General features: G+C 43.6%; 1 protein-coding gene across 3 annotated transcripts; it reads left to right on the top strand.

Annotated features, from left to right (window-relative positions):
• Positions 1-1,587: 1,587 nt before the first annotated feature.
• LOC126439756 (speckle-type POZ protein-like) lies at positions 1,588-61,037 on the top strand. 3 transcript variants are annotated; one of them, XM_050090578.1, is made up of 4 exons: positions 1,588-1,710; positions 35,290-35,863; positions 39,764-39,910; positions 60,617-61,037. In XM_050090578.1, the coding sequence occupies exons 2-4, from the start codon at positions 35,301-35,303 to the stop codon at positions 61,002-61,004; spliced, it is 1,098 nt and encodes a 365-aa protein (XP_049946535.1). In that variant the 5' UTR covers positions 1,588-1,710; positions 35,290-35,300; the 3' UTR covers positions 61,005-61,037. The 3 variants fall into 3 exon arrangements, with proteins under 3 accessions (XP_049946535.1, XP_049946536.1, XP_049946534.1); XM_050090579.1 differs by lacking the exon at positions 1,588-1,710 and having other exon boundaries at positions 33,813-35,863; positions 60,634-60,786; XM_050090577.1 differs by lacking the exon at positions 1,588-1,710 and having other exon boundaries at positions 33,814-35,863.
• The last annotated feature ends 83,142 nt before the right edge of the window (positions 61,038-144,179 follow it).

Raw genomic sequence — 144,179 nt, forward strand, 5'->3', positions numbered from 1 at the left:
AATGCGGAACCCAAACTGCCAAATATGGGGTAGGATTTACTTGATGCAGACACTGATCATCCATACATTATACAGTTTTGAAGAATGCTTGCTTGTTCTGCTTTTAAGTACACTGGGACAGAGAGCAACTACTTTAGACAGTCAACTTCTGAGGACAAAGACCCGTTGCAAGAATTCACTATAAATCCAATAATTAGACAGTACAGTTACCCAATAAGAACACCTCTACTCTGTGCGTGACAAAGAATTTTATGTTCGTTTTTGGCCTCTAATATGAGACACACTAACACATGTGGGGAATGAAGTGGTTTTGGCGCTACACATTCCACCTTCCAAAGGGACTTCACAGTTGAAAATATTCTTTCCACAACAATATTTGTGTATAGTACAGCAGGAGCAAAACTCACAAGCGTGTCTATATTTTTACACGAAGTACCTATACTTCTAAGTGTATTGAAGACATCGCACAGTCCCATCTGTTTCCAAATTAGCTTTTTCCAATTCCTCAAGTTTCTGGGATACAATGTTGTTCACGCATCCTATCTCGTCTGAAATGTTGCACATGAGTCGACTGCCTTAAGAATTATCAGAAAATTTAAAATTTCAGCCCAAGAAACAGTATTTTTTTGTGTTATCCAATGAGATGATTTCAGAGGTTGAGGTGGAGAACTCTACTTTTCCAAACAAGTCACAAAAGTGTCTTAGAATTGGTAAAAGGCTCGTATTTTGACTGAGTGAAAGTACCTTCTTTTCCAAGTTAATTAAAATGGTATTATTTCTTGAAGCAAGCTGAAACCGTGGTTATTTCCAACTTTGGGATAGAATTTAAAAACATTTTCAATGGGCATTGTGTGAAATGAAGCCAAAGAAGTGACTGTCGGTTCTCGAAAATTTGTTTCAGCAACGTGGGACACCTATTCTGAGATAGAAAACAAGATTTCAAAGGTTCATACATGTCAATAACTTTCGTAACTCCTGGCAACAATGACAACCATCTAGTTTTAATACTACCCAGAACTTTCCCGTATCCAGTATCAACGAAATCACAGAATGATTTTAGTTGCTACACACGTTTGAGGGTAAATGTGTGTCGTGCTCAGTGTAACTTGTTTCAAGTTAGAGTAAGTAGTACGTGAGCCCAGGCACCGATGACCTCAGCATTGATATCCCTGTAACCTTCTTTAACGAAAACTTGTCACACTCGTCCGTCATTTCTGGAGTAGGAAATGATCGATACGAATCGCGAAGCTCGCGCGTAAGTCACTGGCACTGAGCACGACGACGGAAGATGTTGTGTTCACACCTCTCCTCATCCCGTGACCAAAATGCGGCGTCTTTGTTCCATCTTTGCGTTCACCAAAAGCGGTACTGGGAAATCGGTTTACAAAATCCGGTTTTTGGGGCGCCAGGCGACGGGGGTGTGTGTTGCCAGCAGAATAGCGCGGTTCGAGATGACTGACTGTGACGTGGATGGGACGCAGCCGGTCCGGCAGTGCCGACACAGACGTAGACGCCCTGCTGCAGCCGTTCCCTCGCCTGCCGCGCGAGCTGGCAACGCCGCCCCGTGACGTGAGCGCTGGGTGGGGCAGCCTGCTGTCTGTGCGGCCCAGTTGTGACGCAGCAGCCTGGAGGCAAGCAGCGTGCCACGTTGTCCAGCCTACCCAGACAGAGCTCGTGTGTCTTGTGTCTGCAAGGGAATACCTCAGAAAGGTAAGGGAGGAATTTATGGGAGCGGTGGATGTTCTGCACGCTTTTGTGTGGTTTTTGTCGCGTAACTCACTTACTGCTCTTGTCTAACACTTTGTCATACTTTGAAAAATTACGACCGCTACGAACAAAGGGGGTGGCTAACAGTGTGTTAAATTACCGTTTTGAGTGTTCAGTGATTTATTGGTCGTTACTTATGGCCTTGCTCCAGTCCATGAAAACTTGAGCGAGAATAACGTGGAACGAATGGAAAATAACGCCACATTCAGTCGGCTAGTGTTTCGATGTGCGAGTGTAGATTTCCACGGAATTCACGTACAACAGGCATTTAAAATGAAAACGTCGCGTTCTTGATTATGTTCATAGGACGCAAGTTTACGAAAACCATCAAACGCAGAACTTTGTAGTAAGCGTGTTTTAGTGCGATAAGGCGTGTAGCGGCTTGCAGGCGCGGCAGAAATTTATTTTTTAATGTTTCGCGTAATGTGGCCGAATTCAGACATGTAAAATGTTAAGATGTACTCATTCAGAGGTATGATCTTAAATTGCGGTTGTCACGCAGTAAGAGGAGTACCGAAGTTGGAAAAATGGCGCGTCGCGAGGTAACGTGACTAAGGGCGCCGAAATACGCCGACGTTAGTCGGACAGTATTTCAGAATGAGGGCAGTTACCGACTTCCAAGAAACTGCACGCAAGACTACGAGAACTGGAGAGATTTTTCCGCTACCCCCCTACTCCGGCCACGTTGTCGCTGTTCATGGAGTCAACTTGGGCATCAGACGTATCGTTGTAGTCTGTCGGTACCTAGCTATTCGCGACGCAGTTTGCAGACAGTATCCCCACACCCTGTAGGGTATCTGCAACAATTACATCGTCGTACGGCCCACACTTCAGTAGACATGACGTGTCGAAAATTTAGACGCCCGATAAACGGGCTTTTCTTTAAAAAGCAGCGCAAATTAAGCAGACTGTGTTTACCCAGTATTTCAGAATGAGCACTTGCTTTCGAACACACATTAAGAACAATTTCAAACCGTTTCTAAACTTTATCTCGCTTACATGCTTAATGTCAGATGTTACACACGTAAACTCGTCTGCAAAGTAATGAGACGTAGGAAGCTGTTTCGTGCGTGGGCGTTGCGGATCCTGAAATCCGTTCGCGAATCACAACTCGTGGCGTGACGCCGACACGCTTGTGGCGATGAGACGCAGCACTCGCGTTCATTTCCGTATTTTCACAATGTTCTGGAATTAAGGTTATGGTCAACGAGCAATCTGTAGCGTTCCCCAACACCCTCATTACACAGAGGCGACCATTTGCGTAGTAGTTGGCAAATTCTTGAGAATTTATCGTAATGTTTGTGCTTCACGAAATAAACATTTCGTATTTTTTATCGCTCTGTCACGTCTCCTCGTTTGTGATTTGCTGATGAAATTTTTTTTAGCGCTCTGCAACGCTGCATCGCTTTGTTGGGCTGTTCTCGTGTTACTATTTGTCTGATGAGAGAGCCCGGTGTGTCGACAAAGCAACGCGTCAGCGACCTGTGAGACGCGCCGTGTTGTGTGCGGCCTGCGCTTCAGTCGTGTATTATGTGAGGGAGGAATGAATGTCGGTGATTCTGACGCCGTCACTTACCAGCTTCTTCATTTCACGTTCAAATTACACGATTAAAGTGCAGTGTAGATTTCTATGTGCAGGCACTAATGGCGAGAGAACCTAGATTTAATTTGTGCCATTTCCAGTGCAACAGTTGCGAGAATCGAGATAGATTTGTTGTTAATTTTCGTCAGAGGGCTGAATCACGTCAAAATTAAAACATTTGTGGGGGCATTTGCTAATTGTTTGACAGAAACCTACAGTAAACATTATTTCGTTTAGCCAGGTACTGTTACAGAAGCCTTACCCGTTATTGATTGTAAGTCACAGTTTCGGAATCGTGGGTGGCCACTGACGTCGCATTTACAGACACTTCGGCATGACAAAGTACTGAAGACGACCCGTCTTGAAGAGTTCAAAAATGCCATGTGTCAGTTAGACTGCACATCGTCGTAAAACGCAAATTTGAATACCAAAACCATAAAATTGACAATTTTATCTTCGGAAACAGGTAGATCAACACGACGACTGTCCAGTGTCCTCCCCTTATCCAATGGCAGCAAAGAACGCGTGTTGTCACGGAAAAGTGACTGTCGTCACACATGAGGGACAGGATGATTTGATAAAATTTGCGCGAATTTTGTGTGTGATAAGTAACCCGGAATCGGTGCTCTAAATGCCCTTCACTTTCGTGACGTGGAACTGTGTGTGGTGGTTTTCGTATTTATACTCGCCTATCACAAAATATACAACGCAATTGATGCACACCGTGTTAAAGACCTGTTCAAAATGTCTCGTGTGTAGCGAGATTAGTTGTGCTGAATTGTCGGAAACTGACGTTGACGGATGAACAGTAGCTGCAGTCAAAAGTTTCCTAAAAAGGCCGCCATTTAATCGCGAATGTGTGGAATCCCCGTTTTGAGTCACACATCGACTGCCCATAATAAGGTAGCCACATCACTCGTGACTGACGAGTGTTACAATGTTTCTGGGTGCTTTCAATTCATTAGGTGTTCTGTCCACCAGTAAAATATGTGATAGCTGCATAATATTTGACACTGTGGTGTCTCACATGATACTTGGGCCGGCAGTAAACGTGACTCAACGTGGAGACGGTGGCGAGGTGTCGCCCTGACACCTGGCTGAGGGTAGCCTGCGTGCAGGAGGAACCGTGCTCTACCACTGGCTGCTTGCAGTCTCAAGTTGAGCCACTCGCAGAGCTCCATCGTGGGCTGTGACTGCTGTATGGCAGCGAAACTCGGTATGCTAATGCGCCCTTGCGGAACCGATTTACACTGGAAAGAAATGTTCCCATATCTAATGCATTGGGAACGGAATGTGGACAGGAAGGGACAAACAAGTGAGAAAGGCGGAATGTCGATATTATTATCCGCCACTTGCAGAACTTGTTCAGTATGAGCACCGGAGACTTCCGTGAGGTGTTGCACAGTGACAGATTCGCACCTGCTAACCAACATTGGAATTGATTTCCTCCGGCGCAAACTGGTTTCGCGTTAACGCATTAGCACGTCTACAGTGTTTCGCTGCCATACGACAATCACAGACCACAGTGGACTTCGGTCAGTAGCTGCATTTTACTTATGAGCACCCGGTACTTCAGTGTCTCAGACGGAGAAAAAACGGTTCGCGAAAATTTCGCTGTCGCCTTGATGGCCCATGTGGTCATAAACGATTTAGTAGTTAATCAGTTAAAAAAAAATCTACAGTTTTCTCAGACTTCCGTCGTGTTTTTCACTTTTCTCAAAGCATCAAGGCTCTGCAAGTACCCGTATTTCCAGTACAGGCGGCTGCCTAAACTGGAGCAGCTCGCAGCTGCTGATAGCGGCCGTCCACATTGACCCGTGGCGTAATGGTGTGCTGCGTGACACACTCACGGATACAACAGAACGCGTGGCTGCTATATTATTTTTTGTAAAGTGTGTTGTGGAGAAGTGGTCCGTTGCTTAGCCAGAGTTCTGGTACAGGTTGTCAGGATACAGTATGGTTGTCACTCAGCGGAGCCAAAGAAATGAAATGTTACAGTAACAATTTTTGTGTGGCACGTATTTCACGCATGTTAGCTTTCGAAGAGTGTTCTATGTCCGTTTTGGTGATGCACAGTTGGAATCGGCAGGTTCAGTGCTGGGCACCGTTTGTTCCTAGTGTGAAGGCACGTATACCTGTGCAACTTTGCGTGTGCGAGAGACGCACGCAGCCTGTGCAGTAGAGGTGGCAAAAAATAACGTAACTGATAGAAATAACCGGTTACTGAGAAGTAACGGTTACTGCCATAACCGTTCCTCTGATTCTGGCAGTTATTTCAATAACTGTTTAGTGTCAACAGTGCCTCGCGCCATCTGTTGACCGAAGATCGTACTGCGCATTTGGAGGCGTTCTATAGACCATGGGAATAACTGTGAGACTGCGCGCCATCTGTTGATAAGAACTGTGTACTATTTCGTGGGCCTTCGTTACTTTTAGCATAAACAGTTAAATAAAGTTAATGTTCGAGCCGTGGCTGATAGGAGCTGCAGTACAGGCATTAACAAGTACGGTCGTTCCCTTAAGCCACCGCCTTACGTGTTAATTTAGCTTGGACGGATAGTACAAGGAAAGTTACTAAGGAATTCGAGCGACTATGGAAATAACTGTCAGAGCCGGTATTCTCCTCTGGCAGTTATCGTTATTGGCTCGCAGTTCTAGTTCTCTGGTAGTTATCGGGCTACCACCACAGATAACCTGGAAGCTGGTAACGGAATAACTGTGTGTCTAGACGTTCCTGACTCGGTGACTCCAGTTAAAGGTCGTAGTTCCAGGTGATATTTCCAGAGAGGATAGTAACTGGAGCGAACAAATATTTTCGTACTGCTACGGAAATAGCCGCTGGCCATCACGAATGACAAATAACATGTCAGAAAGTATAACATAATACAGTGGAATATAATAATTATCCTCATCATTTGTCAGGAGATTGTCAAAATACGTGAATATATCACAGTAACTGCTAATATTTACAGAATTGGTACACTGACAGAATAAAACACAGTTACGTACTTTTAATAAATTTATCGTACACAGAATACCCGATCTTGACTGTTGCAACCAAGTGCTGTCAAAACTGAAATATAGCAGAATTTTTACCTAAGCTGGTCTATCAGTCTCTGTTACGATATTCATCTACAGAGTAGGAGGGGTCACTGGAAGCGTCTGATTCCACCCGTCTGCTTCGACGTAAAGGTGTTATGGAGTGTGAATGTCATTACGGCACGGTGTTTATGAGTTGGTTTTTGTGTGTGTGTGTGTGTGTGTGTGGGGGGGGGGGGGGGGGGTTGCAGTGCCGGAATTTGCTGGTGGTAATTAATTTTTTTTTTCTAGCTGTAATGTTTTGTGTATTTATGAAGTATTGAGTGTGATTTAATTTATGTAGGGATGATTGATTTGTGGACTTTTGGGATTGCGGTTTTATTTTTCGCAGTTGTAGGTGTTGGTTTTTTGGCATCAGTAGCTGTGGTGGACCTACATAGGGCACCAGATAATGACCGATTCCCATTCTCATAATTGTGTGTGTTGATGTTTTAGTATCGTCATCTGAGGTTGACCTATGTAGGTCAAGGGAAATGTCTGATTCCAATTTTCGTACTTTTAGTTGTGGGTATTGGTGTTTTGGTATGGTCACCTATAGTTGACCTATATTGTTCAAGGGAAGTGTCCGATTCCTGCAGATTTTTGTTGGTGTAGCAGAATGCTGTATTTTTTTCTTTTTGTTCTTCATTTTGTGTTTTGGGATCATGGTGTTTTTTTTACTAGCTTGTCCTCACCCTAAAACCCCCAACTTCCCGCAGTTGTCCCATTGGTTTGATTGTATTTTTGGTGGGAAATGTTATTGCATTATTTATATGTATCTTCGTGCTTGTTGCCATGTGTATGTAGTGACGTCATAGACACACTTAAAATACATTTCCGGCATATTGATGATGGGTGGAATCAGACACTTATGTATCAAATAGTCATTCAAACACTCTGTAAACCGTGCCTTATCTGAAACCAAGTTTTTAATGGTTGCTGACTTGCTGGCAGCTTATTGAAAATGCATGTTCCTGAATATTGGACCTCTTTTGGACCAAGGTAAGTAATTTTAGATCTTTATGTAGATTGCTGTTCAAAAATGGCTCTGAGCACTATGGGACTTCACTACTGAGGTCATCAGTCCCCAAGAACTTAGAACTACTTAAACCTAACTAACCTAAGGACATCACATACATCCATGCCCGAGGCAGGATTCGAACCTGCGACCGTAGCGGTCACGCGGTTCCAAACTGACGCGCTTAGAACCGCACGGCCACACCGGCCGGCGTAGATTGCTGTTCCCATTTCTAGTACTGATATTATGTATTAAGCTATTGGTTGGAAATACTTGTAACAAATTTCATTAAGGAATAAATATATTAGGAAGCAGTGGTTAGAATACAAAGTTCCTTGAACAGGTTCCTACATGATGTTCTTTGAATTGATACCACAAACGATTTTTATTACACGCTTTTACATGCGAAAAACTTTTGCTACGTTTGATGAGTTACCACAGAATATGTTCCCTTATGAAATAATAGAATGAAAAAATGTGGTATGCCCTTCCCAACTGAATTTCTTATCGAGTTGTAGTCCCAGAAATGTAACACTGTCAACCTTTTCGATCTGCATGTCTTCATATGTTATAAACATGCTGTCGCTGGAGAAATCGAGCAGTTTGCAAATATGACATAAAACTTGGATTAGCGTACTCACACTTTCCCCAATAGGACTAGCTTTTACAGCACAGGAGTAAACGGATCTGTGACATTACGTATATTTTTTGTTGTATTACAAGGCTGTACACTTTATTCTATTATGTGAGCAGCACAAGAAATTAAGCTTCGAATTTAACCTACAGTACTCAGTTTACATATTACTTCATACTTAAAAACGCACGTTGTTAACATTTTACTTAAACAGTGCTTTGGCGAAGTTCCGCGTACTTTCTGTCGCAGCTGCGAAGATAATATTTCTAATAGCGACCGATAACCTACAAACATATAATCTGAAACACTAATAATCGTTCTAACATCCACTAAAATGAACCCGGAGTTAATAAGCTGAGGTTATGACACGATTCATACGACATTCCTGCTATTTCACACTACTCGCAGTTATACTGATAACTAAACTGATGGATTCCAACTATGTCGTTATTTAACTGTCGGAGTTATCGGTATTCGCTAGCGAAAAATAACTTGGCAGTTCTTAATAACCGTTAACGATAACGGTTATCAAAGAATAACAGGAACTGTGATAACGGTTACTCCAGAATAACCGTTTGGCCCACCTCTACTGTGCAGTCTGTGCAGCCAGCCAGCCGCGCACGCCCCCGACACGTGAGCACGGCGCCCCGCGGCAGCCCCACTCTCCGGACGAGTACAGACCGCGCTCTCCCGCCCGCGGTGTTTTCTTGTCTGTTTTTTGTACTGCGTCTCACGGTTACTTTCCTGTGTTTCGCGCCCTTTCAAATTTTCGCAAGCCCATTGGCTGAGTGGTCTAAAAAGAAACAAAATGGCTCTGAAGATCATCGTGCATACATACCTGTGACGCGAGTTCTCGGTAACATCCATTATGGCCTCTACTTTGTGTAGTCAGTGATAGAGTGGCCTTCTGCTAATATTTCAAGTTCATTTGAGTCAGCCACAGTGCAATGAAACCCTATTTTAATCGCTAGATTTTCGAAAATAAATATTAAGAGAGACAGGGCTGTAGTTCAATCATAAACATTATGACTTAAATATAGGAGACAACCGCAATTACGACACACACAGTTTAATTCCACAAACCCGTGACCAGTTTCAGATTTTCAAACATCCATTGTTAAGTGCTTTTGCAAGCTGATCAGCACTTGGGTTAACCGCCTACGGCGAATCCAGCGATGCGAAATTTCGTCGTTTAGGTAGCGACAAACATCGATGCTCCCTGAAGGAATGAGTAGTCGAAACAACTGCAACATATCGAGATAAGATGTACCCGCCACAGTTGTCTCACAGTATTGAAACGGCCCATTCAGCTTCGCCTGTCATACTGCACAGGAAACATTAACCCTCGGTGAATCGCGTTCATGGGCCGAAATTTGGTGAGGATCTTCAGTACGGCACACTCTCACATTCCGGAGACCAACTTTTTCAGAAAAGTGTTAGTTGCTTTGTCGCTGAATATCAGCGTGGGGGCGAAATGTCCATCCGCAATTGATCCCTGCAATGTGGCGCAAATGTGGAGGCGCCGGCCGTAACAGTCCGCTTTTAATTGTTGTAAGGGATCCAGACGGTACGGTTTGAAGTGTAACCGCCGACGCACTGTCTTCCACACACTTTGCTGCGGTGTTCAGAGTTCGTGGCTTCTGCGTGCTGTTGACTTGTGTGGACTGCGTACAGAAATCTCGTTTAGCCCCCCCCCCCCCCCCTTACACGGTTTTTTGCAGCTGCCACATTTGGTCAAATACCTCGCATGTTCCAACACATGGAAAGTCTTGCCGTGTCGGCATTTTGGCAAGGCGCTGAATTCGTAATGGCATACAATCATATTCGTACATCTAATACTTCGGAAAAATGTGAATTCTGGAAACGAGTGAATCGTTGATGGTAGCCCTCTGTCTCGCCTTTTACGCGTCGTCTTCAGTTTCTACACCAGTACGGTGCTGAGCAGCTCAACTCATGATATCGATCCCCTTGCTCATTTTACAAAAGGCCAAGAAGTCTTTAAATTCTTAGTCAGTCTGGTTGACAACATTGCATTTACGAATTATTTCAATAACGTACGTAATATCTGTACACGTAACGTGCCTGCATTTACGAATTATTTCAATAACGTACGTAATATCTGTACACGTAACGTGCCTGCATTTACGAATTATTTCAATAACGTACGTAATATCTGTACACGTAACGTGCCTACAGGAACACCCGCGAAATGTTAACCATCAAAGTACTTCTGTGCCCTTACAATTAATCACTGCTGCGCCTAATATGTATTTAATTCACAGAATCTGGTACTTTCTGAAGGCGCTTGGTTACACTTCACGTGCTGACTTTAATCCCAGTACATACACTGTGTACCTTAGTGTCGGGAATCTTTCCGTAAGCAATGATGAGTATATGCCTACTTCTATTGCACCCATATTACTCCTCTCTGGTACACAATTTAATTATGTACGTACATGTAACCGATGCAGTTCCGCGTGTAACTGACGTATACAAAGACGCAGGTATCGTTAATACGTCGAGTGTAAGTGTTTGAATTCTAAAATTGGATGTAGAAGTTCGTTATGTGGAGAGCCGAGTACGAAAAACACTGCATCAATGGCTTTATTCTTCTTTCAAAATAATAATGAGAAATTTATACACAAGTGCTTTCTAACGACTAAATACCTAGTGTATGGTGAGCTGTCAGTGTTGCTGTTCATTAACTTGTAATTCACGCCCTACCTACCCTTAGTTCACTTACAGTATCACTGAATAGTCGTTCCTTTCCGTAGGTAAAACTGCGATTACCAGTTACGAAATGCCACAGTAGGTGAAGTAACGTCCTCTATAAAGCACTGCAGGACCTTTGCTTGTCTCTGAGTTGCACAGCTGATACAATGAATTTTCGTTACCACTCACGAATAATTCCGTCTCTTTTTTTGTTTACGATTAAAATGCTTAATACTTGGGCAAATCTGCTGATAGCAAATATCGCTCTCCTTACTGTTTATCAAAATATGTCCCCGACCTTCCATGCCTTCTTTCTTTCGTCGTGTAAATTGTGCCAACTCGAAGGAAACAAGACGACCGGCAAGTCAGGGATTTTTGTCTCCTTATATATGAGTTTCAAACAGCTGTTTCTCTTTCTTTTTCTCTTACAGAAATTAGTATTGCGTATTTCTTTATACTTACCGCGTGTACAAATTATTTCCTCTTTTTTACTTATTTACATAACAATATGCAAATAATCGTTACCACCTAGATGGACGTAAACATGAAAATTATATCTATGGACGGTTAGTCTCTAAATTGGCTAAAAGAGAATTAATACCATTTTTGTAGCCTCTTTTATGTAGGCGCTTCAAAAACATATTCATTACATGATGAACGGTGCAGTTTTTTATAAACTCACGCAAAGATTTATTAACGTGACTTGACTCGACCGAAATATTTCACAGGACTAAAGAAAACGATGGCGTCAACTCGTGACAGTTTTTGTGTAGTGGTCCACAGTGCGTACCTTACTGTAGTTAGTTTCTTATTGTGCTTAGTTTGAAGCGTCAGAAATTAAACTTGGTATTTGAACCTAAAGTAAGTGCAGCTAGCGGGGATGACGTCATACAGCGGTATTCTGCGCGGTTATATTGTAAGAATTCGTACCTGTAACTACGAGATTTCGAGGGATTTTTTCCTTGCTCTTTGTTCAATACAAAGCCACAAAATGTCACCAGTGCTCCGGTAGTATATAACCGAATACGGCGACCGGTCAGTCTCTTCTGCATCAACGAATCAGAGCGCAGACAACAGCAACTTACTGGGAACTGTTGAAAGTGACCAGCCCAAATATATAAGGGTTACTGCAAAAAACAGCCGCCACAGAATAAGTTCCGGCCAGCGTACTCGGCGCAGCACAAGGGAACAGACAGGAAAAATTTAGGTTCCTCTTCCGCCCACGAATGGCGCGTGGGTGGCGTGATCCTCGGTAAGGCGTCTTTATTGGCCGCAGTTTCTCGATTTTTCTCGTCATCGTCGTCGTCATTTCGCAGCAAGCCTGGAAGCTTAGAGGAGACGCGGTGGCACGGCGGAACAGCGGTTTGTGGGCAGGAATCGGGCGTCCGCGCAGTGCAGATAACTGCGGGTCGCCTGTCCAGGGTCAGCGGGTGACGTCACGCGGCTATGCTGGTGGAGACCGGCTGCTGCGAGCACACGGGTGTGAGGGGGGGCAGCAGCGAGACTGACGTCACGGCGCAGCGAAGAACGGCTTCGGTGAACAAAGTACCCACCACGACATTCCGCAAAGTCGTCTCAGGTTTGGATCTGTAGGTGGTTACTTAGTTTCACTACATGCCCCATCACGATATTAATTCTGTGGTGCTTATGTTTAGATTTGATTGATACACGAGAAGTGTGTTGGAAAAGAGCACTGTAACGTATTACGGTTATGCACATGACGATATACAGTTACATTCATGACGGTGCATTTTGTGTGCTTCATATCGTTTGAAAGCGATGTTTCACGCTGAGCCGGAAAACATTGGCGCGTAAAAAATGTGTACGCCACAGGAAGTTTTCAGGCAGAAGTACGTTTCCTTCAGCTTGGCCGATCTGCTCGGCGGTGGAGATGACCCGAAGTTACGGGGGCGACGCAAACACCGAGAGAAGGTAATCAGCGACTCGGCCTGGAATCGAACCTGGGACGCTAACCACGGACTGCGGACACTGCTGCACTGACCGTGAACACGACTGGGTCTGGGATACGCTGTGTAGGGCTCACCACCTCTCTTTCCTGCTAGTAGTCAGTGTTTCGAAATTCTTCCGTTCGTTACCGCCTCAACAACGTCGCGTTTTGTCTCTGGAGTGGAGGGGGGGGGGGCGCCAAGGGGGGGGGATGTGAAGATGTTCTACAAAACAAAAATCTACTCGCATTTTGACCTAGAACATGCGAATTTCTTCTCAGATGGGTCTCTGATAAGAGCCGTGCTGTCCGTTCAACGGAAAGAAAGATTGTGTTTTGCGGCATGGAATATCCGCTGACAAACTTCGGGGTCACGTTATTATGTTTACACTTGTTAATAAATGAAATGGCCACGCTAGTACTCGCAATTATATAGGAAAATTATATTACAAATCGCCTACTTTCAAAAAGAAATTCATAGCTCAGATCCTCAATAACAGAATTGTGGTTGTGGAATTGCATACAAAGAGAGATTAATTAAACGAGAAAGCTTATTTGTTGTATCTTGAAATATTGATGCACTATTCGAAGTCTTCCGATTATCAAATAGATGATTTTTGGGCACAGGCCACTGATGTCATTGCCAAACAGAAAGAAGAAACACGCTGCAAGGCATGCGAAAAAACTGTCAAATTTGTCCAAGGGTGTTATCAGAGGTAACCAAGAAGGATGTTCCAATAATACAGGTTTCACACCCACGTTCTGTGAACGTGTTATTAATAAAACTTCTATAATGTTTTCAACAGCTAATACGCAGTTACTGTCCAAAGCGCTGAAATTCAATATCGCACCTGCGATTAAAGAACCACACGTGGTAGACAATTTCATAGTAGGCCTTAAATTAGGTTTGGAGTGTACCAAAACGCCAAAGAATGTTCAAACGCGGTTTGGCTAATCCTGTAAAATCTTAGAAAATGATCTGTCGCTCAATCAATGCATTACGTTATAGAACCGTGAAAAGTATTAATCGTAAACTGGAGAATAATAGCGCCCTAATTACGAAAGCCGATAACGGGAACTCGTTAATTATAGCTTCCAAAGCGGAATACATAGATAAAACAGCCATTTTTTCGATCAAAATGGCATTACTTCCATCGAATCAGATCCTACTCAAGCGTTACATAAAGAGATAAGAACAGGTTTGCAGAACACTAATAAATTAATAGGAGTGTTTCTAAAGAAATGACTCCTGAATATGAACCCGAAGCCTCCCAGACTAACGAGACAATTCAAAGTTCACAAAAACTTCCATCCGATACGTCCTATCGTGGACAGTGCAAACAGTACGTACCATAAGCTGGCTGTCTGTTTACATTACAAAATTAAGGACAACTTCGCTTTCCAGAAAGTTTACTTTCAGAAATTCTGTCGAATGGTAAATAAACTGAATAATGTAATCTGCCATGCCACATCCGAGCTGGCTCCCTTTGAGGTTTCCAGCCTCGGTACCAACGTACCTGTAGATCGGACTTATACTTCCATAAGAAATTGTCAGATATTGAAATTGATGTGCTCATGAACCTCCCGCGCCTTGTTTTGAAATACAATTACTTTTCTTTTAATGACAAAATATACTCACAACTGTACGGGTTAGCATAGGGTAGCCCTCTAGCAGGGATTCTTTCCGATATATTCATGGATACGATAGAATCTCAATTTTTTGTTAGTAATATGTAGATCGCGGAGAAAATAAAGTTGTATGCCGAGATACATGGATGATATTCTCTTGGTAATTGACTCATCCCAAGAAGACATAGATCAGATACTTGTACTGTTCAACGATCTCCACGAGAAAATTTTTACTCTTGAAAACGAGTCATCCAGTATGACGTTGTAGATCTTAAGTTATCTATAGTCCATGATCACATAGAATGTGACATCATCTCCAGGAAGCATACGTTTTCTGAGAATGTCATACCTGCCGACTCTGCACACCCGCTGGCGCATAAAGTGGCACTTTCTCGTTCTAGTATACATAGAGCGATATCCATTCCCCTATCCGCAGAAGCCTTCGAACACGAACTGGCAACCCTTGAAACAACAGCGCGAAATAACGGTTACGAGCTTGAAATGAAGAGACAGCTCTAAGACAGGAAAGTAAATAGTAATGGAACTAAAAGTTGCACATTAGGTATCATGCCAGAAGTTAGTCCCTTCATGGGTAAACTTTCATATTAAATAGGGCGTCTTCTAAAGAACCCAGGGTTCCAGACAATTTTGCCTACTAATAGTAGGCTGCAGAAGAACCTGATTGACACTTTAAAAAAGCCTAAATTGTCATTATCCGGAGTTTACAAGATTGCATGTGACAATTGTCCGAAATTTTACATCGGCCAAACAGGAAGAGCCTTAATAACGAGATGTAAGGAAGGAGCCTATCCCTACTTAAATTGCGGATGGCAAGCGTGGTTCGACATTCGCCGAACACTTGGTGCAAACGGCTCACGCAGTCAACCCTCCGAATAATACTCAGCTCTTGCATTGCGAAGTTCACGTACTACATGACAAAAAATAACCTTCTTAACGACCAGCTGCAGGTGCGAAGCAAAAACTTTTTTGAAGGTGTTCAACCTGTGATGTTACAAAATAGAAGTGATGTTGTTATTCAATGGAAAGTTGGAAATTGAGATTTAACTTACTGTTTTATCAATCACAATTGGCGTAATAATCATGGATTGACCATTGTCATAAAATATTGCATTATGAGATGTGAATAGTTTTTACTTGCAGTTTCGCGTGGCTTGAAGCAGTCACAACTAGCGTGCTATTGATTAAGAAATTGCGTTATCGTCTTTCTAATTACTTCATGATCGTAGATACGATCATACCCGGTTGTGAAGTTATTGTTATGACAAAACAATTTCCTAAGGGACCAGAAAGTTCTTAAGGGCGCAAAAACAACTGTAACATCACACAAAAGGGAAATTCAATATTAAAGCTGATGCAAGAAGACGATAAAACAGTTTTCTTTTTATCAATGTAACACGCACATTGGACTGCTGATCTTGGTGTCTGTAATATTAGCAAAATGCATAATTAAAATGAAAATAATACTGAGGAGATAATAGAAATGAGCACTGCTAAATGATTCAGTATTACCAGAACAAATATTTATTATAACTAAAACATATATCGTACCTTAAGCTTAATACAACAATGACGGTTGATTTTTATGTCCATATCATGTCCATTGAGCGCTCTTTTATATAGCCATTGTCCTTTTGAGTCACCCGTGCGTCGTCACGATAAGTTTTAACAGTTCTTCTTACACTTCACTCAAACTTAGACATAACACGTTTATATACATTTAGTAAAAATTAGATCAGACTACCACAAATCTGCGTCCGTCTTACTCGAGAAAAACAGTAAAAGTCTTTTGCGCTCAAGGCTTCATTTGTTCTCCAGCGATCAAATAGTGAAGGATCGCATATCTATCCGTACTTTTCTGTTTATATTGCCGCCCAAAGACGACGAATTACATTATTTAGAAAATTCCACCGTCGCCATGCGACGCCTCATTATACATTAATCATTATTTATAAACAAGTATTTGCCTTCTGGCTGAAAGTGTTAACTACACGTATTTGCTGTTTTAATGAAGTAAAAAAATAGCGAATATCACAAACCGTTATTCCATCCGCCATAATCGTAGGGAGTAATCAACATGTTTTAGCACTCCCGTTTCGCCCAATAGCTGGGATCATCCGGTATTTCAAACACGTAGTTATCCCCAAGCGGTCAAGTTCGATGTTTAGCTCAAATATGCTAGGTTGGCTTAAAATAGTAAACGCATTGGTCCCTTCACTTTTGACGTCCAACAAATTATTACAAATGTTAAGACAGTCGCTTTGTCTGTGCTCCTTACTGGACAACGTGTACGTCAATTTCGTTAGCCGCACCTAGTTGTTCATATAATTTTAAGTTCAGGAGTACTCGTTGGTACGAGTGTTAACAGACTGTCGCGCATGCGCTCTCGAGGCTGTGGACAGTACCAGTACAACGTCCGTTGCTGCCGTACAGCGGTCGCGGAGTGGGGCCGTGGCTGTTTCCCGGGTAAGTTATTACAATGTGGCGACGTATTTCTCTATTATAGTTTTTAGTTTCTGACGTTGCCCTGTATGGACAAATCGTAGTTCCTTTTATTCTGAAGAAGGTTGGGTTGTCCCAACTGAAACCTAGGTAAATCTACGTAAACATTGCAACTGAGGCTGTTGTTAATTTCAAATTAATATTTATACAGCTTCTGACAGGGCCGCGAAATGTTGAAAATGTTATAATAACGTCATCTCCTGTTCATTACTGCTGATACATAAGCAGCTTATTTTCTGGAGTTGGGCTTTAAGAGCGTCGTTGGTGGCTGCTCCACGCGCCGTGCAGGGCGGCGTGAGGCGCACACAGATTGTCCCTGCAGCTGAGAGCAGCGCCGTGCCGTATTCGCGGTGCGCACTAAAGGCTGCCGACACAGACTGCCGCATATCGGCGGCCATATTTGTCTGCACGGCATGCAGCCCGTCTTGTTCTCTGGAGTGCGTTAGCTTTTTCACAAAAACGTGATACCTGGTTTTGGTAGTTACATTCGGACATCAGTTTGAAGAGGTACGGGCACAGACAAATTTCGAAATCACCGATACCGGCTGTGTTTTACACATAAGGACGACGTCGTTTTGAGATCTCGTGATACTAGAAGACAGGAATGTGCAGTTACCTGCTGAGCTCGGAATAGAAATGAAAGAAAACTACAGGTTCCCCTAGAAGCGTCCTTTCGTGCAAGAAATACAACTGCGTCTTTGCAAAACAAAACGTAAGCTAATCCTACCGCTTATGAAGAAGAGAGCATACTTTTAAAGTGGGCCAAGCCATAGCTCCAGTCTCGTATTTACGCCGTGACAACAGTATTGTGGGAAATCGTAACCCATTAGTCTCCGTCAATGCACGATAATTCCAATTGCATATTCCAGTGTACTCAACGAGATTCTAAATCGAAATACAGTGATACGTAGTTCTGAAATAAATTCAACTCCATGTTTGCAGTGTACGTGTTAATTCCATCTCCGGATCACACTTCAGCGCCCTTGAGAGATGCAGACACACTCTTCTCACGATTACAGCTGTGGTAAACATTACCAAATGGTTTCGCGTTTTACGAACCCGGATTGACGTGAGCTGTGGAAGTTTGTGCGGCATTCGGGTTAGAGTTCAGAACCGGCCCAAATTTTCGTGTTTCGCAAACAGCGGCCGTGTGTCCGGCTTCGCGAAATTTGAATACATTACCCAATAAATGTAAAACTGTTTCCCATCTACACGAACCTACCGTTATATATAGGGATATGTTTGTCAAGCCCTAACAACTTGTATATCGGAAAAAAAATCAGAATAAATGGCGATTTCGTAAGTTTTTCGTTACTGTCAGATGTTACGCTTGCACATGTTCTGTATAAAGGAGATAACCTAAAGTGAATCGTTACCACTGCCTGGTTGCTTGTACTGTTGTAAAACTTGCTGATACTTTAGTTTTGTGAAGCACGATGGATGAAGCTTGCGTATCTACACATGTTGAAATTTGTGCCGTAAGGCGTGGGCGGATACCTCAGCTGGCAATAGTGAAGCTTCCACGTTGGCAACCTCATGTGGGGCGTAAACGTCGCAACAGCCAGAATACGCGGGTGTGGTTGACGCGTCGCTGATAGGCGCGGAGGCAAATACTCCGGCTGAAAGGCTGAAACACTGAGGAGACACACAGCCACTGCGAGAGAGAGAGAGAGAGAGAGAGAGAGAGAGAGAGAGAGCGGTCTGCCACCGGGGAGCGGCCAGCCCAGGCTCCAGAGGCCGGGACTTCCCCGGGCAGCTGGCGCAGTGCGGCCACACCTGCGGAAAAAAAGTACCTGTTGCTGTGTGGGAGAGGAGTGTGCGGCAGCGAGGCTGACGTGGCGACGGAGCGCAGAATGGCCTTCCTGCCCCAAGTACCCTCCGCCACACACCGTAAAGTGGCCGGAGGTAGCTGTTCTTTTTATTTTTGGATCGCACTCCAGCTCAGGACTCATTTTGTACTGCTAGATGTAGAATGTCGTATCAGAATCAAAGTTCATCGACGAAGTATGTTCGTCATAAACGATAGTGAAATTTAGATATAGCTCTGTCATTGCTTAAAAGAGCTATTTTTGTTTCAATTAAATCTTAAGGTAGCTTTAGTAGCTTGCTAACTGTTGACTTTGCTTTAAAGTGACTTCACATTTTTTTCAGTAATTACAAAAATGGTTCAAATGGCTCTGAGCACTATGGGTCTTAACTTCTGAGGTCGTCAGTCCCCTAGAACTTAGAACTACTTAAACCTAACTAACCTAGGGACATCACGCACATCCATGCCTGAGGCGGGATTCGAACCTGCGACCGTAGTGGTGGCGCGGTTCCAGGCTGTAGCGCCTATAACCGCTTGGCAACCAGGGCCGGCTATTTCCTATTGTACTTCGACGAAACGTGAATAATTCATAGTCATACCAACAGTGTTTGTCGGTATTTTGCGTGATACTTTAAAGTCCTCCAGGAATTATGTTGAATGACGAGCTGCGTTAGCGTAATGGTGAAGGTGCTTGGCTGCTAAGCAAAAGGTTCTGAGTTCAAACCTTGTGCGGTGTTTAATGTTTTCTTTATTTAAAAACAATATCGAAGTGTCTTCATGAATTTCATTCGTTGAATGTAATTATCTGAAATTTCTAGTGGCAACTAAAATCGACCATATGGAAAGTATACGCTATGGACTTTTACCTCTGCAAACTCTTCAAAATTTCGTGCAATGGTTTACTACACTTAATGCTGCACAATAACTGCGTTGAACATCGAAACAAAATTAAGTCATTTATGGGGGGGAAAGTATCAGATGTGTTAAAATCAAATTTTTGGGCCAGATAGTTTATGTGAAATCGAATAAGTTTGTCGAAGCAGTGGGAACACCATGTGTCTGCACAGGCGAGCAGTGCAGTGATGACAAAATCGCGCACAGCGCGGAATGCGGGCAGCACGTCTCTGTAGCAGCCTTGGTGGCTTTACTTCGTGAACTGCGCGCTCCCCCCTAAACGTAAGTTTGCGAACTATACTGTACTATGGCGCTGCTTCTCTTGGTGCGTGCAACTGGCAAAGCACCAATCTTCCGCGTCTGGGCGGGCATGCGCGAGCCGCCAAGATAAAAGAATTGAACTACACCACAAATCGACACAATGAGGTTCTTGGTAAGCTATTGAGCTCTCTGGTCGCCAATTACTTGTTTAATGAGACACACTCTTTCAGAATTCTTTCAGAGTAGCTGTTCCAAAAATGAATGCTAAAATTATAGTGTGTTTTGGCAAGAAGTACACTTAAACCGGTCAACAAGAGAAATGTGACTGTTACTCACAAATAGTGATGCTTCATCGAATGAGAAAAGATTAACAATTCACACAAAAATAAACCGCCAATGCTGTTGGAATTGTGATTGAATCCCATAACCCATCGTATTTTTAACACTGAGCGACTGGAATGGAAACTTAACAAAGAATTTTATTCCTTTCCTTCATCTGAGGAGTATTAAAATAATGACGAGCGTAGCCGTCGGGCAATACGAGACGCACACGCCGTATACTGGTTACTGACTTACGGCTTGCAAACGGACAAAATGCGATTCGCGAATAAAACGGTTGTTGCTGAGAAAAGTAAACAGTTGATAGGCAACACAACACATTGCTCAGTGAGCTGAGAATAATGCGCGCGACAGGAATACGGTAGCTGGCCGTGTGTGCCTTGCGAGAGGAAGAGATCACGTCGTTCGAAAGACATCGCCATGTAATTAGATCTGCCTTCATTGGCAATACAGTTCAACAAGTTAAATACATCAAATCACCACAGACTTTAACGATACTCGTACTTTCGAAAACATACCGACCACTACTTCATTTGTGTAGCCTGTTGTATAATTAGTTTATTAATGCTGATTGTGTGTGCGTGTGTGTGTGTGTGAGTATTGTCGTAATGCATGCGATCTAATGCGTAGGATTTGTGTCTAAGAATGTAGTCGCTGTCATGTTGACGCCAGCTACACTCAGCTGTGTAATGTCCCTGAGCTGTCGAAGTCATTCCTAAAGCTGAAGACAGCGTCGCGTTTTATTTCGAGGCTCGTCTAAATGCGCTCGGACCTGCAGCCACAGAACATCGCGTATCCAGTGACATACGTACTGTTCTGTGAAGTGAGTAAGCTTTATTTTGCAGTTGTTGCCGGTAGTAATACCTTGAATTCAGTATAAAGTGCGGCAAAGTAGAGACCAGTATTACAATTAAATAGCCGCCCAGAACAAGATTGTAACAGACAAAACTAATTTCCTTTTTCAGGAAGAAGGAAACATTCTGTTGCACACAGGTTTATACTGCGAAAGACAAAGTTACAATGAAACAAGTGTACTGACCTCGTTATTTGACTAACAAGCACTTGTAAGGGTCACATGTAGATTAAAAAAAGTACTTGAGAAATAATCTTGCTCTACATACCTCATCTGGTGACTTTGCCACTATTAACACCCCTTCTTTGATACTTCTGTACACTGCTGGCCATTAAAATTGCTACACCACGAAGATGACGTGCTACAGACGCGAAATTTAACAGACAGGAAGAAGATGCTGTAATATGCAAATTATAAGCTTTCCAGAGCATTCACACAAGGTTGGTGCCGATGGCGACACCTACAACGTGCTGACATGAGGAAAGTTTCCAACCGATTTCTCACACACAAACAGCAGTTGACCGGCGTTGCCTGGCGAAACGTTGTTGTGATGCCTCATGTAAGGAGGAGAAATGCGTAACATCACGTTTCCGACTTTGATAAAGGTCGGATTGTAGCCTATCGCGATTGCGGTTTATCGTATCGCGACATTGTTGCTCGCGTTGGTAGAGATCCAATGACTGTTAGCAGAAAATGGAATCGGTGGGTTCAGGAGGGTAATACAGAACGCCGTGCTGGCTCCAAACGGCCTCGTATCACTAGCAGTCGAGATGACAGGCATCTTATCCGCACGGCTGTAACGGGTCGTGCAGCCACGTCTCGATCCCTCAGTCAACAGATGGGGACGTCTGCAAGACAACGACCACCTGCACGAACAGTACGACGTTTGCAGCAGCATGGATTATCAGCTCGGAGATCGTGGCTGCGGTTACCTTTGACGCTGCATCCACAGAGAGGAGCGCCTGCGATGGTGTACTCAACGACGAACCTGGGTGCACGAATGGCAAAACGTCATTTTTCGGATGAATCCAGGTTCTGTTTCGGCATCACGATGGTCGCATCCATGTTTGCCGACATCGCGGTGAACGCACATTGGAAGCGTGTATTGGTCATCGCCGTACTGTCGTATCACCCGGCGTGATGGTATGGGGTGCCATTTGTTACACGTCTCGGTCACCTCGTGTTCGCATTGACGGCACCTTGAATAGTGGACGTTACATTTCAGATGTGTTATGACCAGTGGCTCTACCCTTCATTCGATCCACGCGAAACCCTACATTTCAGCAGGATACTGCACGACCCCATGTTACAGGTCCTGTACGGGCCTTTCTGGATACAGAAAATGTTCACTGCTGCCCTGGCCAGCACATTCTCCAGATATCTCACCAACTGAAAACGTCTGGTCATTGGTGGCCGAGCAACTGGCCTGTTACAATACGCCAGTCACTACTCTCGATGAACTGTGGTATCGTGTTGAAGCTGCATGGGCAGTTGTACCTGTACACACCATCCAAGCTCTGTTTGACTCAATGCCCAGGCGTATCAAGGCCCTTATTACGGCCACAGGCGGTTGTTCTGGGTACTGATTCCTCAGGAAAACATAAGCACATGTCAGTTCTAGTATAATATATTTGTCCAATGAATACCCGTTTATCATCTGCATTTCTTCTTTGTGTAGGAATTTTAATGGCCAGTAGTGTATTGTTTTCCAGCAGCCGTGAGTCGTTTACACTTCACGTAACGCCACCCACTGACACGTTGTTTACACAGTTTGCCTCTGTTCGTGTGTTCCTGACAGTGATCTTTGTAATTCCTCGATGTTGAACTTTCTGCTGTTACATCGTGCCAGCCGCAGGTGCTCGTATTTCGTTTCTTGTCAAACTGCAACATGGCTGCTAGGAAATGTCACTAGAACACGAAAAGAAAATACTTCCGGAGTTCGCTCCCACATCTGGCTATTACATCACATGTTGACATCAAGTTCAAAACAAGAAATGGGTCCGCAATTCTTTATCACCTTCAGACCGATGGAAATATGTTTGCCAAACTACAACATGGCGGACGATGCAAAGCACATGAATCGGCAGACACGCTACAGTTCCATACTCAAGAGACCAGACCTCTACAGTCATGTTGTATAGAGGTGACCGGTTTTTGAGCACTGACCGTAATAAGTGTACCGGTACTTGCTGTGTCCGCCATCTTGCGTATTGATACACCCTCGTTCTGTGCAACGCAAACTTGGTAATCTGGCGCCAACAAAAGAATTGGTAGACAGTTCCAGTATCCCTACCTTGCGCCAGTTACTGTTAATAACCTTTTTCCATGCAAAACCCAACTTCTGTAAAAATGAGGGTTGCAACCTTGTTCTGGGCGACTATTCTATGTGCTCAGTTTAATCTCAGAACGAACGATTGTGCTCGTTGTTTTGGTGATACCACAAGGCAGGGACATGCGGCTTTGACTTTTATACAGGTCATGTAGGTAGGATAGATTCAGCTTGCTATTAAGTGGCAGAACAGAAACGAGAGAGAATTACGGGTTCCCTCAGAAATGCTTTTTTACGAAACAGATGTTATTGTACGTTAAGAAGTCGAACTATGACAGTGTTGACGATGAAATAGGTAACAGTTTGGAGTACGTGCTGACTGAGTAAAATACCCTCGTATTTCTGGTCCATCCGTGCCCCAGAATGCAGCCGATGTAATACTGCAATAATTATCAATGGAGGGGGAACCCTGTCGGTTTCGGATAGTATCAAAGCGGGCTTTGGTGCCAACTAAAATACTGATCTCGACAAGATTTCTCTTGATATTGTCTTTTCACTCCTGTTGCGCTCGCGAATGGCGCGTGGGTAGGGTGATCCTCGGTAAGGCGTCTGTGTTGGCCGCAGTTTCTCGATTGTTCTCGTCGTCGTCATTTCGCTGCAAGCCTGGAAGCTTTGAGGAGACGCGCTGGCGCTGCGGAACAGCGGTTTGTGGGCGAGAAGCGGGCGTCCGCGCAGTGCAGACAACTGCGGGTCGCCAGTCCAGGGTCAGCGGGTGACGTCACGCGGCGAGGTTGGTGGAAACCGGCTGCTGCGAGCACAGCAGGGGGGGGGGGGAGGGGGAGAGCAGCGATACTGACGTCACGGCGCAGCGAAGAACGGCCTCGGTGAACAAAGTACCCACCACCACATTCCGCAAAGTCGTCTCAGGTGTGGATCTGTAGGTGGTTACTTAGTTTCACTACATGCCCCATCACGATATTAATTTTGTGGTGCTTTAGGTTTAGATTTGATTGATACACGACAAGTGTGTTGGAAAAGAGCACTGTAACGTATTACGGTTATGCGCATGAGGGTATACAGTTACATTCATGGCGATGCATTTTGTGTGGTTCATATCGTTTGAAAGCAATGTTTGACCCTGAGTCGGAAAACATTGGGGGCGTAAAAAATGTGTAGACCACAGGAAGTTTTCAGGCAGAAAAACGTTTCCTTCAGCCTGTTAAAATGATACAGAAGTTGACACGTTGGCGTAATTAATTGGACAACAGTAATTGTATAAATTTTGCGTTCCGGTATAGATATCGTAAAAGTTGATTGCCGATTGGCGCGGACACACACACATACACATTAGAGTGGTCCTACAAGGGTTTAGTTTTTACCGACTGAGCTGCGGAGCCATGGAAACGGACTGAGGTGGCGGTGTAGGCCGGGAGATTTGCACCCGGGGTTGCTCGGCCGGTAGGAGAAAGCCGTCCCGTTTCACGCGACTCGGCCGATCTGCTCGGCGGTGGAGATGAGCTGAAGTTATGGGGGCGGCGCAAACACCCAGACTCCGAGATAAGGAATTAGCGACTCTGTCGGGAATCGAACCTGGGACGCTAACCACAGACTGCGGACACTGCTACACCGACCGCGAACAAGAGTCGCTGTAGGATGTGCTGTGTGGGACGCTCCTGGCCTCTTCCCTGCTAGACGGGGTCAGGTCAGATAAGGTGAGGAACTCGAAGTCTCCAGGGGGTGCGGACCTTACACTGTACGCGTCGTCTACGAAGGCAGTGCCCCAAATTTCAAACCGGAAGGGGGTGAAAAGGGGAATGAAGGATATTCTGAAAACAGGAATCTGCTTTCTTAGTCAGAAAAAAATAGAAAAATACATATTTCTGTTTTGCTGAAAATGCAGCCCCGAAGGGAATCAGGTTGTTGTTGTTGTGGTCTTCAGTCCTGAGACTGGTTTGATGCAGCTCTCGATGCTACCCTATCCTGTGCAAGCTTCATCTCCCAGTACTTACTGCAACCCACATCCTTCTGAATCTGCTTAGTGTATTCATCTCTTGGTCTCCCTCTACCATTTTTACCCTCCACACTGCCCTCCAGTACTAAATTGGTGATCCCTTGATGCCTCAGAACATGTCCTACCAACCGATCCCTTCTTCTAGTCAAGTTGTGCCACAAACTCCTCTTCTCCCCAATTCTATTCAATACCTCCTCATTAGTTATGTGATCTACCCATCTAATCTTCAGCATTCTTCTGTAGTACCACATTTCGAAAGTTTCTATTCTCTTCTTGTCTATTTACCGCCCACGTTTCACTTCCATACGTGGCTACACTCCATACAAATACTTTCAGAAACGACTTCCTGACACTTAAATCTATACTCGATGTTAACAAATTTCTCTTCTTCAGTAACGCTTTCCTTGCTATTGCTAGTCTACATTTTATATCCTCTCTACTTCGTCCATCATCAGGTATTCTGCTCCCAAATAGCAAAACTCCTTTACTACTTTAAGTATCTCATTTCCGAATCTAATTCCCTCAGCATCACCCGACTTAATTCGATTGTATTCCGTTATCCTCCTTCCGCTTCTGTTGATGTTCAACTTACATTCTCCTCTCCAGACACTGTCCATTCCGTTAAACTGCTCTTCCAAGTCCTTTGCTGTCTCTGACAGAATTACAGTGTCATCGGCGAACCTCACAGTTTTTATTTCTTCTCCATGGATATTAATGCCTACGCCGAACTTTTCTTTTGTTTCCTTTACTGCTTGGTCAATATACAGATAGAATAGCATCAGGGAGAGGCTACAACCTGTCTCACTCCCTTCCCAACTACTGCTTCCCTTTCATGACCCTCGACTCTTACAACTGCCATCTGCTTTCTATACAAATTGTAAATAGCCTTTCGCTCCCCGTATTTTACTCATGCCACCTTCAGAATTTGAAAGAGTATTCCACTCAACATTGTCAAAAGCTTTCTCTAAATCTACAAATGCTAGAAACGTAGGTTTGCCTTTCCTTAATCTTTGTTCTAAGATTAGTCAGAGGGTCAGTATTGCCTCACGTATTCCAACATTTCTACGGAATCCAAACTGATCTTCCCCGAGGTCGGTTCTACCAGTGTTTCCATTCGTCTGTAAATAATTCTCGTTAGTATTTTGCAGCTGTGACTTATTAAACTGATAGTTCGGTAATTTTCACATCTGTCAACTCCTGCTTTCTTTGGGATTGGAATTATTATATTCTTCTTGAAGTGTGAGGGAATTTCGCCTGTTTCATACATCTTGCTCACCAGATGGTAGAGTTTTGTCCGGAATGGCTCTCCCAAGGCTGTCATTAGTTCTAATGGAATGTTGTCTACTCCCAGGGCCTTGTTTTACAGTGCTCTGTCAAACTCTTCACGCAGTATCATATCCCCCATTTCAGCTTCATCTACATCCTCTTCCATTTCCATAATATTTTCCTCCAGAACATCGCCCCTGTATAGACCCTCTATATACTCCTTCCATCTTTCTGCTTTCCCTTCTTTGCTTAGAACTGGTTTTCCATCTGAGCTCTTGATATTCATACAAGTGGCTCTTTTCTCCAAAGCTCTCTTTAATTTTCCTGTTGGCAGTATCTATCTTACCCTAGTGAGATAAGCCTCTACATCCTTAAATTTGTCCTCTAGGCATCCCTGCTTAACCATTTTGCGCTTCCTGTCGATCTCATTTTTGAGACGTTTGTATTCCTTTTTGCCTGCTTCATTTACTGCATTTTTATATTTTCTCCTTTCATCAATCAAATTCAGTATCTCTTCTGTTACCCACGGATTTCTACTAGACCTCGTCTTTTTACCTACTTGATCCTCTGCTGCCTTCACTACTTCATCCCTCAGAGCTACCCATTCTTCTTCTACTGTATTTATTTCCCCCATTCTTGTCAATTGTTCCCTTATGCTCTCCCTGAAACTCTGTACAACCTCTGGTTCTTTCAGTTTATCCAGGTCCCATCTCCTTAAATTCCCACCCTTTTGCAGTTTCTTCAGTTTTAATCTACAGTTCATAACCAATAGATTGAGATCAGAGTCCACATGTGCCCCTGGAAATGTCTTACAATTTGAAGCCTGGTTCCTAAATCTCTGTCTTACCATTATATAATCTTTCAGAAACCTTTTAGTATCTCCAGGGTTCTTCCATGTATACAGCGTTCTTTCATGATTCCTGAACCAAGTGTTAGCTATGTTTAAGTTATGCTCTGTGCAAAATTCTACCAGACGGATTCCTCTTTAATTTCTTACCCCCAATCCATATTCACCCGCTATGTTTCCTTCTCTCTCTTTTCCTACTCTCGAATTCCAGTCACCCATGACTATTAAATTTTCGTCTCCCTGCACTAGCTGAATAATTTCTTTTGATCTCATCATACAATTGATCAATTTCGTCATCATGTGCAGAGCTAGTAGGCATGGACTTCGTGTCTATCTTGGCCACAATAATGCGTCCACTATGCTGTTTGTAGTATTCTACAAACACTCCTTTTTTTATTCATTATTAAACCTACTCCTGCATTACCCCTATTTGATTTTGTATTCATAACCCAGTATTCACCTGACCAAAAGTCTTGTTCCTCCTGCCACCAAACTTCACGGATTCCCACTATATCTTTAACCTATCCATTTCCCTTTTTAAATGTTCTAACCTACCTGCCCGATTAAGGGATCTGACATTCTACGCTCCGATCCGTAGAAGAACGCCAGTTTTCTTTCTCCTGATAACGCCGTCCTCTCGAGTCGTTCCCTCCCGGAGATCCGAATGGGGTGCTATTGTACCTCCGGAATATTTTACCCAAGAGGACGCCATCATTTACCCATACAGTATAGCTGCATGCCCTCGGGACAAATTACAGCTGTTGTTTCCCTTGCTTTCAGCCGTTCACAGTACCACAACAACATGGCCGTTTTGGTTAGCGTCATAAGGCCAGATCAGTCAATCATCCAGACTGTTGCCCCTGCAACTACTGAAAAGGCTGCTGCCCCTCTTCAGGAACCACACGTTTGTCTGGCCTCTCAACAGATACCCCTCCATTGTGGTTGCACCTACGGTACGGCTATCTGTATCGCTGAGGCACGCAAGCCTCCCCACCAACGGCAAGGTCAATGGTTCATGGGGGAGGGGGGGGGGGAGAACTCGGGATAGAGACTAGATATAGCTAGGTGTTTTAGATACAAGTTATGTGTCAAATGGGGCCACGCATTGCTACTAATGGCCGTAACTGTGAACGTCATTTGGTGGTTAAAGTGATTTTTTTAAAATGAAATCCTAATATTGGAGTTAGGATTAGAAACATTTAACGTGGAAAATGATAAATTATTGGTCATGGCAATGTTCAGTGCAGGTCGAACAAGCAAATAAGTCTTCAGATCTAGCATGGATTAACTCTGAATATAGGAGGGATACAGCAGAACACAATGTTAGATACAAACCAGAAGAGGTGTCCTGAGGGAAGACAGGCGAGGGACTCGCTCAGCGACTTGCAAACCAGTGATCTCAGGTTTATTTATACATGTTCTGTCTCCCAAACGTCCAAATCACATTTATACTTGATGATACATTTATTATTTCCAATAAACACATTAACTGAAACATAAAGGCCAAGTCTCTTCTCGGTTTTCAATATCCATCGTCACTAATTGGAATTTCCATGAAACAAAACACAACTTGAGAATGATCTATAATTATCTTTAATACCTTCATTATAGGCAATGATACATGATTCTTTATGCGCCTTCCAGTTTGTATCTAACATTGAATTTTGCTGCATCTTTCGTATTGTGAATTAATCCATACTAGAACGAAAAACATGATTATTTTATCTTCATTGAACCTAGCCACGACCTTGAATTATGTGCCATTTCATTCCTCAGACCCTGCAAAACACTTAAATAACCAAAACACGATGAAATAATTATTTTCCAAACTACTTTTTATTTGAAACTTCCTGGCAGATTAAAACTGTGTGCCCGACCGAGACTCAAACTCGGGACCTTTGCCTTTCGCGGGCAAGTACTCTACCAACTGAGCTACCGAAGCACGACTCACGCCCGGTACTCACAGCTTTACTTCTGCCTACTTTTTATTTAGTCAGAAATCTGTGGTAATGAAACGAAAGAAAATTCCAGACAATTAGATCTTATGGACCTGTACTTCTGGTTGTAGTTTCAATTGATGCTATAGATGAATCCATCAGTCGTCCCTTAGGTAAAAATTTATATCTCCGAAAGTACTGAAGTTATTCACTGGAAATCAGCTGTGCCAGCGTGAGAACCAAAATTCTGCTCTCCTCCCAGCTCCGTGGTAAGCTACGCTTTCGATGTAAGATGACAATTCGTAATAATAGCTACATTGAAAACCCAGAGTGTGGTTGAAAAAGTGTTGATATAGCTGACATGGCCAGTTTCATCTGGTTGTTTCATTCAACTGATAAAACTGACAGAGTGAGTAAACAGTTGACCAGCCACTCACGTCTTGCTGCAGCAGTGACCTACCGTCATCCGTGTACTGCTTGCCGTAGAGTGCATCCTTCGTTGGACCAAACAGACGGAAGTCGGAAGGTGCGAGATGCGGGTTGTTCAGCTCTGAGTGATCCACCGGTCACCCTGAATGAGAGCACGTTCCCACATCGCAGGAGTCACAGCCGTCTGCAGCTGACCGACACGCGGAGGTCGGCCAGATATGCACAGCCTTGCTGCGACGATGGCGCTGCTAGGCCAGGCGTGGATCACCAGTAAGCCCTTCTGACGATGACAGACACCTCGCACTACGACTCGCGGTGCTTCTGTTCACTGCCAAATCGCCTCAGACATTCTGCAAGCGGGTATGAACATCTCCGATGCTCTGGTTTTCATCCGAAAGAAACTCGGTGACCGCTCTCAGCTTGGGTCGCACCTCCTTTACGGACGCCATTTTGGAGGCTACATACGGTGCTGCCAACTGATGGAATTCCATGAAGCTGAAGCTGTAGGGGCTGAAGCGGGAATATTCCACGATGTCTCACAAATTTCTCATTTTTCCAACAGAAATTGGCCGAGAAAAATGTGTAGCGTTGCAGATCGAATGCCCCGTAGGTTTATAATTATCTCAGTTGGACGATGATTGTGCTTATGTATTGTAATCTGCGTCCTTGAACTTGATGTGGCTAGATTCTTCACAATGCCTGTCTTCGTCTCAGCATCTGGTAGCAAGAAATGCGTGTGTTTGAGACTAGCTCCTCCTTAGATTTCTCCGTGAGGTCACTGGAAATTTGTTTAATATCGTTCTCGGCCGTTCTTATTGCTATCTGAGCTGCACAGTGAAGTCGCTACCACAGCCAGGACAGACACACAGCCAAACCAGTTACAGAAGTACTGGCCTGCACGTCAACTGGTTCCGAAAATGACGAAGAGATTAAGGAAATGCATTTTGAGAGAAAAGAAATTGGTCAGATCGTTAAGCGAGATGAAAACTTGTGATGTGGCACTCGAAATCGATAGTCGGAATACGAAGTGGAAGAAAAGTTTGGGGAGAAAAGAACTGAAGTAAGGGAATGAAAGGGGAAGCTGTCTGGCAGAATTTTGCACAGAGCATAATTTAACCACTAACAGTTGGTTTGAATGATGAAAGACAATTGTGTACATGTCAGGAGTCAGAATGCATCTCACTATTTGAGACATACTATATAGTCCTAATATTTACTATTACTTAACAAATAAAAGTGTGCTCGGATGGAACCCTGCTTCAGCTGGAAATTTATTTCCTGAACCAGAGATTACGAGTTGCAATTTTCATTTCAATCAACGACGTGGAAAGAAGTCCCCCTCTTAAGAAAAATGAAGAAAGACATTGTTATCTAACAAACTATACAGAGTACGATATATTGTCTTAGAAATATTGGATCATGGTTGGCTGTCTATTCAGAAAATACTGTCTGAAAAACTAGTTTCGTCGATTATTTGCCTATTTCTGGACCAGTTGGTTGATAAAGACCAGATGCCATCAGACACGTGGAATCACAGTGGAAGGCCCCATCACATCAAAAACGCCTCTGAGGGGTGGAAGAAAGTGATACACTAATATCAAAAGCTGTCAAATGTTTTCTCATTAATAAAAAACCTTCGAGAGGGCGTCGAGTGCTTTCGCTGATTAATTTCTAATTTGGATGGAAAAAGAATAAAGAAGTCTGCAATTCATACTAATGAGACGACTGTAAAGATTCCAAATTGATGGCAACGTGAAATCGTTTCTGACTTGTGTGACCCACACACGGAAATTACACTGTAGAAGAAAACATCGCCACCACTGGAAGTTATACGAGGGCAGTTCAATAAGTAATGCAACACATTTTTTATCTCGGCCAATTTTGGTTGAAAGAACCGGAAATTTTCCCGCTCGTCTCGTATAGTTCCATTGACTTCCGACAAGTGGCAGCGCTGTATGGAGCTGTTAAAATGGCGTCTGTAACGGATGTGCGTTGCAAACAACGGGCAGTGATCGAGTTTCTTTTGGCGGAAAACCAGGGCATCTCAGATATTCATAGGCGCTTGCAGAATGTCTACGGTGATCTGGCAGTGGACAAAAGCACGGTGAGTCGTTGGGCAAAGCGTGTGTCATCATCGCCGCAAGGTCAAGCAAGACTGTCTGATCTCCCGCGTGGGGGCCGGCCGTGCACAGCTGTGACTCGTGCAATGGCGGAGCGTGCGAACACACTCGTTCGAGATGATCGACGGATCACCATCAAACAACTCAGTGCTCAACTTGACATCTCTGTTGGTAGTGCTGTCACAATTGTTCACCAGTTAGGATATTCAAAGGTTTGTTCCCGCTGGGTCCCTCGTTGTCTAACCGAACACCATAAAGAGCAAAGGAGAACCATCTGTGCGGAATTGCTTGCTCGTCATGTGGCTGAGGGTGACAATTTCTTGTCAAAGATTGTTACAGGCGATGAAACACGGGTTCATCACTTCGAACCTGAAACAAAACGGCAATCAATGGAGTGACGCCACACCCACTCCCCTACCAAGAAAAAGTTTAAAGCCATACCCTCAGCCGGTAAAGTCATGGTTACAGTCTTCTGGGACGCTGAAGGGGTTATTCTGTTCGATGTCCTTCCCCATGGTCAAACGATCAACTCTGAAGTCTATTGTGCTACTCTTCGGAAATTGAAGAAACGACTTCAGCGTGTTCGTAGGCACAAAAATCTGAACGAACTTCTTCTTCATGACAACGAAAGACCTCACACAAGTCTTTGCACCCGAGAGGAGCTCACAAAACTTCAGTGGACTGTTCTTCCTCATGCACCCTACAGCCCCGATGGCGCACCGTCGGATTTCCGTATGTTTGGCCCAATGAAGGACGCAATCCGTGGGAGGCACTACGCGGATAAAGAAGAAGTTATTGATGCAGTACGACGTTGGCTCCGACATCGACCAGTGGAATGGTACCGTGCAGGCATACAGGCCCTCATTTCAAGGTGGCGTAAGGCCGTAGTATTGATTGGAGATTACGTTGAAAAATAGTGTTGTTTAGCTAAAAGATTGGGGAATAACCTGGTGTATTTCAATGCTGAATAAAACAACCCCTGTTTCAGAAAAAAAGTGTGTTGCATTACTTATTGAACTGCCCTCGCACAAATATTGAAAAGTAGTTTAATGCACGTCGTACTCATTGGAAAGCTTGTAAACAACTTTAATGATGGACGAAATGAGACCACTTCCTCATGGATTTCCTGGGAAACGACACACAGACAGCTAAATACCTGTTGCAATTTGTGGAACATCCGGTAATGAAGACCGGTAGGGCTACCTTAAAGGTCATGCCTCTCCTAGGGCACCACCACGACACTCCTATTGAGACTCCATGAAGAAAAACCAGTGTGGGCGGACAGCAAACAGAAAACCGGTGCAGAAGACACAAATGACAAGCAGCCACATCCACTGATTCACCCTCTGTCTGAAGACCTGCTGCGGACCACTGCACGGTGTGTGGTCGAACCACTGTCCTCCCGAATGTGAGCCCAGAGTGTCTCACCGCCGCGCCCTGCATATCCAGTCCACTACTTGCATTTCACGCACGTTTCTCTGCCGGTTACATGGCGCAGACTCGCACGAAGATTGTGTCTCCAAAATATGCTGAAGGTGATCGGGACCATGGCTCTCTGTCTACTAATAATTCAGACACGATCCCGCTCAGTATCTTGGCAAATTTGTGATTACCTAGAAAACCGTTTGAGTGAAAGAATCTGCGAAAGCTCAGTGTAAACTACAGTCGCATTGAGTGTGTCACAATAAAGTAGAATACTACACCACTGATCTCGGGATACATTAAAGATTTACCACTTCGTTTATTGACATGCAGCACCACTCGGATGTAGGAAAATACGGTAACAATACCTGTAAACAACAGTGAAAAGTCGTTCACTGTGCGATTACAACGCCAGTGTCAAAAGTTTTGAGCCTATAACATTGAGTGCATATAAAACGACAAAGCAATATAAAACGGAAAAAAAGTGCACAATTAACTAACGAGGGATGAGAAAGGAAGACTCGGGTTGGTCGGGTGGCTTCCAGAAGCCTGCAGTGTACGTGTTGGCCTGCGACCCTGCGCTGACCTCCGGCGCTACGCTCTGTACAGCACTGCCTCGGCGTCTCCATCCACGTCGAGCTGGCGTGACAGAAGCCTTGGGACGAATTCTCAGGCGCTCTCCTGGCACTGTAACGGCCCGGCAGACGTCTTACGCTGGTGGAATGGAGGTGCTAAGTCGGCACGTTTCGAAAAAAGTGGATGCCGTTCTCGCGAAACCCACTTGTCTGAATTTAGGAAACCAGTTTACACTGTAGGGTGTGGAACTATTTCACTGAGTCCATCGTTTGCCCCCTCATACGACCAGCAGAGTCAAAAGTGTTGTCGGAGCTGTGATGGAGCTTACTTTGGTTTAGCCATGACGTATCTGTCATCTAATAAGTGTCTGAACGTTCTGTGGTGCAAAGATGCTATACAAACACGTCCACGGCAAAAGGAGATATAAATATATATTTCTGCGAAAGTTCCACAACACACGTCCTGGAAGTGGAGGCACCGAGTTTAATTCCTAAACTGCTCAACCTGGAAATACCTGGGTACACCATAGCTTGCAACATTCGGATAAAATGGCGACATGATGTATTATTGTATTATGCAGCATTGTTTACGACGGAGGTGGGCGCTGAATCTTTTTCTTAAGAAAGAAGACACAGATATCAATGTGTTAAAAGGAGAGTTAAACTTACTAATGAATTTAGACTCTTACAGTGGTTCAGAACGGTTCAAATGGCTCTGAGCACTATAGGACTTAACATCGGAGGTCATCAGTCTAATAGAACCTAGAACTACTTAAACCTAACTAATCTAAGGACGTCACACACATCCATACCCGAGGCAGGATTCGAACCTGCGACCGTAGCAGGCGCGCGGTTCCAGATTGAAGCGCCTAGAACCACTCGGTCGAGCCGGCCAGTAAAGTTTAATCGTGCCTAACCTGAGACATTCACCGAGGAAACCGATTTCTGCATTACATGTACATTGCTTCTGATGAGGTGTTACGGATCTGTGGAACCTGAGATAAGGAGGAAGAAAATTTTTCTCAGAGGTGCCACGAGCTTGGATTTAAATATAAGTCCTGTAACTTTAGGGCTGAAAGAAGTTTGTTGCTTTGCCAATTTTTTTGCTATGACATAAATAAACCATCTTTTGACTGAGAACGATAACATTTTTAGAAGGTGAAAGCAGTCTATCGTAGCACTGCGCTGGTAGTTACAAACCTTAGGTGATCACGAAGCAGTACGGACCCTTGTCATTTGAAGGAAACTGGTGACGTTGCAATCGATTTAGGGTGTACAACACTTTAACAGCTGTTGTTTCATACAGGTATGCATGCGCCTCGTACAAGTGTTGAGGGTGCAGTGTGAGGGCTGCTCAGTGGCACTGTGTTTCAGGACCACCCACCATGTCGGCAGTTACGGAGGTTCAGAACAACACAACCGAGGCCCTGGCCGCCCTGCTAGACGGGGGTGAAGACTCCCTGGTGATGTTGGTGGCGGGCGAGACGAGGGTGGCGGCTCACAGGGCCGTGTTGGCAGCTGCGAGCCCAGTGTTCGAAGCGATGCTCGCGCACGACATGCTGGAGGCCAGCTGCGGCCAGGTGAGCATCGACGACGTGGAGGGCCCGGTGCTGAGGCTCCTGGTGGCCTACACGTATACCCTGCAGGCCCCCCAGCTGCCCGACACGGCCGCCCAGCTGCTCCCGGCGGCCGACAAGTACGGCTTGTCGGGCCTGAAGGCTGCCTGCGAGCGGCAGCTGATCTCGCAGTTGGCCGTCGAGACCGCAGCGGCGACGGCCGTCAGGGCAGTGAGGCACTCGTGCCCGGACGCCACCAGGGCTGCCGTCGCCTTCATAAACAACCACCCGCAGGTGATGGCCACGCAGGGCTGGGCGGACGCTGTGCTCGAGTGTCCACAAGAAGTCAACGAAGTCATCCGTCAACTCCGTGAGCCACCAGCAGAAGCCAGGTAAGCACGATCCCTTTAGGCAGCGCTAGTGTGAATTTGACGTCGTCCTTGCTTTGTTCGTCATGGGTTTCTTTGCTGCCTAAGTTGCATAGAACCTTAACGTCATCTACTTACTGATCGTCAGTCACGATGCTAAGTCTCTCGCTGTTTTCACTTCTACTGCTTCTTATCAATTTCGCCTTTCTTTGATTTACTCTGATTCCATATTCTGTACTCATTACACTGTTCATTCCATTCAGCAAACCCTGTAATTCTTCTTCACTGTCACCGAGAGAATCAGTCATCAGCAAATCTTATATCATTTCACCATGACTTTTAATTCCACTTCAATCTTTCCATTATTTCCGTCATCGCTTCCTCGGTATATAGATTGAACAGTAGAGGCGAAAGATTACATCTCTGTCTGACACCCTTTCTAACCCGAGTGCTTCGTTCTTGATCTTCAACTTTTATTTTACCTTCTTGCCTCTTGTACATATTGCAAATTACTCGACTTCTCCTCTGGCTTACCCATATTTTTCTCAGAATTTCAAACATCTTGCAACATTTGATATTGCCCAACGCTTTTGCCAGGACCACAAATCCTATGAACGTTACGGAACTTCAATTTTCTTTTCCATTCTCCTGTGTGTTATCCTTCTTAGCAACTGGGATGCTTGAGCTGTTAAGCTGATTGTGCGATAATTCTCACGCTTCTCTGCTGTTGCAGTCTCCCAAATCGTGATGATTATATTTCTCTCAAAGTCAGATTGTATATTGCTAGACTCATACATTCTACACAACAGTGAGAATAGACCTTTTGCCACCTCCTCCAATGATTTTAGAACTTCTGATTGAATGTTGTCTATACCTTATGCCTTCTTTGGTCTTAAATTTTCCAAAGCACTTTTAAAATCTGATTCTAATCACCAATATTTTCCATACCGACTCCTGCTTGTTCTTCTGTCACGCCATCGGACAAGTTGTTCCAATCAGAGAGGCCTTCAGTGTACTCTTTCCAACTATCTGATCTCGCCTCTGTATTTAACACTGGAATTCCCATTGTGCTCTTAATGTTACCACGCTTGCTTTTAATTCACTGGAAGAGTGCTTTGACTTTTATATATGCTGCGTCAGTCGTCCCAAGAATCATTTCTTCTTTGATTTCTTCACATTTTTCGTGCAGCCATTTCACCTTAGCTTCTCTGCACTTCCTATTCATTACATCCTTAAGTGACATATTTTTCTATTACTGAATTTTCCTGAATATTTTTGAATTTCTTTCGTTGATTGATCAACTGAAAGATTTCTTATATTTTCCATGGTTTCTTCGCAGTTAGCTTCTTTGTACCTACATTTTTCTTTCCAACTTCTGTTACTGTCGTTGTTAAAGATACCCATTCCTTTTCAACTGAACTACCTATTGAGCTGCTTATTATTGCAGTATCTGTAGCCTCAGAGAACATAAATCTCATCTCTTCTTTCCTTAGTACTACTGTATTCCACTTCTCTGTACATCGATTGCTCCTGACGAGTCTCGTAAAATTCAGCCTACTCTTCATCACTGCTAAATTGTTATGAGTCTATATCTACTCCTGGGTATGCTTTACAGTCCAGTATCTGATTTCAAAATGTTTGCCTGACAATAATATAGTGTGACTTTAAACCTCCCATATTTCAGTCCTTCTCCAAGTATACCCCCTCGTCTAGTGATTCTTGAATAGACTATACCAGCTATTACTAGGATAAATTTACTGTAGAGCTTAACTAGCCTTTCTTCTCTCCTATTCCTATGATCAAGTACATATTCTCGTGTAACCCTTTCTTCTACTCCTTCCCCCTACGATTGCGTTTCAATCCCTCCATGACTATTACATAGTACCAAATTACCTGTTCAGTATCCTCATACTTTTTCTCTCTCTTCACCTTCAACGTGCGACGTCATCATGTATAGCTGAACTATGCATGTTGTTGGTTTGCTTTCGATTCTCACGAGAAAATATCTGTACTCGCTTTCTGCCCTGCCTTTCTATTGATACTGAATCCTACTGCTGTTGCTACTACCCTATTCTCATGTGACCAGAAATTCTTTTCTTTCCTTTCCACGTCACTGACACCCACTACAGCTAGATACGTCCTCAGCATTTCCCTTTCCTTATTTTCTACCTTCCCAACCATATACAAATTCCTTACTTTCCACATCACGATTCAAACGTTATCTTTTGTTGGTTACTCAACCCTTTTCCCATGGTCACCTCCCCGTTGTGCCTCCTCGCCTGGAGATTTGAATGGGGGACTAGTCTTTTGCCAATGGAGAGACCATTATGGCTCTTATTGAATCACATGCCACATGTCATGTTGATGCACGTTATGCATATTTACACAGTGGTTGACATTGCCTTCTGTGTCCTCATGTTGTTGATCATTGCCAATTTTTCCTCATTTAGGAGCAGTTTCCAGCCTCAAGGGAAAGAGAGTGCCCTGAACCTCTGTCGGCCCCTCCGCCCTCTTTGGAAAGGCTGTTGGCTGAAAGAGGGTGACACCTTATGCTGGAAGTCTTCAGACACCAATGCTGATGATTCTTATTCAAAATTCAAGTGACGGTGAGGTTCAAACCTGGGACTGAGGATTTTACTGATTACTAAAAAAGACGCTACCCCTAAGTGACTGGCCCCAAAGAGCAGGGTATGACTCCCTGAGATATCCAGTAAAGCAGGAGCTATGGACACTGGGGCTATTCATGCACACTGGGGCCAAACAAGAAGAGAATAATGCAGCCAGCACAATAATATTGTCACACTTAATGCTGTGCCTTACCATCACATTTCCTTCTCGTCTCTGTTCAGCTATCGCCCTGAATATTTTCCGTGCATTCCCTTTTACAAAGCAGACACGAAATCTCTGCGCCCCCCCCCCCCCCCCGTCTTGTTCGAAGTTCCCTGTGGTGTTACCAGAGGTCGTCCACGGAATCCTATGAGGTTTCCTGCTACTGGTATACAGCAGATTATATTCGCTGTCCACCTACAGGTGTACGACGTATCTCCCACAGTGTCAGTATAGATGTGACGTTTTCATCCAGCTATCATTTGTTGCCTCTGTCTTTTGGATACATATGCTCCATACAAGTCTATTTTGTTTCCTTTTCAATTAAAAAAAAATCCATATTCAATAAACTACATGTTACTTCACAAGTTGTAAACGTTGTCCTTAATACAAAATTGCATACACTTCGTAACCCATTTTTGTCTTTTAATGGTGGACTCTACTGCAAACTGCTCAACACGAAAATTGTTGTTTAAGAAACACATCACCACTGCTGTCTTTTTCAATGAATCGAATTGTGGAGACATTACATGCATATATACAGTTCTATTTGCTTTACTCAAATGCAGATTTTTGAATATACTCTCGATAACTTTTATAGCATAGCTCTTGTAATTCTTGTCCATCTTCATTCCCTCGGGCTTCACATCAAACAGCGCCTGCATATCCATGACCATATAGTTTCAACAGTAAGTTGATACCCCAACTTATCAGTCTCTCTCTCTCTCTCTCTCTCTCTCTCTCTCTCTCTCTCTCTCTCTCTCTCTAAGTAGCAGCCAGTTCACTTTAACTGCTTCTAAATTCTGACTGATAGTTGTTCTGTTAGGGCAGCAAAATTGTTGGCCCTTATGTTTGGGATTTGGTTTATGCTTCATTGTGAACAATTTGTTGTTTCGCATCTTAAGCTACGCCAGTGGGGAATATAGCAGAAGTAGTGCAGAAAAAGACAAGTTAATTGGTGGTACAGTCACGTTATGTGAGAGGCTGGTGTTGTTGGCACTGAGTGTTCTGTTGCCCCGGTGGACAGTCCCTCAGCTGTACCGCCTGCAGTGAGCCCCTGTGTGAACACGCCCACCCACACAGTGTTTCTCTGCGCAGCTCGCCGACCGCCACAGGGGGCGGGTCCACCCCCAACTCTGACCGTCAACCCCACAGCGGCCACAGCCGGACTCCTGCTGCAGCTGCGCCTCCCACGTCTGCCCGACACACCCCTCCACCTGATGACGCAGCCGTCTCGCGCTTCCGGTGAGTTGTGTTGCCACACGTGCCCAAGTCTTACCCTCACAGTACTGCTTATTTAGGCATGATCCAGCCGATATAGTGAATAAAATAAAATACAGATTCCTTCAGTTTTTGGATAGAGGTTACAGATGCCATTAAACATTACTCCTTTCTCACTTTTTTGGCTATGATATTTTGAAGATTGAGCACATATGCAGAAGATTTCTCGTTCTCTGTATTTGCAGTGAGAATTACGTTCAGTTCAGTCACTCAACTGTAGTTACGTAGGAAGTGTCCCATTCAAATCATACCCATTCCCAAAGATTCTTTATATATTGATGTGTTGAATCTGATTTTGTTTTTAGTGACGATTGTGTGTCTTACAAATTGATTCTGAATTAAATGGGTGTGGAAACAGGATTTTTCACACAATTCCTCTCAACAAAATCTATGTGAATGGTTGTAGATATAAGTTGTTGAAGACACTGAGTAAGAAATGGCGAAAATAAGGTAAACAGAAATACAAGTAATAATGACAAAAAGTTAATATTTAGTACAGTAATGAGGATACAGCTTGTTTTGGGTATGTCTTAAAATGTAATTCGAATATTCCTTAAATGGTTCCCTGGTCAGTTACATCTGTAGTGGCTATTGGAAATCTGTGCCGCACTGTAACAGGAACCCAGATTTGCTGCTTATTGCAGGCAGTCTCCTTGAGCAGTCGGTTGCCTGAGCACACCTCCACTTCTGACTCAGCTTCTCATCGACACTTGCACTAGAGTTTATCCCGGGGGACTTCTGGGAAGAGTATCAAAAGGGAAATCTAATCGGTGGATGTTATCCTACTTCAGAGGATGTACATGAGAATCTCTGGCGGTAGTGTTTGCAAACCATGGGTAAAAAGATCATCCACAATGGCATTTCCAGTTACGCCAGCAAATGCACTCAGCTGGTCTAATGGTTGAGGTATCTGCTCTCTAGAAGTGAGAAATGCAGTGGGTGTGGCTGAGTGGAGATGCGTACAGCACTGTATGGCTCGTCACTCGTAAACAAACTCCTGTATTCGATGGATGATGAAGGTCGCCAGGTGTGATGAGTAGTGGATTTGATTCACCGAGGAGAAGTTTTGCATAATTCCATGGTATAGTTAACTTTTATTTTTAGAAAAGGGCAACCGACGTGGGCAAAGATAGTTGGACCTACTGTATATATATATATATATATATATATATATATATATATATATATATATATATATATATAAAACCAACAGCAGAGTTTCCACAATGATGATGGTGCCACTACAGCGGAGTTACTAAATACAGTTTTCCTCAATTCCTTCACGAAAAAAGGCAAAGTAACTATTCAAGAATTCGAAACCAGAACAGCTGTTAGCGTGAGTGACATAAAAGTATATATTTTAGGTGTTGTGAAGCAACTCAAATCACTTAAGAAAGGCAAGTCTTCTGGTCCAGATGGAATACGAATCAGGTTCCTTTCAGAGTATGCAGACACAATAGTGCCTTTCTTAGCAATCGTATACAACCGTTCACTTGGCGAAAGGTCTGTTCCTAAAGACTGGAAAGTAGCACAGGTCACACCAATACTCAAGAAAGGAAATAGGAGTAACCTATTGAATTACAGAGACACATTACTGACCTCAATTTGCAGTAGGATTTTGGAGAATACACTGTACTCGAACATTGACTCACCTCGAAGAAAATGACTTATCGATACATAACCAACACGGATTCAGAAAATATCGTTCTTGTGCAACACAGCTAGCTATTTATGCCCATGAAGTAATGAGTGCTGTCGACAAGGGATCTAAGATCGATTCCATATTCTTAGATTTCCAGAAGGGTTTGATACCATTTCTAACAAGAGACTATTAAATGGTGTATACGACCCGGGGCGCCACCATCTAACCGTCTAGTATTGCCCCGGTACGAAATATCATAGATCCAGGGTTGATGCGCAGATCAGGTTGACTTGTAGTGGGGAGGGGGGGGGGGTGATCTGTGTTCACATTTAGTGACTTTGCTGTTTCCTCTTTGTTCACTGCTGTCATGTCAAATGAAAGAGAGTGGTTTCTGTGGCTGGGAGATATCAAGTGAATTAAAATTCATTCACACAATTACGGAAGATTAAAATATGTCATTAGTTCCAGATTTTAATACAATTTCCACCTATCTGACAGTCAAGCATTAATTATCTTGCAGAACAATGAAGTTACTTTTGTCGCTTTGCTGAAGTAATTCGGCTTTTATTTATCTTTTCCGCTGAGGCAGCCAGTTTGTTTGAAACAAAGTGTTCAAATCCACACTATTGGCTAGTTTCAACTGTTCACTGCATTTCAAGGGCACGTTTTCATCTTCTACAGGGTGTATATGACCCGGGACAACCGGGAGATCTGGGAAAAACCCGGGAACTTTTTCATCCAGGAGAAAACCAGGAAAAACCCGGGAATTTTTTAGAATTCTGGGAATTTTTCATTGTTTTAGTTTTCAGTTAAATTTTTGTAATTTTGACTGGCAAGAACCGTTACTCTAACAAATGATATTACTGTACCCCACAACTGCAGAATAATACTGCAACAATGAAACTTAACGAGAAAAAAAAACCAAAATAACTTAAAATGCAAATGAAATGCGCCATATACGACGACACAGTCCTCATGCAAGCGTCTGCCAACAGTAAAACGTGTCAAAGGCTTTAGGAAGACTTCATAACAACAAATTCCCTCCGATGACCGTGAAGTCACAACTGTTTACATTACATTCGTGTTAGCAGTTACGAGCAAGCTCATGCGCATGCGCAGCTGAGTCGTGTTTGAGAAGCATATTCTCCCGCTTCTGGCTACAGGAATGTGGCTCTCCGCTGTGCAAGCAGTCACAGCAAACAGCTAGATGGTACCGGGAAAAGGGGGCGCCAAATTCATATTCTCAAGGAAAAACTTATTTCACAAAGCGCCTAGCATCCAGCGCACGTTGATCTATCAATCATTTATATGATTTTGAAACGCATCCTTGTTGGTTTCTGAACACATTTTAAGTTCATTTCTGAATGAATCGTAAGTTGGTTTTTGAATGCGTGCGTAGTGTACGTGATGTCTCTGTCAGGAGAATCCTAATCGCATCTAGAAAATAATCTTTCTGCAGACAAAAGGGGATGGGGCCGTACAAGCTGAGCGGAGTAAAGCCGAACGGATAAATGCCAGTCGCTGTCTGATTGGGTTTTCGAATGTTCAGCTTTCTTATAATTCATAGCGAAATCCATAGATTCAGCCTACCAGAATGGAAATAAACGACTGCAGGAATAACAAGTGGGTAAGATAACGTATTATCTTCTCGTTGTATCCAAGAAAATGAAATTTTGACAAACTTTCTGCCCAGATTGCTACACTAGTAAGGTCCAGTTGTACAGTCCCCGGCTAGCAGCCGCTTAAGTTGTGATTCGGAAGTAACGCAGAAAACGTTTTGTACGAATTTGTAACAACGCCTAATGGCAGAACAATTTAGGGGTAACTAAACCGGTGATTCTGGCAGGGTTACTGAAGTTAATCGTCGAACAAATTTTGACAGTGGCAGGAATGTCCACAGAATTGGTGATGACAAGATTGTTAGAACGAGGAAGCAGAATAAACGGGGACATCACACAAATTATGGAAGGACGAGACTATTCCAAATTTATATAAGAATTTCGCAATACTACTTTCTGATCTCATGCTTGAGAAACTGGTGCGTATGAATGAAATGTGAAACTATTTCCTAACATAAAGCTTTTTGCTTGTTGTAGGCCTAATAGGCATTTGATATATGTACTTAGTGAATTATATTCTATCATGTATTAAAAATGACTGTGTGCCAATACAGTCTCGCTAATTTGGTGGGTGGGTGTGTGTGTGTGTGTGTGTGTGTGTGTGTGTGTGTGTGTGTGTGTGTGTGTTATAAAATTTGCTACAATATTAGAAAGGCCTGTTTTGTTTTATTTAGCATACATCGACAAAATATATGTAATCAGATCCAGAAACCACACCAGTCTTAGCTATTATTTGTATTAACAGCTTTTTCAGTATTAGATAACGAAATTTCGAATTTTCATGCAGCAAAAAGTTTGACCAACTTTGGTGAGGTAATAGATTCTTGTGCAGAAAGCAAAAGCACGCCATTTAAAGCTGTAGCAAGATTAGAGAGAAAAAATGCTAGGAGGTAAGTATTGAAATGTGTACTTTCTTGCTTGTCTCTTGTCTATATTGGTTTTATGCATCCTATATTTTACTTTTGTCACACAAAACAGGAAGTTATTAGCTATTAGGCAATAGAGTCCAAATTTTCTGAAGAGATCTTGTTCTCCCGATTACAAATAATCCCATCCGCTATTAATGGTGAGTTTTTTTAAAAAATAAAGAGGGGCAGGCTGTCAAACTGGCTGACTGGGAGCAGGAGAGGCAGCACAGGACATTTCTGTTTCCACAGTCCTGAATATAGTTTAATGTCATCGCTTACAAAATATACACGTTTCAATTCCACAGAGTGAAATACAGTGACGTGCGATAGGAGAACGCTGTACGAAGAGGCGTGGCACTGCACTTTGGCACACTTAAGGCCAAATAACATGTCTAATATTTTCTCTAACACGTATGTTTTTGTTTCAAATTTTTCAGAATGATGTGTTTTACAAGATGCACATAGGGTAATTTTGAAAATTCGTTTTTTTTAGTATTGACCCGGTTCGCAAATATCGTAGATGCGAGGCTGATACGGAGAGAAGTCCGAGCTATAGTGGGCAGTCTCCACGTGGCCCGTGTTAACGTTCAGTGGTTTTGCTGTTTCTCCTTTGTTTACTCTCGCGTCAAATGAAAGCAAAACGGATATCTTTGGCCGGGAGGTATCAAGTGAATTAAAATACATTCACATAATCACCGAAGGCTGATATACGTTATTAGTTTCAGATTTTATTTTGTTTCCACCTTTCTGACAGTCAAGCACCAATCGCCTTGCAGAACAATGAAGTTATTTTTGTCTGTTTGCTAAAGAAATTTGGGTTTTATTAACCTTTTCCACAGAGGCATCCAATGTATTTGAAACGAAATTTTTAGTTCCACAGTACTGGCTAGTTTCAACTGTTCGCTGCATTTCAAGTGCAAGTTTTCATCTTCTAGCACGTACGGCATTATGCCATAATAATGAACCAAACATAAGATTATGCAGTACTGGTACTCCAAGAAAATTTACATCTGAATCTGGACACACGAATATGCGCTTTAAGTTGCAGTTTAAATGTGCACATTTTAGTATGGTTCACGAAATTCTGATCTCTTGGAGTACCCTGGGACGTCTTACTGCTTTTACAACGTAATGTAAGATCTTTTAATGTTATACGTGTACGTACATACTGGCTTCCTACGTAATGATAGCTGCTCAAGCGCGGGCGCCTCTTACCTGGCGCTCTCCGGCAGCTGCTGGAACGAGCCTGTTTCCAGCAGGTCGTGGAAAAATATTGCGAATGCTGGTTTGAAAGGCGTTACTTTCAAAGTAAATATCCTTTAACGTAAGTTGGACTATGCGCGAGGGTGTACCATGGAATTCTTAAATCACAGTGTGTTTGACTCCATTTAAAAATCAACTCTTTGATGACAAGCTATTTAGAAGAATTTCAAACCCTGGAGATCAGACATTTATGTCATCATTAAAAATTTTACTGCCACATTTGTGTGATGTATCTTAAAGTGTAACACGCGCAAAAATCAACATTATATCGAAAGATTAGCTTCTCTTGCAGCTTATTAACCTTTGTGACCAATATTATATGTGGAAGCTTTGCTTTTCTTGTAGCAACACTATGTATATTAATGTAAGCCATTAACTCGTGTGTTACCGCTGCTTAACAGGGATGTTGCTATTGACTGACTACATCACGCGTCCTATGCTCTGAATACTTGCTGTCATGAGCTGGCGAGATCACGTGACATGAGCTGTGGCTGGCTTACAAAAGCCTATCGCAATCTCGATTTCAGTGATTCGGAAAGTAACATGCGGTGTTTGGTGGAATTCCAATGTGTGCTGTCGTAATACGAAAATACGCAACGTACGTGTTGCTGCACATCAAAGATATTTCCAAAATGTGTCTTTATCCCTGAGTTTCGTTTTCTAAAGTGCCGGGAAATTCTACACCCATGTCCAAAACCATAACCATTCAAAGGATTGATAAGTTTTGCACTTCTGAGGGAAAAATATACTGTCACTTAAGACAGAAAGTGTTTTCACGAGGGAGAAAGTGTATTTTTAAGCGGGAAATCCGGGAATTTTTTCGTTGTCCACGTATACATCCAGTATTAATCAAATTTGATACATATGAAGTATTGTCTCTATTGTGTGACTGGATTCTTGATTTCCTCGCAGAGATGTCACGGTTCTTACTGATAGACAGCAAGTCATAGAGTAGAATAGAAGTCATATACGGCGTTCTGCAAGATAGTGTCATAGGCCCTCTGCTGTTCCTGATTTACATAAATGATCTAGGTGATAATGTGAGCTGCCCCCTTAGATTGTTTGCAGAGGATGCTGTAATTTACCGTCTAGTAAAATCATAAGACGATCAATTCCAATTACAAAATGATCTAGAGAGAATTTCTTTATGATGCGGGAAGTGGCAATTGGCACCAAACAAAGAAAAGTGCGAGGTCATCGACGTGGGTACTAAGAGAAATCCGTTAAATTTTGGGTATACGATAAATCGCACAGATTTAAGGGCTGTCAATTCGACTAAATACCTAGGAATTACAATCACGAGCAACTTAAATTGGAATGACCACATAGATAATATTGTGGGAAAGGCGAAACAAAGACTGCGCTTTGTTGGCAGAAACTTGGAAGATGCGACAAACCTACCAAAGAGAGCCTACATTACACTTGTACGTCCTCTGCTGGAATATTGCTGCGCGGTGTGGGTTCCTTACCAGGTACGATTGGCGTACGACAGCGAAAAAGTGCAAAGAAGGGCAGTTCGTTTCGTGTTATCGCGCAATATGGGTGAGAGTGTCACTGATATGATTCGCGAGTTGGTGTGGCAGTCACTGAAACAAAGGCGGTTTTCTTTGCGGCGAGATCTGTTTACGAAATTTCAATTGCCAGCTTTCTCTTCCGATGGAAAATATTTTGTTGACATCCACCTATGTAGGGCGAAATGATCAACATAATAAAATAAGAGAAATCAGAGCTCCAATGGAAAGATTGAGGTGTTCCTTTTTCCTACGCGCCATTTGAGTGGAATGGTAGAGAAATGGTATGAAACAGGTTCATTGAACCCTCTGCCAGGCACTTCAGTGTGAATTGCAGAGTAACCATGTAGATGTTGATTCCCTCCTGTATAGAGATTCAAGTACTTTCTGCTTTGATTGACCAAGATAATCAGCTGCAGATTTGATCGACTTTGGAATCCACTGAACATTTAAAACCCTCCTGCACCTCAGGCAGGCAACAGAAGCACACCCATTTCCACTCGCAGTCATGGAAGACAGAGAGAATTAGTGTTGAAATTATATCAGGGGCAGGCAACAAACAGAAATTTTTCAATTTTCCTGCATACAAATCATGCGGGTAATAACGCGTAATTTAGCACAGGAAGTACATACCTACAAATAAAAAAATTTTAAAAACGCTACATATAAGATGACACACACCTACATGTGCTACATGCACACTGAAAACATCATCGACAGTGTCGAATTGTATACTTAGTGTCCAGGATAATAGTATTAATAATGCAGCACATGCCGATATCAAAATCAGTATGCTCCGTAGAGAATGTGAAACAAAGCAGAAAAAAATAGAACGCCAAGATGACATGCAAGACTTGGAAAGGTAAGAAGTGGGGAAATGTTTGGGATGCAAACACGCCGGCCGCGGTGGCCGTGCGGTTCTAGGCGCTACAGTCTGGAGCCGAGCGACTGCTACGGTCGCAGGTTCGAATCCTGCCTCGGGCATGGATGTGTGTGATGTCCTTAGGTTAGTTAGGTATACTTAGTTGTAAGTTCTAGGCGACTGATGACCTCAGAAGTTAAGTCCCATAGTGCTCAGAGCCATTTTGTGATGCAGCGTCAAGGGTAACAGCAGCCATGTCTCCGAGCTGATAGTCCGTGCTGCTGGAAACGTCGTCGAACTGTTCGTGCAGATGGTCGTTCTCTTGCAAACGTCCCCATCTGTTGACGCAGGGATCGAGACGTGGCTGCACAACCCTTACAGCCATGCGGATAAGATGGCTGTCACCTCGCCTGCTAGTGATAAGAGGCCGTTGGGATCCAGCACGGCGTTCCGTATTACCCTCCTGAACCCACCGATTCCATATTCTGCTAACAGTCAATGGATCTCGACCAACGCGAGCAGCAATGTCGCGATACGATAAACCGCAATCGCGATAGGCTGCAATCCGACCTTTATCAAAGTTGAAAACGTGATGGTACGCATTTCTCCTCCTTAGACGAGGCATCACAACAACGTTTCACCAGGCAACGCCAGTCTACTGCTGTTTGAGAAATCGGTTGGAAACTTTCCTAATGTCACCACGTTGTAGGTGTCTCCACCGGCGCCAACCTTGTGTCAATGCTCTGAAAAGCTAATCATTTGCATGTCACAGCATCTTCTTCCTGTCTGTTAAATGTCGCGTCTGTAGCACTTCATCTTCGTGGTTTAGCAGTTTTAATGGCCAGTGGTGTATTATTCAGACAACATTCTGCATCACTAGAAATACGTCTTCTCGCCACGGCAACTAAAGGCAGTCTCTCTAATTTAGATTTTTTTCACAGTTTTCGGAAAATATTGAAGTAGCTTTTTTGAATTTGTACTGAGGCATAATTTTACTTTCACTGTGTAAAGGAGTGTTGTCGCTTTTTGAACTTTCACCAGGTCCAGTGTTTAATTTTGACTATGTGAGGCAAGTATATGTGACACCCATTGCCCCGGGGGGAGGGGCGGATTGAATGGAATATCAAATGCGAAGAAACAGGACACCAGTTGCGTTACACAATTTTTATCGAAACTAGTGTGCTCTTTCTTCACATAGACATTCTTCAAAAACAGACGTTGAAAATGAACAAAAATCTAAACGACAAAACTGGTCGCTGCAGTGGACTCGGGGAACTGCTGGCGTAATCGGCGCCCAGCGCTACCAACAGAAATGGCAAACGTTTAGATTCACGACCCAGTTCTGGCGCTACAGCTTGAGGGTTGATGGCGTTTGCAGAAATGAAAAAGCAGGGAAGTCGACGTGAAGTGTTGCGGACAAATCGGATACGTGACGATACCAGACGATGGACCCACGAGACACCTTTCAGTGTGCCACTTACATGCAGTTACCGCAGCTCGCACGGTGGTTGTCGGGAGGCGTGAACATCCGTCGCTTTCCTTTCAGTTCTTGCTCTGAGGGGGATAGCTTGTTGATGTACAGAGTATCCAATAATAAATCAATACTCCAACGAACAGCTCTAAAACCGGGAGTGTACTTACGACGTGCAGCCCATATTTTTATAGGCAGGCACGTTGATGATTTTGCTCTGATATATCCATACTTTCGTCGATACATGGAGAGCAGATAACGGTATTTTATTTTATGTCGATACATCGGATACTGTACATTTTAAAAATATCAATTCATAGGCAAGCTCTATCATTCCGCAATCGACGTCTGTTAAAACCCGTCGTGCGGCCATCAAGACGTCGGAAAGCCTTTCCGAGGAGCCATCTCAGTACAGGTGACAGCGGCGCCAACACGCCGCCCTTTTATACCTTGCGAACGCGATACTGCTGCCATCTGTATGTGTAGATATCGCTATCCCATGACCTTCTGTCAGCTCAGCCTGTCTCTGCCTGGAAGCACCCGGGTGGTTCTACAGCGCAAAAGACCTGCTGTCAATTTGAAATCAGAAACTACTCGAAATTGTACGTAGACGGAATAGATTTTAAATAAGCTAAACATTTATTCAAAATAACTGATGCCTTGTCATCCACAAACTAAATACTTTCCTTAGTGAAGTGTGTTGTTACATTTTAATTAAGAATATAGTCAAATTGTACACCATCGACTGCTAGGCACATTTGGAATGGCTGTTTGAGAGAGGGAGATGAACTGCACAAGCTACATTGGATGATAGGTCGTTGTGTGGTCTGGCGCGCATCATCTGACGTACCTGGGGTTCATGACAGACTCTATCTTTCAGTGCTCCCCGTAGAAGGAAATCGAGTTGAGTCATATCAGGGTACCTGGCTGTACTGCAGCATTCCGTCCCATACAACGGCCGGGAAACTTTCCATTCATTGGTCGCTTTGGAGCAGGGGAGCGTCTGGGCAGCGGCCGTGTTCGATCCACATACACTGTTGCTTGTCCACGGAACTACCTGTAGAAGAACAGTTAGTAAGAATATGTGCATAGATATTTCCATTTAATCACCCCGTGGATGAAGTGAGGTCCCACAATGCAATTTCGTATCGTGCCAAATCATACATTCATAATAAGAGCCTGTTACTTCAGTTCTGATGATTTTCAGAATCGTCTGCCATGCACTGCAGCACAGGAAGACAAAATTTTAAGCCACGTTCGAAATCACGTCCTCAGGAGTTCCCACTGGAGTGTCAGATGGTAAGGGTGGCATCAATATAAATGCGAGGTGGGAGTGACTCTAGTCTGCTGACCCCTCATTCCTTGGCTATACGTGTGGTGCCACTGTGCCAATGGATAGGCATCGCAGCCAGAGCGGCTTCCTCCAGTGCCCTGTCGGCTGCAGCCTTCGCCCTCGTCCTCTGGGAGACGTCGAAGCTGCGTCTTCGCACTGCTGACCTAATAATGCGTGCAAGGGTCTGGCGCGATGAACGACGACGGAAAGGACAGACATTCCTGTTTCGACAGAATTTCTGTGACATTCGCCATATAAAAGCAGCAGTGTAAATTCACCTCATTAGTGTACACGTCTGCATGCAACGTAAATTGTACCAGAAATGACCTGCATATAGACGACACAGTTGCTTGGTAGTTCTGCAGAGCAGACAATTAAACAGTGGAGGGGTCTGGTACAGTGGCGTAGCCTAGCCTGGCCGTGTTTTGTTTACAGCGGAGTACCGTGTGTCTGAAACCTCGTGAGCGAGCGAGCGAGCTAGAGAGTGCCCGCCCTTCCTACCCAGCCACGTCACGAGGTACTTCTACGGGATGTTCCGAAACATGGGGGGGGGGGGGGGGGGGCGGCACTCAGGCGAAAACGCTTGCTATTGGGTGGAGCGCAGTGACGTCACGAGGACCCTGACGCGGCGCAGCCGTATGCTTACACGGCAAATGCGCCGCAGCACAGACTCGGTGCCATGTTACTCCTTCATTTTACTTTCGCTTTCGTTCGATACGCATCTGTACAAGTCAAAACAAGGGGCATGACAGGTTTTGTACACATTAACAGTAAATAAATGATGATTAAGTTGGAAAATAACTCGCTCGTTTGATGAAGAAGCAGATATGAATATAGTGTGTTTCTACTGCCGTTTACCAGACGACGATGCAATCCATAACTGCTTCCTCTTTGCAGCACATTTCTTCATTGCTTCCAACTTTGCTTCTTGATTGAGATGCCTAATCCTTACAAATGTTCTCGTTTTTACATAAAGAGTAATAACTGGTTCATGGACCTCAGGAAACTTTTGTTTTGTAATAGAGCACAGAGACTTTACATTTTTTTGTTTACACAGTCCATTTCCGTGAAAAGCAGCAAATTCATCTTCAAACAGCAACACTGTTGTTTTCCCATGCTGGCGTTGGAGTGTAAAGACCACCACGAGATGTAATTGATATCCAGTCTGCAGCATGATCTCCTTCACTTTTTGCTCCTGGAAAGCCCAGTGATTTATCAATGTTGTGGCACTTAAATGCAATATAGCCTGTACTGTATTGTACCGCATCTGGAAGAACATCTCACATTACAGAGTCGTCCCCCATTGCTACCACATCTGTCAGTTAATTTTCTTCCACATTCACAGTTTCTGGGATTCCTTGTAGCAGCTCTTCTTCAACAACATACACACAGAGCTCACTGGTAATGAAACTTGGGGATGCAGGATCCGGGTCGGGTCGACGCCACACTGGGAAGACTCCGTGTTTAATTCTTTAGTAACCGGCGTGTTCCCAGAGAGAGAGAGAGAGAGAGAGAGAGAGAGAGAGAGAGATATCACTTGCATTACCTGTCAGTGTAAGGAGACTTACCCTGTTCCTTACTTAAATAGGTGTAGGATTGTTATGAAATATACCTAATCCTCATACCCTAGGAAAAAAACTTTCCACGCAATCTTGATTCAGTCTGTAAGTTAATATATAGCTAACTTACACACTTCTCATACTTCCGAAAAGACCAAAGAGAGACATTTTATTGTAGTTATAAAACCTTTTTGGAAAGGCTACATTCTTTCTTTCTCACCAACGCGCATTGCTGGACAGATATCTAAGAATCTGTTCAAAGTATTTTCTCAAATTGAGAGATTAATTCCAAACCCACTACACAAGGATGAGCATTCATATTTTGGAACTCTAGAGTTCAAGGCATCAAAGATGTCGTTAACGAGTTCAATAAAATTACTTTCAACGTCTTCATGAAGAACATACTTCAAAGCCTGAGCTGTTTGTCGTGAAAATAGTCGCGCTGCCATCTGTACATTCTGCATTGCTTGTCGAGTTACGTTTAAGTGCGCTTCAGTAATGTGGTGTGTTATCGTTAAGTCACTCTTCTGATGCTTTAAAAGTTCCTGTGTAGCTGCCTTGGATATTTTGGATTCATCAGGTAGCGTAATGCCTGTATCCAAGAAACGGTTCCGTAATAACTTTAACAGGTGTGGTACATCGAAGAAAACCTATACATTCGTGGTGTCGTCTGCTTGATTTACGAAATAAGTTCTCTCTGTATCGACAGACAGTTCCTTCCAAACTTTTATATTTTTTCCGTCCATATCACACGTCACAGCAACAACACCGATTCCTGATGCCTCAACTACCTTAATGATGCTCTGAAGCAAATTACTGGTAATCACAGTGTCGAAATCATAGTAAACTGGTTGTTTCCACTGCTTACACAACCCACGTATCGTGCAAACTTGTACATTGGAATGTGGTCCGACTACTACGTCTTCAGACGAATCGTAACATGTGCGGCCATCAAAATTGATTTCGTCAAATGTCAGAACTGCTTGTCTCTCTCTCTCTCTCTCTCTCTCTCTCTCTCTCTCTCGAGTAGTAAAAGTGTGTGACTTGGCTTTCAATAAATGCAGGATATCTTCAAGAATACCCGGTCTGTGTTTAAATTCCTTCGTCCGTTTCTGAAGGGTTGGCCTGCACGGCAAAGGAATTTTTCGCTTTCGCAAATAAGTGTATGCTTTAGGTGACAGAGCTCTTAAAGTTAATGCATGGGATGTGTCCTCTGAATTCCACTTTACCCTTTTATTTTCGTTTAATAGGCATCTTATTTGCGCCAGTGTAAAACAATTTCACAATACACTATTTACACTTTTGTGCAATGTTGCTTTTTCTTTCACGTCAGATGACTTTTCTGCCCGCTTCAGCGAAAGAACACGTCGGAGATCTTTCGTTTCACTTCGTAAGGCTGCATCACATTTTTTAGTGCCGCTTCTTACTGTGCATTCAATCTCGGCCCTCAGTTCCTTAATTTCCGAATTCTTATTCAATAGTTCAGTGGGTGCATGAACGCAATCTGTACATGTGCTTCGGTCGACTTTCTTTTTTTTTCGGTGACACAGTTTCTAAAGCCGTCAAAGCTCGCTTTTGCAAACTTCTTGCTCCACAGCGTTGTGCACGACTTCCGGATCCCTAAGGAATGAATTTAATTTTAATTTTATTATTCCTAAAATTATTTACTGAGTAGGCCTACTCTTCCTAAAATTTTTGACCAAGTACTATGCAACTGCATTAATTTCTCACTAAAAATCAGATCAATAGACAAAAGCGATTATATATCACCGGCATAAGCGGCTACAATAGCATAGTTTGATAAAATGTAAAAATACAATGTAAGAGGAAATACAGTTATACGAACCCATAACCTCCAACATGGGAGTCAGAAACCATACCACTACGCTGCGAAGTCAGCTGGTCAGCATCAGCTATTGTTACAGAAGTAAATGTAAACAAATTACGCGAAATATGCTGATTTTGTCATTTGAACTACACTCCTGGAAATTGAAATAAGAACACCGTGAATTCATTGTCCCAGGAAGGGGAAACTTTATTGACACATTCCTGGGGTCAGATACATCACATGATCACACTGACAGAACCACAGGCACATAGACACAGGCAACAGAGCATGCACAATGTCGGCACTAGTACAGTGTATATCCACCTTTCACAGCAATGCAGGCTGCTATTCTCCCATGGAGACGATCGTAGAGATGCTGGATGTAGTCCTGTGGAACGGCTTGCCATGCCGTTTCCACCTGGCGTCTCAGTTGGACCAGCGTTCGTGCTGGACGTGCAGACCGCGTGAGACGACGCTTCATCCAGTCCCAAACATGCTCAATGGGGGACAGATCCGGAGATCTTGCTGGCCAGGGTAGTTGACTTACACCTTCTAGAGCACGTTGGGTGGCACGGGATACATGCGGACGTGCATTGTCCTGTTGGAACAGCAAGTTCCCTTGCCGGTCTAGGAATGGTAGAACGATGGGTTCGATGACGGTTTGGATGTACCGTGCACTATTCAGTGTCCCCTCGACGATCACCAGTGGTGTACGGCCAGTGTAGGAGATCGCTCCCCACACCATGATGCCGGGTGTTGGCCCTGTGTGCCTCGGTCGTATGCAGTCCTGATTGTGGCGCTCACCTGCACGGCGCCAAACACGCATACGACCACCATTGGCACCGAGGCAGAAGCGACTCTCATCGCTGAAGACGACACGTCTCCATTCGTCCCTCCATTCACGCCTGTCGCGACACCACTGGAGGCGGGCTGCACGATGTTGGGGCGTGAGCGGAAGACGGCCTAACGGTGTGCGGGACCGTAGCCCAGCTTCATGGAGACGGTTGCGAATGGTCCTCGCCGATACCCCAGGAGCAACAGTGCCCCTAATTTGCTGGGAAGTGGCGGTGCGGTCCCCTACGGCACTGCGTAGGATCCTACGGTCTTGGCGTGCGTCGCTGCGGTCCGGTCCCAGGTCGACGGGCACGTGCACCTTCCGCCGACCACTGGCAACAACATCGATGTACTGTGGAGACCTCACGCCCCACGTGTTGAGCAATTCGGCGGTACGTCCACCCGGCCTCCCGCATGCCCACTATACGCCCTCTCTCAGTCCGTCAACTGCACATACGGTTCACGTCCACGCTGTCGCGGCATGCTACCAGTGTTAAAGACTGCGATGGAGCTCCGTATGCCACGGCAAACTGGCTGACACTGACGGCGGCGGTGCACAAATGCTGCGCAGCTAGCGCCATTCGACGGCCAACACCGCGGTTCCTGGTGTGTCCGCTGTGCCGTGCGTGTGATCATTGCTTGTACAGCCCTCTCGCAGTGTCCGGAGCAAGTATGGTGGGTCTGACACACTGGTGTCAATGTGTTCTTTTTTCCATTTCCGGGAGTGTATATACTAGCTTTAAAATAGTCAACATATCGAGAATACTTAAAAAAAACGGCTATTTCTAAGACAAATGTACCTATTATATCCAGGAGGGAAAGCAAATACACTTGAGCAACATTATTTATTGCCTGTACAATATAGCGAGTCATTCACTCCCGTAAAGCAATATAGTAATGTGTGAAAAAGCATTCCATTTATGTGATTTCGTTTGTATTACGGTAATTTTTCAGTTTCTATTATTGAAGGTGTTACGTATATGCAGACGTCTTACCCTTGCGTTTGCATTACCGCTTTCCACAATTTCTTATCCACGCCAGTTCGGAAAGTTTATGCAGGGGATTGCTGCTGGTAATAACTTCTTTCTTGAAGGTAACCCTAGAAGCTCATTTCTCAAATCCCGTTCACAATCTTCTGGCCGATAGTGACCTGACCACACACGTGCAGTTTCCACATTCACTGTGTCCTCGCGTTTGCATCGAACCATCCATTCACGTCGCAAGTGCTCATCCTTGGGAAACACGTGACAAGTAACGTCCGTCGTCGTCCGAGCACTGTTAATGCAATGTGCCACGGCGCAGTTACAGCGACCCTTGCTCGTGGCTGTCTCAAAACTGAATGCACGGCACTGCAGCCTCCTCTCCGTGACGTCAAGGCGCGCGAGGGCGTCTGCGAGTTTTTTTACTCGCTTGGTGCCGGAATGGCCTGCCTGCTTTTCCTATACGCCTCGGTTCCGAAATGCCGTGCCGGCGTTTCCGCGGCGCGCGCCTCAAATCGGTGGCGACGCACTGTGCAGACCCATCCGGGCAGCGTTCATTTTTAGGTAAGAGTTGGCACCACTGCGAGACAGCACACGATAGCCATCTCCCGAAACACGACATTGTGGAGTAAATTACATCCACACAGGAACAGAAATCAAAAGCCAGGGTTGCTACATCTGTTACGAATATACGTCAGAACGCCTGTTCATCTGAATGCATTTTCGTCTACAATTCCCTCCTAAATGTATGGATATATCCCGAAGCGATTATAAACGAAATGTGGTGTAATTATACCGGACAACTGAGGACTTGCTCTTCCATTGTGTTTGCTCTAAGAGGTAAAAGTTCCCCTTGATTGGGTGGATTGAAGCGCAACCATTCTTGTGATACGAGTAGTGCTCAGAAGTAACGGGAAACTCGCCATTTTACGCGTTTTATTACTCAGATTCATACGTCCTTTTTGTCTTTGTGTGTACAACGTTATGCGTATCGGTTACTTAGTGTGTTGTCAGGTGTTAGAAAGGATACTGGTATTTTAAGAGTATCTGCGACTATTTGTTTACTGTAAAAACGGATTACCGCATTTGTATTAAAATTTGCTATGAGAACGGATTAAAATGCATCGTGGTTTTAGAAATATTATATACCGCTTTTGCTGAGTATACTACGAGTGAAATAGGTGTTTACGACTGGTATAAACCTTTAGAAGAAGATGAGGATGACGAGAAGGTCATAATAGAAGACGAACTGAGAGTTAAACCAAACGATGCGTAAACCAACACTCGATCGACTCGGTGACAGACGGCCAAGACCACTGAAATGTGTTACGTTTCTGACAGTGATCTCCGGTTTTGACAGTACAGTGCACCACGACTCCTTGTCCCAAGATGAAACGGCCAGTGGGCAGATCTTCTCACCAGCTCAACCCCGATGGCTTGAAGCAACACGGAAAGGTGTCCCGCTTTGTGGCGGAACAGTTCATTGTTTCTGCACTGCGATAACGCACCTGCTCACAGTTCGTTGCCAGCTTGTGCATGTTTGGCTAGAAACAATACTGTAGTGATGTCCTTGGCCCCATGTTCGCTCCATGTGACATTTTGTTCTCAAAAATCAAGACAAACCTTAAAGAGCTGTCTTTTACATAAAAGATGACATTCAAACTGCACCTCTGAGAGAACTAAACGCTACCATAAGGATTGTTCCAGAACAGTTTTAAGCATTGGAAGAACCACTGGAATAAATGTATAATATGTAATAGGAAATATTTTGGTGAAGACGACATTGATGTAGACCAATAAATAAACCCAGTGTTGGATACAACATTCACCGCTGTTGCTTCCACTATCATATTGTCCATTTCGGTGCCAACGTCACGACCCTGTCATAGTCTTCTAACAGGAATGTCGTTGGTTCACCACCCAAGTTTCGTCGATAGAAAAGAGTTCTGTTAATTTCCTGACTTGTATCAAGTATTTGCATCGCCAGTCAGTAATGACTTCTCTCGAGAGAGACCTTTCCTTTACTTAGAGGTCTGTTGCAAGTAAATCGCATTTCATGCAGTGTCTTACGCTAAACAGCTTTCTTCCAAGGAAAATAATTTTTTTGTTTTTACGGCAACAACTAATTTGTGTAATGTCAGCAGTAGTTTTTAGCCATACAAAAGTCCCTATGGTTGATCAAATTACCTATTTTGAGAAGCTGCCTGCAATGATGGATTTATACTCCAAATTTCGTAGTGCACTTTCTTGGCGGTTCTGGCAAACTGTGTGGTTTATTTTCGGTTGCCTTTCTGATGCGTCCAATAGCGGCAAGGCTGAGTTGTGTGTAAACTACAATCCTTTCTTATTGAGACGGGCAACATTAGCCCCCAGTTCTTTCTGTGCCGACTCTTTAATACAATCTGTGATTGCAATAGAGGTGACTGAGCCATTTTTACCCCAAAGATCGCAATTCTTTGCATTGTGCAGATTTTCCTGTGATGTGGTGCGCTTGTCGATCATCTCTGAATAACATATTCGTACATGTCCACAGAGCATTTCACACGGTGGATTACTGTCGACTGTTGAAGAAGATAGAAACGTGTGGAATAGGTTCCCATGTATGTGAGTGGACCTCAGCTCTTACGTGACAGAACCCAGTATGTTGTCCTCAGTGGCGAGCGTTCGCCAGAGGCAGGAGTTCTCCAGAAAAGGGTGGTTGGACCGCTCTTACTGTCTGTATACATAAATGGTCTGGTGGACAGGTATCTGCAGCTGTTTGCTGACTGTCCCCTAGTGTACAGTAAGATGTCATCGTTGAGTGAGTGTAGGAGGACACAAGGCGAGTTGGACAAAATTTCTAGTTGCTGTGACGAATGGCAGCCATCTGTAAGTTGATGCAGGTGAGTAGGAAAAACAGACACGTAGTGTTAAGGTGTTCCGCTAGACACAGAGGTGTCGCTTAAATGTCTGAGCGAAAGTTCGCAAAGCGATACGAAATGGAACGAGGTTGAGAGGACTGCGGTAGGGAAGGCGGGAGGTCGACTTTAGTTTGTTGGGAGAATTTTAGGAAAGTGTGGTTGGCCTGTAGATGAGGCTGCATGTAGGCCGCTGGTGCGACCTATTCTCGAGTACTGCTAGAGTGTTTTGTATCGGCAACAGGTATAATTATAGGAAGACAGCTATAGGACTGAGAGCTGAGCTGCTAGATTTGCTACCGGTAGTTTCGAGTGACGCAGAGGTATTGTGCAGAAGGTTCAGGAACTCGAATCGGAATCACTGGAGGGGAGGCGACGTTCTTTTCGAGGAACTCTGTTGAGAAAATTTAGAGAACTGTTTTTTGACGCTGACTGCAGAACAATTCTAGTTGTGGCAATGTACACTTGAGACAAGGCGTGTGAAGATAGGGTGAGAGGCACTGTTGCTCGTACAGAGGCATACAGGCAGTCGTTTCTGCCTCGCTCTACTTGGGAGCGGAACGGAAAAAGCAGATGACTGCAGTCAGTTGAGAACTTTTTATGTGTACCAGTTACTACTATTGTTTCATACGGTTGCTGCTCCACCTACATTGATTATTTTGTACTGAATGCAGCAGTTTTATTACGTCTGTAGTTTCTAGTTGGTATTTCAATTGTCTTTGGAGCTTCTTACTGGCTCTCTCGCTTGGGATTAGCCTTTAACTTGCATCAGCTGTGGGGAGAGGTTCCCGCGACATTGGTTAAAGTTCAGCAATGCCAGATCTATACAAGTATTTTGATATTTGTAAGTGAACATGCAATAATCAATTAACACTGAGTTTTTCTATTTCTTACAGACACCTGATTTCTTTCTGGCATGATCTAATTTATGCATAGCATTAGATACAGGAAATACAGTACTTTTTTGAGACTGGTATAAAGTTACGGTTTAAGTGTTTGTAGTACTACTGAAAGAGAAATTTTACTCAGAAGCAGCGTAGCTGGTGTACACTTTAAGTTGACTTAGACCTTTTTAAGTATAAATGTAAAGTTTTACGCCTTCTGTAGTGGTGTGTAACTTATTTTGTGTCCAGAATTTTCAGAAAATGCAAAAAGTTACACAAAGTTAACATGAACGAGTATAGTAGTTGTGCAGGATACCGCCTGCCACAGACCATATGGTGGGTTGCAAAGTTTGTAAGCAGATGGAAATGAACGTTCCAGTGGATGTATCTCTTGTTGCATGCATGATTATATGAGCACATGTGACGATTATTATGCAGCAGGTAGTTTGTGTGTGTGTGTGTGTGTGTGTGTGTGTGTGTGTGTGTGTGTCAGGGAGAGCCGACCTGGTGCCCGTGTTGTATTTGAAATATTCGACCGACTTATTGTGTACGAAGCAGTGACTTTTATATTTTTTGTCGGTAGGTCAGGAAATTTCCATGTTACTGGTCTGAATCACTTAGCTGTCTGGTGAGGAAATTGTATTTCAGTACTTGCAGATGCGTTTAGTTTCCAGTGTTTTCTTCCTAAGTGATTGAAGGAATTGGTACGCAGAGAAGGTAGTTTTGGGGTGTGTTTGAATGTAGATGAAGGGTTGGGTAGCAACTGCATGCCGAGGTGAAAGGAGGCGGATCTGTGGAGTGAACTATGAGGAAATGTGCCAAATGAATTTAAGAGATGGAGTGCACCTATTTTTAATGGGAGATGGGTGAAGTTTCTGATTATGGGCTAGTTCTGTGCATCTGTCTGTAATACGCTGGTTAACCCGTATCGCAGAAGCGAGATTTCTAGATTTGTGACTTGTCGCTCGGAAGAAGTGTATTCAGAATTGTTGGCAGTTTTGCGGCTGTGACAGTTTCTTTCATTTGGTGTGTGTGTGTGTCTCGATAGTAGAGAGTAAGTGTGTCGATGTTTTGTGCAGGAGCCTTTCTGATGCAGAGCGAGGCAGGAGGCTGAGAGAGGCGGCTGAGTGGGGGGCGGTGGAGGAGGTGCGGGCGTTGCTGGCGGTTGGGGCGGACGTGGCGGCGAGGGGCTGGCACAAGTGGACCGCCCTGCACTGCGCTGCAGGGAGAGGCGACGCGGCTGTGGTGCGGCTGCTGCTCTCTGCGGCGTCCGACCCCAACGCCAGGAATCTGCTGGGGCGGACGCCGCTGCACTTGGCGGCACGGTGGGGGCGCGCAGAAGCGGCGGCTGCGTTGCTGCAGGGCGGAGCCGACAGGGGGGTGAGGGCTAATGACGGGAGGACCCCCCTGGACTTCGCCAGGCGGTACGACCATCACGAGATAGTCGAGATGCTAACAGGGCGTTAATACGTGCCACTAGAGAAAATAACATGTACTTCATTCTACATAACATTAAAATAAAAAATTGAAAAATGAACGCTTTCTCTATTCATTTCTACCTTTTGCAGTCCACACAATTACTCCAGTAACACCACAACTACTGCAACAACAGGAGATATCTGTAAACCAACGTGACAAACCTTCCTTTCGAGAATTCACTACGTAAAACATTTCACAAGCAATTTCTGCAAAAGCTCGGCAACAATTGACAAATACTCCATCATTCATAAACTTCACTTCTCTCTCCCTCTCTGTCTTGCGTTTCTCTTCCCATATACAGTATTCAAACAGCTTACAAGAATACAGCCGACGTCTCTCACAACCGCCTGTATTTCGAAATGTAAACACCCAATCTCTTCCAAGAGACAAATGCGAGAATACCGGTTGTTGTGCGTTAATGTTAGTTCTTTGCACCAGTCTCCTACATTACCTAATTACTGCAAACCATTTGCTAGCAGTGTCTATGTTGCTACGTTACATCACTGCGAACTGCACCATACTCAGATTACTGGCATATAAGCTGTTCACTTAGAATGTACCTTCACTTCCGACTTCACACTGAATTCACTTCTGTGCGTGCACCGCACAAGTACTTTTCATGTTTAACTGTAATGTCACATTGGTAGCAGTGCTCACACCACATCATGCTCACACCATCTGCAGCCTTCTTGCCAGCTCACCTTCAAATAAAGACAATTGAAGAACCACCTAAAATCATTCCTCTCCCACACACCTCGCTCGCTGCTCTTAACAGAAGAAACTACCATCTCTCAGGGAATTATACTCAATCACGTGAGACATGGAGCGATCACTGGAATTATACGGCAGTTTCCCAAAGTACAGTTTTGCATCTCTATAGGTGTTTTGGAAGCAGACCGCATTTGGAACATTCATTCCCCTCTCTGCTGTGATACAATTAGACTTTGCATACCCGTCCGTGCATGTGTGACCAAAGTGGCAGACTGCATTCTGAACAAGAGCTTCTGTGGCCCTCACGTGGCGGCGTTACACACGGAAGCTCCTCAACATTCTCTGTGAGGAAGCAGGGACGCCAGAAGGCAGTACTGACTTGGTGAGTGACCTCCACGGCATTGATGAATACTTCAGGCTCTGCCAGTTGATCCTCAACATAAATAAATGTAATATACTGCGCATACACAGGAAAAGAAATCCACTACTGTACAATTACACTACTGATCACAAATTGCTGGAAACAGTAAGTTACCTACAGTAAAATACCTAGGAGTAACTGTCCAGAGCCACCCTGCGTGCAATGACCAAAAAATACCAATTGGTAAGAAACTGCGATAGATATTTTCTCAGCGATTCCACAATCATATGTTTTGGGCTCCTAAATCCAAATTTCGTGCTTCCTGCCCTGTAGTATGTCGAGTTCACAACGAAAGCCTCAAAATTTTCCGACTTTTCTCAGATTTTCATTTATTTCACAAAGACCACGTGTTTCTCAAAGTTGAAACCCCAACACAAAATTAAATTGGACAAACTCGTCTACAACATGCAGCAATCAGCAGTGATTTTCTGACTGCGAGTGGTGACCGCGCTAGAGCGTCCTAAAGAAACGGTGACTCCCCAAAATTCGGATCGCGCCTAACGCCATTCACCTGTTGCACTCTGCTATTACGGCACTTTGGAACGGTGTGGCACGCGTCAGCAGACGGAAAACAGCCCAGAACTCCACCTGTGTTCTTCGCATCGTCAAACACAATAGCACTCACGGCAGACATCCGCTGTCGAAACGGACGTCATATATTTTGAAACGTGTTCGTATTTCTTTAAACTAGTGCTTGTAAGTGTGTGGTTGGTATCTGAGAAATTGCTAAAATTTATTTTGATATCGAAATACGTAAATCTCATTCCAGTGCGACAGAAAAGTGTAAAAATTAAATTTTGTTCTGAAGTATTTGAAGCACACGCTACACGATGCGAAATCCAGGCTAGCCGGTACATCAAACAATTCGCCTGCGAGAGAGGAGGTCGTTTTCAATGTAATTTATTTATACCATTTATCTACAAAACAGATAACTCAATTTAAAATATTGGTCCTGAATATTGTAAATCTTTATCTTCAGACTTGTAAACAATAACTGCACCAGATCTGCTATCGTATTTATAGTGCAAATGAAGATAAATTGTAACGCATCCCGTTTTGTGTCAAAACTGCTCCAAAATTCACAAGATAACGCCTTTCTGAAATAATTTACCGATTCGGAAAGTCTGAAATGATAATTTCACAGATACATTCTGGTGTGTGGCGGAGGACAGTTTGAGTACCACAGCTGTTCCGGCCTTTTGCTGTTGCAGTCGCGATGCTAGAAATATCTTTGAACTACTCGTCTATTAAGAGCTCTGAATGGAAAGAAAGAACATCTGGGGTGCATTTCCTCGCCATGTTACAGTTTTAGGTGGAACCTTTAACCTGCCATCTCTGCAGTGGGCGACATAGGTGGCTTAGACTGTTGGCAGGGCCAGGGAATCGTGAGAAACTGATCCAAGTGCTTTACTCAAAAACTACCTCAGGCCATTAATCTGAGAAACGGGTCGTGAAGACAGCATCTTGGACTTGCAAGTGACAAATAGACCCGAACTTTTCGAATCTGTTAGGGTAGAACGGGGAATCAGCTATGACAAGAGCGTTACAGTGTCACTGAATACGACCGTAACCATAAATAGAAAATAAGTTGGGAATATTATTGTGCTTAGCAAGAGCGACGAGAAACAGGCTTCAGCTTTCCTTTCCTTTCCTCTGCAGCAGCAACAGCGCGGGTATCAGTGGAAGCAGTTGAAGAGCATTGTGAAATACGCTTCAGACAGGCGTGTACCGAGCAAATGCGTTTCAAGCCCGGTTTCGCAGCGACGAGTTTACGGCACTTGTTTTCATTTAAGTACGCGTCTGCGCACGCGAGATCACGAGACAACAAAGAAATTTCCGAGATCCGAATTTCATCGATGAAAATGACGCCAAAGAAACAGTTGTTTCTGGAAAGAGCACCATATCTGTAACATATTGCATTACTCTCTACATAACGAAAGCCTGTGTAAACATTCGGTCTTGTCTCTTGGGCGAAAACGCTTACAACACTGTTATTCACGTGGAAAACAGCAACAGGTGGCGTCATTCGCGCTTCAGAATTCCCGTCGTCAGACTGCCCGCGCATGTACTAACCCTAAACATTATTTCGATAACAACGTCTGTTACTATTAGTGCGCTAGATGATTTAATACAAGATGTCGCGTTTGATGTATTATTTTTGCAGCAAGTCTCAGCGGCAGCTGTAGGGACATCAGCTGGCTTTCAAGCTGTCATTACTATCGATCCAGAAATGAACAGCGCAATGGGGGATCTTTCGAGGGATGGGTTTACACCTGAAAACGTCCAACTTTATCCCAGCAGACGTGCAATTGCATGTTCTGTCGCTGAGACATTCCGCTTAAATATTTACGCGCCATCCGGGACTGACGTTACACATGCACGGTCGGACTATTTTTTAATCAGAATGTCCCATGTCTTTTGGTTAATGTGTGTATGCGAAGCACACGCTACACGATGCAAATTAGAGGCTAGTCAGTACATCGAACAATTCGCCTGCGAGAGAGCAGGCCGATTTCAGTGTAATTTGTATATGTCATTTGTTTGCAAAACAAATGACTCTGATTAAAATGTTGGCCCTCAATATTGTTCGTCTTCATGTTTAGACTTCATTTACCTGTTTGGAACCTCTTAAATGATATATTTTCACAGATACATTGTGACAGTCACTGTACCTTGCGGTGGACATGAAGATTGATTCTAACTAAATTTGTTGGCCTAGGTGTCCGAACGGAACGCTCCTCTGTTCTGTAACCAGTTACTATTAAGAGAGTGACGGAGCTGTCAAAAACGTACGGTACAGGTCCAGCGCGACAGCTGTCTGGAGGCAGAAAGGGTGCCAGCATCACAGAATCGGCAGAGGGATTCGATACGCCCGCGCATGCGCAGAAGTACCCGTTCTGCTTCTCGCTCGGGTGGCCACCGGCCAACTGCAGAGTTTCGTAATGCAGATTTTGCGCCTTTTGCGGTGAGTAACTCTTCACGAACACAGTAACTAAAAGATGTAGAAAAAGAGTCGGGAGGACGAATTGTGACAGGCGTTGTCAATGTGGTCACCTCTCTAAACCTCTGCACACCCTCCGCATCAAACAAGAGCTGCTAGGGAAAGATTTTTCAGCGATCAGAGTCCCGTATTTTCTGAGACAGACAAAAAAAAAAATGGTTCAAATGCCTCTGAGCACTATGAGACTTAACATCTGTGGTCATCAGTCCCCTACAACTTAGAACTACTTAAACCTAACTAACCTAAGTATATCACACACATCCATGCCCGAGGCAGGATTCGAACCTGCGACCGTAGCGGTCCCGCGGTTCCGGACTGAAGCGCCTAGAACCGCACGGCCACCGCGGCCGGCAATTCGCATATACTTATTCTTAATTGTCACATCAAGGAAAAAGTTCTTTATCAGTCGTCCTATATTGATTTTCCACTTTAACGAAATACAAGACTTGACTGTTCTTTTATAAACCGAAATAACAACTTCTGCCAAAGTGAAACAAAGACTGCTGTGTGCGCATTCACGCCAAAACGGTTACAAGTAAGTCAAAGATTATGAGTCTCACAGAAATGAATACACACAAGAACCGTATCACTGTAACACATCGATACATCGGAGTACCTATACACTAATAAAACCAAATGTGAATATTGTCACAAAAATATGTCTGTTACTTCGCAGAAAAGCAGTACGATATTAGTGGCATCGAGAACTGGGGTTGGAGTGCCGTAATGGTCACGTAAATAAAGAACCATTACAACACGAAAGCCAATTACGTATACAAATTATTTATAAAAAAATGTAAATTAATTTAGTTGTGTATTGCGATATTTTTTAATAAATGCATTTCAGTTTGTTTTTTTATAAAACATAAACCAGTCCAATATTCTTTCTACCTACAATAAATACTGCTGTAAAACCTTTTTATTTTTCTTGTTTCAGCTACAAACTTGCAATAACAGTGTAAACTTAAGTGAAGTTGGTTACTATAATGTGTTACTTGATTTTAAAGTTTAATGTACAAGGTTAAAACGGAACAAGTGCGACGATTTATCTCTAACCGTTCGTGAATTTTGATTTTTTAGGAAAACGACAGAAAACCCCAGTCTGACGAGCTAGAATGTCGTTAAGAGTCCCAGACTTCAAGGTGTTGACTTGTTGCTCCGGTGAGAGGCAACAAGGCCAGGCTGACTCGATTACGGGGCCAGCGTGTGTGGGCGGTGGTGTTGTGACGTCACCACAGTGTGTCGGCAAGAGGCGCCTGCCGCGGCCTTCAGTTGATGACAGACTGAGGCAAAGAAACTGCAGGGAGACTCACTGAGGCCTCGGTGACGCGACACAAAATAACAACTTTTTTCTTTTCCATTATCGTCAAGAGAACTGTAACATTTTCAATATGTCGAACGTAGTATTGAAAGTCTAAACCAGATGTAATCACTTACCAAATGAAAGGAAGAGGTACTGATTTCTGTAAGTTTCATAGCGTCCTTTTGGGCAGGGCATTTCCACTTTGCAAATAAAACACAGTTGTTGACAGAGAAAACGGTGGCAGCCAGAACACATTCATGACATGCTGGAAAATAACAGTGCTATTACTACAATTCATGTGGGGCTCTGTAGAAAACATCTGAGGCAGCAGAATGTAATGTTTAAAACGTTAACCAGATGTAATTTGTTATAAAATCAAAGTAACAAGTACTCATGATCCCTACTTCTCAAAAAGATTGTTCGAGTAGGGCATCTTCCATTTGCAGATAAAATGCAGTCATCGGCAGAGTAGACTGAAAGACGTCCGTTAAATGCTGATAAAGAACAGGAGAGTACCCCCTGTTACCACATTCCAAATAGGAAGCTGTAGATAATAGCCTTTGACGTTGCAGGGAGTAATATTAAAAAATGTTAACCACATGTAATTACTTACCCAGTGCTAGAAGGAAGTACTTATTTCTCTACATTTAAAAGCCTCCTTTCGAGCAGGGCAGGGCATCTTTCCTTGGCAAAAAAAAATAAAAAATAAAAAAATGCAGTCGATATCAGAATAAATGGCGGCAGCGACGTGGCGATCATTAACCTGCTGATAAGGAACAGGAGACAGCATTTGAGGCAGCAGGGTCCCATATGAACAGTGTCTAACCAGGTCTGTTTACCTACCAAGCGGAAGAAGGGAGGAGCAGCTGCGTCGCTGGAGGGTGTCCACGTGTTTGTCGTCGCTGCCGGGGAGAGAGAGGGGCGCTGGAGTTCCAGCGTCAGGGGGGTAGTTGTGAGTTGAGACGCCGAGCAGGGGACTCTGGGCAGTGCAGGCGTAAAGTTAAGTGCGCCTGCGCTTAAGTAAAGTGCTCTGTGTTTGAATGCTGTGAAACAGAGGAGAGAGATACAATTAACGGTTCAGAATGAAATGAGGTAAGGATATCAGAAAAGAGTGTGAAGAGGAATGAAGGTAACTTTTTTTTATTTAGTGGCACTGCAGTCACGTGTAGTTCCATTAGTTTCATTGTTGAATTAGACAGCCATATCAAGGAAATTGAGATTTTTCATTAAAGATTGTTTAATTTTCACTGTGAGGGTTTTTTCATGTCTCAGTTATTTCATTGACGTTTGTGAGAGTAAGATTTTGGTATCGGTGTCTTCCTTTGACAATGTTAATAAATGTTGTAATATGAAGTGCATACATGTGTTAATATATCTGATAATGTAAAAACATTTTGCTAAAGGCGTGTTTCACCACATCCTCGGTCCAAGCCATTTTTATTCAAAGCAGTGTCTCACTCAGTGGTGTGTGTAAAACAGTTTGCTCGCTGTCTGGAGCATTGCACTGGGCTCTCAGCAACTGGAGTCAGAAATTTGCAACTGGAACGCAGAGAGCAGCCAAGCACTGTGCTTCCAAGCAATTACATTACGAGGGGAGATGTTTCCATTTCAGGATATGTTTGCTACGAAAATTATCAGGGAACAGGCATCATTTCACGAACAGCATTACTTGCAGACCATTAACACACGGTGACCACTTTGTTTTTATTAAAGAGATTAATAGTAAAGTTCAGGTTTTAATCAGTTTACAGTTTTTACGGTATCAATACAGTAAAACAACATATTATCACGTCGGAAGACATAAGAGACACGTTATTGCAGGGAAAAGGACAGCCACAAAAGAATTTGCACCATGAGATTATAAGCCTACCAACTGACTCACATAATTTCACCGCACTGGCTGACTACGGATCTCCAGTTACATCGTATAGTGATGCAGCGGGCAATAAACACAATGCGAATAATTCTTGCTCTACAATCCCATTACAAAGGACTAAAGTTAGAGGAGCAGTTTCAGGAAAAAGAATAGATGGAAAAACCACTCACACACACTTAAAATTTATTGTTCACAGCCACACAATTTATGCAGAATTTTGGATCGTCCCACTTTTAAAAACTGACGCTAAGCTGCGTATGGCTTTTTTAACAGAACATGATGCCATTTCGGACTATGAAGATGCATTACACTTTCAGCAGAGCATTTCAATACACAAATGGGAAATTAACAGATTAGAGCTTTCTTCATACACAAAAAATAACCAATGGTACACATCATTTTTAACTGACACGTATTTTGCCACAGTCAATGCGGATGAAGGATTAAATTTCGACGTTTCGCAGACAATCAAAGCCAAGGAAGACAGTTGTGAAGCAGCAACAGACGAACCAAACAACACACTCCATTGGACAGATTTTTCAGATCACCACTAATTCAACTGCTACTGATACAACTTTGCTCTCGCCACATTTAATTTTGAAGAATAAAAATCACCCAGACAAAATAAAAGAACTTGTGACTTTCCCCAAGTCACAGCGTCTACGTCATCGTTAACAGACAGACACTGCAACAGTTAATACAAAAGAGGCAGCTGAGAAGAGGAAAACGCTGCAACAGAAGGTAAGTCACACTAAAAAATCTGAAGTTGGACAGTAAGTTTTAGTTCAAACACGGCCATTGTCTTAGTAAAGCAAAGAAGAGGTGTCAGAAATTTGCATTGCCTTATAACGGACCATTTCGGAATCGACGGATCCCTCTTCGGAACGTAGGACATCTTGAAACACTCAGAACGAAAGCTTCGACAGGTGTTCATCACATCACCAATACAAAACCGTTCACTATGCAATTGTTTGATTTTGTACTCCTCATGAAGACAAAACCATATCGATATACTACACTTCGTTTCCTCATAACGCCAACCGTTTGTACGTAGTAGTTAAACTTTTTCTACAAATTTTCTTTCATTGACATGTATGAGTACATGACAATAACATTTTTATCTCATACAGCACAAGCCATTTCGGATGTTTATTTTCACTGTGTCATGATTGTTAGAGTATATACCATTCCGTGTTCTAACATAACTGACCCCGATCTTTACAATACATCATTATAAAAGCAAAAGTCACGTAAAAGAAGACAGTAACGACTCCTTCGCCAAAGACAAACGCATCACAAAAGATAAAAGCAACATGTGAAACAGTAACATAGAATTCCGCCCGAGCTAATACATTTTCTCTTACAGGTTAAGGTACAGAAGTATGCGATAACGGATTCCAGATAGTACTGATAAAACAGGTAGAGTATGAATATTTGCACAGGTTCGACACGTACTGTCAACTATCGGAGAAGATATTTAATTTCTTCGTCTTCCACTGGGATACTCTAATCCTGAGCTATAACCAGGGTTTCTTCATTGACTGTAAGAATTTTACTCTGTGTCGTATGTGAAGACTTAAGGATTAATTATAGATGGAGCATGTGTAGCAATGATTTATGGATTTTTGCAACAAAGATTGGTGGGATAATAGGAAGTGAGCATAGCGAACTTTTCATGATTATTATGCAGACGTTTATGATTTATAATATGAAGTGTGGCACACTGATGTTTGGGAGTGTTAGGTATTACGAGATGATTTAACCTTTGGAGCATGTTTTGTTGATTGTGTTTTGGTGTGTTTCTCTGATGAATAGAATTTCTAATGAAACTCCCCAGCAGATAAAAACTGTGTGCCTGACCGAGACTCGAACTCGGGACCTTTGCCTTTGGCAGGAGAGCTTCTGTGAAGTTTGGAAAGTAGGAGACGAGGTACTGGCGGAAGTAAAGATGTGAGGACGGGACGTGAGTCGTGCTTGGGCAGCTCAGATGGTAGAGCACTTGCACGCGAAAGGCAAAGGTCCCGAGTTGGAGTCTCGGTCCGGCACACAGTTTTACTCTGCCAGGAAGTTTGATATCGACGCACACTCCGCTGAAGAGTGAAACTCTCATTCTGGAACTTCGAAAGGTTTGCGATAAGGTGTTACAAAGCGGTAAGACAAAACTATGAATTTACTTAAAGATAAACACTTTCTTTCCAACATATGCCTTTTTTTTCTTTGGGAATAACAACCTGAAGGTTTGAAGACGCTTATTACGATTTATTTGCTTTGATGAAATTTGTGACTTTGCTTCCACTAATCGATTTTCTTCTCATTCACAGAATAATATCTTTTATCATTCTTTTTCGCCCATATTTAATCGACTTCATCGGAAAGAGATAATTTCTTAATTATATTTGTTCTGCACGTTGACTTTAGTTGTTCATAGGTATTAAGTACTCTTCTTGATAATACTTAAATTTCGCATTTCGGGTAATTATAAGTAACTGGTACGTGCATAGGTTAAGGTTTTGTGGACACATTTTCATTTGCTTTAAGTCCGCCGCTTGTGGTCTCGCGGTAGCGTTCTCGCTTCCCGAGCACGGGGTCCCGGGTTCGATTCCCGGCGGGGTCAGGGATTTTCACCTGCCTCGAGATGACTGGGTGTTTGTGTTGTCCTCATAATTTCATCATCATCCAGGAAAGTGGCGAAATTGGACTGAGCAAAGATTGGGTAATTGTACGGGCGCTGATAACCACGCAGTTGAGCGCCCCACAAACCCAACATCATCATCATCATCATTTGCTTTATTTTTTTTTTTGTGACTGACAGACTACAGAGAAATGTAATAATATATTTTTTTTCCTCTAATGCAGCAACACATTGTTCCTTTCCTTTAGCCTGTATACTTCAGCGCATTTACTCGAGTACATAGAAACACGCACTCTGCAGAAATCAGTATTGTACTCTTGCATAACAACACAATGTTTACCTATTGATATTTTGATAATGCATTATACATGTAACGATTACTGTATCTTAATGTTTCTTTTCTAGCACAGTGAAAACAAATTTCGATTATGATTTTTCTGTTTGACATGTTACGACGGACACATCTGTCTAAATTGTAATGTCGATATTCGTGAGAAATGTTTGTTAGTCTTTGTCATTTAAGCCGAGAATCTACCATACGTAGTTTTAGATAAACGTCTTAGCTTTATTTTCCTTCACTGTATTGTAACAGAATATACGTACTTTGTGAAAGCGGCACATTCGTGGACTCGAGTATAGTTATTGTCTGCGCTGTGAGAAAGTTGGAGGTATTATTAACGTTTTCTTTACCACGACATGCCGCATCGATTATCGTGATTTTTGGTGACTTGACAGACATTTTGTTAAAAGTAACATGGAGGTACCTTTTGTGAGCGGTCTGGCTGTGAGTTGTCACTGGATTTGTCTCTGACACGTACGGAGTGCACCGAGTCTGCTCTCAGCCGCCTCCCAGACAGTCACGATACGACGCTTTCACTTGGAGAGGTGTTACAACGTCACGAGTGCTGGAAGACACTTCAACATGTGTTACATAGCGTGCTGGGTACACCAACAGCATCGTGTATGAAAAGCAGAAAAAGACATTGCTTCGACGTAATCACAATAAGTCTCACGAGATTTTCTGCAGAATAACGATAAAAAATGAAGCCATGAATGTAATTTTTTCCATCATTTGATAACTTTATAGCTAGTGCACAATAATGGAGTAGACCATTTTCTCAACTTGCGCACACTTCTTTCAAACGAAATGTAACGTATTCTGAGTACACCCGAGCACCAATGTAAACAACATTTGTAACTCGAATTGGCGTTCACCTGAGCACGAAATGGACGAAGCTTTCTGCAAAATAATTTATGAGCGAGTAGGCGCCACTACTTGCAAAACAAGTACGCTACGAGGTGAGATATTTTCATTCCAGGATCTGTTTGCTACGAAAATCATCAACAGACAGGGACCAATTCAACAACAGGAGCATTAACACATGAGGACCACTTCGTTTTTATTAAGTAGATCAATAGTAAAGATCAGGATTTAATCAATTTGCACATTTTTACAATATTAACACAGTAACAGAACGTTTATCACGTTGGAACATATAAGAGACACGTTATTGCAGGGAAAAGAACAGCCACAAAGGAATGTGTATCTTGCGATTATAAAGATACCAACTGACAGACATAATTTCACCGCGGGAATTGACTAAGGATTTCCAGTTACATTGATTACTTATGCAGCATGTAATAAACGCAGTCTGAATAATTCTTGCCCTACAGTCCCATTAGAAAAGAATAAAGAAAGAGGAGCAGTTTCAGGAAAAGGAGTAGATGTAACCCTAAAGACACACACCTATAATTTGCTGTTCAAGTCGACATATTTTATGCACAAGTGCCGCAACACGACGTGGTATGGACTCGCCTAATGTCTGAAGTAGTGCTGGAGGGAACTGACACCATGAATCCTGCAGGGCTGTACGTAAATCCGTAAGAGTACGAGGGGCTGGAGATCTCCTCTGAACAGTATGCTGCAAGTTTGACAGCCGGCGGAAGTGTTTAGAATCAGAAGAGTGTTCCTGGAGCCACTCTGTAGCATCTCTGGACGAGCAGGATGTCGCATTGTCCTGCTGGAATTGCCCAAGTCCGTCGTTGTGCATAACGGACGTGAATGGACGCAGGTGATCAGACAGGATGGTTACGTACTTGTCACCTGTCAGGGTCGTATCTAGACGTGTCACGGGTCCCATATCACTCCAGCTACACCATTACAGCGCCTCCACCAGCTTGAACAGTCCCCTGCTGAAATTCAGGGCCCATAGATTCATGAGGTTGTATCCACACCCGTACGCGTCCATCCACTCGATACGATGTGGAAGGAGATTCGTCCGACCAGGGAACGCGTTTCCAATCATCAACAGTCCAGTGATGGTGTTGACGGGCGCAAAGCTTTGTGTCGTGCAGTCATCAAGGGTACACGAGTGGGCCTTCGGATCCGAAACCCATTTTCGATGATTTTTCGTTGAGTGGTTGTCACGCCGACACTTGTCGATGGCCCAGCATTGCAATCTGCAGAAATTTGCGGAAGGGTTGCACTTCTCTCACGTTCAACGATTCTCTTCAGTCGTCGATGGTCCTGTTCTTGCAGGATGTTTTTTAGGCCGCAGCGATATCGGAGATTTGATATTTTCCTGTATCCTGATATCGTAGGTACACCAATGAAATGGTCGTCCCGGAAAATCCCCACTTCATCGCTGCTTCGAAGTTGCTGTGTCCCATCGCTGGTGCGCCGACTATAACACCGCGTTAAGACTCACTTAAATCTTGATAAGCTGCCATGGTAGCAGCAGTAACCCATCTGTGTAGATGAACTACATGCCGTACAGGAATCTGTAGATATCATTTTTATCGAATTAAAGAAATAAAGACACAGCCCTACATCTCAAAGGCAGCTTTCGAGCAGGGCATGTTCTGTTTTCATATGAAAGGCAGTCGACTGCAGAGTTAATGGTGGCAGGCAGGTGGTACTCGTTATGCTGCTGATGAAGTACAGGAGAATAAGCGTATTACTACGTGACGGGTATGAATCTGTAATGAGTGAGTGAGATGACGGAAATTAATTTGTAAAAAGTTAATCAGATATAATTACTTACTAAGTAACAGAAAGTGGTTTTCAGTTATCCACATGTTAAAGACAACGTAGGTGTAGTTTATCTTCTCTTCGCAGAATAGTAGTAGCGAGGTCTCTAGAGTTGTGGTACCTGTTGTGGATGTCCTGCAGTGTAAGCCGATGGGTGAACACACGCCGTGGGTTATCGACCATCCGAGTGCAGACCCAAGTGAACGAGACACGATGAGTGTGGAATTAATTGCAGAAGCACAACTGCTCCTGCAGGGGGACCGGAGGTAGAAATTAAATTTTGACTTTTGGCTCGTAAGTAAACATTCGAAAGAAAATGTTTGACATAAATTGAGACGAAGTGGTGATGACGTTCGGTCGTATTACCGTATATCGAATCACTCCCGTCTCCGTTAAGTATTCAGTTTCCCCTGAAAGTATTCCAGCGCTTGCTCTGAACAAGCTATATCCCCTGAATATGGGCAAAAGTAGCGCACTGAACTTCCATAAAAACACCGAGTTGTTTTAAAAGCTTCACGGTTTTAAGGCCATTGCCATTCAGCTGCACCCGCAGTACAACTGATCGAGGAGGAAGTGTGTCTCTGACTCTAAATTAAGTGGTTTATAGGTCGCTGCTCTGTTTCACTAGGGCAAGAACATTTTCTCTAGCATTATACAAGTACTAAATATTTTGAGTAAACGGAAACGGTGACTATGGAACGATCCTTCAATACCCTACGAACAGCAAAGACTTGGCTTAGAACCGAATCGAGACAGACCAGGGAGACTGGCTGCGTTGTTCCTGCTGAGCGAACACCGAAACTACGTGAAAGAATACGGCGAGATTTAAAAAAAGGAAGTATCAGAAACATCTGAGTCCAATCCAAGAACTTAAATTATTGTATTGTTACGCGAATGCATTCTTATGTTTAAAATGTTTATTGAAAGCAGTTTGTCGCCAGTTTTCTGTTTTCTCTATCAAGAAATGATGCCTGGTTCGCCTACTCCCAATTCTTTGCGAATAGTATGACCTGCCCCCTCCCGCCACAATTCTTCTAGTTTATGTCGTGGGTACGCCCTTCGATTTCGCGTTCATGGGGAGAAATCGAGAGGATAAAGAGTCGTATACATAAAAAGACATCTTTCTCCGGAGAAGATTATCACAGCAAAAGATTATTCTCTCAGAAAGTTTTCAGTTTCGCATGAATGAAAAATCGCAAGCGTATTCTGTGGCGAGAGAGTTTCCTCCCCACTGCCTCCCCACCTCCCTGAGAAGGTTCTCTGTGTGTGTCGTCTGCCGTGTGACGCACAGAACGCACGCGTAACGTCATACTTCATTCAGCTCGCTCAAACAGGCAAACTGTTCAGTGTACGAAGATGGAACTGGGATCAGTGTGTTGTGGAAGAGTTGCACTGCGTTTCGATTTCACTTTTATGTGCGGCAGAAAATTGTTAAGACGATTAAAGACAAGTTAGAAAAATGCAATTTCTGCAATCGTATTGAATTTACGGCATGTGGGAACCTTTCCTGTTATTGAAGTTAGGTCAACACATTATGTGAATGAAATTTTAAAATTACATCATTTTTCATCGACTCCAAACCGGAACTATGGCCGAGTTTTCTAAGAAGAGATAATTTTGTTTAAATACGACGCAGAATGGTGTGCTCGCGTGTCAAGGACGCAAGCGATCGCCCGTGGGGTTCGTTGCGAGAAGCAGATCGCTAGGTTTGTAATCAACCAGCTGTTGATTTTTCTGATTCGTCTATATTTCGAACTTAACGAAGTGTATGATTTACGGTGTGAGAAGACATGAATATCCGGAAACGTCAGCGGCACAGGTGCTGTGTGTATACCAAAGTTTTCTCGTACATCAGTGTGAAAACTTGAGTGTGCTAAATAGCAACAAAAACATTTTAATTTTCACTTCTTTTGAAAGGTCGCTCATCTCTTCTTTCATGATTTTTTGGAAGGAAATTCGCCATGCAAATAATGTTTTTATTGTAAAACTCGTAGAAGTTTCTACGGTTCCTCTCTTCTGTATTTCTTCGGGTACGTATACCTTCTTGCCGTCCAGCCAATATAAACTCTGCCTTTAATACCAAAAAGTGTGCAAAAGCTAACGTCATCAAAACTTAATCAGTTAGATGTATGCTACAGAGCACACTTCAAAAAACGGAGAATGTTCTCGGTTCGTGATTCGCCCCTCTAGTTTTATTCATACGAAATAGGAGCATGTTCTTTGTTTTTAGCAGCTTCTTCCACACATTTACTCAAGCTGAGAAATTTCTCCGCTGAAGTATATTTTCCGATTCGCTTCATTCGCACGAACCTGGGAATGTTCTCCACAATTTCGAGTATAAAGTACATTCTCCGTTTTATTCATACAACCGAAGGTCGCGATTCTGTAAGTTGCACCAAACCATGATGACGCACACTTAGAGAGGTAATTCGGCTCAGAAAGTTTTCCCTCTGGTAGGCGGCAAGTACTGGGCGTCCAGCAGGTTGTTTCAGATACTGTTACATTATTCAATCTGAAGCTGCAAATCGAAATGTACAATTCTGTCCCAAACACTGCGATACTACTTGTGACGAACGTTTACCGCACAGGAGGCAATGTACTGTTTTTCTCCGACGTTAATGCCACATACCGGTCAATTTCTGCGGATTTTCGGCAGAATCGGGTCGGGCCAAACTGGGTTGCCAATCGCCAGAAACGTTGTATTAGATAGTGTTTCCGCGTTTATTTCTGTTTCCTTTCTCTTTAATCTTCTCTCCTCCCACTTTGGGATTCCGAGATGAACTCCTTTTCCTCTTCCATTTTCCTCATTAGCGACGTCCCTGCAACAGTGCCGCTCTCACTCCAGCCTAGCGACTGGAGAACTGAAGTCGGTGTCTGAACGAGATCTCTGTCACGGCTGGAGTTTAGCGTGGAATACGACTGAGTAAGTGCTGCCAAGCTTAGCCCGAATTATGCACAACTTTTCTCCTGTTTTTTAATTTACGATTTCCCAAGACCATTTGAAATTTAATTTTCAAGGTTACTGCGACCCCATGTGGTGATTAAAGTACTTTAAAGAGAAAGCGTGTAATCCATTTGGAGTTGTGGATGATAACAAATCGAACACCACATTGCATTCCAGCATTGCTGATGGGGGGCGCCACGAACTTGTAAGTCATTTTCAGCCAGATGTCCCGATACTTTTGACCACATAGTGTATGTGAAGGCATCCTCAAGATCTAAAATGGATGTTCCAGCATCAAAAAAGTGCTTAATGGTCCAAGTCAACGACAGACAGGTAGCAAATATGGTTTCCAGTCATTAAACAGTCGAGCCACAGAATGAACATCAGTACAGTAGTTACATGTGTAATGAATCTGTTCTGAAATTATACTATGGAAGACACTGGTTGACATGGCCAAAGATGAATAACATGTATATGTTGGACAATCCAAGTCCACAGGAAGATCATAGGTACATAAAATCAAACATCTTTGGAAGAACTATGTTATCTGTGAATACATTTATAAATACATCTGTGGAAGGGCAGTGTTATCTGTGAGCACAAGGTGTAAAAAGTATGTTTGTAGCACAAAAATATGACATCATGCCGAAAGAAATACCCACGTCTTTACTGGTTTAAATGAGAAAAATGTCCATGTTTCATACATACCATGGTACAGAAAATTGCGAAAGTTTGCCATAAAAATAGTTTGCGTTGTAATCAATATGTGGCAGATCATTACAGTTTCGGGCCTATGGCCTGAATGCCAAAGTTGACAGCGACATGAATCAACACACCGGCAGCTCAAATTCGCGCAGTCTCTACTAATTCAGTTCTAGGGAGATGAGGAGCCAAGGTAATAAGGGAGTACTGCACTGGTGTTAAGGATGCGAATTACATTGGCACAAGGATGATAAGGACGCCTCATTTAATGATAAACAGAAAAAAACAGTGAACATATTCTAGTGCCCGATTCCACCCTCCGCTTTGACCATAGAGTGAGGATTCACACGCACAGAATTTATTTTCTGTTGTCGACACACATTGCCACAGTGGTTGTGTATCCTTGGGTTGGCATAGGTGTGTGAGTAAAACGTCCTATAACTTTTGAATGTCGCCAAATCGTTAGTTCAGACAGATTCCAATCGTATGTGCTGTGTATTAGGGACAGGCGTTTTGCAGACACCATAACAACTTGCATTTGATACCTGCAATAAATTGTTCTCTCAGCTTTGACGAACAAAATGAGCAGACATCACGTCGCAGCACCGTCACGTCAGCGTGTATTCACACCGTCTGTCACGTCATGTAACGTCAATTCGCTTAGTCCGTGTCAGAGTACAGTATTTCAACTGAGGAACTAAGGTTATAAATGGCCAAAGCAAACCTCATAACTTGTGTTCTTGATCAGTCTTGTTTGCTGAAGTGCTGAGGCGTGAAGCAACACCTCAAAACATCGACATTTCTATGTTATGGGTGAGTGGGCGTCTCTTCTGTTATTGGCAAACCTAAATAATTTTTCGCTTTCAGATATCTCACAAAGCTTGTGTGAGAACATCCAGTGCAAAAAACCTCCAAGTCGGCATCGAACATTTACAATTTGCCACGAAATCAAAGCACAATAAGAAAATGAAGAGTAAAAGTTACAAAAGCACAATATCCACTACTCTACAACGAGTTAACTTACGCTGATAGCAGATGATGATACAGTCGACACTTCATTCCCTGGAAACTTTGACCTGCCGTGACGTGAGGTGACGTGACGTGACGTGACGTGACGTGACGGTCTGTTGACGACTTGTCTGAATGCCGCCATTTGAAATGCATTGTGGAATGTTTCCACACGACGAGACTTGACGGCATCCCGAGATCATGCGACAGTTTCAGCTTAATGTTGACAACATGCACACCACGCAATGCTCACACCAGAGATTTTTCTACTCTATGGCTTTGATCGACGTCATATCTGACTCACAGATGCTACTTAGAGGCGACATCTAAAGGCAATGAGGTTCAATCCTAAACCAAAGAATGTATCACGAAAAAGACAGATAATATACATACATACAATAAAATTCCATTGCAACTCATGCGATTAATTACATAGCTATAAGCTATATTGCAAATAAATTGAGGTAACAAAAAAGAAAGTAACAACATAAAAAAACATACATGCATGAAACAAATTATCACAGTTTACGCGTGCAAGTGAAAGCACCATGCATGTCCTTTAATGTCCACTACAATATCACTCGTAGTAAACTCGTAATTTACATCTACATGGACAGTTTGCAAATCACACTTACGTGCTTGGCAAAGTGTTCATCGAACCATTTTTCACAATAATCCTCTATTATTCCAGTCTGAAACAGAATGCGGAAGAAACGAACAGACGTACCTTTCCGAGCGAGACCTGATTTCCTTATTTTATGATGATGATCGTTTCTCCCTGTGGACGTCGGCGAAAAAAAAAAAATGTTTTCGCATTTGGAGGAGAAAGTTAGTAATTGAAACTTCGTGGTAAGGTTCTGCCGCAACGAAACATGCCTTTATTTTAAATATGGCCGCCCCAAATTCTGTATCATGTCAGTGACACTCCCTCCCCTATTTCTCGACAATACAAAATGTGCTGCTTTTCCCTGAACATTCTCGATGAAGTCCGTTAATTCTAACTGGCAATGATCCCACACTGCACAGCAGTATTGTAGAAGAGGACGGACAACCGTAGTGTAGGCAGTCTCTCTAGTAGATCTGTTGCATCTTCAGCCAATAAAACGCAGTCTTTGGTTCTCCTCCCCCACAATATTTCCTATGTGTTCTTTCCAATTTATGTTGTTCGTAACGGTGATTCCTAGGTATTTAGTTCGATTTCCGGCCTTTAGATTCGACTGATTTATCGTCTAACCGAAGTCTAACCGATTCCGTTTAGCACTCATGTGGATGACCTCACACTTTTCATTATTTAGGATCAATTGCCAATTAATACGAATTGTGAACTCTGTGACAGGAAATCACGAATCAAGTCACTGGCCAGCCTGTGACGATATTCCATAACCACGCAAGTTGACTACAAGCCGCTTGTGAGGTACAGTGTCAGATGTCTTCTGGAACTCTAGAAAGACGAAATCAATCGGAAATCCCTTGTCAATGCCACTCAATACTTCGTGTGAATAAAAACTAGTTGTGTTGACTGTGTGTTAATAGACCGTTCTCTTCGAGATAATACATAATGTTCGAACACAATATATGTTCCAAAATCCTGCTGCAAATAGACGTTGGTAATATGGCCCTGTAAACTGATGGATTACTCCTACTGCGTTTCTTAAGTATTGGTGTGACCTGTGCAAGTTTCCAGTCTTTGTGCTACGAATCTTTCGTCGGGGAGTTTCAACACTCAGTTTCGCTACGACAATCCTGTGTTCACTAATCTCAGTATATGTTTTGGTGCTCGTTATGCGAAAGTGGGTGTTTCGGGCAGGGACAATTTAAAATCAAACACAACAATGGCAAAATGACATAATTAGAAACATATGGGGAACGTATACATACAGACTCCAGACAGAACAACACAAGGAATTCTAAAAAGTTTTCAAAGCAGAAATAACAGGTTACAAGCAGTTGTACTTCAAAGATTCAAAAGGCAAAATGACTACCTACAACAAACACAACTCTGTATTACTAGCAAAATGCTTCAACAACCTTCTAAAGTGCGAGGAACCAACACAAAGACAATCTTTCAGACAGCCTCTAAAGGAAATCCCGCCTTGAGAGCCATATAACTGCATTAGACTCAACAATACAGTGGCCAGCCGAGAAACAACAGGGCGCCAGGAGAAGACGGGGTATTGGCTGAGATGTGAAAACTAGGAGGGAGCGGGCAGCTGAAACCTTTCACGAGGTTACGAAATACTGCTGGGAGAAAGGAGGAGTACCGGACGACTGGAAACAAGCCACAATCCATCCGCCACGTAAGAAGGGAGACAGGACAGGCACACACATATGTTGTTCAAATGTGTGTGAAATCTTATGGGACTTAACTGCTAAGGTCATCAGTCCCTAAGTTTACATACTACTTAACCTAAATTATCCTAAGGACAAACACGCACACTCGTGCCCGAGGGAGGACTCGAACCTCCGCCGGGACCAGCCGCACAGTCCATGACTGCAGCGCCTGAGACCGCTCGGCTAATCACGCGCGGCACCCACATCTACCTACTGAGTAAGACACAAGACCAAGGAGAACGCACAACCGGCGAGTACCAAGCGGGGTTGAGGAAAAATAGTTTTTCCCCAGTGCAAATTCTTAACTTGAAAACACAGAACAATGAAGAACCTCAACACAGTCGTTACATTCACTGATTTCAAAAAATCTTACAGTTCTGTAAATAGACAGAGTATCCTTAACACTGGAAGAACCAGGTGCTGACAAAATCAGCAGACAGTCAGTCAAACAGACACTTACAGACACAACTTTATAAGTTAAATTCCTAAGGTAATTTCTGAAGCCTTCAAAAATAGCACAGGAGTTCGGCAGGGCGACGGCGTCTCACAGATCCTCTTCAGTATGATCTCAGACAATGTCACGAGAGAGAGGAAATATGAACTACAAGAGAAAAACATCGACCGAATCCATTTAGTAGAATGGGCATGAACTGACGTGGAATATCTGGTTTTTTTTCTGACTATATTGCTATGATTTCTAAGGATAAAACAGATGCAAAGATAATGCAAGGAACACTGTACAAAATTGCATCTCCAACCTGACTACAAATACCGAAAACGAAAACAGAATGCATTGAACATAAACACAATAGAGAAAAATATATACAAACACAAGATGGAAACGTCCAAAGAGTAGATAAGTTTAAGTATCGAAGAGAATGGATACAATCAAATGGGTTAGATAACACTACAAGCAAAGAAAGATCGAGGAAAATTGAATTAGCAAACAAACTCACCAAAAACCGATATAATAAAAAATCAGTATCATTCCAGGCAAAAATTTAACACCACGCAACAGTAACTACACCGGATGCACCATGTAAAACTAAATGCCTAACACCGTGTACAAGAGGTGAAGGAGAAGAACTGGAAATGCAGAAAGACTTCAGGGTCACAAAAGAACTAAACTAATAAATAGCTTGACGAAGAGGAAAAATGAAGAGCTATAGGGAAATATAGGAACAATCGCAGACTCAATAAGAGAGAGGAGATGAAAGTTTTACGGTCATTGTACGAATGACTACTGGTTATTGGATAAAAAATTTAATCTCGTATTTTCAAATTAAAAAACATCACGAGGTGGCTGGAACAGCCAAGAAAGGATATGACAAAACCGAACCTCACAGAAGACACCAGACAAGACAGGGAAAATTTCAGGCTACAGGTCAGTAGTGCAAAATTTCTTGTCCGACAACAAAACTCACAACCTAGGAGGCTGACGTCAAATGAACAGAGCCAGGCCGCCAGCCAATGCATAAAGAGATTCTGGGAAGAAGAAAAACGACGTACCATTGTCTTAGGTTCTAAGCTTATTTACAGGGTGTTTCAAAAATGACCGGTATATTTGAAACGGCAATAAAAACTAAACGAGCAGCGATAGAAATACACCGTTTGTTGCAATATGCTTGGGACAGCATATTCAGGCGGACAAACTTTCGAAATTACAGTAGTTACAATTTTCAACAACAGATGGCGTTGCAAGTGATGTGAAAGATATAGAAGACAACGCAGTCTGTGGGTGCGCCATTCTGTACGTCGTCTTTCTGCTGTAAGCGTGTGCTGTTCACACCGTGCAAGTGTGCTGTAGACAACATGGTTTATTCCTTAGAACAGAGGATTTTTATGGTGTCGGAATTCCACCGCCTAGAACACAGTGTTGTTGCAACAAGACGAAGTTTTCAACGGAGGTTTAATGTAACCAAAGGACCGAAAAGCGATACAATAAAGGATCTGTTTGAAAAATTTCAACGGACTGGGAACGTGATGAATGAACATGCTGGAAAGGTAGGGCGACCGCGTACGGCAACCACAGAGGGCAACGCGCAGCTAGTGCAGCAGGTGATCCAACAGCGGCCTCGGGTTTCCGTTCGCCGTGTTGCAGCTGCGGTCCAAATGGCGCCAACGTCCACGTATCGTCTCGTGCGCCAGAGTTTACACCTCTATCCACACAAAATTCAAACGCGGCAACTCCTCAGTGCCGCTACCATTGCTGCACGAGAGACATTCGCTAACGATATAGTGCACAGGATTGATGACGGCGATATGCATGTGGGCAGCATTTGGTTTACTGACGAAGCTTATTGTTACCTGGACGGCTTTGTCAATATACAGAACTGGCGCATATGGGTAACCGAAAAGCCCCATGTTGCAGTCGCATCGTCCCCGCATCCTCAAAAAGTACTGGTCTGGGCCGCCATTTCTTCCAAAGGAATCATTGGCCCATTTTTCAGATCCGAAACGATTACTGCATCACGCTATCTGGACATTCTTCGTGAATTTGTGGCGGTACAAACTGCCTTAGACGACACTGCGAACACCTCGTGGTTTATGCAAGATGGTGCCCGGCCACATCGCACGGCCGACGTCTTTAATTTCCTGAATGAATATTTCGATGATCGTGTGATTGCTTTGGGCTATCCGAAACATACAGGAGGTGGCGTGGATTGGCCTCCCTATTCGCCAGACATGAACCCCTGTGACTTCTTTCTGTGGGGACACTTGAAAGACCAGGTGTACCGCCAGAATCCAGAAACAATTGAACAGCTGAAGCAGTACATCTCATCTGCATGTGAAGCCATTCCGCCAGACACGTTGTCAAAGGTTTCGGGTAATTTCATTCAGAGACTACGCCATATTATTGCTACGCATGGTGGATATGTGGAAAATATCGTACTATAGAGTTTCCCAGACCGCAGCGCCATCTGTTGTTGAAAATTGTAACTACTGTAATTTCGAAAGTTTGTCTGCCTGAAAATGTACTGTTGTCCCAAGCATATTGCAACAAACGGTGTATTTCTATCGCTGCTCGTTTAGTTTTTATTGCCGTTTCAAATATACCGGTCATTTTTTAAACACATTGTATTTATTTATTTATTTATTTATTTATGGCTCATAACATCACAGTAAAAATTACAGAAACAACACGATTTAAGAAAAATCACATATGTATAAACAGAGCAATAAATAACAGTTTGTATATAAGAACACCGCCAATTGTAAATTTACACTCACAGAAGAGCAATCACAAGCAGACGTCCAGCTTAGATAATAAATAGTCGATTGCCTCTTGGGTCGCCATTAGGAAATCCCGTGGGTCACCCTCGTATGCCCTTAGTGGGCATTCCTGCACGACGTGTTTGACCGTCTGCCTCTCAGCGCCACAGTCGCAAGCGGCCGAAGGAAGTTTACCCCATCTGTGTAAGGAGTCGGCGCATCTCCCACAGTTGGTTCTGATGCGATTAAGAGTTGACCAAACTTTGCGAGGGCAATCAAATCCTTTTGGTTTACTAAAGATGCATGGCATACTGTGGCAGTTTACTGCTGTTCTGCTCTCCCATTCCTCTTTCCATCGGTCATTTATTTTAAAGTTGGTTTGGTGCTGAGGCTGTGCGGTCTTTAGTGGAGGATGCCTAGACCGGAGTTGGTTTCCTCAGATGTCGTGAGTATCTTCATGGATTTTTAATTGAGGGTTAGTCATGATTTTTTGAAATTCTCTAACCAGAGCGTGTTCACGGCGCAGGTTAGGAGGGGCTATGTTACTGAGAACGGGCAGCCACACTGTAGGAGTTGGCCTGATTGTGCCTGATATAATACGCATTGTTGCATTAAGTTGGCTATCTACCATGTGTGTGTGTTTGCTGTTGAGCCACACTGGGGACAGTATTCTGCCACTGGATACACCAAGCCAAGTGCGGATGTTCTTAAGGTAGATGCTGTGGAGCCCCAAGTGGTGCCACAGAGCTTCTGCAATATGTTGTTGCGTGTTTTAAGTTTCGCTGCAGATTTCGTCAGGTGTTCTTTGAATGTTAGTGTCCTATCTGGGGTAACCCCAAGGTACTTTGCGTGTTTGTTGTGATTTAGTAATTTCCCGTCTAGATAAACTTGTAGTTCTCTGTTGGCCATTTTGTTGTTCAAATGGAAGGCAGATACTTCCGCCTTTGTAGCACTAGGTTGTAGCCTCCATTTTCTAAAGTACTCGCTGAGAATCCCTAGGTCACTCGTAAGGATATCTTCGGCAGTTTCTATATTTCTGTTGGCTGTTGCTAGAGCCCAGTCGTCAGCATAACCAAATTTGCGCGATCTGGTTGCAGGCATATCAGCGATGTAAAGGCTGAAAAGAAGGGGCGCAAGGACAGAGCCTTGTGGGAGTCCATTGTTGAGTTTCATCTGTTTACTTCTCTCATTCCCCATTATTACTTGGAAGGTTCTATTTGACAACATATCATCAATGAGGTTGGTTATCTTCTTGCAGGGGACGGCACAGATTAATTTGTACATGAGCCCCTGTTTCCAAACTGTATCATAGGCTGCTGTTAGGTCTATGAATGCTGCAGCTACTTTATGTTTCTTCTGGAACCCCGCCTCTATATATGTTGTCAGTGATAGGACTTGATCTGTACAGCAACGATATGGACGGAATCCTGCTTTTTTAGTATAGTCTGGCCTATTCTGTTGAGGAGCAGTCTTTCTAGTAATTTATAGACCATACTGAGAAGGGCACTGGGGCGGTAACTCTCTGGTCTATCGCCTGGTTTACCAGGTCTCAGGACTGCGATGATCTTTGCTCGTTTAAGTGAGGGAGGAATGTTACCCACTTGGAGAGTGTCTGTAAAGAACTTAGCCAATCATTGTTTTGTGTAGGCTCCGACATGTATGAGGAACTCAGGGTGGATACCATCGAAACCCGGAGCTTTGCCTGATTTAACCTTCTTCAGGGCACTGGTAACCTCCTCGATGCGAATATCTGATGAATATTCTGAGTCCATTACACGGGTCCTTTTTAATGTTTTTAAGTCGTTCTTCACTTTTGTTGCGTGCTTTCTATTTCGTGGGGCTCTAGACACAGAAACTATGCGGGATGCAACCTTGTTGGGAGATATTTCGTCCTTTCTATGTTCAGCTGGATTTGCGCCTCCAAGTTTACGCAGTAGGGACCAGGCTTGTCGGCTTGACTTTGAAAAGTCTAGATTTTCGACAGTATTTTCCCATTTTTGCCGTCTAATAAAGTCGATGTTATGTAATAGTTCATCCTCTATTTCCCGGTCCCCATTCTTGAGGAACTCCGCGTACAGGTCATCGCATATCCCTGTCCAACCGGGAATGTATTTTTTGCGGTACCCTCTTGGGATCGCTGTTTTCGCAGAGCTAATGACCGCTCCCACAAACCTCTCATAGCTCTTGGTGGTTGGAGGGATCCAGCTCAAGGTATAATCAAGTTGTACAGAGAATTTTGTCCAGTCAGTTTTTGTAAAATTCCACCTTGGTCGAGGGTAAGACCTTATTATCGGGATGGATACACCGATATTAATAAGCACAGGGCGGTGCTGGCTATGAGGGAAGTCAGTCAGGATCCTTCTAGAGGCTGTCAGTGGTTTATCGTTTGTATCCCTCGAAACAAAGCACAGATCCGGGTTATAGTCGCAGTTCCATGCGGCTGATCTGAATGTCCCTCGGTCCTTGGCATCAAAGACCAGATATGTATTTTGTTCCTCGGACCAATCGACCAGCATGTCTCCATTGCTATCATTCGTACTATATTTCCACATTTCGTGGTGACTATTATGGTCCCCAACGTATACGCTTGGGTGTGGGTGGATCTTTATCACTTCAGCTGGCCATGTAGTAGCAGGAGGTTTATAGATGTTAGTTACTGTAACTTCTCCTATTTTGATGACAACTTCATGGATATCATTTGCAATGGAGGCTTCAACTGGAAAGGCATCCTCTATGTCCCCACGCACATATGTCGCAACGCCATAGTGTCTGTCATACGTGGCTCCAAGAAGATCATATCCCAGAATCCTTCCTCTAGCTTAAAGTTGGACTCTATTTTCAGCATGAGTTTCCTGTATGGCTACCAGGTCAATGTCATTGGCGAACTAAGTTTACACCCCGGTTCAAAGCTATCTATAGTTCTAAGCTATCTATAGTTGATCAAATTCAATTATAAAAAAAATAGAAAACTTGAAGAGGTCATAAGCAGGAAATAAGGAGAAATAAACACAGAATTCCAAAAAGAAGCACTGCAGAGGTAAGGAAAATTCACAAAAAGTGACAAATGTTCGAACCGGTCACGAGAATTGAGCTACATATTTCAGTTCAACATATCGAGTCCAAGTTTCATTATTTTCAGCGTTTTTGCAATTGGTTAGTGCTGTTCTGTGTCACTGTATTTCTGTTGCTACTGTCGCATTCTGTAGTACTCTGACAAATAAGAAATTCTGGAATCCATAACTAAACTTGATCTAGACGACTCAAGTAAAAAAAAAAAAAAAAAAAAAAAAAAAAAAAAAAAAAAAAAAAATCCTAAAATGTAATAATAGTAGATACTTAATGAAATGTCAGCAAAAATAACGAACCGTGCAATAGAGACCTACAATTTACCTATATAGGCCTATCTGTCCTCTTAGTCTGCTGCCTAACCTCAGCCTCACAAATCGTGCAGTTTGCGGAAAAATACAGCCAAATATTCGTGGGAATCAAGATTATAAATATGCGTGCTAACCGTTCCATTCGCACCAGTTATGCTGTTCTTTCGATTCCTGCCCGACCTCACATTCGGTAATCATACCTTATTGGAAAAGAAGTAGACAAATATTTTATGAGAACCAAGTATGAAAAATACGATTGCTGCTTGATTCACTGGCATCAGTTTAAGCTGCGCGCTTAGGTTGCGGTGCTGCCTAACCATACTCTCGGAAATCGCGACATATTTACAACAATCGGCACAGTTTACTTCAGGCACTGAGACAACTACAGATAACATTTAACGACGGGACTCTTTCATCTTTCACATCGTAGACCGCTGATGTCACGACGTCGCTAGTCAAAGTTGACGGCTGGAACAGTACTTAATGCCCGAAATTCATATCTAGGCTGGTGGAAAATCTTGTAAAAATAAATTATGCCTTACGATAGGTCCATGGAGAACGCGTGTTTCAAGAAACCGTGGCGGTGTGCTAACGTTGTCGAGCATTATCCAGTAGATCGAACGAAGAAAGCACTTGGCATGGTAGCTTTGTAGGAATACTTATAATCTGCAGACGCCCGATCTTCCTGTAATTAAAAGATACATAAAATTGATCTTTCTCCTACAGAGACTGCCTTAGATAGATCCGTACGAATAATCCGCTCGACTGATTTGTAAAATTATATTATTCTTAATATAAGTGCTGTGTCTAAGATCTCCATATTTATTAGACATGCAGGAGTCGAGAATTAATGTTACGCATGCGCAGGAAGGTGCAGTCATTTCGGTGGCCGTGCTTTGGCAGCGACCACACTCTGCTCGGTGACTCGGCACAGGCCGCTGCCGCTGCTCCGCGCTGTTGCCGCATTTCTCTGTCTCTGCAGACTCTGCTGGCAACGGGGACAGCAACAGCCGCCTTGCTCGCCTTTCGACTCAAACCGTTGCGGGGATACGGCGTGGGCCGATGAGGAGAGCCGTGTATTGTTGACAACTGCGTCACGTCTTCATTTGTCTCGTTTACTGTAATGGGGTACAGTTGATTGAACAATCATTTTTGAAAGGGTCTTAGTCCAAATTTTAACAAAATGAGTTAAGCACGGTCACAGATCCTATATACACAGATAGATATTTTTGTATAAAAATGGCTTTATTGCCGATACCTCAAATGTGTTACTGCGACTCAGTTACAATGGCATCATTTACGAAAGGGCTTTATTCCTGGAATAGTGCCCTTTCAATGATGATTGTATTAGCATGCCATCTACCGAATACTTAAAGCACTTTATCTTACCTTTCTCTTTCTGTAGTAGTTGAACCGTTGCTATTTCTGAAGAAGTGTTGTGAAATGTAAAATGACTCCAAGTATTGTGCTGGAACGTAGTGGGAGTACCAAGAAAAGAAATAAAGAAAGAAAGACATATTGTTGGAAAACATGAGCAGAACGCTGTAAGAACAGCCACAGTAATTTGTCATGAGTACAGTAACCCTTTCAGCCATGTTCCTTTATACATTTTGAACACAGTAGTTACAATCAGATGTGGCTTCTAAACACACAGATTCAGGTCCGATTCCAATGTTGAGGAATTTTTGAAAGCTGTCGCCCTGTTTCCTGTATCTTTTTCTTTTTCGTGTTCTGTGCTGCACTCGACGATAATTCATCATTACTTGGGCACGAATCAGGGCTGCATAGTCTCCTCAGACATGTAGATAGCGGTTACACAGAATGAATTGTTACAGTAAGTAGAGCAATGAAGGGCCGATGCGAGTCGACTACTGAAGTCGCATACGTGACGGAGCAGCAATAAATGTGCCGTGAGTGGCAGCGTTAGGCAAAATGAGACGCGTACAGCGCGTGTGACGCGACACTAGACTACAGCGCGACTCGCACGTGCCGCACGGGTCACGCGTGTCCAACGCATATTGCGACGCGTACACCGTACTTCGCACGAGCCGACTGGCGAAGCTCTGCGCTGACTGAACCGAAGCGCGCGCAACCTCTTATCTTTCTCAAACGATTTTACAGAAACTATTCTCTGAAAATATATGATTTTTGCCTTACTTGTAGCGTTATATGTCAGCTTCGTGCCCATCACATCGGTAATGACCATTCTTATTGTGATGTACACATTTTGGTAAGACACTACACAAAACTCAAAAAGTTTGCATCGAAAATTAGGGGTCGCTATGATTTTGCGTTTGGTGCGTATTACACCATATGTTGCTGCGTATGAAATTTAGCTAACATGCTCAATTTTTGTTTAGACTTGGGAGGAGATCTTTATCTGCCTCCGATCTCGAGAAAATGGATCCCATGTAGCGCGCTCACTTCCGATCTCACGCCCGCGAGAATGAAATACTCGCAACATCTCTCGTATCTCCTAAACCGCTCGAGACATCGAAAGTTTGGCGAATGATAGTATACAAGGAGGAGAGTGTTTTGCCAATTATTAAACACACGGAACTTTCTTATCTATGGCCATATATCACTATACTTCTTTTTTTATTTACTTCACTCCAGTGACTGTAATTTTTTAAGAGTTATCGACAGCTAGCGAAACAAGAGCTTCCTAGTATGAAAATAAACATGAAATTTCTTCCTTTATGTTAGTGCAAACCGATACTATGAGGTTTTTCGTAAGCTATTGAGCTCTGTAATTGCCAATTACTTGTTTAATGAGGCCCTACGTTTCGGAATTCTGTCTCAATAGCTGCTGTGAGATGAGTTTGTCAAATTACATTGTGACAAAGGAAGTGCAATTAAACCAGTCACCAAGAGAAATGTGGCCTGTACTCATAAATGGTGATGCTTCTTCGAATGAGAAAAGGTTAGCAAAAATGGTTCAAATGGCTCGAGCACTATGGGACTCAACTGCTGTGGTTATCAGTCCCCTACAACTTAGAACTACTTAAACCTAACTAACCTAAGGACATCACACACATCCATGCCCGAGGCAGGATTCGAACCTGCGACCGTAGCAGTCGCACGGTTCCGGACTGCGCGCCTAGAACCGCGGCCGGCAAAAGGTTAACAACTCACACAAAAACAGATTGGCAATTCTGTTGGAATTTTGGTCGAATCGCCGTAATCCATCGCATTTTTAACACTGAGTGACGGGAATGGAAACTTACCAAAGGATTTTATGCCTTCTCTTGATCTGAGCAGTATTAAAATAATGACGACCGTTCCTTCAGGCGGAATGATAGGCACATGCCAGATGCTGGTTACTCACCTACTCACCTACGGCTTGCCAAACTGACAATGCGTGATCGCGAATAAACTAGTTGTTATTGAGAAAAATAAACAATTGATCTGTCGCACAACGCAATGGTCAGTGTATTGTCAGCAGCGGAGGATAATGCGCCTTGTGAGATGGAGTTACAAGAACATTGTCGTGGAAGTAGATCTCCCTTTGTCAGCAGCACATTTCAACAAATTAAATATACCTAATCGTAACAATCTTTTGCGATATTCCTACTTTCGTAATAATACCGACCATTTTCTTCATTTGTGTAGCCTGTTGTTGTATAATTAGTTTATTAGTGCTGATAATGTCCATGCAACAATTGAAATGTTTTTTCTCATCACGGCGAACCAATTAAAACATTGTTATTTGTGACTGCTTTTTGACTGTTTCTAGCTTGCAGTGGAAATATGTTGTTCACATGCATGTAGTACAGTGTGTCGTATTAGATTATTACATACATATCAGAGTAATCACAGTGAAACTTCTGTACTTCAGATCTTGGACGTTTTTTACCACAAGCACAAAGGGGTCATACCTGTGGAGATTATCCCTTTCTAAATTTTTGTAGCCGGCAGATGTGGCCGAGCGGTTCTAGGAGCTTCAGCCTGGAACCACGCGACTGGTACGGTCGCAGGTTCGAATCCTGCCTCGCGCATCCACGTGTGTGATGCCCTTAGGTTAGTTAGTTTTAAGTAGTTCTTAGTTCTAGGGGACTGATGACATCAGATGTTAAGTCCCATAGTGCTCAGAGCCATTTGAACCATTTTTTAAATTTTTGTAACAGAGCGTACAGATATGCCAGCATACTAGTCAGCGAGAAGATAACCTTGTTTTACTTTCCTGCCTTGATTCTTAATCACATGGTTTTATAACATTCCTTGCTTCCTTATTCACTACCCTCTGTCCCTTCTTGCGATCTGAAAACATCGCGTAGCCACAAGATGCAATTCCAGCGGCCAATGGATCGTCAGTGACCGAAGTATGAATAGAAGATAGAAGAAAAACAAAACAAAACTTTACAGATATAAATAACAGAAAAGTATAACGTACTAACGAAGAAAGCTGGAGCGTTTAAATGGCGAAAAACGAAACACTACCCAATGGCAATAAAATTCAGTACACAATAAGACAAAATTTATCGTATGGGCAGTGCTACCATTGCTCATATGCGCCGCTCCGATGTGAGCATATGGCCGGGCTACTTTTCCGCTCCCGCATCAAATTTCCCACGCTGCTAGCTTGGCACGCGCGACGCGAGAAACTGTGCCGCAACCACAATGCCGCGCGACCTGGCGCAGGCGCGTGTCGCGTCCCAGTCGCGTCGCGTCGCAGTTTGCGCCGCGGTCCCATTTCAACCTCTGGAGTTACAAAAACACACGCTGCGTTGCGTCGCACCACACGCCCTATACGCGTCTCAATTTGCGCCCAGCCTAAACTAAATCAGGATGACCACTTCACATACAAACTCTGTAATACTGTTTAGCGATTCGAGTTCCAGTTCTATTCAACAGTTTAAAATTTACTCGTGATCGAAGACATCAGCACCAAGCTGCCAATTAACGTCACAATATTACAAAGATATTTTCTCCCGTTTTCCCAGCAATTTCGCAGTTATGACACAGGAGTTTACATCTGTGTAATGTCACTCTACCGCGTGCTAATACTATATACTAATCCGAAAACAACCTCTGTTACAAATGGTGCGCTACATGATTTAATACAACATGTCACGTTTGACGTCATATTTCTGCAGCAAGTCTCAACGTCAGAATGGGAACATTGCCTGACTTGGAAGCTATGATTAATATCGAACCAGTAATCAACTGAGGTACAGCTATTCTTTTAAGGGATAATTTTACTGTTATAAATTTCCAACTCTAGCCCAGCGGAGAGGCAGTTGCATGTTCTGTCGGTGAGGCATTCATTGTAAATATTGACGCGCCATCGGGGCTAACTTTACACGTGCACGATCGGATGTTTTTAGTCATCATATCTCAACTCTCCTCCCAAATTCAAATAGTAGCATAATATGTGGTAGATATTTTAATTGTGTGCTGGATCTGCAGACGAAATTATAACACTTAATAAATGTGCAGACTTACAGCAACTAATTAGTTGCCTTCTCTTAACTGACGTATGGCGCATTCTCCATTAAGATCAAAATGATTTTGCACATTTTTGAAAGTGTGGTGAGCAGAGTAGACCGAATACGTTTCACGAAGTCTAACCGGTGATCTAATTCAAACTGAAATTTTTCCTATTGAGTTTACGGACGATTGTGGCTTCGAAATGCGCCTAAAATTAAGATTACCTTCACAAACGGACCTGCTTCTCTTTAGAAATTCAATACCAGGTATCTTCCTCTTCGGGACCTCTGTTCCGAAATAGCTGATACCATGAAAATTTGTCGACACAAGCCGCAAAATTTAAAGCCAGTCACAGTGCAGAGGCGAGTTACGCCAGGCCTGCTGTACGAAAGGCCCTCACCGGCTGCTGTTGTGACGCAGCTTTGTGATGAGAAACTCCAGCCGAACTTCACAGACACTGCTTCAGGTGTCGCTAGGCCTTCTGCTGCTCCTGATAGCGACCCACACTGTCAACGTAAACACAACACATTAGAGGGTGAGTTGCTAGGCAAGGCCTGCAGGGAAATTTCCAGGTGAAAATATCGCACTGAAGCACTTTCAAAACGGAAAACACAAAATGCACAACAGCTTGCTTCCGTGTGTTGAGCTCGAGAATGGCGATCGTTTCACAACGGAGACCGCTGTAAGTAAACACGTCCACTCGTCTTCCGCATTTCTTTCCGCCCGCAGCCCGACTGACCCTTCTGCAGGGTCTTCCCCGTCACTGCAGGCTCAAACCTCACTCAGCTCGAAACACGGCGAATGCCCGCAGATCCATGTTCACAGTGATGACTTCAGACAATTTATAAAACAATATTCAAAAATTAATCAGCAGGTCTATTGACATACAGTCAACACGGATTTAGACATCATCATTCTTGTGAAACACAACTATCCCTTTACTCACACAAAGTGTTGAGTGCTATTGTCACGTGATTTCAAATTGATTCCGTATTTCTGGATTTACAAAAGTCTTTCGACGCTTTACCTCACAAGCGACTTGAAATCAATTTGCATGATTATGGAATATCGTCTCAGATATGCGACTGTATTTTCTTATTTCCTGTCAGATAGGTCACAGTTCGTACTAACTGACGGAAAGTCATCGAGTAAAACCGAACTTATTTCTGCTGATCCGCAAAGTAGTGTCACAGACCCCCTGTTGTTGCTTATCTATTTAGAAGGCAGGTGGATCAGCTGTCTTGGGTTGTTTGCAGGTGATGCTGTCGTTTATTGTCTAGTAAACGCATCAGAAGATCAAAACGATTTAGAAAAGACATGTGCATCGTGCGAAAATGGGCAATTGACGCTAAATAATGAAAAGTGTGGTATCATCCACATGAGTGGTACAAGGATACCGCTACACTTCGATACACGATAAATCAAACAAAGCTGAAGGCCGTAAACCGAACTAAATACCAAGGAATTACAATTACGAACAACTTAAATTGGAAAGAACACAGAGAAAATATTGTGACGAAAGCCAACAAAGACTGCAATTTATTGGCGGAAAACTTAGGAGACACAACACATGTACGAAAGAGATTGCCTACACTACGCTTGGCTGCCCTGTTTTGGAGTACGGCTCGCGGTGTGGCATCCGTACCAGATTGGATTTAAGGAGTACATCGAAAAAGCTCAGAGAAGGGCATCACGTTTTGTCTTATCGACAAATAGAGCAGACAATGTCACTGACATGGTACAGGGTTTGTGGTGGACATCACTGAAGCAAAGGCGTTTCTCATTGCGGCGAACTCTTTTCACGAAATTTCAGTCGGAAACTTTCTCCTCCGATTGCGCAAATACTTCGTTCTCCTACATAGGGGGAAACGATAATCGCAATAAAATAAGGGAAATCGGAGCTCGCACGGAGAGATACAGGTGTTTGTTTCCTCTACTCTGTGTTCGAGATGGACTAACAGAGAACTATTGTGAACGTGGTTCGATGAGCCCTCTGCCAAGCACTGAAGTGTGATTTGCAGAGTATCTATGTAGATGTGGATGTAGACGTGTGTCCAAATCAACTTTATCAAACGCATTGGGACGTTATTCGAACCTGTTTTACAGGGAATGTAAATGAAGTTATTGCTGCCACCGAATTTCAGAATTACTTGGACGAAACGATTATTGTGCTACCAAAGCGAACATGTAGTCATAGGGAGGGACATCTTCGCCCAATAACTCTCCTAAATTCCGATTACAAACTCGTTGTAAAAATCCTAGTATCGAAATTAAAACCTGCCATTCGTGAACCTATTAGGCCTCACCGTCAATGCCGACAGGCACAGTGGAGCAGCCCCCAAGCCGTCTGTGCGTACACACGCGTGATGCCACGCACAGCAGCAGCAGGTGACCCAGCCGCGGTTCCTCCGCTCCACTTCCACACGTTTACTGAGAGTGTCAGACACAAACTGCTACGTCAACTCGTGCACAGACTTAGATTTGGCGATCGATTTACTGAGCAACGCAAGTACCACAAAAATACATACCAACTGTTGAAAAACAGGTGCTGTGGCAATTCGTAGGTCTGTCAGGCAGGGCTGTCTGCCTTCAGTGCTCGTGTATGTCTCAGCCTCGTTCGTCTTCTTCATATTGGTTGAAAAAACAATAAATGGAATTTCAGTAGAAACAAGAAAAGTAACATGCACAGCATACGCTGATGATGTGGGCCTCTTTCTAAAAGACGAATCTGACTTTCATCCAGTACAAACTTTATTCTCTATTTCGACAGGCAACAGGCACAACGATAAACTGGAGCAACAAGTTTCCACTGCCCACTGTGTCCTGTACTCCGTTCCGCCGGTCGTCTTGGAGCTGCGCCGCCAACACATTCAGAGTGCTGCGTGTGCAGATGTCATATACGACAACACTAAACTGGCTTTAAATACTGATTACTGTCACGGCTGTAACGAACAGCAAGCTGCACCTAATTCAGAAATCAGAGCCACTTAACGTATTTCTGCTGTCAAGGGCCTGGTACGTCGCCCACGTGTTGAACGTGTCGAAACAAATGGGCAGGGCGATTAACCAGGCTGTAGTCTGAGTTCTGTGGGGGCTGAATTTCGATGCTGTTCGCCGGGTTCCTTCATTCGACTCACAGCCCCAAGAACTGTGCAAGAGCCACACCAGTTTCTTACAATGCCATAAAATGCACAAAATAGACCACCATTTTTAGTATTAGAATACTACCAAGTAGTGATGTACGTACATGAAACAAAAGCTTACTTGCTAATGTTGCTTAGGATACTAAACACGATACTCTTCAGACTGCCGGCCTGTGTGGCCGTGCGGTTGTAGGCGCTACAGTCTGGGACCGCGCGACCGCTACGGTCGCAGTTTCGAGTCCTGCCTCTGGCATGGATGTGTGTCATGTCCTTAGGTTAGTTAGGTTTAAGTAGTTGTAAGTTCTAGGGGACTGATGACCTCAGAAGTCAAGTCCCATAATGCTCAGAGCCATTTGAACCTTTTTTTTTTTCTTTTGACAGCCATTACACACCTGTAGAGGCTAATAGCTTCATCATGGAGTTTGTAAAACGTTCACTAAAAGTTTTTGCATGAGTTGTGCCATATGTTTTCATGGCTGACACAATCGTAAGCCTTAAGGAAGAGCTGGTGACGTCACACGTGTTCCTTACTGCGTGAGCTGCCACACCCCTGTACGCACAAACGACTTGGCAAATGTTGTTTTGTGCATCTCCGCAATTCCGGTAAAAACTAATGCATTTATCATTTTTAGTTCTGACACGAAGCGTTTCATAAAGAGTTTGTAGTCTACATTTAGTTGAGAGCTTCGCTCAATATCTCCCACCGTGTGAACGTAAGTTTTCTTTGGTAGGAGTGTAATGATCTCTTCATGAAACATGACAGGAGTATGGAAGGCAGCGGTAACTTCATTCACAATCTCTGTAAAAGTGGGTCCAGTTATGTCCAGACATGTGCGAAAAAATCCGATGAGCATGTCATCGAGACCTGTTGATTGACTTTTGGCACACCGAAAATTAGTCTCAGGTCCTCACTGTCAACTGTGTCTTGTGCTGCGAGGTCAGTGAGGTCTGGACCTGCAGTAACAGGGAAGACATCACAGACGGCCTGTCTGTGGAAAGATGAACGAAATATGAGTGCACCTGTTTAGTTATGACCGTTTCATTTGTTAAGGGATCGCTCATCTCATGTTGACTATAAGCAAGATACAGCTACTGGTACCTGTGCTCCTCGTGTTGAAAGTGGTACGATGCGAGTTTTTCATCTGCAAAATTCCCTGCTGGCCTTTCCCGAATAACCGGACCTCTCACTTACTGTTCTTCCGTGAACATTAGTTCTGGTTTGACCTGTTTTAGCTGAAAGTGTGAGTTCCCACTATGACTGGACGAAGGACTGAACACGTCACTGAAACGCTGAGTGTGAAATTCGAGTTCCCAGAGAGCCGCCTCGGGACAGTAGCGGATGGGGCCCTGTCTTCCGCATGCCGGGCCATGTGTGACTCGCCCACCCGTCAACAGCTGGAGTGAAACGTTGCCGTTTGTGTCGACACATTTCCCAGGCTTCAGTGATCTGCGAACGGGGGCGCTGAAGACGAGGATAACTTGTACTGAATTACCAGAAGAGACGGATGCCTGCCTGTGGTGATATTCGGTAGTTTGTTGTCTGTCCACTGGAAGCCGCGAGCCGCCCGGAGTGGCCTCGCCGCTAGAGGAGCCACGTCGCGGGCTGCGCGGCCCCTCCCGTCCCAGGTTCGAGTCCTCCCTCGGGCGTGGGTGTGAGTGTTGTTCGCAGCAGGAGTTAGTTTGAGTAGTGTGTGAGTCTAGGGACCGGTGACCTCAGCAGTTTGGTCCCTTAGGAATTTGGACATTCGAACATTGGAAGCCGCAGTGCTCGCTAAAATAAACAGGCGAATATTTGTTTTGTAAATAAAAAATTGCATTCCCTTGCTCCAGACGCGTTTCGCCCTTTTTTTAGTTTAAGGCCTCATCAGGATCAATAATGATGCCGTTATGCTACACTTCTGATTTGATATGTATCATTCTTAAACAACAAAATTAAAAGTAAAAGGAAAGCAGAAAGCACGAAACCAATGACAACATCACAATAGAACCAAACAGAATCACTACACTCAGTACCATAACAACTACACAGAATACTCGGGGAAGTACACGAGAAAACACAGGCTGGCGCACAGTGATATACAAACAGAAACTCGCACATAAAATCACCAACATTTTGAAAAGTCAGAAAATTTACATGGCAAACATAACAGATAATTCTGCCAAAAAATACACCTCGAAGCTGACAAAAAACAGACATATGTATACCAGAAAGCAGGTATGCATCAATTACAGTGTAACACTTTTGCTGGCAGATACATAGGATAAGCAGGCAGAACAGCTGATGTCAGGTACAAAGAAGGCATGAGAGCTGCGAAGCATGGGACAAATCACTCCACATCTCCAGAATACCTGAGAGACCACAATCTCAAAACAACCACTAGAGAAGAAGACATGAAAATAATTAGAATCAACAATAGAAGCAGACATCCTAGCCCTGCAAGAAAATTACCACACACAGAAAATGAAAGCAGAAAAGAAAGTCCTGTTAATTGATCAAGTGCATATGCGAAACAACTCATTGTTTACGTTAACAGATAAAATAATAGAGTAAAACTGCAATAGATGACTGTAATAGCAATAATAATGATAACAATACAATACATTGACCCAAAACTCAGCTCAACTCAACACAAAAACCTTAAACTATTCTTTGACAGCTACTACATTCATATTCAAAATTCTACAGAAGAAAATCATTGCATGTATACTCTGACTCTCTCTCTCTCTCTGTCACACACACACACACACACACACACACACACACACACACACATACACAGATATACAATAGTTTTCGGTATACACTTCGTTAGGTTGGCCACACGCTTGTTAAAAATCCAGACTCCGAGATACACAATGAACTCAAAGCAGTTACGTCTTGAAGTCACAGTTTGCCATCAAATATCTGCATTAGTGACAGAAGACTGACACTACATCACAACAACAACGGCGAACAAAATGAAAAGTTTGCAGAGAAATGCTCGAAACATAAAAACGTGCCTACGTTTCGTGAATAGAGCGGCAGTGCGGCCTCCAGCATGTGACCAGATGAGAGGAGACGCAGATGCCAACCGAAAACACACAGAACTGCAATTATAAAAAAACCAGAACTAAGTCTGTTTTGTAACCTACGAATAGAACAGAGCAAAACTCCAGAATGAGATTTTCACTCTGCAGCGGAGGGTGCGCTGATATGAAACTTCCTGGCAGATTAAAACTGTGTGCCCGACCGAGACTCGAACTCGGGATCTTTGCCTTTCGCGGGCAAGTGCTCTACCAACTGAGCTACCCAAGCACGACTCACGCCCGGTCCTCACAGCTTAACTTCTGCCAGTACCTCGTCTCCTACCTTCCAAACTTTACAGAAGCTCTCCTGCGAACCTTGCTCAGATGGTAGAGCACTTGCCCGCGAAAGGCAAAGGTCCCGAGTTCGAGTCTCGGTCGGGCACACAGTTTTAATCTGCCAGGAAGTTTCATATCAGCGCACACTCCGCTGCAGAGTGAAAATCTCATTCTGGAAACATCCCCCAGGCTGTGGCTAAGCCATGTCTCCGCAGTATCCTTTCTTTCAGGAGTGCTAGTTCTGCAAGGTTCTGTAAAGTTTGGAAGGTAGGAGTCGAGGTACCGGCAGAAGTAAAGCTGTGAGGACGGGGCGTGAGTCGTGCTTGGGCAGCTCAGACGGCAGTCTGCGTTCTGCAGGGCAGCAGTGCGCACCGCGCTCGGCCGTCCACGCCGCTGCGCGCGCCGAGTGTTTTGTTTATTTACTTCCTCGTCACAGCCCTTCTCAGTCGAACAAGCTCTGATGGCCAACTCTTACAGGAAGAACACTCTTAAGTTCACCTTCTCAAATGAATACGCACGACCCAAAGCACTGGCCGTCGAACGCTTCCTACGCGAAGACGTGAAGATCCCCCGTGACGAACTCATCGGCATACACCTATCGATCATTAGCAGCGTCGTTTATGTTGAGATGACTCTTGACGCTGAGATTATTCAAAGGACGCGTCATGGACTAAAATTTCGGCACTCCGACGGAAACGTCGGGCCTGTGGATGTCGACCGTGCAGGACTTGGCCTTCGGACGATCCGTGTATTCGAACTGCCTTTCGAGGTGAATGAAGATGAAGTCATCGCGGCGCTAAGCCCGTTCGGAAAAGTCCAGAGCCACGTAGCCGAGACATGGGCACAGTTTACGGCGTATCCGGTGCTTAATCGTGTGAGACAAGTGCGAATCGATCTCAAACGGCACGATCTATCGTACATTTCTATCGGCGGCTGCCGTGCGGTGGTCATTCACGACGGACAACCTCGAACATGTTCCGGTTGTGGCAAAGAAGGCCACGTCCGTAATGAATGCCTGCAACGCCGCATCACACAACTAAGGCCCGACGACACGAACACCGACTGAGCCACGACCACCCTTCCAGACACCTATGCGGCGACACTGCACGTCCAGCCCTCACATGACGCCGTTCATGAGCATCTCTCTGGTCCGATACACCCGGAGGCGTCCCAGCACCTTGACACCGGCGACGTCGCCCGTGAACATGTCCAACAGCCGGACACACCCACGATAGAAGATCACAAGGATACCAATGAGAGTGTTCTGGAGAATGAAGACCGCATCATAGCACCCGCGCCTTTTGTACCGGAACGACGTGAATCTCTTCCTTCCTCAGACACCGAAACTCATTGCCGAAAGCAGAAGTCGCCCAAACGACGAAAAAAACGCCGCAAGACATCAGAATCGACCATTGAGCTCCCTCCACTGGACGAAGAGATGGCACACCACTCTGACGGAGAACAAGATAACACTTTCTCCTCCGCCACGGAGGCGCGTCATCCGCAAGACGGTGAACCGTCCAACAGATATCGTGCGCAAGTCCCGCTCCCAGAACCCATGGAACATATCACGCCTGTTGTCACCGACGCCATTGAGCCGACTCGGCCAGCGCTGCCACCTCTCGCCGATGTCAAAGCTGTCGGACATTTTTCATGGGCGGATGACACGGATTTCCCACCTCCATCTGTTCCGGAAATGAGATCTGTTTCTTCGTTAGACCAACACTAAAATGGGGGAAGTTTCTACGGCGACTCCTGCGACTTCTATGGACTTCCAGCATCCACCACAAGAATCTTCACCAGCTACGAACCTACCGGCAGCACGGATCTCCCACCAGGCGTACCGAATAGCTACTATCAATACTAATAACATCGGCTCCCACGCTAAACTTCAACTGCTCCGTGACACGCTAAGAGCAGCGGACTTCGACATCGCCCTGTTACAAGGAGGACAGCGACTTGGACTGGGTGTTATGGATATGAGACGTACGCCGGCCCTGCAGCTATGGAACACACAGGCGCAGCCATCCTCCTCCGAGAAGGAATTGCAGTTTCCGATGTCGCATACCTCCCAACAGCGCGAGGGGTGGCCATAACAGTAGAAGGACTCAAAATCATAAATCTCTACGCCCCATCGGGCACTGATAAACGGAGGGATCGCTCCCAGTTCTACGCAGAAGATATAACGCCTTTATTCCTCGGCCGATACGATCATCTCATCGTAGGTGGAGATTTCAACTGTGTTCTCGAGCGCACAGACCAATACCCCCATTTCACCACATGTCCCGAACTTCGCTTCCTCGTCCGCCGCCTTCGTCTCCCCGACACTTGGCGAGTGGTACACGGCGACCGCCCGGGGTATACACACATCACGAGCCACTCCGCCAGCCGCCTTGATAGAATATGCATCTCTGACGCTCTAAAATCAGTTCTCCTCGACGCGGAACGTTGGCCGTCTGCCTTCTCGGATCATGACATCTACATCTGTACCATGAACCTACATCGACAATGTATATGGCGCAGTGCAGGACCTTGGAAACTCAATGTCACGCTACTGCAGGACCCTGAATGTCGACAACAGGACACCGCCACGTGGCACACCTGTGTTCAACGCATTATGCGTTACGAGACCACACTGCAGTGGTGGTTGCTGTGTGCCAAACCGTCCATCCGACGCACATTGACACACTGTGGCAGAGCCAAAGCCAGGTGGAATCACCACACAACTGATTTCTACTATAGCGCTCTTCGTGAACTCATGGATCATCCTCCATCCCCGGATCGTCTCAAAGAAGCTCAACGCATCAAGGCAAAGATTTTATCCTTGACCAGATGCCGTCTAGAGGGAGCCATTTTACGAGCACGCAGCCAAGATAGGATTAACGGTGAATGACCTTCTATGCATCATATTGTTCAAAATGTTCGTCGACGCCTACAGGCTTTAGTGACAACTTTAGACTTACCTGATGGACGACGGCTGACTTCGCAAGCTACCACTGCGGATACATTCACAACGCACTATAGACATTTCTATCGAGAAGTACCTGCCAGTGCAGAGGCCATTGCTGAGGTTGCCCAGGAGACACTTGGTATTCTAAACGCAGCAGCTGCAACCCTCCTGACTGCTGAAGTGACCACCGACGACGTCCAAGGTGCTGTGGCCAAGGGGTCTCTGAATCGATCTCCCGGCCCGGAAGGTTTACCCCTCAAATTTTACAGAACCTTCCAAGATCTGATGATGCCACGATGCAGGGACATGTACTGGGAACTTTTGTCCGGCGCGGCGAACCCGTCAACAATGTTCATGGAAGGCTTACTTGTACCAGTCCCGAAACCCCCAGGAGGAACACGACTCGACAGTTATCGGCCGATCACGTTACTCAATTCCGACTTCAAGATTTTCACACGCCTTCTAGCAGTGCGACTCAAACGTGTCTTACGAGACATTGTTTCCCACGAACAAACATCCTTAGGCGGCGATCGTAATATACAGACAGCCCTCAGTGAATATCGAGATGTGATCGCTGTGGCGACACACTCGCGACTGCCAGGCGCTTTAATGTCCATCGACTTCAAACAAGCGTTTGAGCACGTCAATCATGCATTCCTCAACGCAGTGATGGACCAAATGGCGATTCCCCCGACGTTCACGCAAGTGATTATGCGGCTCCTTCGCGGAGCTACGTCCAGACTTCTCGTCAACGGCAGACTTACAGAACCTTTACGGATTGAACGCCCAGTACGGCAGGGTTGCCCTTTGTCGACGGTGCTTTATGCCATTGCGATGGAACCACTCATTTGCGGATTACGGCGACGTTTGACAGGTATTCCACTCCGGGATCGTATGTTCCGCTGCCAAGCTTACGCGGACGACTTGGCCCTCGTCGTACGTTCAGCGGCCGACGTACAAGCTGCGATGCAGTGGATTACCCGTTACAGTGCAGGGGCAGGGAGCGCTATGAACGTGGCAAAATCATGCGCCATGAAGATCGGCCGCGGCCTTCCCGCAGACAGCGTAGTCCCATTTCAGCTGGTGGACACTCTTCGGTGTCTCGGATTGGTGTACACGCGAGACATTCGCCGCACCTCGGTGATCAATTTTCGGGTGCTGCTGCAACGCATCTGGGCCAACATACAAAATCACATACTACGCCCGCTGAATATGTGCCAGAGAGTCACCTTGGTCAATACCCATCTGGCAGCCCGGATACCCCATATAGCGCAGATTCTGCCCATCACTGCGACAATGGCGGCCAGATTACAGGCGGCTTTCGGCTATTTCATTTGTTCTGGACACATCTTCAAAGTCCAGTATGAAGCTCTCACCTTACCGAAGCGGGATGGTCGCCTCGATCTGGTTGATGTGAGAGACAGGACTACGGCACTTTACACCAATACTATGCTCCGGTTATGGAAAAGCCAAAATGCTAGTTTTACTGGAATGTTGACCACCGAGCTCGCACCTGTTTCGAGACGCCCACCGACGTCTTTGGCACACATCCCACCTCCGATGTCACATATCGGCCGTTTCTTTTTGGAGTACAGCTACATATGCACCGAGCTCCCCAGGACCAGGAAGACGACCACCCGCGACATCTACCGCCTTCTCCGAAAGTCTCCACCCCGCAACCCCGTCGAAACACGTCACCTCCAGGTTTCACGGCCTACAGTTTGGAAAACGATCCACCAACCATATCACACCACTGACACCACCTCTACGTGGTACCTTCTCGTCAACGGCAAGTATACTACAAGACAGAAACTGGATCGCATCGCACTGGTGGACTCATCCCTGTGCCTCAAGTGCAATGTCGAAGATACAGATTTACATCGTTTTGAGTGTGCGCCAGCAGCAGCTGTCTGGACCCTCGCACAGAAGATTGTGGCTTTCTACCTCCGAGTACCACCACATCACGTTTCTCCTACCATGATGATATATCCCGACACGACATACTTTCCATCGGCTAAGTGGCACGCCATCACATGGATCAGTGGCATGGCTGTCAACTACCTCTTCCGGGACGACATCGTCGATCCGGCGGACTTTTGGACGCGCCTCCAAGTACATCACCACACCCTTCGCCGACATCGACACTATCGGGCCACTTTCGCGAACTATTTACAGAGTATTTTCACCAACCTGCCTCAAAGCTGGAATCTCAACGAACTGTGCCATCCAAGACTGGACGATTCCACGTTCCCCTTCAATGGTCAATGATAGAATGCATTTTGTTCTGATGGCGCGCCAAAGTGGATCATGGCGCGGAAAGTATTCCTATTTTATTTCACTTCTCTTTTCTATCCCTCTTCTAAGTTTTTTTTTCTCCTTACACATGTTTATCCTTTTCACACATAGCTCTCTATCTGCATCCTATTTGTTTTCTTTCTCCTGTGCTCCCAAAAATAAAGAAAAAAGAGGTTGGTGCTGATGGTCAGACTGTATACTCAGTTATGTTAACAAAAAAAATAAAAAGAATAAAAAAAGAAGGCCGTTGCAGACATATAGCTACCTTTTATGTTTTACGTTTTCAAAGGATATTGTGTTATTTTATGAAGAACGTCATCTTTTATTTTCATACACAAGAGGTTTTTATTTGTTTTTCTTAAAAAAACAAAAGGAAGGAGAGTCCTTGGTTCAAATTTTTCCTCGAGTGAACAGTTTATTTTCGCGGGCTATATTTGCTGGATTCATATTGCCCACGTAATACTTTCATGCTCCATTAAAAAGCAATAAATAAAAAAATAAAAAAGTGTTTAGCTGCCAAGTGAAAGGTTTTGAGTTCAAACCTTGTTCAATGCTTAATATTTTCTTTATTTAAAAATAATATCGAAGTGTCTTACTTCACGATTTTTATTCGTTTCAATGTAATTTTTTGAAATTTCTAGTGGCAACTGAAATCAACCATACGGAAAGTATACGCTATGGACTTTTACCTCTGCAAACTCTTCAAAATTTCGTGCAGTAGTTTACTACATCTAATGCTGCACAATAACTGCGTTGCATATCGAAACAAAATTAAGTCATTTACGGGGGGAAGGTATCAGTCAAGAAGATGTGTAAAAATCAAATTTTTGGGCTGAATAGTTTTTATGAAATCGAATGATAAAGTGTGTCAAAGCAGTCGAAACACCATGTGTCTGCACAGGCGAGCAGTGCAATGCTGACAAAATCGCGCACATCGCGGAATGCGGGGAGCACGTCTCCGTAGCAGCGAAAGGCTTGATGCGGCCGTAGTGGCTTTACTTCTTAAACTGCGCGCTCCCCCCTAAACGTAAGTTTGCGAACTGTACTATACTATGGCGCTGCTTCTCTTGGCGCGTACAACTGGCAACGCAGCAATCTGCCGCGTCTGGGCGGGCATGCGCGAACAAGAATTGAACTATAATGCATCAGCATACTCTTAAAGGAACCTAATTCATATAGAGTCTGGACCAGAAGACTTGCTTTTATTAAGTGATTTGAGTTGCTTCACTACTCCAAGGATATTTACTCCTACCTTACTGACGTTGGCATATGTTCTCGATTCGAATTCTGGAATATTTACTTCGTCTTCTTTTGTGAAGGCATTTCGGAAGACTGTGTTTAGTAACTCTGCTTTGGCAGCTCTGTCTTCGATAGTATCCTCATTGCTATAGCGCAGAGAAGGCATTGATTGTTTCTTGCCGCTAACATACTTCACATACGAGGAGAATACTGTAACAGTCTGATGTATTTGGTTTCGAACATTATGAGGGCATGGACAGAGGCGAGCTCCGTCTGTCTGTGTATCTGTATGGTCAATGGTATGAAGCTTGGTGTGTGTCCACAGTTCCACACACCCCAACGAGGAGCGGATAACGCAGTCGAGCACTGTAAGCTGAAGCTTTGCTGGCGTTTGTTGTCGCGGTCGGTGCTGCACAGCGACACGACAGAGTGGAACCGCTCACACGGGCTTCTTCCTCTTTATTGCCTTTTCAGGGAATTAATTGTTGACCTGGATGCGGTCCTCCTCCTGTCACGTGCAGTCTGTAAGAGGCTTCGACGGATCGTTTTTATCTGTTACCATCTAACGAACGGTAGAAACGGAAGGTGAACGGTTGGACACATTGCCACGACGTAAAACAGGTTCTCACACAGGCTTCAAATTTCACATCCATACAAAGCAAATATTGCTGTCAACTTTTTTATTACTTGTTTTCAAGCGATGGTTATTGACAACGCATCCCCTAATTCTAGATATACGATTAAGGTGTCGCCTTGACTCGAGAGGGTTTTTTCTAGCCCTTATACATCTTCAGAACCATGGAATTTACTTAGTTCCAGCTCTTACCGCTTCACATATTCCGCTCAACGCGTGTCATGCACGTGAGCATAATAAAACAGCATCAGTGAGTTATTTGGCCTGGACAACAACGTTTTGACGGTACTTTTTTTTACGATTCCTCAAGAAATCGCCTTCTTCTCAGGAGTGTAGGGTAACATCAGCAGGGAGGCAGCTGTGACAGAAGACCATCCATGAACGTGCGGAGAGCGAAAGAGCACAGTTCGGATGCGTTACAGTGGTACAACTGGCCAGCGACTAGGAGCGTGATTCACATGTGCGAACGGACACGCACCTCGCAACTGGAGGGAAAGGCGAGGTTCTGCTGTGGGCATATATTAAAAATTAAGCCGCTGCTCCAAGTTGGTATTCACCCTCGTTTCGGTGATGAACACTTGCTACTACATTCTTTCCCGTTTACGTTTATTTCAGAAAACCGCCATTACTGGCCGGATAGCTAAAACTGCCGACATTCCGAGATGCCAGCAGCAACAATCAGTCGTTGACGCAGCGACAAAGCTCTGTCGATTGGAGGAGACGGAAAACCGACATAAAAATAAATTCACCTACTAAGTTACTGCAGTCTGCAACTGTGATTAACGTCTAATTGTGCTCACAAGCATTACAGTGTAATTACGCGGTTCTGATGCTGGTTTCGTGATTCTGTATGTCGCACTCTGACTATCCAGTGACGCTGTGCAATATAGGCGGACGACCGAGCTGGAGACATTCAGTGACATGTATGTAGCGTACGTTGTTGTGGTCTTCAGTCCTGAGACTGGTTTGATGCAGCTCTCCATGCTACTCTATCCTGTGCAAGCTTTTTCATCTCCCAGTACCTACTGCAGCCTACATCCTTCTGAATCTGCTTAGTGTATTCATCTCTTGGTCTCCCTCTTCGATTTTTACCCTCCACGCTGCCCTCCAATATTAAACTGGTGATCCATCGATGTCTCAGAACACGTAATACCAACCGATCCCTTCTTCCAGTCAAGTTGTGACACAAGCTCCTCTTCTCCCCAATTCTATTCAATACCTCCTCATTAGTTATGTGATCTACCCATCTAATCTTCAGCATTCTTCTGTAGCACCGCATTTCGAAAGCTTCTATTCTCTCCTTGTCTAAACTATTTATCGTCCACATTTCACTTCCATATAGGGCTACACTTCATACAAATACTTTCAGAAACGAGTTCCTGACATTTAAATCTACACCCTATGTTAACAAATTTTTCTTCTTCAGAAACGCTTTTCTTGCCATTGCTAGTCTACATTTTGTATCCTCTATACTTCGACCATCATCAGTTATTTTGCTCCCCAAATAGCAAAACTCCTTTACTACTTTAAGTGTCTCATTTCCTAATCTAATTCCCTCAGCATCCCCCGACTTAATTCGACTACATTCCATTGTCCTCGTTTTGCTTATGTTGATGTTCATCTTATATCCTCCTTTCAAGACACCATCCATTCCATTCAACTGCTTTTCCAAGTCCTTTGCTGTCTCTGACATAATTACAATGTCATCGGCGAACCTCAAAGTTTTTATTTCTTCTCCATGTATTTTAATACCTCTTCCGAACTTTTCTTTCCTTTACTGCTTGCTCAATATACAGGTTGAGTAACATCGGGGATAGGCTACAACCCTGTCGCACTCCCTTCCCAACCACTGCTTCCCTTTCATACCCTTCGACTTTTATAACTGTCATCTGGTTTCTGTACAAATTGTAAATAGCCTTTCGCTCCCTGTATTTGACCCCTGCCACCTTCAGAATTTGAAAGAGAGTATTCCAATCAACATTGTCAAAAGCTCTCTCTAAGTCTACAAATGCTAGAACCGTAGGTTTGCCTTTCCTTAATCTTTCTTCTAAGGTAAGTCGTAAGGTCAGTATTGCCTCACGTGTTCCAATATTTCTACGGAATCCAAACTGATCTTCTCCTAGGTCGGCTTCTACCAGTTTTTCCATTCGTCTGTAAAGAATTCGCGTTAGTATTTTGCATCTGTGACTTATTAAACTGATAGTTCGGTAATTTTCACATCTGTCAACACCTGCTTTGTTTGGGATTGGAGTTATTATATTCTTCTTGAAGTTTGAGGGTATTTCACCTGTCTCATACATTTTGCTCACCAGATGGCAGAGTTTTGTCAGGACTGGCTCTCCCAAGGCTGTCAGTAGTTCTAATGGGATGTTGTCTACTCCAGGGGCCTTGTTTCGACTCAGGTCTTTCAGTGCTCTGTCAAACTCTTCACGCCGTATCAGCGTACGTAAAAAATAAAAAGCGCGAGCAGTGCTGATTCAGCGAAGTTTGCCATCCAGCAGCGCTATACAGGGTGCATAAAAACAATTTCACCAATAGTGTGGTGTGGAAAGGTAGCTACAGGAACGTAATTAAAATCTGACATACCGAGTCTTTACGTGATGACTGGGTGTTGTGTGCTGTCCTTAGGTTAGTTAGGTTTAAGTAGTTCTAAGTTCTAGGGGACTGATGACGTCAGAAGTTAAGTCGCATTGTGCTCAGAGCCATACCGAGTCTTTACTCAAAATGAAAATTCACAGAAAATCTGAGCCTAAACACAGTCTTTGGACTAACCAGTGTAGGATGATAATATGAAAAACTCAAAGCATCACATAGACGTGTGTAATACTTAGCCGACGTTCGAGACAATATTTCTTTAGACATGGAGAGAGTCTCATGTCCATGTTTTCTGTTTCAAGATGTCTTAAAAAAGTCAAAGTAAATGAAAAGTGAGCCACCACTTAATTAACATAAATGTGTCGTAGCAAATGTTCAAAGTGACCACCGGTTTCATGCCGGCATAGTGCTGTAAATATTCAACAACGACATCTAGTTCCTATACGCAGATTACTTTTTTTAATGCTGCCCTACACCTTCTGTCAGACCGTTTTTCGCATGTTGTATATGCCAGACGTGACAAAATGAAGTTCGAATATTCAGAGGTGCATAGAAAGTGCTCGAAACGGCCAAATGACGGAATGAGTTGGTAGCGATTTATGACTTTGAAATTCTGTAGGCGATAATTACGTGAAAGAAAATGCGATACGTTTAACCGAGGCGCTACGATGTAAGATGTAAAATACGTTTCTTGATTACAAAAAACCCTCGACTGAAATGGTAAATGTATAAATGTCGTGACAATAACGTCTGTCACGTTATTATGGGGCAACATATTAGACCATACAGCATCGGTATTCATGAAACGAGAGAGAATGCAGCCCTGGTCAGTTCACAGAGCACTGAAAATGAAACTCAACTTTTAACGGCGTTGTCGCTTTGCTCCTTGAGTAAAGACGAAGTATTTTTATAGCTTCTGTGATGTGGAAGTGATGACTCAGAGGCCGATGAATACTGTGATATCAACTGCTCTCTGTATCTCCATATATACCTGCGACACGGTAGCCTATGGAACAAAGTAGCCCTCATTTCTTCTCCTGACCAGAGGCTAACTATATTCTACTTATTTGCGATTTTCGCTATAGTAAAATGTGGTGAGTTTTGCCTCTAGTCCTCCATCAAGGTGGGCAAACAGTATCTGATACCTGCTGTGAGTTTCCATGTGTGTACTGAGCAGTCAAGGTGGACAGTGCGACAGAGACGAGGATTACACGGGACACAATATTCAGGTGACGAAAATTTCGGAAACTGTGACTATGCGGGACACAACATTCAGATGATGAAAATTTCGGAAACTGTTTTTGTCTAATCATGTTCTGAACAAACGTCGACGTCGCGAGGTTGACATGTTTTACGCCCATTGTCTCTGCAATGCAGCTGTCCTTGACAAAGTGAACTTAACCAGTCTTTTCAGGAAACAGTGGGGAATATGCATTCCTTACGGACGGCAGTGAAATCGTGATGTGGTGGAGTGTGAGGAGGAGACTGCACGTAGAGGGATGTTCAGAAGTTTCGTGTGCGGCCACTGAGGCGTTCATAGCTGCTTTATTAAGCGACCAGGATTACGCTCTTTGTGGAAAGCATGTTACACCAAAAAAAAAAAAAAATGGACGTTTAGGGATGGCGACAAAACATCTCAAAGAGTAAAGACACACTCACACCGCTGTGCACGGGGTTAGGGGAGATCATGTCACCGCCCACTGTGTGTTGAAGTCGTGGATCCTAAGTGAGAGGCTGGCTGCGGCTATAAGCACATTTCCAGGATCAATTTAGCAGTGTTTGCAGAACTGCAATTGGCAGATCAGTTTGCAAAGATGGCCCTAAGTGCTATTGATATGTGTCAAGTGTAATTTTGCTTTATGAATTTTTGGTATCTGAATCGATTGTGAGCGAGCAGCGATGTTGTAAGCTGTATCGCAGAAGTTAAGTGAGTATCTTTGAGCTGCGTGAGGGCCCAGTGGAAGCAATGTTTAGCTTTGGTAGTGAGTAGAGTCGAAGTGCAGCTGTGTTAAGAGTTAGGCTGATAATGTAAAACAGTGTTATTTAGGAAGCTATTGCAATATTATAATTCAAATTTAATGTCTCAATTTATCATTTTGTTCAATCATCATGATTAAGATCAGGAAGGAGTAGCCGACCGCGACAGACGCAGCAACAGATAAGTAAACCGCTTTTGTGAGATTTACGAGTTCCTAACCCGGAGAGAATTTTATTATATCATCTGTGTGCTTTAATAGTTTAGTTTCTTGAGTTTCTGTGTGTAAATTTAAAATCTAATAGCCACAGTTCTCGCGTTTTCGTTTGCGTCAGAAAGTAAACCGATTTTGTGACATATTACAAGTTCCAAATCAGGGGCAAATTATTTAATTTCACCTGACTGCTTCGGTAGTTAGGTTCTTGAATATCTGCGTATTACTAGACACAGCTCGTGCGTTTTCCTCAGGGTCTAAGAGGTGCGCAGCACGTGCCGATAGTCCATTTATCTGCAAAGTTCAGTTTTCCACGGCCTTTAGTATGGACAGGGACTGCGATTGTTGTGTGCGGATGCGAGCTGAGTAGGTGACACTTTGCTCTCAGCTTCAGGCTGTGATGGCTTCGGTTACACAGTTTGATTGAAGCTGCAGTGGATGGGCACCACTGTTGTGGGCCGGCCGTGGGGATCCAAAGAACGTCCAGCACGCCCGAGTCCTCCGATGGGTCCTCACCGGTGGCCAACCAAGTTACTGCTGGCGCTGAGGCTGGGCCATCACCTGTGGTCGAGCAGGAGGTCGCCCCGGGGCGAAGCAGGCGGCGAAAGACTTCCCAGGTGGCTGCACGTAAGGCCTCTCCGGTTTGTCTGACAAACGGGTTCCAGGTGCTGTCGCCTGTCCTGTTTCAGAGCAAAACCACTCAGCCTGCAAGATCCGGGAAATTGCAGAGGGTGGGATTATTGGTAGTTGGGAGCTCCAACGTTAGGCGCGTTATGGGGCCCCTTAGGGACTTGGCTGGCAAGGAGAGTAATAAAACCAATGTGCACTCAGTGTGCATACCGGGTGGAGTCATTCCAGACCTGGAAAGTGTCCTCCCGGATGCCGTGAAGAGCACATAGGGTGCAGCCAACTGCAGGTGGTTGCTCACGTCGGTACCAATGATGTGTGTCCATTTGGATCAGAAGAGATTCTCTCTGGCTTCGAGCAGCTAACGGAAGTGGTAAAGGCTGCCAGTCTTGCTTGCAAGGTGAGAGCAGAACTGACCATTTGCAGCATAGTCGACAGGATCGATTGCGGACCTCTGGTACAGAGCCGAGTGGAGGGTCTGAATAAGAGGCTTAGACGGTTCTGCGACCGTGTAGGCTGCAGATTCCTCGACTTGCGCCAAAGGGTGTTTGGGTTTCGGGTTCCACTGAATAGGTCAGGTGTCCACTATATGCAGGAGGCGGCTACACGGGTAGCAGGGGCTGTGTGGCGTGGACTGGGCGGTTTTATAGGTTACAGGGTCTCGGGAAAACACAAGAAGGGCTTCAGTCACAAAGGGTGCAGGCTGAACACCGTTGGTATAACAGTTGTAAATTGTCGTAGCTGTGTTGGGAAAGTAACAGAGCTCCAAGCACTAACAGAAAGCACTCATGCTCAAATCGTTGTTGGCACTGAAAGCTGGCTGAAGCCGAATATAAGTTCAGCCGAAATTTTTGCGAAGAACCTAACGGTGTTCCGAAAAGATAGGCTACACACAGTTGGCGGTGGCGTGTTTGTTGCTGTCAGAAGTAGTATAATTTGTCGCGAAATTGAAGTAGATACTTCCTGTGAGTTAGTATGGGCAGAGGCCATTGTTGGCAACCGGATTAAAATAATAATTGGATCCTTTTACCGACCCCCCCAGTTCAGATGATACAGTTGCTGAAAGGTTCAAAGAAAACTTGAGTTTCATTTCAAACACGTACCAGACTCATACGATAGTAGTTGGTGGTGACTTTAATTTACCCTCGATATGTAGGTGAAAATATATGTTTAATTGCGGAGGTACGTATAAAATATCATCCGAAATTGTGCTAAGCGCATTTTCTGAAAATTATTTCGAGCAGTTAGTTCAAGAGCCCACACGAATAGTAAACGGTTGTCAAAACACAGTTGACCTCTTAGCAACAAATAATCCTGAGTTAATAACCAGCATCAAAACCGATATAGGGATTAGTGAACAAAGGGTTGTCGTAGCGAGATTGAATATTGTAATCCCCAAATCCTCGAAAAGTAAGCGAAAAATATACCTATTCAAAAAAGCAGATAAAAATTCACTTGACACCTTCCTGAGAGACAATCTCCACTAATTCCAAATTAATAATATAAGTGTAAACCAGACGCAGCTTAAATTCAAAGAAATAGTATCGGCACCAATTGAGAGGTTTAGACCAAATAAATTAACAAACGACGGAGCTGATCCTCCTCGGTACACAAAACGGGTTAGAACACTGTTGCAGAAACGACGAAACAAACAAGCCAAATTTAAACAGACGCAAAATCCCTAAGATTGGCGATCCTTTACAGAAGCTCGAAATTTAGTGCGGAGTCCAATGCGAGACGCCTGTAACAGTTTCCACAACGAAACTTTGTCTTGAAACCTGGCAGAAAATCCAAAGAGATTCTGGTCGTATGTGAAGTATGTTAATGGCAAGAAACAATCAATGTGTGCTCTGCGTAAACAATGGAGATACTATCGAAGACAGTGCTGCCAAAGCAGATTTACTAAACACAGCCTTCCGAAATGCCTTCACAAAAGACGACGAAGTAAATATTCCAGAATTCGAATCGAGAATAGCTGCCAACATGAGTAACGTAGAAGTAAATATCCTCGGAGTAGTGAAGCAACTTAAATCAGTTAATAAAAGCAAGCTTTCTGGTCCAGACTGTATACCAGTTAGGATCCTTTGAGACTATGCTGATGCATTAGCTCCATACTTAAGAATCATATACAACCGTTCGCTCGACGAAAGATCCGTACCCAAAGACTGGAAAGTTGCACAGATTACACCAATATTCAAGAAAGGTAGTAGGAGTAATGCACTAAATTACAGACCCATATCGTTAACGTCGATATGCAGCAGGATTTTAGAACATATATTGTGTTCGAACATCATGAATTACCCCGAAGAAAACGGTCTATTGACACACAGTGAACATGAGTTTAGAAAACATCGTTTCTGTGAAACACAACTAGCTCTTTATTCACATGAAGTGTTGAGCGCTATTGACAAGGGATTTGAGATCGATTCCGCATTTCAGGATTTCCGGAGCACTGTACCACACAAGCGTCACGTAGTGAAATTGCCTGCTTATGGAATATCGTCTCAGCTATGTGATTGGATACGTGATTTCCTGTCAGAGAGGTCACAGTTAGTAGTAATTGACGGAAAGTCATCGAGTAAAACAAAAGTGATTTCAGGCGTTCCCCAAGGTAGTGTCACAGGCCCTTTGCTGTTCCTTACCTACATAAACGATTTGGGAGACAATCTGAGGAGTCGTCTTCGGTTGTTTGCAGATGACGCTGTCGTTTATCGACTAATAAAGTCATCAGGAGATCAAAACTAACTGCAAAACGATTTAGAAAAAATATCTGAATGGTGCGAAACGTGGCAGTCGACCCTAAATAACGAAAAGTGTGAGATCATCCACTTGAGTGCTAAAAGGAACTCGTTAAACTTCTTATGCTTATCCATTACGGATATTTTAGAACCGTGACTGTGTATTGAATGTAAATAAGTTATAAGAACTGCAACCAGTCACTTTTTGAATAATAATGCTTTATTCCATGAACCGGTTTTCGAACCTTTTCAGGTTCATCTTCAGATGGTTTCGGGAGCATCAGGGAAGTTACATCATTGCTGGTAGTAGCATAATGCTGGGTGCTGGTTTGCGACAGTTTTAAAGCGCATGCTGGATGCTGGAAAAGTGTCACTGTCAAAGTGTGAATTAATATAGTTTGTGTGAAAGTGTTCTGGACATCAAAATGGAGGCAGACAGATTGACACTAACCGAAAAAAGCCGCCTATACTGTCGCAAACCAGCACCCAGCATTATGCTACTACCAGTAATGATGTAACTTCCCGGATCCTCCCGAAACCATTTGAAGATGAACCTGAAAAGGTTTGAAAACCGGTTCATGGAATAAAGCATTATTACTCAAAAAAGTGACTGTTTGCAGTTCTTATAACTTATTTACATTCGTTAAACTTCGGTTACACGATAAATCAATCTAATCTAAAGGCCGTAAATTCAACTAAATACCTGCGTATTACAATGACGAACAATTTAAATTGGAAAGAACACATAGAAAATGTTGTGGGGAAGGCTAACCAAAGGCTGCGTTTTATTGGCAGGACACTTAGAAAATGTAACAAACCTACTAAGGAGACTACGCTTGTCCGTCCTCTTTTACAATACTGCTGCGCGGTGTGGGATCCTTACCAGACAGGACTGACGGAGTACATCGGAAAAGTTCAAAGAAAGGCAGCACGTTTTGTATTATCGGGAAATACGGGAGAGAGTGTCACAGAAATGATACAGGACTTAGGGATGGAAATCATTAAAAGAAAGGCGTTTTTCGTTGCGACGGAATCCCCAATCACCAACTTTCTCCTCCAAATGCGAAAATATTTTGTTGACATCGACCTACGTAGGGCGGAACGATCACCACGATAAAATAAGGGAGATGTTCATACATGCAACGCGCTATACGAGATTGGAATAATAGAGAATTGTGGAGGGGGTTCAATGAACCCTCTGCCAGGCACTTAAATGTAATTTGCAGAGTATCCATGCAGATGTAGATGAAACTCATTTCTGAAGGAATGTCAAGTAAATACAAGAATGGTGTTACCTTTTTTTCACAACTGCTGCGCCACCGAACTAACTTGGTTATTGTACTCTTAGTTGTAAGATTTGAGAGATAGGAGAGTGTATTGTTTGGATGTTGAGAAGTTCATTAAATTGAAAATCTGCCTTGAGCACTTGTTCTTAATACACGAAAGAAGATAGTGTTGTCATTTTTGCGCATATTTCATTTCTTAACAACCTTTCTCTTACAATTCTTTTTAATGGATGATCCAACCAAGTATGTTCGATAACCTGTTCGATTTCCAATTAACAGAGAGCTGATTGCACCTCTCGAGTGTCTCTGTGCAGATACAGTAATTTGCAGCTTTAGCACAGCGGCGCGCAAGGCAGAGCGGTACTGCAATGGGTTGTCGAGATTTGCGCAGAACAGAGGCAAGGAGAAAACATTATGATGTTTTTGTTTATTGAATCAGGGCCAACATGTGCTTTTCAGAGACAGTTTTTGCGATCAAATTTTGCAAAGCCAGTTACTCAAGGTTTCATGTCCAAGTCAATTATTCAGGCAGTTTATACTGTTCAAAATTCCTGGAGTCAGTTTGCTAAATCTTGCAGTATGAAAAGACTTCCCTTTTCATTATGACAATTAATCATTATGACGGTGCAGCTTTGCTTTCACAATACGACCGTTGACTTATTATCACAGACTTACAATGACAAATAGTGCACTTCAGTCGATGTATTTATTTATTCAGATAACTTTCACTTAGCGATGTCCTTGTACAGTATGGGCGACGTCAGAAATTGTATACTGCTCTATCTTACTTTAATTATCATTGTACTTTACTACAACGGATTTTTGCGAATACTGTATTTTGCCCTTGGGCTTTGATATTATTGTTCTTGATTTTGTCTTTTAGATCTGTGATTTTGTGACTTTTTGTCTATTTGTTTTTTCTTATTTCTCTGCTATTATAACGCACAGTACGTTTGTCAGCAAATCAAGCACTATGATGAATTCGCAAAAATCTGATTTGCAAAATGCAACCGACAGCAACAGTACCATTGTCGCTCATTCTGTTGCTACTAATGCTATCCATAGCCCACCCGGCTAGCCGCGCGGTCTGGCGCGCTGCTTCCCGAGCGGGAAGGCGTGCCGGTCCCCAGCACCAATCCACTCGCCGGATTAGTGTCGAGGTTCGGTGTGGTGGCCAGCCTGTGGATGGTTTTTAAGGCGGTTTTCCATCCGCCTCGGCGAATGCGGGCTGGTTCCCCTTATTCCGCCTCAGTTACACTACGTCGGCGATTGCTGTGCAAACACAGCCTCTACGAAAGCGTACACCATAATTACTCTACGATAGAAACATTTGGTGTACACGTGTCTGGTATGAGACGTTCCCGGAGGAGGGGGGGGGGGGGGCAGGGGTTCACTGGGGGCCGAACCGCAGAATAACCCTGGATTCGGTGTGGGGCGGCGGTGGGGTGGGTGGACTGCTGTGGCCCGTTGTGAACTGCTGAGGGCTACGGCGGGACGAAGCCTCTCCGTCGTTTCCAGGTCCCCGGTTTAATACACAGTACACAGTACTAACCATATTTCTGACATAATAATGCGAGATGGTGTGTCTTTGCAACAGGATAGTCAAGTCACGAACATTGTGGACGCTCTTCGTACTGACAAGACTCAGCATTCAGATAACAAAGTTTGTGGAGATTCTGATATTTTATTTTCTGAGAATACTAATATCACACATATAACTACGGAAGATTCACTACCTTTGCGAAAATCCGACACCCAGCCTTTTCGGAGTTTTTCCGACACTACTGTTACGCAACAGCTTCATTTGACTACACTCAGTATGAATTTCCTGCCACAACCTCAGTTCGATTGTTTGTTTCAGTTCTTAGGTGAAATGCAAAAACAGAATAATCAACGTTTTGATGAACAATTCACTCGTTTTGACGAACTTAAAAATAGCAGTAACGAACTTAAAGAAGACAACAAGAGACAAAATGTTTTGAGGAACAATCCGCTCGTTTTGCTGAGGAGCTCAGAGAAAGCAACAACAAAGAAACGTTTTGAGGACCTTAAAAACAGCAACGAGTCCCTTACAATGCAATTTCAAGAACTTAATGATAAATGCACTAAAAATCATGAATCTCTTACAGAAAGTTTTGATGCACGGGCCACTCATTTGGAATTCGAATATTGTAAAAGAATCCTTACATGCGCTCCGTGACTGTCAAAAGGCACTCTTGACGACTTAAAAGACAGCCACATAACTTTAACAGACCGTATAAATGATATAACAACAGAGGACATCAATGTCACATCTCGTTTAAGCGAGCTAACTACACCTTATGACAACCTTAACTACCGTGTGTCAGACAGGGAAGTAGCCGTTGATGAACAACTTAATACCATTGCTAAAACTCAGCGGCGAGACAAAGTCTTACTTTTCGCCAAAATTAGAAAGTTGGTATCCAGTGAAATTGTTGTTACTCTGCAAAAGAAAACGCGTAGTCATGCTGTAAAGTTATAATCACTTAAAGATAATACTGCAAAAATTCACGACCAGTACGACAATCTGAAAGCTGAATGTGATGAACTCGACGACACAGTAGCACGATTAAGATTAAATCATGGCAGTCACTGTGAAAGTACACTACCGGCGCACTTCGCTGACACTGAAGAATTTCAATCACTTGAAAACTTTCGACAGGAGCAGATGCAAATCAATCGTCAAATCAAACAGGTACTCAATAAACGTAATGCTCGCTTGTCTGACAATAAGCTCGGTGGCATTTCTCAGGACTGCTCATATAACTTTGCCACACATTGTATCGATCAGGATAGAGAACATTCTACTGGTCAGAGAAAGAGACTTTTAAGACTCACATGACAAGTGTCGCACTTTTTTCAGTCCACAACATTCTTTTGATAATTTTAGAAACGATGGATTTGACTACAAGCATTTTTTATCTGTCAGAAAATTCAAAGTATTTCGTAATGGTCCTAATTGTTTGCATCCCTTTGAATGAATTCTGCAATTTATCTTTCCTTTACCTCCAAATTGGCCTGTTTCTCATAAATTAGAATTTATTTGTAGCTTCTAGGAAGGGAAACCGTCAACGAGAATGCGACCTATTGCACTCCAGTGTTTTTCAGTTGAAGAATTTCGAAGCGCTTTCCTCGCAGCGTACTGGTCTGAGACGACACAGCCTGCTGTAAAAGACAAATCGACGCCGATTTTTTGAAACGTTAACACCGAACTTTGAATGCATGGTACAAGAAAACCAGCATTTGCTTGAGCCATTCAGCCCGTCAGGTTTGATGCACCTCTGTATTTCGGAGCTTCCAGGAAATTTTAAATGTCCGTTAAGAGCACTTCAACAGTCATCTAACATACATGCTTTTCGTGACGCTTTACAATCACTTCAGGTTGATCAGTCATTTTCACAGAAAAATAATTATAATAAGTTTTCTAACAACAACCGCAATTTTCACTACAGACACATCGGTGGTCATTCTGGTACGTTTTTCAGTCACAAAAATAGTGACTACTTTGCAAATGAAAGACGTAACAGAAATTTTGACAACAGCAACCAGAATTTCAATGGTAAACAGCAACGACATTTTCAGCAGAACCGAAGTCGTCCTAATAACTATCAACAGCAAAAATCACAATTTTCAACAGTCTACTCAGCAACATGTTAATTCCGCTGTCAGAACAGCAATCGTTGTCGCAAAACGATTCTAGTAATAATTTTATTCACACGAACACTTTCCGTAATTACAGACAACAGCCATACCAGCAAACCTCTTGTGGCAATCACCAGCATTTTCAGGGTCACAGTGGAAATAAGCACGGAAGTAGAAATTTTAATCATAATTTCAGGACTAAAAGGCATTTTAATAACAATCAGTCTTTATGCTTAAATGAACCAGACTCACATTTTCATAGGCATGAAGGTAATCGAAGTCCTCCACAACCCCAGCGCACTGTTCACAGAACGTTGCAGACGCTACGCAACAATGACTGTCGGGTCAGGCGTCAGATGACGCCGACGACCCGCCAACGCGGGTCACGTCGCATTCTGCGAACACTGTAGAGCATGATGATGCGCTTAGTAGATGATACCAGGGATTTACTGTTATGTGAAACTGAACTGCCTCTGAAGCATCTTTATCATCCTGTTATCACCACTGAAGTAGGCAAACACGCATTAAAGCAGTTCTGGATTCTGTTTCTCCCGATACTGTCATGAGTGACGCAGCATTCGACCGCTGCAATTCTGGTGATTCTTGTCCGATGTTGCCTCCCAACAAAATCGAAATAAATAGTGCTGCACCTGGTAAAAGCGTTGAAGTCAAATCTCAAAACTCATTTACAATTTTCTACTCAAGGTCACACGATATTCGCCAACTTCTTTATCGTTCCACTATTAACCACTCAAGTCATTCTAAACATCGATTTCTTAAACCAACATAAAGCAGTGCTGAATTTTAAATGGCTCTGAGCACTATGGGACTTAACTTGTGAGGTCATCAGTCCCCTAGAACTTAGAACTACTTAAACCTAACTAACCTAAGGACATCACACACATCCATGCCCGAGGCAGGATTCGAACATGCGACCGTAGTGCTGGATTTTAACAAGTTTCGTATTACGTTACAAAACGACAACAATGTATCTTAACATTTTCATCAGAGCCTATCTAGCGAGGGACATAATATCAACTGCCAGCATTTCCTTTCTTCAAATAGAAACGTCGACTGGTACACCACACAATTTCATTCTGCTGACCCGCACTGTGAGCACACCATTGCCGGCACTCTGGTTGACATTTTCGACACGATTCAGGACAAAGTTGATAACTGTGAAGCTACCTCTGATTTCCATAACCAACAATTACAGAAAATCTTACAAACTCATGCCCACGTTTTTGGTAATGTACCTGACACTATTCGTGGTTTTCTCTATGAATTTTAAGTTGAGCCACACAATACTTTTGTTGGACGACACTACTCCATTTCTTTTGTTTATCGTCAGAAAGGTAAAGAAGAAATTAATGCCATGCTTCAACAAGGTATTACTGAGCCGGCAGCCAGGCTATTATAACAGTCCGCTTCATATTGTGCGAGAGAAAGATGGTTCACTGAGACTCGTTCTCGATTCGAGACAAATTAACAAAATTATTAATACGGAAATCGATAGATCGCAAACCTTGGAAGAGATTCTTCAGAAATGTAATGGCGTCCCAGTTTTCTCCTCCCTTGATTTAAAAATCTAGTTTCTGGCAGATTGAAATGCACCCTAATTGCCACAAACATACGGCCTTTCTCTGTTTTGGAATATCCTATCAATTCTGTAAACTTCCTTTTGGATTAAACATTTCGTCTGCAGCATTCATCAGAGGTTTAAATTCTATTTTACGAGACCATTTGAAAAATAAGATTATCACTTATGTTGATGATATTCTCATATCCGAAAAGACCTGGGATGAGAACAATGATACCTTGAATTCTTTATTACAAGTCTTTTTCGACTCAGCAAATCTAAATTCGGCAAGTCTAACATAAAATTTTTAGACCACGTCATATGTGTGTCTGCCATTGAACCCGAGCCGAATGAGTTGCAAGCTGTCTGTCACATCATCACACCCACTTCCAAACGTCGAGTCAGATGTTTTCTCGGTTCGGTCATTTTTTCCGGCTTTTTGTGCGCTATAAGGCTCTCGATACCGCACGTTTGTGCCAACTTGACGGCAAAAACTCCAGCTGGTTCTGGGACGACCGAGCTCAACAAGAATTTGTCAATTTAAAACAAGCTTTATTGAACGCTCCTCTACTTTCTCATCCCGATTTTTCACATGACTTCTGTTTGGCCACTGACAGTTCTAAAACGGCCATTGGTGTCTATGTGTTTCAAGAGATCGAAGAAGACGGCATTGTTGTGAAGAAAAGCATTGGCTTCGCTAGCCGCGTTCTGTCTCCAGCTGAACATAACTATTCTATAACAGAACTTGAATGTTTAGGAGTCGTGAGGGCCTTTTCCAAATTCCGTCACTTCTTATTTGTTAGAGATACCAACATTTATACTGATCACAGACCGTTGCAATTTTATGTCACCAAAAATTTCTCACGATCGTTTACTTCGTTGGGCTATGTTTTTACAAGAGCTTCGCTGTACGATCATGTACATTCCCGGTGTTGAAAATATTGTCGCTGATGCATTATCTCGCCCACTTGGTGTTACTCCGTCTGGTTCTTCAACAGAATTTCGTCACGCCAATTTCAGTGTGTTATACATTGAAGCCACCTGAAGGCATTGATGAAAGAGGAAGCCGCCTTGTAAAATTTTGCACAGAACATAACTTAATCATAGCTAACACTTGGTTCAAGAATCATAAAAGAAGGTTGTATACCTGGAAGAATCCTGGAGATACTAAAAGGTATCAGATAGATTATATAACGGTAACACAGAGATTTAGGAACCAGGTTTTAAATTGTAAGACATTTCCTGGGGCAGATGTGGATTCTGACCACAATCTATTGGTTATGAACTGCAGATTGAAACTGAAGAAACTGCAAAAAGGTGGGAATTGAAGGGGATGGGACCTGGATAAACTGAAAGAACCAGAGGGTTGTAGAGAGTTTCAGGGAGAGCATAAGGGAACAATTGACAGGAATGGGGGAAAGAAATACACTAGAAGAAGAATGGGTAGCTCTGAGGGATGAAGTAGTGAAGGCAGCAGACGATCAAGTAGGTAAAAAGACGAGGGCTAATAGAAATCCTTGGGTAACAGAAGAAATATTGAATTTAATTGATGAAAGGCGAAAATATAGAAATGCAGTAAATGAAGCAGGCAAAAAGGAATACAAACGTCGCAAAAATGAGATCGAAAGGAAGTGCAAAATGGCTAAGCAGGGATGGCTAGGTGACAAATGTAAGGATGTAGAGGCTTGTCTCACTAGGGGTAAGATAGATACTGCCTACAGGAAAATTAAAGAGACCTTTGGAGAGAAGAGAACCACTTGTATGAATATCAAGAGCTCAGATGGCAACCCAGTTCTAAGCAAAGAAGGGAAGGCAGAAAGGTGGAAGGAGTATATAGAGGGTTTATACAAGGGCGATGTACTTGAGGACAATATTATGGAAATGGAAGAGGATGTAGATGAAGACGAAATGGGAGATAAGATACTGCGTGAAGAGTTTGACAGAGCAGTGAAAGACCTGAGTCGAAACAAGGCCCCGAGAGTAGACAACAGTCCATTAAAACTACTGACAGCCTTGGGACAGCCAGTCATGACAAAACTCTACCATCTAGTGAGCACGATGTATGAGACAGGCGAAATACCCTCAGACTTCAAGAAGAATATAATAATTCCAATCCCAAAGAAAGCAGGTGTTGAGAGATGTGAAAATTACCGAACTATCAGTTTAATAAGTCACAGCTGCAAAATACTAACGCGAATTCTTTACAGACGAATGGAAAAACTGATAGAAGCCGACCTCGGGGAAGATCAGTTTGGATTCCGTAGAAATGTTGGAACACGTGAGGCAATACTGACCTTACGACTTATCTTAGAAGAAAGATTAAGAAAAGGCAAACCTACGTTTCTAACATTTGTAGACTTAGAGAAAGCTTTAGACAATGTTAACTGGAATACTCTCTTTCAAATTCTGAAGGTGGCAGGGGTCAAATACAGGGAGCGAAAGGCTATTTACAATTTGTACAGAAACCAGATGGCAGTTATAAGAGTCGAGGGGCATGAAAGGGAAGCAGTGGTTGGGAAAGGAGTGAGACAGGGTTGTAGCCTCTCCCCGATGTTATTCAATCTGTATATTGAGCAAGCAGTAAAGGAAACAAAAGAAAAATTCGGAGTAGGTATTAAAATTCGTGGAGAAGAAGTAAAAACTTTGAGGTTCGCTGATGACATTGTAATTCTGTCAGAGACAGCAAAGAACTTGGAAGAGCAGTTGAACGGAATGGACAGTGTCTTGAAAGGAGGATATAAGATGAACATCAACAAAAGCAAAACGAGGATAATGGAATGTAGTCGAATTAAGTCGGGTGATGCTGAGGGAATTAGATTAGGAAATGAGACACTTAAAGTAGTAAAGGAGTTTTGCTATTTAGGGAGTAAAATAACTGATGATGGTCGAAGTAGAGAGGATATAAAATGTAGACTGGCAATGGCAAGGAAATCGTTTCTGAGGAAGAGAAATTTGTTAACATCGAGTATAGATTTAAGTGTCAGGAAGTCGTATCTGAAAGTTTTTATATGGAGTGTAGCCATGTATGGAAGTGAAATATGGACGATAACTAGTTTGGACAAGGAGAGAATAGAAGCTTTCGAAATGTGGTGCTACAGAAGAATGCCGAAGATTAGTTGCGTAGATCACATAACTAATGAGGAGGTATTGAATAGGATTGGGGAGAAGAGAAGTTTGTGGCACAACTTGACCGGAAGAAGGGATCGGTTGGTAGGACATGTTCTGAGGCATCAAGGGATCACCAATTTAGTATTGGAGGGCAACGTAGAGGGTAAAAATCGTAGAGGGAGACCAAGAGATGAATACACTAAGCAGATTCAGAAGGATGTAGGCTGCAGTAGGTACTGGGAGATGAAGAAGCTTGCGCGGATAGAGTAGTATGGAGAGCTGCATCAAACCAGTCTCGGGACTGAAGACCACAACAACATACATTGAACAGGTAGCTTTCGAAAAGTTTATTTCTTCGGCGATAACTGACATTGCTAAAGAGAAAGACAAGGATCCGATCTCGAAAGACATCAACCGGCAATGGCGCGACAAAACCAAACCTTCTATCAAACTCTACTATCTCGTTCGGAACAACATCTAGTTTAAACGGTTAACACCTGACAGTACAACCTGGCTTGTCTGCATTCCCAGGCATCTAGTTAATATAATTATATGGTACATACATCTCATTTACGCTCATTATGGAGCCCGCAAAAGTTTTTACATTCTTCGTCAAACGTCTTATTTCTTTAATATGGAGAAACTCATTCGTCGTGTTCTTATGAAGTGCAAATTATGCCAGGAAGCCTAGACAACAACATATTCCTTTCATGTTCAGTTGTATCCCATCATTCCTGTGATATTACTTCATCTAGCAGCCGTTGACTTATACGGTGCTATTGTTACCAGCAGACAAGGCTCCTCTTATATTTTCGTAGCTGTAGAACTCATGCCGAAATTTGTGTCACGCCTTTGCGTAAAGAATTTTTTAACTGAAGTTGGTCACGCTGACAAGGTCATTTCAGGCAAGGGTCCGCAATTTAGGTCAAGTTACTGGACCCGCACTCTCTCAAGCAGGAAAATCAAACCGATTTACATTTCCCACTATCATGCTTCTTCAAATCCAGCTGTACGCATTATGAAAGAGATAAGTGAACTATGCAAATTGTACTGACACAAGAAACACAAAGATTGGGACAAATACATTTACACATTTCAAGATGTTATCAACTCTATTCCCAACTATTCTACCTTACTTTCTCTGTACCTTGTACTGAAAAACAAACTGCCACCTGACAGAAACAAAGAACTTGTACCGTTACCTAAGTCACGTTGCTTACCACACGACGAAACTGAGGAAACAGCTTTTCGCAATATCAAACGAGCTGCAGACTCGTAGATGGTCTCATAAAGGAAAACGCTTGTTTAGAAAATTCTTTCTTGTCAATGATGGACCATACAGAATTCCTCATATCTGTCATCCGAATGCTTTGGAAGTGGGAAGTCTGAGAACCAGACGTAGAATGGGTGTACACCATATTATGAATGTCAAAGAATTTCACGAACAGGACACATTCACACAGCTTTATAGACAACGTATCTACACCGAGAATTTTTTTACTGTGGGATTTTGATGACCACAGCATACTTTATTTATTGTTTTATAATGTTCGATTTTCCCTGATTTTGTAACTTGCACAGAATTCCATGAATAGAACACACATACACAGCTTTACAGACAACACACACTGTGATCTGGGTTACTACCGGACAGCCTATTTGTCTTTTCATATCTTATAACTTGGGATTTGCTCTTATATTTGCATTTACTTTGCTGTTTCCTATGTTCCAAAGCCGGCTTTCATGTGAGGCATTCTCCGCTTGCAGGTAAATTACAATAATCGACCGAGTAAATGGCAGCACTCATAGGATGTTCAATGACGTGCTGATAGAAGACTGGAGATCACCCCTATTGCCGTATTTCATGTACAATGCTCAGATATATTTGAAGTAGCAGAATGTAAAGTTTCAGATAGTTGCCAGATGTAATTACATATCAGATGAAAGTAAGAGGTACTCATGTTCCCTACTTCTCAAAGCCAGTTTTCGAGTAGTGCATCTTCCACTTGCAGGTAAAATGCAGTCATCGGCAGAGTAAACCAAAAGACGTCCGTTAACATGCTGATAACGAACAGGAGAATAGCCCTACTACTTCATTTCGTATGGGAATCTGTAGACAACATTTCAAGCAGCATAATGTAATGTTTAAAATGTTAATAGGTTGTAATTACTTTTCAAATGAAAAAAGACATGATCATTTCCTTACATTTCAAAGCCATGAGCTTCCCTTTAAAGGAAACATCCAGTCGATGGCAGGGTGAATGGTAGCAACCAAAACACCCTCGCTAACCTGCTTTGATGAAGTAGAGGAGAAGAACCGTGTTATTACATTCCAAATAGGAATCTGTAGATAGCCTTTGACGTAGCAGAACGTATTATTAAAAATCGTCAACCAGATGTTACTACTTATCCAATGATAGACAGAAGTAGTCATTTGTCTACATTTAAAAGCCTCCTCTGAAGCAGGGCATGTTCCCATTGAAAATAAAACGTAGTCGACAGCAGAGTAAATGGCGGCACCCATAAGAGGCTCATTAACCCAATGATACATTTCATATAGGAATCTGTAGACAGCATTCGAAGTTGCAGAATATAATATCGAAATCGTTAGTCAAATGTAATTACTTACGAATGAAAGAAGGAAGTTCTCATTGACTGCATCTCAATGCCAGTTTTCCAGTAGCTCATCTTTATTTGGAGTTAAAGCCCAGCAGGTGGCAGAGTAAATGGTGGCAGCCAGAATACACAGCTTAACCTGCCGAGAAAGAGCAGGAGAACAAACCTCTCACTGAACAGGTCTACTGGGAGTCTGTTATTTGCACTTCTGGATTTTGTACGTACTACGTGTGACTCGGACGCTAAGAGACACTTCTGAATCTCTTATTATTCGCTCGCAGTCTTTGCTCAGAGCAACTGTGGCGCTGGAAGGTGTGCTCGTTTTTGTCATCGCTGCTGGGGAGCGAGGGCGCAGGAGTTCCAGCGTTAAGAGGGTAGTTGTGTGTTAGACGGCGAGCAGGGGACTCTGGGCAGTGTAGACGTAAAGTTAAGTGCACTTGTGTTTACGTAAAGTGAGTTGTGTCTGAATGTTGTGAAACAGTGGAGAAAGATTCGATCAATGATGTAGAATGAAGTGAGATGCAAGGATATTAGAAGAGAGTATGAAGGGAATGAAGGTAACATTTTTTTTTTATTTTGTGGCACTGCAATCGTGCGTAGCTACATTCATTGTTCGATTAGACAGCCATATCAAGGAAATTGAGATTTTTCATTAAAGAGGGTTTAATTTTCACTGCAAGGGATTTTTCATGTCTATTAATTATTTTTCTAACATTTGTGAGAGTGTGTGGTTCATGGTGTGGGTTCCTGTAGTCATGTACTAGTTCATGAACCACGGGCAACGTATGAGTGGCCAAGTAAGTGGTCCCGACAGTCGGGATACCAGTTACTTTGGAATAAGGCTGGGCATCTCAGACATATTCTGAGTCGTGGTCACCTTTGTGCTCAGACGGCAAAGACTGCCAAATCCACCGGTTAGTCCCTCAGCCGTTAGGGGTAAAACTCAATGGGACTCAGGGCAAGTAAGGCTAGCAACCTGCTTCCCTGGTACTTTAAATGTGATGCTGGCAACAATCAGAGCAAAATGCCTGGGACCTTTGGAGGTGACGGAGTCCCACCTCTAACTGACAAACCAGGGACTCCTAAGATACGACTTGGCAAACAAATGGTAATGAGATGGGGAGCTATTAATATCAATGGGGGCTACTCTGGGAAGAAGGTAGAGATGGCAGAGGCTGCAAGTAAGATGGGGCTGGACGTTTTAGCTGTTAGTGACATTCGGGTAAGGGGTGAGAAAGAAGAGGAAGTGGGAGAATACAAGGTCTATCCGTCAGGAGTCAAAGAAGGAATAGCACAATTGGGTGTAGGGCTTTACATCAGGAAAGAAATGGAACCCAGCGTAGTTGCAGTAAGGTATGTAAACGAACGACTGATGTGGATAGATTTGACAGTGTCTAGCAAGAAAATTAGGATTGTGTCAGTATATTCGCATTGTGAAGGGATAGATCAAGACAAGATGGATAGTTTTTATGAGGCACTCAGTGATGTAGTTGCTAGAGTAAAGGACAAGGACAGTGTTCTGCTCATGGGTGATTTTAATGCCAGGATTGGAAATCGAACAGAATGGTATGAAAAGGTTATGGGTAAATTTGGAGAGGATATGGAGGCCAACACGAACGGGAAACAACTCTGGGATTTCTGTGCCAGTATGGGCTTAGTAATCACAAACTCCTTTTTTAAACATAAGAACATTCACCGGTATACTTGGGAAGGCAGGGGAACCAAATCTGTCATTGACTATATAATAACAGATCAGGAATTCAGGAAGGCTGTGAGGGACACACGTGTATTCAGGGGATTCTTTGATGACACTGATCATTATTTAATCTGCAGTGAAATTGGGATTGTGAGGCCGAAAGTGCAGGAGGTTAGATCCATATGTAGGAGGATAAGAGTGGAGAAATTTCAGGATAAGGAAATCAGGCACAAGTACATAACAGCGATCTCAGAAAGGTACCAGTTAGTTGAATGTAGTTCATTACAGTCATTGGAAAAGGAATGGACAAGGTACAGGGACACAGTACTAGAAGCGGCTAAAGAATGTCTTGGAACAGTAGCGTGTAAAAGTAGGATGAAGCAAACAGCTTGGTGGAATGACACAGTCAAGGCAGCCTGTAAAAGGAAAAATAAGGCGTATCAAAAATGGCTACATACTAGAACTCAGGTAGACAGAGAAAGTTATGTTGAAGAAAGAAACAAAGCCAAACAGATAATTGCAGCATCCAAGAAGAAATCTTGGGAAGACTTTGGAAACAGGTTGGAGACTATGGGTCAAGTTGCTGCAAAACCATCCTGGAGTGTAATTAGCAGTCTTCGAAAGGGAGGTACGAAGGAAATGACAAGTATTTTGGACAGGTCAGGAAAACTGTTGGTGAATCCTGTGGATGCCTTGGGCAGATGGAGGGAATATTTTGAAGAGTTGCTCAATGTAGGTGAAAACACGATCAGCAGTGTTTCAGATTTCGAGGTCGAATGGGATAGGAATGATGATGGAAATAGGATCACATTTGAGGAAGTGGAGAAAATGGTCAATAGATTGCAGTGCAATAAAGCGGCTGGGGTGGATGAAATTAAGTCGGAACTCATCAAATACAGTGGAATGTCAGGTCTTAAATGGCTACACAGGATAATTGAAATAGCCTGGGAGTCGGGACAGGTTCCATCAGACTGGACAAAAGCAGTAATCACACCAATCTTTAAACATGGAAACAGAAAAGATTGTAACAATTACAGAGGTATCTCTTTAATCAGCGTTGTGGGTAAAATCTTCTCAGGTATTGTTGAAAGGAAAGTGCGAGTATTAGTTGAGGACCAACTGGATGAAACTCAGTGTGGGTTTAGGCCTCTTAGAGGTTGTCAGGACCAGATCTTTAGCTTACAGCAAACAACGGAGAAGTGTTATGAGTGGAACAGGGAATTGTATCTATGCTTTATAGATCTAGAAAAGGCATATGACCGGGTTCCTAGGAGGAAGTTATTGTCTATTCTACGAGATTATGGAATAGGAGGCAAACGTTTGCAAGCAATTAAAGGTCTCTACATGGATAGTCAGGCAGCAGTTAGAGTTGACGGTAAATTGAGGTCATAGTTCAGAGTAGTTTCAGGGGTAAGACAAGGCTGCAACCTGTCTCCACTGTTGTTCATATTATTTATGGATCATATGTTGAAAACAATAGACTGGCTGGGTAAGATCAAGATATGTGAACACAAAATAAGCAGTCTTGCACATGCGGATGACTTAGTTGTTATGGCAGATTCGATTGAAAGTTTGCAAAGTAATATTTCAGAGCTAGATTAGAAATGTAAGGACTATGGTATGAAGATTAGCATCTCCAAAAACGAAAGTAATGTCAGTGGGAAAGAAATATAAACGGATTAAGTGCCAAATAGGAGGAACAAAGTTAGAACAGGTGAACGGTTTCAAGTGCTTAGGATGCATATTCTCGCAGGATGGCAACATAGTGAAAGAACTGGAAGCGAGGTGTAGCAAAGCGAATGCAGTGAGCGCTCAGCTACGATCTACTCTCTTCTGTGAGAAGGAAGTCAGTACCAAGACTAAGTTATCTGTGCACCGTTCAATCTTTCGACCAACTTTGTTGTATGGGAGCGAAAGCTGGGTGGATTCAGGTTACCTTATCAACAAGATTGAGGTTATGGATATAAAAGTAGCTAGGATGATTGCAGGTACTAGTAGATGGGAACAATGGCAGGAGGGTGTCCACAATGAGGAAATCAAAGAAAAACTGGGAATGAACAACATAGATGTAGCAGTCAGGGCGAACAGGCTTAGATGGTGGGGTCATGTTACACGCATGGGAGAAGCAAGGTTACCCAAGAGACTCATGGGTTCAGCAGTAGAGGGTAGGAGGAGTCGGGGCAGACCAAGGAGAAGGTACCTGGATTCGGTTAAGAATGATTTTAAAGTAATAGGTTTAACATCAGAAGAGGCACCACTGTTAGCACTGAATAGGGGATCATGGAGGAATTTTATAAGGGGGCTATGCTCCAGACTGAACGCTGAAAGGCATAATCAGTCTTAAATGATGATGATGATGATGTTGTGAGAGTGAGCGTTTCATATCAATGTTGCCCTTTGTCGATGTTAATGCGCGTTGTAACACGAATTTCAGACAACTAGTAATATATCAGATAATGTAAAAAATGTTTGTTAAATGCATATTTCACCTAAGAGCATGGTGCACATCCTCGGTCCAAGTCATTCTTATTTAAAGGAGTGCCTCACCCAGTTATGTCTATAAAATAGTTTACTTGCTGTCTGGAGCATTGGCAGTAAGCTCTCAGCAACTGTAGTCAGGAATTTGCAACTGGCGCACGGACAGCAGCAAGCACTGCGTTTCCAAGCAGTTACATTACGAGGTGAGACATTTTAATTTCACGATCTGTTTGCTACGAAATTTTCTGGTTTAGTTATTACCAGCCATTCTTATCTGAGACTTACGTTAATCATTTGAGTATCTTTAATGAATGTGCACCTTGTTATTATTCCTGTGTGCCAGTTTTGCGACCTTGGTTGGCCCACTTTGCATTTTTAGTATAAGCATGTTTCACTGTGGACCTTTATGTGGGCAGTTCAGTTTTATTAAGCTTTATGATCTTTTTTCTTTTAATGATGTTGTGTTATGTGGCCGTATAACTTTGGGTTGGAAGCGTATAGTGTTACCAGTCTTTGAGATGTGGTTAAACAAGATGGATTGTTTGTTTGATTATTCACGTTGCCCACTATCTATGCTTTCGGTTGCAGACGCAAAATATGATTCTTATTCATGTTTATGTAATTCAATTAAAGTGAAGATTTGCATATAGCATCAGTAAGAGGACAAATGTCCGAATTGAAGTTAATATAATAAAGTCTGTTTAGAGTCAAACTAAAATTCTAAAACAATCACAAGCTTGTCCATCACCAGTGATCCCGGGCTTCCTGTTTCCTTTAAATAGCAGCGGTGAGATTGTAATTTTGATTATCCAAAGAACTGAGAAGTACATCGGTTCATGCATAATTTGTTATTTTTTGGCGCTTAAGCTCGCATTGCGTTTGTTTTCGTGGTTAATGTTTTGGCTAGCAGTAATATCTTTGGTAGTCGATAATCTCTTCGCATTTTCCTGAACAATATTTTCTACTTCTTCACATTAGCTTCGGTTTTGTGTCCAGACGTTTCCCTCACTATTAGGCTCATTACTACGCCCTAAATCAGCACCGGTGGGGGGCAGAATCAGAGCTGGAACAGCCTTTCGAACGGATGTTCAACAGTTCTTTTCAAATTTCTTTCATAATCCAAAGCAGACAACAGCGTTTTCAACTGAAAATGAATCTCGACGTGTACAAGCATTTAACAACTTTTCGTTTCACCGATTTTAGGACGCGATGGAAGCCATTCTTTTCCACATCAAAAGACTTACTCTAAAAACTCCTCACTAACCGATAATTACGGTGTAACTCTGTAAACAATCGTCAGTCACTAATAAAATGGCTGTGAGCACTATGGGACTTAACATCTGTGGTCATCAGTCCCCTAGAACTACTTAAACCTAACTAACCTAAGGACATCACACACATCCATGCCCGAGGCAGGATTCGAACCTGCGACCGTAGCGGTCGCGCGGTTAAAGAACGTAGCGCCTAGAACCGCTCGGACACACCGGCCGCCTTGTTCTGTGTGTGGTATCTTCCTTGTTTCTCCCCTGTGAACCGAGGTATTAAATTCCCTTGCACATTGCTTCCACCTTGCAGTTGTGCCTCGAGAATGGCAGGGTGTGCTCTTGTCGAAATATCGGCTGTGGGCGACGACGTCACCAGGCAGCAAACCCGTAAGTTATTTCAACATTCAATTCGCCGGGAAAAGTTAAGGTCTCACACGCCTGGGACAGATTAAAAAGGGTTGTTTGTGGATGACTTGACTCACCAACCACTCTGAGGGACCTACGTCGAATCGCCGTTGAGGAGTGGGACAGTCTGAACCTACAGTGCCTTGAAGAACTTGTGGATAGTATGCCACGACGAATACAGGCATGCATCAATGAAAGAGGACGTGCTTCCAGGTATTAGAGGTACCGGTGTGTACAGCAATCTGGACAACCACCTCTGAAGGTCTCGATGTATGGTGGTACAACATGCAATATGTGATTTTCATGAGCAGTAAAAAGGGCGGAAATGATGTTTATGTTGATCTGTATTCCAATTTTCTGTACAGGCTCCGGAACTCTCGGAACCGAGGTGGTGTAAACGTTTTTTGAGTTGTGTATGTGTACTGGTTCGCAATATTAATGCTTCTAGACTCTAGGTGCATACAATCATTTGTGGCTATCCATGTCTGCCAGCTTATTCGCCTTTCTCGTCATTTGAACCAATTTACTGCCGCATGTTGGATGGGTCAGTGGTAAGCTACTTGATGGGCTTACTGGGAGGGTAATTCCCACACGACCGCCGCTGCAGGTAAGGTTCTGAACGTCCTGCCACAAGGAATCACCTTACAGGAGAGTCAGCAAGCAGCAGCAGGGAGTGGCCAGTGATGTGCCTTCCAGTCGGCTCCTTATTCCGACAGGCTGAATGGGCTGTGTGCTAGATGTTATCGTGGAGAAGTTCAGAGCTCGCGAAATCGGCAAGTCGGCTGTCAGTTCTCTTGGGATGGATGTGCTAAGTCGTGGGTCCCACTGAGGCGCAGTTTGTGTTTGACATGATTACTACATCGGTGTTCTGGAGGGAGTGATCCTCCTTGATTAACGGAGTTACGACAAAGTATTAGAAAGTGTGTTCCCGTGTGCTGGGCGTCTATTGCCTCTGACATACTTCCCTGTGGTTTGGGAAATCTGGAAATTTGTAATAAGTTCCTATGGGACTAAACTGCTGAGGTCATCGGTCCCTCGGCTTACACACTACTTAATCTAACTTACGTTAAGGACAACAAACACTCCCATGTCCGGGGGAGGACTCGAACCTCTGACGGGGGAACCCGCGCGAATTGTGGCAAGGAGCGTTAGACCGTGCGGCTACCCCGCGCGGCCCTGTTGTTCCCTGTGTGAATGTTCTGGACCGCTCTGAAGTCCATCGTAAAAATGTATTTACACTGACCCAAGTTCTCCAAAATTTCTTTTGCATTCAATGTTGGATGTGCACCAGTGATACTCCTTGTGTTGAGGTATCTATAGTCACAGCACAGTCTGTATATTCTTGTACCATTCGACAACATTTTTGGGAACAATTGAAACATCTACACCTCTTCAACAGTACACTCAGACAATAATTGCAATTATTGCTCATGGAGGAATTCTTCCGTTATTGGCTGTAGGTGTCCTGGAAGCCTGTATGGTTTCCTGTGGCACGAGTGTTATTGTCGATGAGCTCAGAGGAAACGTGGACATTTTAGGTAGCTGCTTAGGTAGCTGGTTAGGTAAAAAGAGACGGACGTGGCTAGGGTGAATTCACATGTACAAACTGAACTTTTCCCGTGCAGATCTGAGAGTGATGTTTTCTAAGTCAACCGTTTCCCTGTTCGCTTTGAATTGTATATTGCATACAGCCAATCCAAGGTCATTTATTCAACTTAGATGGTTATCCCCCCAGTCCTGCGGTCTCATCTTGGAACCTTACTCGATAGCAGTAACGCTACCACACTGAAACGCCAAGGGCAAAAAAAACGCATTTCCGAGGTAGCGAGGAACTGGGGATTTTCCCGTACGACGATTTCACAAGTGTACTGTGAATATGAGGAATCCGCTAAAACATCAAATCACCGACATCGCAGCGGCCGGAAAAAGATCCTGCAAGAACGGGACCAACGACGACTGAAGAGAATCGTTCAACGTGACAGAAGTGCAACCGTTCCGCAAATTGCTGCAGATTTCAGTGCTGGTCCATCAACAAGTTTCAGTGTGTGAACCATTCAACGAAACATAATCGATATGGGCTGTCTGAGCCGAACGCCCACTCCTGTGCCCTTGATGACTGCACGACACAGAGCTTTACGCCTCGCCTGGGCGTCAGCACCGACATTGGGCTGCTGATGACTGGAAACATTTTGTCTGGTCCGACGAGTCTCGTTTCATATTGTATCGAGCGGTTGAACGTGAATCAGTACCGAGACAACCTCATGAATCCATGGAACCTGCACGTCAGCAGGGGACTGTTCAAGCTGGTGGAGGCTCTGTAATGGAGTGCAGCTAGAGTGATACGGGACCCCTGATACATCTAGATACGACTCTGACAGCTGACACGTATGCAACTATCCTGGCTGATCAACTGAATCCATCCATGTCCATTGTGCATTCCGACGGACTTTGGTAAATCCTGCAGGACAATGTGACACCCCACACGTCCAGAATTGCTACAGAGTGGCTCCAGAAACACTTTTCTGAGTTTAAACACTTTCGCTGGCCAGCAAACTCCCGAGATATGAACATTATTGAGCAGATGTGGGATGTAACGTGCTGTTCACAAGAGATCTCCACTCCTCGTACTCTCACGGATTTATGGACAGCCCTGAATGATTCATGGCGTCAGTTCCCTCCAGCACTACTTCAGACATTAGTCGAGTCCATGCCACGTCGCGTTGCGGCAGTTCTGCGTGCTCGCGGGGGCGCTACACGATATTAGGCAGGTATACAGGTTTCTTTGGCTCCTCAGTGTACTGACAGTGCTGGTAATTGCCGGTGCTGGACTTAGATTGGTGAAGCTTAACCATGCCTCGCTGATCAAAGCGAAGATGACGACGTCAAATTTAGAGCGGTTTTACTAGTGTAGGAAATTTATCCCGGTCCGCCAGTAAACTGCTTGAACTAAACACTCGGAGTAGAGCGTCACGTGATGTGTTTGACGCGGGGCAAAAAAAAAAGGCTCTGAGCACTATGGGACTTAACATCTGAGGTCATCACTCCCCTATAACTTAGAACTACTTAAACCTAACTAACCTAAGGACATCACACACACCCATGCCCGAGGCAGGATTCGAACCTGCGACTGGAGCGCCTAGAACCGCTCGGCCACTCCGGCCGGCTAACGCGGGGCAAACCGCGATTGTGTTTTCGCCGCGCTGCGGGGGTTCCCAAGAAACGACGGAAGGAGTTCATCACTTTGTTTCGATTCTGCAGAGTGCTCACGCGCGTGCACCTGTGTGTGTGTGTGTGTGTATATGTGTGTGTGTGTGTGTTTGAGAGTGAGTGAGTGTGTATGTGATCAAATAGGTATGCAGGTAAGCTGAGCTGCACGTCACACCTACCTCGTTCCATACGAAGATGGCGACGGATGGTGCAATCTCTAGTTCCTCTATATCCAAAATAGCAATCCTTCCTCCACGAAATTCACCGTTAAGGTTCGCTGTAACTTGACAGTTTCTGCAAAAATGACTCTATGTAATACCGTCTGTGGCAGTGGTGCTCAGTAGGAGTGTATATTAAATTCACACAGGGATCGGTTTCATTTACACTGTTCGCTCACTCTGTTTTTATTCGAACAAATTGGCCATCATCTGTTAATTACAAATCATACTAAATTCGAGGTACTACGTCCTTACAGTTTAACTCTTGCCGGACATATGTTCTTTCACATCAACGTCTGACACATTTTTTTCCCTTCCACTATATTAATTGTAAAAATACACTTTTAAGCAACATGGTTTCTTCTTTACAAGTGCTACACAGTATATGCATTAATTTTTAACGTTTTCTTTAATACCTTACTGTATTTGTCAATCAGTATGTCAACATCCTGTACAACAATTGCTCTTATTCCTGTGTCCTGTGGAATTGTCCTTTAACACTATGTGTTCACTTCAAACAACATGTCACAACGACACTTGTTTGTTACTGTCTCATACTATAACGTTTTGTGCCCCTCTGACCAATCAGAACACTAATCAGCGCTACGAACGCCATTATATGTTCTTCCACACAGTTGAGTTATCTCCATCTTTCTGCTCCTCTGGTTTGACACTGATATTAATGTTTCTTGGCACAGTACTGAACATGCACATAATACACACATACAGTTCTTATTTAAGACTTGCATATTTCAAAAAAATAAATAATGTTATTGAACAAAGTAATAAGCAAATAAATTCGCAACAAAAAATTCCGTATCAAGCTGAAGTTTAATATGGTACAAGGGAATAATTTTCAGATATACAATGCGTTGCCAGAGGTGAAAGTCATGTAAAATTGTCATAAAATAATTCCTAGTACTAGTCGAAGGCAGAATTTTGGATTGAGCCATCTAGTGTGAGACATAAGACGAAGCACAGTTCTGCAGTTATTTGCAAAATAAGAAGGGTAACGTAGACATCTTTTTAAAGCTTTGTAGGAATCAATGGAAAGGGCAAATATTCCTGTAAAGGCATTGCAAAATGGTTCAAATAGCTCTGAGCACTGTGGGACTTAACATCTCAGGTCATCAGTCCCCTAGACTTAGAACTACTTAAACCTAAGGACATGACACACATCCATGCCCGAGGCAGGATTCGAACCTGCGACCGTAGCAGCGGCGAGGTTCTGGACTGGAGCGCCTATAAGCGCTCGGCCACGGCGGAAGGCCAAAGACATTGCAAGAGTATATTCTGTTCCCTTCACTATCCAGTGGTTGAAATATTTTTTCATATGCAAGAAGTTCTTGCATTATTTTCGTTTTTATCATATGCTATGGGTAACAAAATGTTTTTGTGAAAATTTCGGAGACCAAGTTAACATGTTATCACAGGGTGGGTTGGAAGAAATAGAGCAAGAACTTCTTATTATCTTCTAGCAAATTACATTTTAATAGTAGTTACTTAATGTCAATTCATTAAATTAACTAGACAAACACAGACATGTAGAAATAGGCATTTATAATTAATTAAGAACAAGTGAGAAAAGTACGACACTGGTTTTGCGTTAGCAGTAGGAGTTAATTTTGTGTTGTCAGCTGGATTCAATCATTAAGACTGGTCAGTGGCTTTAGTACTGTCCACGGTCAAGGCAGCGCTTTGGAAACAATATCCATGTAACTTACAACGAGGATTGTGCAAGGAGAGACCGTTCATTTCTCCTCCTTTCCAGATTTCTCTCAGCTGTCGAACAGAGCTCCTGTCCTGGGCGGATGATATCCGGATTCCACCACGACAGCACTCTGTTCCTGAGCAGAGGCAGCGTCGTTCCATTACAAATGAAGAAAACGAACTGCAGTGGTCCCTGCACCATCGTGGCTATGTGTACGTAGTACACAAACTGCGCTATGCCTTGTGCCTGGTGGAACCCAATTCTAATAATTATACCTATCCCGCTCAAAATAACGGCCTTAACTGACATAAAAACATATTGTTTCTTAGAGGCAAATTTATCGTTACTAAAAATTTTGAGTTGCCGCATGGAGTTCCGAGCACGTAAGTACATGTATCCCACCGACCCAAGACAAACCAAATTGAAAGTTATCGATAGAGAAATCCCCGCAAGGAATATTATCCGACTGTGCATCAGGTAATATTTGCTCATCTTTTCGAAAGCAATAGTTGCTGTGCATACCACACTCCAGGGTATTAGTGCGTACAGCGCTTGACCACGGAATACCCTTCTGGCTTCAGCAGGTGGCAGGTCGTCAGGGAGCCTAAGATGACGGACACACGCGTACATTTGGTAGCAGAATAAGTTTAGCCAGATACATCTTAGAAGAGTGAGGGCACTATCAATGTGGACCATCGTAGATAGGTCGGGGAAACCTGCCATACGATAAATTACCTCGGAACACAAGATCTGCGTTATGCCCGTGATCTGAACGGACAAGAATATCTTTCCGGGGACATTACGTAACTGGGGCAGGTACATGTATACAACAGTGGTCAAAAAGCGGAAAATAATATTTATGGCTATAAATGACATTTCTAAAGGTTTTAAGCTGTCGATTTTGAAATCTTTGTATCTCAAGGTGGCACTGTTCAAGCTGTCTTTGTACTTAAGAGCCCTTTCTGTTGGCCTCACATACCCTTTGTAGAACTCTCTTTCCCACGTTAAATTGTACGTCGTGAAGTGCGATCCGTTTGTGTAGAAACTGACGCCGCATAAATCGAAAGACTTATGGAAAGAAAAATCGCCACACATCAGCAACAGGACTGCTCTGGAAACAGAGCAGATGGCGTCTGTAGCGTTCGACTGCAGACAGGACTGATCGTCAGGGCTGTCGAAATAGCAGCGAGCATCATGTACGGATTGTAGCATACTAAACGGGACGTCCTGACAAACGCTGAACGAGTTGACTGTCATCCAGGCCAGCAGGCAGAGGTTGACGTTTACCCTCTGCGTGTAGGCCAGGTAGCTGGTGACGGGTACGTGGGGCGACCTCTGCACCATGTCGTCCCACAGCTGCACGCGGCACCGCTCGCGCAGGTTTTTGGTTTCCGGTGGCAGGTCTTCCAGCGGACACGTGGGGTGGTCGAGGGCGTTCGCCAACAGCTGCACGCAGTCAGTGTCCACGGAGAGCATGGCGTTGCTTCTGTCCTCCCTCTGCCACTCCTCATCTGCAAAAGAATCACTGCGAGTTGAGTGGTGCTCACACACCAAATGTATGTAGAAGCAGATGTACACATCTGATCCCAGAGGCTCCTCTGGATGATAAGACCAGGTGTATTTTAACTACATCATCGATGATAAATAATGTCAACAAAATTTTTTGTATTCGCAAAGATATATACCAGAGTTGAATCGAGAGAAGAGCACGCAATTCGTTTTCATCTACAGAGTATCCAGGAAGTCCCCAACACTCTCTTGACTATCTACAGTAACTCTTCATCATTTCCTTGTGCCTTTGTCCCACGTCAACGCAGGGTCGGCGTTGTTACTATGGATTTGCCATTGTTACTGCAGAGGGCATCCAGATCCCCTTCCTATCCCCCCCCATAACCTCCCCCCCCTCCAAGATGGAATTAGTGTACCCCAGCTGTCTGCGTCTACTGAAAGCCATGGAATAGTGTGAACGTGTTCAGATGTCTGTGAGTTGTGTAATGGAGGCGGGACGTGGGTCTGCCCGGTATTCACCTAGTGGGATGTGGAAAACCGCCTAAAAACCACATCCAGGCTGGCTCGCACACCGACGCTCGTCGGTAATCCACCAGGTGGATTCGATATGGAGCTGGCGCGCCTACCCTAGTCCAGGAAGCAGCACATTTGTGCTCTCGGTTAGCATGGTGGGTGACTTTGTGCAATCATTGAGGACATACATTCGTTTGCTTGGTATCCCTCCTTTGAAGCTGACGAAAAGCGTTGGTGTAATTACTATACTCTTTTGTTTCACTACAGCACCATTTCAGATTTCAGTTGTGAATTCGTGTTGAAACAGTTACGCTGTAGAGGTGCGTGTAGTGGCGCGTGTATGGATGCACGAAGGTCCACAGAGAGGGCAAACAACGAAAAACATTATGAGAGTATTTGCCATGGTGCCACTCGTAAAACAATTCTGCTTGTTTGAGCGCAATAAGCTGGTTTTGTATCTAAGACTGGTAGCGTGCTGGACGTAAAAAATACAAATGAAAGCGTGTTCCCTCAACCGGCCGAGCAGTCTGGAATGAAATCCTTTCGCAAAAGAGTTGCTCAGATTCAAACACTGTGGTCACCAACATATGACCACATTAAAAAATATTTGAAAATGAAAGGATTTAGGCGGAAGTTAATGAATAAAGAATCTGACTGCTGCTTGGAGCGACGAGTTGCGACCTGCCGTGTCTCGCCAAAGAGTGTTGACAACAAGTATTATTTTTTATAGTCTCTAGCCGCATTTTGGAGTCTGAAGTGAAGCCTAATCTCAGGCTCCACTGTACAGATTTTGGGTAATTTCCACTAACAGAGAGACAGGTTCACGAAATAGGTGTTTGTCTATCATCTGTAAATTTTTAGTGCAATGTGGCTGAGCTTTGATAAATTAAAGCCCTTGCGTGAGTGAAAACAATCTATTACTATGGCACGTTTATCTGTCTGTATGTGAACGCTAATCTCAGTAACTGCTGCAGGTGTGCGTGTGTGTGTGTGGAGCTTACGGTCGGTCAACAGCGAGATTATCAGCACCCTTACTCGCATTAAAAGAAACGAATGTGGATAAAACTAAGAAAATGTTATCACACAGTGAGGAGGAAACCTTTAAAGTGACGCTCATCCTCTCTCTCTCAACTCACTCACGTTTACCATACAAGCACTCTGTCTCGCACCCGTTAAGACAACGGAGAAAGGGTGAAATGTGCTATCCCCGGGATTAAAACGAAAATAAAAGGACAGATGAGCTAAAAAAAGAGGCGCTAGGAAATCTGATTGGTTGACCACAAAAGAAAAAGATGGGTCAGCTGGGCACACAATTAACACGTTAAAATCGCCCTAAAATTTTCGGAAACATAGTGGACAAATTACAAAACCTTAAGACTCTCATCACATTCGTTTGAACGTTAATTAAAACAGAGGGCAGATCTATCAGCAAATCAGTCGCTGCCCACTGGTCGGGGAATAAAACATAGTCTGATAAAATCTGGCGCACTATGATCTGTATGCCACAAGTACTACACAATGGACCGAGTTCTAAGCGGAGCAAGAAGCCACGTGTCACAGGGCTGTGGCCTGTGTGAAGACGACTGGGGAACCGCTCATCCTCCCACCGACCCAAAAGCCAGGAAACAGCAGGCACGTGAATGGCACGCCGCGCTAACTCAGCAGCACGACACGCCTCCCTGCTTGCTAGACCTGCCCTTTCGTTTCCAGCAATATCCACATGCCCTGGCACTCAGCAGACTGACTTCTCCTTCCCCTGCCGTTGTAGTTGGAGGAGGACGTCCTGGATGTTGTGCACTACTTTAGCTACTGGGTACAAACGTTGTAGAGAGTGAAGAACACTCGGGGAATCAGAGCAGACAAGGAATTTAGCACTTTAAGCACATCTCGTCTGCTACAGTGCCTGCAACGTCGCATGTCAATCTGCATCAAAGACAAAAAAACTTGCTAGGGAGTCAGACATTGAGTATACAATCAGAGAAAACAATAGTGCAACCAACAGAGTCCCCCTGTTTCGACCCATCCATAAAGACAGTTCTAAAGGTTTGGTGACCATTAAAAAAGTCCTTTGGAGTGCTACATCTGCTATGCTACACTAAATCAAAGTTACTGTGGACCTCTACAGTAATCAGGGTAGCAGACTGTTAAAACACTGGATTTGGTGTTGCACTTGCTCCACACCAAGTGACTACACCACATGCCCTACCTAGTGTCCAGATGTCCATGTTGCTCATCGAGAAAAGGCATTCCAGATGTGGAGGACTAATGGTATCGTACGCATGTGAAGTTGGAGCTACAAGAAACTTGCATGCCTGATTCACCATGAGGAGGTGTCGCTAGATGGTGAGTGGCGGTTTCCCAACCTGAGCACAGAGACTGGGTATGGGGCTGGTTCTGTAAGCGCATCTGGCCTTCCTAATATCCTTATGTCCTTATGCGTCAATAATCTTGACGTAAAAAGACCTCGCTGACCTGTACACTGTGATCCATAGTCTAGCCACGAACACGCAACAGCCCTATAAAACTGGAGCAGACACACCCTGTCTGATCCACTAGACCTTTGATTGAGGCACTTTACAATATTCAGTGCCTTCAGGGTTCTGGCTTTCAGGTCTCACAGGTGTGGCAACCACGAAAATTTGGAGTTAAAACTGAGGCCCAGAAAACTGATTTAGTTTTAAAAATGTGAACTAATATCCCTCACTTGCAAGTCAGGTAAATTAAAATTACAATGACAATAATTAAAATTCTTATCTGCAGAAAACTGAAAACCTGTGTTTGCAGCCCACCTCCCTAGCTTCCGCAATCTAAGTGCAACTGGTGGGTCGCCGTAGCCCCTCTGGAGGAGGAATATGAAACAGCAAAGTTGTCCACAGTTAAGAAGCACTGTACAGGACTCATTTCTGTATATGTGATACTGTTTATGGCTCTGGCAAAGAGGTTAAAACTCAAAACATTGCTCTAGGAACACCATTCCCTTGCTCAAAACATTCCAATAGCGTGTTACTAATTCAAGACCTAAAAAAGAGCTTACACATGAGAGACTATATGAAGATGCTGAGAAGACCAGGAAAGCCCCATTCGTGGAGTTGCATGTAGCGTTGTACACCTTACTGATGTCAGAGAATATGTTGAGACAGTGCTGTCTACCTAGAAAGGCCTGCTGAGTAGCCACCTCTAGTAGAGTCAGGTTGATAACAGTGGATCGAAACCTCCAGAATCCACACTGAGAGTGGCTAAGCAGTTGCCTGGTCTCTAACAGCCAGACCAAACGACGGTTAATCGTTCGCTCAAAGGTCTTCCCTTCACAGCTTCTGAAAGCTGGCATCAGCAGTAGTCGGTGCAAAATGCTCTGCCAGGGTCTGAGTGATGTGTTTGGAGACACTTCTGTTTCAGCACTGCTGTTATTGGTAAACGAATGTGTATACAGAAACCCTCATAATGGGCTCCAGTACTTTTGTAGAAGAAGTGGAATGGTTGACAAAATCCAGAGACGCTTGGTATGCCGTTTTCTTGCTCTCCTTAATGACGTGTCAAGTCTTGGCTCTCGTGACCAGAAAGGCTGTGAGGTTGTCTGCTGCTGGGCTGTACGTAAATCGTTGAAGAGCTAACTGTACGCCTGTCCTGGATTGCTGAGTGGCACTCACCGGTCCAACAATCAACAGGACTTTGAGACTGATAAGTCAGTGGCGTGATGGATCTATCGTGTGATGAGGTCCACCTATTCCTTTACACTGTTGCAGTCATCAGTAATGACCTGCGTCCAATTTTCCAGTTGGTATTGGCTTGCAATTGTTGTGTTGATGAAATTACTCAGCTTTAACAAAGTATTTAAAATTGATGCGTGTAACAATGTCTTTTGTGTTTGTGAGGACAGGCATGTTTTATAATAACTGTTAGGATCCACTTTACCACTTTTTTGCTTGTGCTTGGGTTCATTGCACTTTCGCAGGAAAGAAATATAGGCAGCGTTTCTCCACTAAAGCTGGCTACTTTTTCTTTAAAAGAAATGTTTCGAATTTCTATGTCTAATTAGGCGGGCGACCGTATGCTATTTCATTTCAGTAAGTTTGAGTAGTTAAAACATTATCTAAATTGTATCGGACACTTTCTGTGTTTTTATGTAACTTTAATTTCAACTCCGATAAGCAAAATCCTCTAGGCATTTCACGGTTAA

This window comes from Schistocerca serialis, unplaced genomic scaffold (assembly GCF_023864345.2).
Source record: "Schistocerca serialis cubense isolate TAMUIC-IGC-003099 unplaced genomic scaffold, iqSchSeri2.2 HiC_scaffold_1343, whole genome shotgun sequence".
Classification (NCBI taxonomy): Eukaryota; Metazoa; Arthropoda; class Insecta; order Orthoptera; family Acrididae; genus Schistocerca; species Schistocerca serialis.

Bases quoted from the DNA above. Each gene is read 5' to 3' on its own strand.
- LOC126439756 (XM_050090578.1), top strand. From the start codon at position 35,301: ATGTCGGCAGTTACGGAGGTTCAGAACAACACAACCGAGGCCCTGGCC. The intron at 35,864-39,763 runs GTAAGCACGATC...TTCTCTGCGCAG, and splicing joins GAGCCACCAGCAGAAGCCAG to CTCGCCGACCGCCACAGGGG. The intron at 39,911-60,616 runs GTGAGTTGTGTT...TGTTTTGTGCAG, and splicing joins GCAGCCGTCTCGCGCTTCCG to GAGCCTTTCTGATGCAGAGC.